Here is a 144,179-nt window from a genome sequence, read left to right on the forward strand (position 1 = left end):
TAAGGGAGGTGTTTGTAATTCGCCCTTTAGCGAAATTACTCATACCCATTTTGGAATCGCTGAGGATGATGCTCCCTTGGGTATGCGCTAGGGCGAGGGCTATAGCCGCCTTTTCTGCCGTTTCAGAGGATTTCGTTTTGATTGTCGCCGAGACGATGTGGTCACTATTCTCGTTCACAACCACAATTGCAAAGGCATTGGTATGTTTGTATTCTGCCGCATCTGCATAAAGTGTTCCAACGAACTGTCTTTATTTGGTATGTAAGGCTTTGGCTCGTGCTTGTCTTCTACACTCATGGTGTAAGGGGTACATGTTTTGGGGAGTGGTTTGATTAGTAGGGCCGTCCTATAGTCGCGGGGTAAGTCTACTTTAGCATCGTTAATCGTAGGTTGCAAGTTAATTCCGAGCCTGGTAAGAATACTCCTGCCAGTTCTGGAATTGGCTAATCGCGCTGTTTGAGCCATTAAATGGGCTTCTTTCAGTTCATTGTAGGTGTTATGTATTCCTAACCTCATAAGCCTTTCGGTTGAGGCATTTAGTGGGAGTCCTAACGCAGCCTTATAGGCCTGCCGTATCATGCTATCCAATTTGTCCTTTTCTGCTTTCGAAAATTTGAGATAAGGGGTGGCATAGAGTATCCTGCTTAGCGCAAAGGCCTGCACTAGTCGGCATAAATCTCTTTCCCTCACCCCTTGTCTGCGGTTAGCTATGCGGCGGAATAATCGCGCCGTCGCTTCTACCGTGAGTTTTAGCTTAGTGAGTGTGTCAGTATTCTTTCCATTTGTTTGTAAATACAACCCCAGTATTCTCATGGTCTGTACCTCTTTGACAGAACTTCCATTAACATAGACGTTTATTTGCGGGGGGGATGTCGTGGTACGCCTACCTCTTTGTTTACGACGGATCACGAAGAGTTCAGATTTTTCCTCAGAACAAGTGAGGCCGGATTCCCATGCGCATGCCTCAATGATGTCCACTGCTTCAAGCATCACGCCACGTTTCGTTTTCAAATTTGGCGCCACGAGTTGGCTGCCCCCATTTCCGGTCACGTGGTGCCACACTTCCCGCGTTTCTAAATTTGGCGCCATTTCTGCTCCGGCCCCGCCCACTTTTTGGATATTTTCGGTCTAATTGATTAAATAATTAACCTACTCCGAACACCGGTTTACCCGTACGTCTTTTTTTGTTGATGCTCTATTTAAAGGTACCATTCTTTTTCGCATAAACTCATTCGTTCGGACATAATGGTGCGGACAAGCTCGTGAAGACTCGTAGCCGCAAACATGGCCATAGAATGCTTACGCATTAAAAAATTCCGGTAAGGCCATAAAATGCCAGTGTAGTTCACGCTTAAAAATACCCAGAGATGCCGAACGTTTAATGTCAGTAGGAAACTGTCCCCAAATTAAGAATCCAGAAAAAAAGACCATGGGGTTGAAATTATCCGGAGTCCTACCCTGAGACACTACGATAGCCTTAGTCGCTTTGGGACGGTAAACTCTATAAAACCAAAACGAAACCAAACCATTCATCCTGCCTTCTATTTTAGCGCATGTCTGTCACTGTTGTTTATCCTTTCATATTTTTAAATTTCTCGTTTACCGTGCATAGAGTCGTTACATGATATTTTTTTTAATGGCCAGCTCTAGCTTTGCCCCTTCACCGAGAGCTACTACTGGCACGCCCTCCGTTACAACGTGGCTTTGGTCGATTCGCCATCACGTGAACACCTCACGAACATGCGTTGGGCTACCTTTGCGTCGTCGAGAGGGGCAGGTACTCATCTGTGACGATGAGAGACAGAAACAACATTTACTGCCAAGAACTTGTTGACCGTGGGCGGCAGGGCCTCAGTATGACCCCAAACAAGGGTGACCGCCAAGGCCCAACTAACGAGAGCTTCCCGTGTGGTCCGTACCTTCTTCACAAGCAGTTGGTTCATGTAACAAACCCGTACGCACCCCTAACCCCGAGCAACCTCTGCAAGTATGTGCTCGCACCGTTTAGAGACAAAACTGACAACGCTTGCGCCATGCTACGGGAAATTCGGGAGATAGCAGTATCGTCTGTCCGCGTTCGTAACTCGACGAGTCTGTTTAGGTTTATGGGGGTTTAACGTCCCAAAGCGACTCAGATCTGAGGGACGCCGTAGTGGAGGGCGGCGGAAATTTCTACCACCTGGGGCTCTTTACGTAGACTGACATCGCAAAGTACACGGGACTCTAGAATTTTGCCTCCATAGAAATTCGCAGGGATTTTGTCGCGGCAGTTTTGAAGGTCCCGTTTAGCGGCAACCTCGGCATGTCGAAGAAAGCAAGTGGCTCAGTGGTTAATACGCTCGGCTACTGATCCGGAGTACCCGGGCTGAAACCCGACCGCGGCGGCCGCGTTTCGATAGAGGCGGAACGCAAAAGGCGCCCGTGTGCTGTACGATGTCAGTGCACGTTAAACATCGTATAGCTTTCCCAGGCGTGACATAACCGAGATTGGGCTGAGGTTTTCTATCTGCAGTCTCTTGCTAGCTGGCTTGGGAAGACTAGCGGGTTATAACGAGAGCTGCACTGCTTACTGTTTCAACTTGCCTTTCCCCTTGCTGCAGGTACTTTTCAACATGTGCTATCGGTTGCATAGCTACATTTCTGTATTTCTTCCACTCTGATGAATTGGGTAAAATGATTTATTGAACAAACGCAGTACAGATCATTTCGTTGACAATGGTCAGTCAGATCTAACTAATGTTGTATGAAATCCCGAGATATTCAGAATAATTCTTCTTGTTCGCCGATCGCTTTTGCAAAGTCGGTCTTGAGTAGAGAGGTTCTCAAGGACGTACAATAAATGCATCTCGCTGGAGCAAAAGTGAACCTCCAAATTCTTCAGCTGGGCGTGTTTTTAATTTAAGAGAAACTGATAGCTTACCTTCTAAAGCCATAAACAAAAGTCATATTGCGTCCCAGTACGGCAAGGAATGTCTTGTAGCAAACTAACATTATTTCCTTGACGGTATTCCTAACATTCCTCATGAGTGGCTACATAATTAACGCCGTAATTCCTCATTCGTGACAGAGGATTATCGTACATCTTTCATAGTTTGCGCGAAAACAGTTGCGAAGAAGTTTAACGCAGTCTTGCGAGACTTTCAACGGCTGCAGGAATTCAATATGATCGCTGAGAGTACAGGTATCATTGATATTACTGCATAATTTTCTACCTTAATCTATATATATAACTAATGCGCCGTTATAAAAAGCAACAGCGTTTATAGTAACACTGCGTGATACTAACAGAAGGAAAGAAAGGCTGTCCTTAAGAGATCACACTGAGTCTATAGCGTAGTCTGTTAACAATCCGTAAGGAGAGCGCTAAATGTAGGCAGGAATATTTGAGAAAAAACAAAGAAGGGCTTGAGTCCAACAGTCACGACAAGTGTAAAGAATCCAGATTTTTTCTAGTGGAGAAGCTCATCTGCAGACTACGCCAGGTTCACACAAATGGTGTCTGCACGGCCTTTATGCGATGCGCAACCAAACGCGTCAAAAAACTCTGGTGAGTTGGCGATGGGCACAATGCAGTCGAGTAGAGACTCATCGCTGTTATTGCGCCAGCTTCCGCCGCAAGTGAGGAGACAGAATCTTCTGAACAGAACTTGCAGAGCGCTCTGCCAGACATCGCGAAAATTACTGGCCTCACTTTGCTCTTCGTAGTGTTCCCTGACCGCACGGTGTGCGACAAGCAGGGAGTACGTCCACATGAGGATATGCAGAGCTCGGCTTTTTGGGAGTTTGTCGAAGTCGCCTGCCTCACTCACAAGCTTCGAGTGCACCATGCAGTGCGAGAAAAACCCCGCGTAGTGTCGATACCACTCTTCGAAACTAGTCTCGGGCGGCTCCCCGGCGCGGAACACTTGCGTCGCGAGGAGGACGCCAACCACGCCCATGTCGAACTCAATGGGAACCTTGCTCGAGTAGACCACGGGCGGCCGCCGCAGTGCTGCCGGCAGGAAAATGGTGTTCAGCACTCGCGAGTATGTGACGTCATTTGAGAGCTGATGGCGGCCGAAGATGGCCTCCTCTGCCGACGGTGGATCCGCGAGGCGCCGTAGCGCTTCGCGCGTCTTCAGTTCTGCGTGCAACTTGGGCAGGGCTGCCGAGGAGTTGGACATCACGCTGGGGTGCCAGACAGATGCGTTGGGTGACGTGCTCATTGTGGTGTTGTGGGCGCGGAGGACAACGTCCTTTATATACGAGACTACCAAATTCTCGTCGTCTTCGTCCATGCCCATCTTGAGTATGTGCTTTGCGAATACTTTGCGCACCTTTAAAAAAATCGCGTCTGCTCTTGATGGGTCCGACGTAGATGGGGTCGTCAGATTATTCAACACGGTCGCCCAAACCGGCGGAAGAATCTCTTCCGCCAACATGAGGCACGTATTTGTCAAGTGGCCGAGCGGAATTCGGAAGAGACGACTTCTCTCCATTGCGATCTGGATTAAGATGTAACTGAGACCCAAGGCGTGGTTTTTTCGGAATTCGTGTACGACCAATTTAACGACGTCTATTGCAGTGGCAAGTATGGTGGATGTATTCTGCAGCTTCAGATTGGAGGGTAGAAGGTTGTTGAAAAAGGTAAGCCAGTCGTCTCCACTGATGTAGTCCATGAATGCTATTTTGGTAATGCCGCCTATTTCGGACTCTTGCGGTGCACTCATTTGAGGCAAAAGATTCCGGTCGAATTTCAGGAGAGGTGAAACGGCAGTGATAGCGTCTTTCATGGAAACATTCGAGAGCCCGGAAAAAGTGTATTCGACGAGCTGACTCAAGAACTGTGGTAGCCAGGCGGTGTGGACTGGTACGCCCATTTTTTCTCTCAGGGATTTTCCACGGGACACATACAGGCACAGTTCGCCGCGGTGGGTGACGACGCCGATGCTGTACGGGGTGGTGATTCCACTAAGAAGCGACAAACGCACGACATGGCACAGGGCGGATGCGGTGTCCTTTGACGTCAGGATGGTGGTGTGGTTCGCGACGAAGTCTATGATGCCTGCATCAGCGAGAGAATGGGGATGTGTGCCGAATGCGTAGCATGATGTGAATGCGGCTGCCAACTGATCCAGGACAGGATATCGGCTGCTAGTTTTCTGTTGGCCAAAGAGACGCCGCTGCAGGGAATTGAGCACGTCGTCTCGAGCCATTTCTATGATATCAGCGTTTCCGTAGGCTGTGTCATCCGCTCTGCCGCACACGTGCTGATGGAAGTTTTCGCATTGATTGACGTTGGTGTTCATCAGCAACAGTAGCTCTTCGGCGGCCAGCTTGCACTCGGTGCTATCGCAATACTTGATGTCTGTATTTCCATATGGCCACATAGACCACGCCGGAAAAACGCCGATAGCTACCATTGTCGCCGCCACGCATGCCACGATGGGCATCCTGCGCAACATTTCGCTTTTCTCGCTTGCGGAGCCCCTGGGCGAGATCTCCAGTGTAGTTGTTGAACCAACTGTAATGAGAAGTATGCTCCAGTCAACCACAGTAAATCTAATAGGCAGGTCGTCAGTCGGCAAACGATATAGCAATTGGCTCCGCTCTTAGTAGGGAATAAAATATTTAAATTACAACACAGGATTTCAGTAATAACTTCAGAATAACATGGACTTGGAATTACTCTCTGAAAGCCCATCGCGAGCCTACTGTCATGGTCTTATTTCCTTTTTGCATTGCCGCTGAGGCTGCCAGATTTAAGCAATCTTTTGTTGTTTTTTTTCTGTACGTGTTTAAACCGCTCTCTGACAGCTATGTTACAAGGTTGTTAGGAGGAATTGTAACTAAAGTTGTTGTAAGCAGCAGCGAGAATATGCCCGAAAGAAAGGGTAGCCACCGCGACTGATACTTTTATATGGTAACTTTTGAAAGAAATTTCATATCCCTAAATTTGAAGACGCTTGCTCTCCTCACTGATACATGCGAATATCTGCAGGCTTGAGAGAAAAAAAGATTGTTGTTGGATTATGCATTGCCATTAGGGGGGATTGAATAATGAGATTTTCGAATAAGATTCGAGGAAGAGCATGAAAAAAATGCCTTCTAATAAGGAATCGAGTCTGGAACACCTATTTGTTGAGTGTGAATAAAAAACATTTAAGAATATATAAACATGCTAATGTCGTTTATAGTATTTTGATTTTTTTTCTCACAAGGAGTGCACGATGTTTACACAACGGTAGTCCTAAAAAACTAGGCTAAACTCAATAGAAAACATTCGATAGAGGTCTATCTGGCTGGGCAAGCAAATTTAATATGCGTCAGAAAAGAATTTTAGCCAAGTTAACGCGACCTTTCGGATCCTGCTTGATTCCTTTATCATGTGTGACTGCGGGCGAGTTGTAGCTTGGTTTTCAAAACTTGCGATTAGTCAACCACCAGGTTACTAAACGTTAACCATGGATTCAAAAAGAACGAAGTGTTCCGAGTGAGCGGTTAACATTCACCCGTGTCTGCTGAATATGCCTTAACTAAACTAGTTGCCTCCTTGGTCCCCAGCACAATGGTTCCGTCACTCAATCCTGCGGTCACATGCATCGCAGTTCTCGGCCACTGCGCTTCGATGCCTGTTCATTTCTGACATCAGCTTTGTGCTGCTCCATTCTTTCGGGTGAATCGTGGTTTCGTCATGGTAAGACACCGAGCACACCGAGCAGGGGGTTTTATACAACACGCCTTGAGCCTTCTCTTTAGGATAACAAGCCAGCAGTCTGAATCGACAGCATCGCCCAGGAGGCCACCGGTACAAATGCACGTTTCATCTACGAATGTTTGCTCACCACCCACACATATTCGCATCCACTCTTCTGAATCCTGCACATACCAGAAGCTGGGAAACGAAACAGCTATGATGATATCTAATATCAAATCGCAATCGGATGGCAATATGTACAGCCTATACCAATAAAAAAAAACTTATAAGGTGCACATAAATATCCTTACGTGCGGAAATGGGAAAGTTGTGCGCGATCCGCCACCTGCGCCATCTGCTGGGCCAGCGCCGTACATTGCGAGTGGGATTTTAGTGGGTGCCGCTTGATGGCGCTACGAGTGCACACCATGCACGGAGGAAATTTACCGGAAACGGAGGAAACTTGGTGCTCGCTTGATTGCAACTTCTGTAGTCAACATGCTCATAGTTACTCATGTAGGGAGGGCTTAGTACATACATATCTCGAAGACACGTTTTCAAGAACTATGCATTCACTAGACGCGCCTCTATTTGGTTTCAAACGTCGAAGTGTCGTCGCGCAGTGACAGCTTCCCATCTCGCATGCCGGCGGCCTCGATTCGATACCCACCTATACCCCATCTTTCCTTTTCTTTCCTTTTCTTATGGCTGACACTTCGAGCGGACACTTTTGCTTAAAGCCTCTGTCTACAACTTCCGTCCATGCCACTCATGAGCCAAGGAAGGCTTTCATCTTAATATCTACCGCACCGCATTGTATTATTATGAGTACATTTTTTTTCGCCCTCGAATGATAAATTTGACTCACAATTGTAAACGGACATCTCCGCCATTTTTCTTCATTGCGAATAGTGAGATAGAGGCTGCAATAAGTTATTTTCACAGCGGTAGTGGAAAATGACGAGATCCCTCTGAGCACTCCAGGAATTATTTTTATCCGATACGCAGTGAACGCGGCAGTTTGCAACTTACAGCGGACCGATGACTTCCTCCTGTCAGAAAATTGGTTGCCCAGGTCACTTGTTGCTCCCCAGGGTTCCGACCTTTCGGCCACACGTGCAGTCGCTGATATTGGTCTCTGCATTGAGAAATAAAAAAACTGGCTGTGGTTTAACTCTGGTTGATCTAAAGGAAAGCGAAAGCAACACAGCGAGAGGGAGGAGTTAGCGCCCTCTATCGCTTTGCTAGGCGACGGCGATGGTGCGCAGCGAGCGCGGGCTGTCGCGTTGCTGGGCAACCGCTCGCCATCCACTAGGCGCAGCGACACTCAACGCACTCAACGTAACCCGACGTAGCCCAAAAAGTGCCGACGTCACACAACTCACGACGGAACGAAACGATGTGACGTGATCAAAGGCAGATACACCAAGTGGGGCTCTTCAGCAAGTGATGGACCACTTCATAAAAAACGACTTGACAGTTCTTCAAGCGGACATGGAAGGAGGGTTTGTGGTTCTTCCTACGAGCACGTTTGGTGATAAGGCTTTGGCAGCCGTACACAAGAATTTCCATCCTACGAAACGCAAACCTTCAAAATTGAAGACCACAGCCCTGAGATTCCTAGAAGCCAACAACTTAAATAATCTGGCTCAGAGGGTGAAGAATTGGAACGATAATCGCCTCCGAATCTTTTTCTCCACAAAAACGCACAAGACAGACTGCCCTTTGAGGGCCATTGTGACCGAGGCTGACACTTGACAAAAGTTACTGGGCCAGTATTTGCAGCGACACCTGCAGTCCCTTGATGTGCAGGACACCTGCTACGGGGCGAGCGCAGCTGCAGTGGTTGAAGTACTCAGCTACGGCATTCCCGGAGCCAACGTTGGGTTTTCTATTGACATCGAAGACTTGTTTGACAGCATCCCTCGTGACGAACTATTTGTTGCAGTGCGTGAAGTGATTGAACAGAACGGCCTAGTTGCCTTCCAAAATGCTTGTGGCATCTCTATCGATGCGTTCTTAGAACTGTTAAAAACTTATCTTTCATCTACCCTCGTAGATTTTAAGGGCGGTCTGTTCATACAGAAAAAAGGAATATCTATTGGTGCTAGCGTAGCTCCTACCTTGTGCCATATTTTTTTAGCGAAGTTTGATAACACACTTCTGGGCTCTCTTCTTGACAAACCAGTGTACAAAGTTTTTAGATATGTTGATGATATCTTGATAATGTTAAATCTTTCATCTACTGACTCCTTGCATGAGGTTGTAGAAAATGTCTTTGAAGGTTTTAAGGCTTGCGCGAGCTCCCTTTCTTTTAGCTTTGAACTATCCGCTAACCAGTCGATTCGTTTTTTAGAACTTCAAGTAACTTTTCGAGACGATGGCATGTATGCTGGTGTTTTTTACCTTGGAGTAAGAACGCTTTTTTGCCGTACTCGTCTGCACACTCAAACGTCGTGAAGAGAGGGATTGCCATGAGCTGCTTTCGCAATGCTCTGCAGAAGAGTTGCCACCACAGCATGAAGTCAAGTTTCGATAACCAGGTTAAGCGTTTGCAAGAGGCCGGTTTCCCAAAAGCGCTTTTGGATGCTGTGGCAGAGTCGTTGCTGCAAAGAAATAAGAGTCGTGACGAAAAGGTGGCTGACCCTACGGGACTGAAAGAAGAAAATTTGAGTTGATGCCTTATGTGCGTGGGGCTTCCCATATCACCAAAAAGTTGCTGCAAGACAAGGTGTCAATGTTGTCTTTTCTGCTCCTTGCAAACTTTCAAGCTTATGTTCACGTGTCGCGCATAGGAGAACTAGACCCCCTGTTTGTTCGACGTGGCATCAAAACTGCTTTGTTCCTTGTGCGACACGGGTGGTTTATAAGATTCCGCTGGCATGCGAAAAAGTTTACATCGGCCAAACTGGCCGGTGTATAAATGAAAGGCTACGAGAGCACCTTAACTCTGAATCCGGCTGACGGAGCAAACTTGCCTCGCCATTGCCGCGATTGCGGGTGCTACCCGTTGTTTACCAATGTCACTTTTCTCGGTAGAGGCAAGGACAAGGTTGAGCGGGAAATCCTCGAAGCATTTCACATCAGTAATAAAGGAGATAACTGTATTAGCACGGCGTCTGTCATGTTGATGCAGAAGAAATAGGTTACGTGTCTCGTTGGCACTGCAGCTTGACTATCTTACGAGCATCGCCGTCTTCTGTGCTGGTTTTGCGTTGCTGTTGAGCTGCTCATGCTCTGTTAGGTTTCCTGAGAGATTGGCTGTCCTTCAATAAAACACAGTTGATAGTCCAGTCGTTGTGTGTGCCTCGTCTCTCCTTTGTCCCCGACTTTTTGACCGGTTTTTTCTTAAGCAGATACAAAGCATTCACCAGTAATAGTCAGTACTAGCGCTAACAACTGCGCGTACAGTTATGCTGGATGCAGTGCAGCTACAATATTAAGGCGGAAGCCTTTATTGCCTCATCGTTGTCGACAGAAGGTTGTTAGCAGAAGGTTGTCAGCAGAGGTGTCACGCTTTTCTAGTCAGACCAGAAAAAGAATCTTTGTTCATGGTGGGATTCGAACCACCATCCTCCCGTTCCGCAGCCGAGTGTGCTAATGGCGACGCTACTTCCTGCCGACGCATATGTAGTTCTCATACTTGAATTGAAGAAAATAGCGCCAGAGCATGCAAACCACGAAAAGACAAGGACGAGACACAAAGCGCCCAAGAAGAAGTGTTAATGTAGTTCTCATAGTCAAGGACGCTGGAGGATGTTTGCAGAAAGGCGTCCAATCAGATGGATGCTCCCGATTGCCCTCCAATGTCTGCAGCATTTATGATTCACCTAACAACTGTGTACTTAATTAACATCTTAACCTCACATCATGCAACACCGCGCTAGCAGCTTTCGCGTCACCGCACTTTAGATCAGCAAAGTGCCCGCCTTAATTTTTTTTTTGAGAACGTTAGTAAAGCTAGTTAGTTTTTCATGCCTAACTTCATTAGTGCACTACTTTGAGGAACGAACAACCCCGGGACCAAAAACCACGCATACACCCAGTATGTATGTGCGGTTTTTGAGCTGAGTGTTGTTCGGTACAATGTGTAATGCACTAATGAAATCAAAATTCAACAGAATAGAACTCGACAAAATTGGTATATATGTAATGTACTACACACGTATGAGTTCCTTGTGAGCCCGGAGCAATATTTTCATTTTTTTTGTTTTTTAACGCAGAAAAAGCTAATGCACAGAAGTCAGAAGAAAATCTCACTAAATAAACTGTTTAGGAAACTTACACAATTTGGCGCTTGAATTTTGACTCGAAATGCAATAGCTGAACTTCATGTTTTCGATTGATTTCACTTCTCTACAACAAAATATCAAAACTCTCTGTCCCAGTGGGGGGGGGGGGAATGCGACTGTGCGGCCTGCCCGGTCGAAAGTTTCTCATTATCGCGCCACACTACGCCGATGCACCCTTCCTTAGCCTAGCGGGAACCGAATTGGCAGAGGTTGAAAGAACACGGAGAATTTTAGGGCATGTCCATTTTACAAGTTTTTCATAAATTTTTGTGTTTTTCTGCACAGCAACATCTATATCAACCTAATTTTTTTTTACAAAAAATATTACAGTAATGCAATTACCAGAAAAAAAAAGGCTGAGGCTTAACTTGGTTAAGCCTGGAGAATGCGAAGCATCATCGTGTCGCGTAATTTGGAGGCGCACAACCACAGCGACGGCGCGAGGTGGGCCCCCGTTTCTCCACTGTCGTGACGTCATCGTGTCACGTGGTGTGACGTCATGTATCACGTGATTTGGAGGCGCACAACCACAGCGACGGCGCGAGGTGGGCCCCGTTTCTCCACTGTCGTGACGTCATCATGTCACGTGGTGTGACGTCATGTATCACGTGATTTGGAGGCGCACAACCACAGCGACGGCGCGAGGTGGGCCCCCGTTTCTCCACTGTCGTGACGTCATCGTGTCACGTGGTGTGACGTCATGTACCACGTGATTTGGAGGCGCACAACCACAGCGACGGCGCGAGGTGGGCCCCCGTTTCTCTACTGTCGTAACGTCATCGTGTCACGTGGTGTGACGTCATGTATCACGTGATTTGGAGGCGCAGAACCACGGTGAAGGGCTGAAGTGGTAGCTAAAGTAGTATGCTTCACATAAAACTAACTGCATTGCTACCACCATTCTCTCAACGTCCACCGTTATCGGCCTCAAGTTGTCATGCTGCGCAGTTTACGGTTTGAACCTGGCGTCACAAACTTGTTCTGTACTGCGAGATATCGGTGCATGAGAGATCCAAATCAGATTGGTTTGAGATGCAAACGACGTGGGCCTCAGAATTTAAAATTTAAAAAATGGCATAAAGACGGTGCGTAGAGTGCCATTCGGTAGCTGTTAGTACAGTATAAACATGACAACGCAACATTACGACAGTCAATGCATCCATACACAGCGCATATCAAAAATATACATGACGTGTACAACTTTACGTCACAACCAGAACAGTTGGCTCAAAGGCAGTGCACCTTTCTATAAGCGTTGCCACTTAAAGTGCAGCTCTGCGTTGCCAATTTTTGCGCTCTATTTTCTTGAAATCTTCCTCCCATACATAACTAGTTAACTGAACATTAGGCATAGCAAACTGCCGTCTTTAAAGCTTCTTATGACACCTGAAAGCGTATCTATCGGCATACAAAACTTGGCGAACAGTTTAGGAATAATGGAATTTTGCTCTGCACATTTTCACCTTATCGTGAAATCGAGTGAACAGTAGACGTGAGACCGCAGATGTATGAAAAATTTCTAAATAAGCGTGTATTTCATTTGTACGTCTCTAAATAGCATCTAGTTTTATCCAGATTAAATGCTCCTGTGTTACGGCCATTTGTCGAAAGTTTGTAAAGAAAGGGATGGCTGTGGATTGAGTCGAGATTTTTTGTACACAGGACCAGAAAAATCGTATTGCACCAAGCTAGAAGTTTTTCCACAGTGATTCCGAACCTATAAGGCAACTGCACCTCAGCTCGGCGCCCCAAACTAGCGCACATACACGACCAGAAAAAATGACAAAAAATATGGGCTGGCCGCGAACAGAAAAACTTTTATGCCAAAAAATCCCAGACGAAAGTCGAAGGCTGGAGTTTGTGAATGGTCGCCGCTTATGTTGACACTTATATCGAAAAATCACGGAGCCCTAATGTCAGTGAAAACTCTGCAAGGGGGTAATTCCCAATCATCTGACAAGTTCGCAGTTACCACAGACGTAAGCGACGACAGTGACCAAATCACGACTTGATTTTTACAGATATCCGTTGCGTGTATGTCTCTGCTCTATATCCGAGAGCCAAACACAGAAGTTTCCGTGGCAGTTCTGGCAAATATCGCACGATTTATCTTAGAGCAGATCTATCTGTAGCAAACGAAATGAACATTCTTCTGGAGACGAACTTAGACACACTCCTCGCGCTATGCGACTTCTAGCTCTACTACCTTGCTTGCGCTGGAAGCCTCCAGCGCGGTCTTTTTCCCAAGTGGCGACGTTAGCTTGTTGCTCCGATGCGGAGGAGTTGGGCTTCGCCATTTCTTCATGCGGCTCCCATGGCTTTCCTCACGCACTGGAGACTCGATGGTCTCAAGGGTTTTCTCTCCTCCTGCAGAATTGAAAATTGATAGCATTCAACCCCCTCCTAAAAAAAATACACTATAGTACTTTGGGTGCAGGTGATTTGATTCACAGCAATAAGGTAGCGTCTGCCCGCCGTGGTGGCTCAGTGGTTAAGGTGCTCGGCTGCTGACCCAAAAGACGCGGGCTCGATCCCGGCTGCGGCGGTTGAATTTCTTTGCAGGAGAAATTCTAGAGGCCAGTGTAGTGTGCGATGTCAGTGCACGTTAAAGAACCCCTGGTGGTCGAAATTTCCGGAGCCCTCCACTACGGCGTCTGTCATAGCCTGAGTCGCTTTGGGAAGTTAAACCCCATAAACCAACCAACCAACCAACCTGAAGACTGAAGGTTGGCCCTAATCCTAACTATGATCTTTGGCGGGTCATCGTAATGAGCGGCAATCTTTACTGGCATAAGGTCCCACTGGGACGTTTTCATTCGGGCTTCTTAAGTGAAAAAAGTATTCTCCTTCTGTCTCAATGCGTTTGTGAGTCATTCCGAGCGGATAAATTCTATCTAACAAAAATACTTCGCACAGCGCTCTCACCTTGCGGGAGGCTGACGGGCTGCGTGCCACACAGCTGAGCCCCCGGCGAGTACTTCTCGTCGGAGTTCGCCGCAGCGCTGCCTGTTGGTTGGCTGCCTCTGGCAGTTTCCCTGGAACCGTGGTCCTGGCTGCCCTGCAGTGGAATGCTTTCGATGCCGGTGTTCGGCGAAGAGGTCTTCGTGCTCGATGTTGGCGCCAGAACTGTACCGCGGTGGTCGTCTGTGGATGGTTCGGTATCTGCGGCGTTCGGGATTGCGGGGCTTCTATTCTTATCCTGGTCATCAGCCGCATGCGGAACGTTGTTTGCTTGGTTCGCGGTGGGCGAAGCGTCGGCTGGTGGCTGGTCGTCTCTGGGAGCTCCCAGAGCGTAAACGTCTTGACTGCGGCCTCTTTTCTTCCTTCTTCGGGCGTCCGCACCTGAGGAAGACTTGCGGGGAGACTTTTTCTTCTTGGTGAAGTCTGGCGATGAGGTGGTCTTCCCCTCTCTTTCCTGGACCTTTTCTCCGGAGAGCTTGGCTTCTTGACCGCTCGCCATTGCATTTTTTCTTCTTCTGCGCGTGGTGTGCGGAACGTCTTTCTCTTTCCTCGCCTGGGCTTTCGAAGGCACGCGGTTTCAAATCAGGAGTATACGTCTTTTCTTCCTTGCATCTCGAAAACGTGAGACCTATTTCGCTTACTTCTTGCATAGGAAAACTGATAGAGCACGTCCTACTAGACAGACTCCAGTCGCACATGCATAAAGAGAATTTATATCCAAACACTATGGTCGTCTTTAGACCACATTTGTCAACACAGGATACGATGCTCAGACTAGGAAACGAAGTCCTATCTCAGGAACAAGAAAGGAGCAGCAGGCAAACCTAGCTCCAGATTTAATCGAAGCATTTGATAACGTCCAATACAAAGCAATCCTAGGATCCCTTTCACCGTTCAATGTAGGCGATAGAACATTTAACTACATCAAGGGTTTTCTCTCCGAGAGAACGGCTAAAATCCTAATTGGCACATCATCAATCCGGCATCTTTAGACTAGAAGACAAAGGAATGCCGCAAGGATCGGTCCTTTCCGAGTTCTTATTCAACATAACCGTTATCAAAATGGCAGACGAACTCGCCAAAATCCGAGACCTAGAATACCCTTTGTACGTGGTCGATATCACCCTTTGGACCACCAAAGGGAGTATCGGCACGGTACAAGATACGCTACAAAATGCGGGAGATGTAGTAGTAGAGCCGGCACACGCCGCCCGACTCGCGTGTTCCCCCCAGGAATCTGATGTCCTCATCCTACACCCAAAGCGTCGAAGAACGAACAAAGCGCCTGAGATCAAAATCCACGCGGAGGGGGCAGTCATTCCAGAACTGGAAACACCACAAATCCTGGGAATGCTGATAGAGTAAAAAAAAAAATACGACACCCTAATAAAGACACTGACGAACACCGTCAACCACATCTCCCTGATTATCAGACGCATCACGAATATGCGACGAGGAGTTCAGAAGCCGAGACCTGGAAGCTAATAAAAGCCTTCATTCTTAGCAGAGTTATCTACTCTACACCACGCGTCACCCTCAGAGTCAGAGAGGGTCGAACTAGATTCACTAATTAGACAGTCTACAAACTTACGCTCAACCTCCCCTGTCATATGCCAAATGAAAAACTGCTACAGTTAGGAATTCATAACACCTTAGCGGAAATGATGGAAGCACACCTCACCGCACAATACGAAAGACTATCAGGCACTGAAACGGGACGTTTCATCCTAATGAAAGCTGGAGTAAAATATGAAGGAATCCGCGCACACAACTTACCAATTCCAAGACACATGCACAAATACTTTATAGTCCGTCCTCTGCCCAAAAACGTGTATCCACACTACGATGCGATACGAGGTTCTCCCCTTGCATCGGCGACGATCGATAAAACAAGATTTCCGGAGGAGGCCGAATAAGCTGTTCGAAATTTGGCCAAAGGAATGGCCCACTCCTCAGCCATCAAAATCTTACAAAAAAACTTCAGTACCAGCCAGATCACATTGATCTGGGCACCCGCCCATTCATGCTATCCTGGAAATGAGGCGGCGCACCAATTTGACCGAGGATTCATAGTTAACCGGGAGGTGCGCTACCCTGAGGTCAGGTCGGCCAAGGAGCGAGTGAAAACCTACAAAGAAACTACAACCAAATTGAAGAAAAAAAGGCAAATTTTCCAGAACCACATAGACCACTAAGTAAAACTCAAGTTTGTTGGCGGCAGCTCCAAACGGACACTTTCTTTAATCCGTACATGTACTCCATATAGTTCCCGGAGCAGTTCAGCCCCGTCTGTTCTCTCTGTGGGCACCAAAAAGGCAGACGCACCGCACATCCTATGCTCATGTAATCGAGACAAGCCATCGCATAGTCTGCATCTCTCTACCCAATCGCAGTGGGAGGCCGCGCTGCTCAGCTCGGACCCAGAGGTTCAACTCCGACTCACGGAGCGGGCCGAACAGGTCGCCGAACGACATCGTCCGTCGGCCATCTGGCGTCCGGCCTGGAAGAGGAGCCCACCGCGTGGACAACCCGGGCATAAGACTTCTTTTTAATAAAGGTTACCTCCTCCTGCCTCCTTGCATAAAACATGGCAGCCATCCACTTTGGAATATTACAACGCTCCTAGAAGAGAAGATCCTGTCCCTGGATTTTATTTTGCGTCAAAAACTTGGGGAGACATTTGACCACCGCTTTTAAGGTAGGCCGCTAGAGCGTTAATAGGTCCATTTAGCTGCCAGTGGTCTTGTTTGCGTATCACTTCCCTCTTTTTTCTTCTCTGCGTACACTTCCCTGTTCCCTGTACCCTGTTCTTTCTTTACATAACGTTTAACCTACCCTTTAGTGCACTATAGAGCGTTGTAGAAAAAGTAGTTTTTGCTTTTATTTTCTTTTATTTTTTTGCTTTCTGTAAATAAATAGTTTCTGTTAAAGACAAAATCGCCGCGCATTAAGCCCCTGTCATAAAAATACGCGTGGACTGTTTGCTTTCACGAGACTCAACCTCATCACCCTGCAGTGATGATGGGAATACCACAATGCGCGAAGACTCACCAAAGTAATTTTTGTTGTTTTTTCTGGACACATCGTAAGTAAAAGTTTCATAAAACCGCTACACATCTGTCATTCAGAAAACATATAACCGAGATAACAAGCCGGAATCAAACGAACTGCGCCTTCAAAGCCGAATCCACTTTCTTTGAAAAATTTGGTCCTAAGCTCTCCCGATGTCCTTACTCTTGCCTTTCTGGTTTGCATCTTGAAAATATACACGAACTCCTGACGATCTGAAATAATGCGCCCTAGGAGGCGCAGTCGCAAAGAGCCTTGCAACAACCTTATTCGACAAGAAGGTGGACTTACTCACGGACAGGTATTTCACAGGCTTCTCAATGGTAAACATCGTGGACTACCCTACCGAACTGCAAATGTTTCTGACAGGCACAATGAACGCAAACCGCACGCTAGGGGAAGTCGCAAACCTGCCAAATAACAAAACGATGAACCGGGATGACGACGCTCGCCTTGTTAGTGAGGGCCGAAACGTCTGCCTGATCCAATCGACACACGAGAGAGAAATGATCCGAAGAGGGCAAAGAAATTTCACGTTCTCCTGCGAGTCATCGTCTCACTGTAGAAAAGATGCAATGGCAGTGCGGACTTGGCTTACAGGTACGTATCCTACCAAAAGATCAGAATAAAAACAAGAAAATGGACGATCTGATTTTTCACACACTTCCCTATCCTTGCAGTGCACAATGACTGGATTGAGTAGCGGCGTGACAACCAAGCCACGGACGTTCCAAAGAAGTGCTTCCCCTGCTGCAGTTCAAGTAAGACATCTCAGAAGCGTTGGTTCCGGAAACCCAAAAAAGAACTCCAGGGCTGGAAAAACAAATAACGGGCCCGCAACCAACGGAACAAGGCCTCTACAACTGCCCAACGTTAACACCCGTGGCGACCGTTTTGATGATATTCCAGAATTGTGCAAGCTGGACGACGCAATGCGGTGCAGAAAAAAGAACTCCAGGGGAAAACGAATAGTGAGACTCACCAAATGCAACATCTGTCTTCCTGTGTTTAAAAAAAAAGCGTTGTTTAAGTTTACAATGGGCTTCTTCGATTATCCGCATCTGGCAGCCCGCGGGTTGCTTGCGGGCTGCCCGAGCGCGCTCGATTTTCTCGGGTTGCTCCGCCCACTTCCGGTGGCTGCCCGGAACGCGTTCGTTTTTCTCTGGCTGGGCGGTTTCAGGCTGCCAGCCGGCGGCCAGACTCGCCAGGACGATTTTGTGCTGGCAGCGCTCGGGCAACTAGCAGACGACGGAGAGGTGGTATGGTAGCGGGAAGCTCGCGCGGCCATTTTTATAAGGACTAGGAGGACCGCGGTACTTCATGCGATGTTTTGCGCGATGCAGGCGCTTGTTTCGACTAGGCCACGGTGCATATCGACTGTGTGACCTGCAATGGCACCTTTTGCGGTAGTTCTTGCTGTTTATTGATATGTTTTGCGTGCGTATGCGCGATCATATTTCGATCGTCTCACCACCTCGCAAGCACAATTGCTCGCTTCATATTACGATCGCATACTTCTGATTCACAAAATATTTCGGCTGTTAATTTCGTGCGCCCGGCGGATATTGCGATGGTGTTCGAGGCACGAGAGCAGCCGGATTCCAGTTCCGAGTACGCGTTCAGACGTGCGCATATATGCATATGCTGAACGTGTTTTACGAAGTGTTGGTTGAGCGCGATACGGGAGCTTATGGTCTTCATTGCGTTTGGCGCAGTGCAAAAGTGGATATGCTTTGAAAAACGCTTGACTGAAACATGTCCTTTATTAAAAGCCCTCACGAGCACATTGCTCGAGACATCTCTGCGGGCATATATATGTGGCCACACAGAATTGTCGCGCCGACCAAGTGCTGATTCTGCCACATATGCTCAAAATATCTGAGAAGTACCGCAGGCATGCACCTCCTCGCGTTTGGCTCATTTAAAAAAGTAGATAAAAATGAGCTCTAGCGCTGATCGTCATGCAAACACACGCGGAACGTGAGGCGCCGACACGCAGGGCTTTATTGTAGCGCCTTTCATTTCAGTACCAGTTCTCTGCAATAAAGCTGTATTATTACAAAAACGATACGCAGCTAAATTTATACAGTGCACCCGCGCTTGTTCTAGGTGGACGTTCAACAAGCTGATATGCGCTTTTGCCGACGTTATGCGTTCCTTGCTCGCAGCAAAAGCCGGTGGCCGACAGACTACAGTTGAACGAACGTATCCCGATTCTTTTCTGCTTACAGCTTACAGGAAGCAGGTTACGAGCGTAGAAATCGCAACGACCACAGCAGAGTCCACCAGGGTCGATCTTCTGCGGTCATACCAGTCATATATACTTACTGCGTAGTAAGCAAACACGCAATAATCCGAGAGTACGGCTTGTCGTTTGATAAACAACGCACGGGCAGTTTTTCAGTCCTAAGGGGTGTCGACTGAAACATGTTAGATTGCGATTGCTCATCGCATGCTTTTGAGGATTTCTTGAAGCTTACACATGCACTGAAGGCACACGCTCGCATTGTCGTTGCCGATGTATACGAGTGCAAGCTTGATCAGCTGCATGTTCTGCAGTCTGCGGCACGCAGCCCTCAATAACTGCAAGTAGTAGTAGTAGTAGAAAACTTTTATTGAGATCTTTTAAGAGATTCGCGGATTCGAAGCCTCCGTCGTCTTTCGTGGCGCCGGCGACTTGAGGCTTCTCTTCAGCAAGGTTGGGCCCCTAGTCCAGGGCTCCACTGAGTCGCGCTGCATCAGTAGCGTGCCGCACTCGCGAGCTCGCTGCTGGTGAGCCGGCTCTCCCATTGCTCCGCACTCGGGAATTCGTGTTGGTGGAATGCTTTATTTCGTTCGCACTCCCATGTGATGTGGTATAGTGTGGGTGTGTCGCCGCACCAGGGGCAGTTTGCTCTGTATTGTGTTGGTGACATCTTGTTATAGATGTACAAGTTGGGGAAGGAGTTTGTTTGTAGCCTACGCCAGCCGACTGCTTCCTCCCTCGTGAGGGCTTTGTGTGGTGGTGGGTACTTGAATCTAGTCCCCCTGTATAGTTGTAATGTCTCTGTGTATCCCCCCTCGCATGCTAGTAGCTGAAGCTCCAGAACATCTGACATGCCTGCTCGGTATGTAAGCCCTCGAGGCTGTCTGCTCTTTCGTTCCCCGCTACGCCTGCGTGGCCTGGGACCCAGATTATGTGTTGTATGGGTGTCTTCACAGCAGAGGCTGCTGCCCCACTGATTATCCTGAGGGCCATGCCGCTAATTCTGCCCTTCGTATAGTTTTTACACGTGTCTTTCGAGTCTGTTAAGATGTTTAGGGATCGGTCTTTCCTATAGCCTTCTGCTACCGCCAGCGCGACGGCAATTTCCTCGGCCTCCGTTATGCCCACGACCTCCACTGAGGCGCATGTGGCCATGTCTCCTGTGCTATTAACTACCACCGTAGCGGCTAAGCGCTTCCCTGCATGTACGTACATGGAGGCGTCCGTATAGACTGTGTTCTCTGATCGGCCTAGCCTCCTTTCTATCTGCTCGGCCCTTGCTTTTCGTCTGTCCTCGTGTAGGTTAGGATCCATGTTTTTAGGCAGGGGTCCTACATTAAAGGTCTTTCTAAGGTCGTCCGGTACGTCCGCGTATCTGTCTACCAGTCCGCACGTGTTCCGACCCAACCTTCTCAGGAGCGCCCTTCCCGTAGAGGAGCCTCTGAGTCTGATGAATTGTACCCCCAATTGAGCCTCGGCAAGCTCATCAAAGGTATTGCTGATTCCGAGTTGGAGTAGCTTCTCGTTTGATGCGTTTCTGGGCAGGTGTAGAGCAATCTTGTATGCCTTCCTGAGAATACAGTCGGCTTGCTCTCGCTCCGCCTTTGTTGTTGCGTGGTAGGGCAAGGAGTACATAACTCTGCTAACGATTAGGCTGTTGACGAGTTTGAGGGTATCTTCTTCTTTCATCCCGTACCTTCTCTGAGAGACTCTACTGATCATTCTGCCAACCTGCTCCGCGGCTCTTCTCAGCAGGCTGATGGTATGGCTGCATTTTCGGCTGCTCTGCAGCCACATGCCTAGGATTCGTACCATGTTCTGTTCTTGGATCAGTTGCCCCTCTAGAACTACTTCCAGCGAGGCTTTGGTAGGATTTCTTCCGATCCTGATGATTTCCGACTTCTCCGTCGAACATCTCAGGCCTCTCTCCCTGACGTAGGTCTCTACGCAGGTCGCAGCTTCTTGTAGTCTGTCTTGCTTCTCCCCTAACGATCCTCGGGTGACCCACACCGTGATGTCGTCGGCATACATCGCGTGTTGGATGCCCGGGATTTCCTTGAGTCGTCTTGCTAGCCCGATCATCGCCATATTGAACAGGACGGGCGATATCACGGAGCCTTGGGGTGTTCCTTTGCAAGGCGTGGTGAAGACGTCGCTTCTCAGCTCGCCTAGTCCCACGGTCACTGTTCTGTCGCTCAGGAAGGCCCTGATGTAGTCGTGGGTTCTTCCCCCGCAGTTGGTGTTGTTGATGCCTTCCATGATATGGCGGCGTGGCTCACGTTGTCGAAGGCTCCCTTTATGTCGAGGGCCATGACAACGTTTTCGCTACTTCTCGGCATTTTCTCGAGTACTTCCTCCTTGAGTTGGAGTAGTACGTCCTGCGTAGACAGGTGGGCTCTGAACGCGTACATGCTGTCTGGGTACAGTTGGTTCTTCTCTAGGTGCGACTGGATCCTTTTTGTGATTACTTTCTCGTACATCTTGCCCAGGCACGACGTGAGGGAGCTCGGCCTGAGGTTCTCGACCTGGAGTTTCTTGCCTGGCTTCGGGATCATTACCACTACCGCGTGTTTCCACTCGGCCGGCACTGTTCCTTCTTGCCAGAGCTTGTTGAAGTAGGCTGTGAGCTGATCTATGGCTCCATCGCTGAGGTTTCTTATGAGCGAGTTTTGATTCTGTCCGCCCCCGCTGCTGTGTTTTTTGTTGCCGACCTGATCGCCTCGACGACTTCCTCTCTCGTTATGGGCCGATCCATGGTTGGATTCTCTTCGCCCTGGTACTCTTCTTGGTAGCTTTCGACCTGGTCTCTGCCGTAGCATTTGACCCGGACTTCCTCGAGTAGCTGTTCGTCCGTGCCCGTGTACTGGTGCACCAGCCTCTGAATCGATTTGCCGCTTTCTGATTTGCTCTTGCTCGGGTCCATGAGGGACTTGAGGATCTGCCACGTCCTGGCCGTGCTGAGGGTGCCGTTCAGCGCGTTGCTGAATTGCTGCCATCCTTGCCTAGCCAGCTGCGTTACATACTCCTCCGCTTGTTTAGTTATTTCGGCTATTTTAATCTTTAGCTTCCTATTGAACTTCTGTCTTTTCCAATGCTTGGTGAGCCCGCGTCTCGCCTCCCATAGCCTGAGGAGCCGCTTGTCCACCTCCGGAGTTTGTTCGGTTCTATCCACCTCTTTAGTATAGAGTTCTTGGATCTGTCTGAGTTGCTGGCTCCACTCCTCCGCAGATACAATGTCGCCCTTGATCTGCTTGCAGTGTGCTCTGAAGGCGTCCCAGTCCGTTAGGCGGACCTTGCCTATTTTCCGCTTGATATTGTTTGCGGTTGTGCTGATCCTTATTATGTGGTGGTCGCTTCCAAGGTTCTCGAGCAGGTTCTCCCATTCTGCTTGTCTGGCGCCCCTTACGAAGGTTAAGTCAGGGCACGTGTCTGGACTGACGCTGTTCCCCTGTCTAGTTGGGTGGTGTTCGTCGGTTAGCAATTCGCACTCTGCCTGTTCTGCTGCAGCGCAAATGCCACGTCCCTTCTTGTCGTCTTTATTGTAGCCCCACCTCGGGCTCTTGGCGTTGAAATCACCTGCTATTACTAGGGTGTTGTTCCCCGCTAACTTTTTCGCCTCCGTAAAGAGCCTAATAAAGTCCCCATCTTTCTGTCTGGGCGGGCTGTATAGGTTTATAATATAAGTGCTTTTAGATCGTGCTTTCTTTTTGGGGATTATCTCCGTGATCACGTGTTCGATCCGGGTGTCCTCTATTTCGTTATGTGCTATGGCTACTACTTGTTTGCTAATGAGAGTTGCCGTACGGCCATTTTCCTGACACGTGTAGCCCCTAAGCGTAGGGGTGCAGTTTGTTTCCTGTAGCATAATTACGTCTGGTGGGGTTCCTCTGGCATAGATGAATTGCTGCAGGAGGCCTTGTTTTTGCCTGTACCCCCTGCAGTTCCACTGCCACATCTCTAATTGTTGGAGGCGTTCTGCCATGATGGGTTACCATTGTTTGCGTTGGGGGTTTCTGTGCCGAACCTGCGTTCGTTAAGTAGTCTGTCTCTAGAATCATTGGTTATTCTCTGTGTGTTTTGGCTCTTGATGTGCGTCCTGACATTCTGTTCTAACAGGGCAAACTTTTGTTGTCCCTGCTGCATTTCGCTTTTTAACTGCTGCATCTGCTCTTGCATCTGCCTCTGCATGTTCATCATGAAGGTTTTAAGCTCATCGTTGGAGGTCCCTACCTCGTGGTGTTGTTGCCCCGTCTCCATCGCCCTAGGCGGTGGGGTCTGAGTCCTAGGCGGTGCATAGCCTGTCCTCGATTCACGTAGTTCTCTGATAACCTCGCTTAGCTGCTTCCTAAGCTGCTCAAGTTCACGTTTAAGTGTCTTATTTTCCTCCGCTAGCTGTTTCTCGCGTGCGGTTTGTGTGTTGTTTGTGTTCGAGTGCGGAGCAAAGAGTGATTTGGGAGGGCCGTCTCCCCAGCTCACCTTAACGCCGCCGCTCTTCTTCTTTTGCTGTTGCTGCCCTTGCGTCTGCTTCTGCTGTTGCTTGCCGTTGCCGCCCAAGGGTGGGAAGGACTCGTCCCTTTCGGATCCCCGGCTCTGGCTCCGGTTCCGGCTGCCCCCGCGGCTGCTCCGGCCCGACTCCTGACTCTCGTCACGAAACCATCTTGGTTTTCTTCCCCGGCTGCGGCCCCGGCTACGGCGTTGCTGCTGCAGGGGGCCCCACCGCAGCTCGCTCGCCGACTTGAGTCGCTGTTTGCAGTCTCTCGTGCCCGCCACGTGGTCGCCGCCACACAGCAGGCATTTGGGTGTGCATTGGTGGTCTGCCGCCGGGTTCTGGAGTCCGCACTGTCTGCAGGCCCTAGTCTCCGGATTCGGGCAGACGTCCATTCGGTGCCCCTGTTGGCCGCAGGTGTAGCATACCTGCCTCGTGGGTCGGTACGGGTAGCACCAAAATTCTCCGCTGTGGTAGAGAACTTGCTTCGGGAGGGTGGGGCCGTCGAAGGTGATGACGGCCGTGCTGGATCTCCCGAGCATTCTGGCTGTTAGGATCTTCACGCCTTGCGTGCGAACTCTGAGGCTTGCCTTGAGTTCCTCGGTCGAAGTCTCCGGATCCACTCCGTGGATCACCCCGCGTAGCGTGCCTTCCGGCGCCGCCACGTGTGCGTTTACGGCGTAGTTCTTGCCTCCGAAGCTCAGCTGCTTGATGCGCATAATCTTCTGCAAGTCGTTGTTTTCGATACCAAGCAGCCTATTTCTACCGTACGCGTGCGTAGCAATGAGACGCAGAACACGCGAAGCTAGAGAGAGCATCTGCCCTCCGTGATCCGCGACTTGCTTGCCGCCGTGATTGCCGACCGGCTGGTTCCGGTGGCCGCCAGCCCACGTGACCATGATGCGTTTTCCTGTCAGAGACGAACTTGCGGGCCGCCAGCGGGCTGCCCGAGCGCGGTTAATCGAAGATGCTCAATGATGGCGTTAATCGACGACCTGCCCACGAAGCTCGTAAATAAAGTACAGATTTGGCGACTTTCTTGTTTCAGTTAAATTCGAAATTCCTTCGGTGTTTCTTCTAAGTTAAGGAGATGTTTAATAAAACTTTTCAGGAGGTTTGAGTTTTTTTTCACTGTTTCATATGTACTTGCCGAAGAGAATAGGCGCGTATCATCACAGCTCTGCTCTGCCTCTATTGTTGCCTCCCTGCTCTCACCCGGAGGTGACAAGTCTCACAGTGCTCCAGGGATATGTAACAGCACTTTACTTTATAGGGCAGATGCAATAGAGCCATTATTCCATGTTTATATCAAGGCATAATGCTGTACCAGTGGACCACCCAACGTACTCAGGCTATGAGTAGTGCAGTCCATGTAAGGGTATTCGTAAAAAAGTTTGCGCTAAGCCGCAGGTTGAGCCATAACTAGTCTAAAGGCGCCAAAATAAACATGAAATAGTTAATGCGTTGAAGATTGTATTCAAGCAGAAAATCGGCGTCAAGGGTTGAACAGCTCGCCCCTTGGCTGCAAAAGAGCGATCAAAAATCAGGCCTGAGGCCCAAATTTGGTGTGAAAGCATGCGCTCCATGCGTGGCGGTTTGACTTTCATTGGAGGCTTGTAATGGCGGCCTGTGCTACGGTGACCTCTGCTATGGTGTCAGCCAGGAAGCAGAAGCCCTAGATCTTGTCACGAACAAAGAATAAGCGGCTAGTCTTCGCGCAGACACCAATCGCCGCGTTTAGTGGTGCCCGCGGAAGTTTCCGAGGAAGCCAGAGGGCGGGTCATAACGACGCGCCTGCACACAGTAAAGACCGATGGTAGAAGCACTCGGCGCCTTATGGAGGCGCTGAAAGAATATGTCGGTGAGGTGGTGCCCACAGATAGGAAGTAGAGCGAGAGAGGCGTGTCTTCGTGGCAACGAACTGACCGGATAGACGAGTAATCCGGGCACGGAACTCGTCGCGGAGGCACTGTAGGCCCAACCGAGAGGGAACTTCCATGACAGAGTCCGCAAGCTCAGCGAGCTTCTCCAAGGAGAACCCGTGGGCGTGCACGAGTGCCATGCAGACAGACGGTGGCAAGCGCTGAAGGAAGAGGCTGGAAAGTGACTAGAGCATGCGCCATTGCGCTACGATCCTCTATGGATGCCGGGGGGGCAAGGCTTGACACACACAGACGCCGCTGGAGGAAGAACCTTCAGGGTCCACGGAGGATGCCCTGTTGCGCTGGGATCCTCTATGGATGTCAGGTTGTGGAAAGGCTTGTCAAACACCGACGCCGCTGAAGGGAGAGCCTGGAGGGTGCACGAAGGATGCCCCGTTGCACTGCGATCCTCTAAGGATGCCGGGGGTGGGAAGGCTTGACACACACCTATGCCGCAGAAGGAACAGCCTGGAGGGTGCACGAAGGATGTCCGTCGCGCTGCGATCCTCTAGGGATGCCGGGGGTGGGAAGGCTTGACACACACAGACTTCGCTAAAGGAAGAGACTGGAGGGTGCACAGAGGATGCCTCGTTTTTTTTCGATCCTCTAGGGATGTCGGACGGTGGGAAGGCTTGACACACACAGACGTCTCTATAGGAAGAGCCTTGAGGGTGCACAGAGGATACGCGTTTCTTTGCGATCCTCTAGGGATGCCGGGGCTGGGAAGGCTTGACACATACAGACGTTGCTAAAGAAAGAACCTCAAGGGTGCACAGAGGATGCCCCGTTTCTTTGCGATCCTCTAGGCATGCCGGGGCTGGGAAGGCTTGACACACACAGACGTCGCTATAGGAAGAGACTGGAGGGTGCACAGAGGATGCCCCGTTTCTTTGCGATCCTGTAGGGATGCCGGGGCTGGGAAGGCTTGAAACACACACAGACGTCGCTAAAGGAAGAACCTGGAGGGTGCACGGAGGATGCCCCGTTTCGCTGAGATCCTCTAGGGATGCCGGACGGTGGGAAGGCTTGACACACACCGACGTCGCTAAAGGAAGAGCCTGGAGGGTGCATGGAGGATGCCCCGTTTCTTTGCGATCCTCTAGGGATGCCGGGGCTGGGAAGGCTTGACACAAACAGACGTCGCTAAAGGAAGAACCTGGAGTGTACGCACAGGATGCCTCGTTTCTTTGTAATCCTCTAGGGATGTCGGGGCTGGGAAGACTTGACACACACAGACGTCGCTAAAGGAAGACGCTGGAGGGTGCACAGAGGATGCCCCGTTTCTTTGCGATCCTCTAGGGACGCTGAAGCTGGGAAGGCTTGACACACACAGACGTCGCTAAAGGAAGAGCCTGATGGGTGCATGGAGGATGCCCCGTTTCTTTGGGATCCTCTAGTGATGCCGGACGGTGGGAAGGCTTGATACACACAGACGTCGCTAAAGGAACAGCCTAGAGGGTGACTGGAGCATGCGCCATTGCGCTAGGATCCTCTAGGGATGCCGGACGGTGGGAAGGCTTGACACACACCGACGTCGCCAAAGGAAGAGCCTGCTGGGTGCATGTAGGATGCCCCGTTTCTTTGGGATCCTATAGGCATGTCGGAGGGTGGAAAGGGTTGACACACACAGACGCCGCTGAAGGCAGAACCTTGAGGGTGCACAGAGCATGCCCCTTTGCTGCGGCGATCCTCTAACGATACTGGGTGGATGGGGGGGGGGGGGGGTGGAGAAGACATAGCCGCCGCTGAAGGAAGAGCGTGGAAGGTGCACAGAAAATCCGTTGCGCTGCGATCCTCTACGGATTCCGGGTGGTGGTAAGGCTGTCCACGCCCAAAGGCTGTAAGTTGTGGCAGCCGAGCAGGTTCACCTCCCAGTCCTCCTGGGTTGTGTTGCGGATGAGGCGAATAGCCGGGTTGGATAGACAAGCCCACACCATGTGTTAGGTGTCCGAAGACACTTCTCAACTGTGTGGGCCACTGCCTCTAAAGGAGGAGCCAAATGTTTTAGGTCTGCCAGGTATGGCATTGTATTAGTGAGAAGGCGGAGAAGGAGCTGCTCATCCGCCTTCTTGAGGCCTTTACATGGGCAGGGGTACGGGGGTGACTATCTTGATAGTTTTTTGTAATATTTTTAAAGGTATAGACGGGATTAAAATTTGGTGGCTGATCATCCGGGGCCCGGTTGGAAAGCTCACGAGCTGGGACATGAACGCGCTGATTACGAAGGATCGAGGCATGCCTAAAGATCCACGTAAGGGTGACCATTCGGTCGACAGTAGGGGCGTAGCCAAGGGAGGGGGGGGGGGGGGTGTTATGGGGCTTCAGCCTCCCCCCCCCCTTCTTGCTACGCCCCTATTGTGGACCGAATGGTCACTCTTACGTGGATCTTTAGGCCAGGGGTTGGGGGGGGGGTGTTATGGGACTTCAGCCCCCCCCCCCTTCTTGCTACGCCCCTATTGTGGACCGAATGGTCACTCTTACGTGGATCTTTAGGCCAGGGGGTGGGGGGGGGGGTGTTATGGGGCTTCAGCCTCCCCCCCCCTTCTTGCTGCGCCCCTATTGTGGACCGAATGGTCACTCTTACGTGGATCTTTAGGCCAGGGGGTGGGGGGGGGGTGTTATGGGGCTTCAGCCTCCCCCCCTTCTTGCTACGCCCCTATTGTGGACCGAATGGTCACTCTTACGTGGATCTTTAGGCCAGGGGGTGGGGGGGGGGTGTTATGGGACTTCAGCCCCCCTGCCCCCCCCCCACCCACCGAAATTTTTTCGAACTGTCACCGACCGCAGCATGGTACATATCGCGACTTCTGCTGTCATAGTTTTGTTCTTCCCTGGCTCGTCTGACTTTCCTTGTGCAAAGTATACTATCTGTCATTGCGCAAGATGTTTATTTGCCTTGTTTGACCCATTATATAGAGTGACATTTACTTAAATACGTAGATTTAATGGAGACATACGTGTATTTAAATATCATACTGCGAGGTTTTCTGAATACATACAGTGACTGTTTCCAGTGACACTTTTCTGTCCTTTATCAAGTTGTATCTTCGTATTTCTAATACTCCATTTCATCTTCGCACTTCTGATGTATATTTTGCAAAACTCCTCGTTTATGGATATTCTCGCTCTTTCGACTAAAATTTCGGTGCAATTACTGGCAATACATAACCGGTGACAGCTGCTGCTGCGCAGTACACTGGAACGAAGGACAGCGTCATTGAGATTTTTCCCTGGCCGTAGCATGTGTACAAAAATGTAAAGGTTCTTGAACGACAAAGATTCATTAAAATATTTGTCCTCTACTTGCTCATTTCATGGCCTTTACGTTTTTCATATACGCGGCATTCACTGCTTTGCTGATTTCGGACTGATATAGTTGTAGACTTCGTGTGATCTTTATTAAATACCCGAAAACATGGAAGCATTGGCACCAGTTTTGTCTGCCACGATTTTTGAGACATAGGAATGCATTCCTTATTTAAAAAATATATATTGCACTTGTCTAGACAGTGTGTAGCGTCATCTAATACACAATGGCATTGCCAATGGCAATGTATTTATTATTCTTGCGCCGTTTGAACCTTCCACAACTTCTATGCCATCTATCGGTTCTAAAGAATTGGCATTTTTAGCGAAGGGAAAATTATAATGTTGTTATCGTCCTTGTTCAGTGCGACATGCATGAATTGACTATGGATCTATGAATGGATGGTTGTTTTCCTTGTGTTGTTGGAACTGTTTATATGCCTCGTTCCAAACAATAAACACCAGTTGAAAGTCAACGTTCGGGTGTGTCGTGTCTCCCTTCGTGTCCGTGTCTTAGTGCGCGCTGTTCCGGTGAAAATTCTATGAGGAGGTCGCGCTGCAACATGAGCCCCCCCTCCCCCCGAGTAAGATTTCTGGCCACGCCACTGGTACTGTAGCTAGTGGCGGTATGCGGCCTGAGAATCTGCAAATATCGGTGATTTCCTTGTCAATGGTGGAGAGGGCCAGCGCAAGCGCGACTGCGGCTCCCTCTGTCTCTGCCGGGGAACGAGGTCAGGTAGCGGCGGCAGCCCCACTGTGCCCTCTTCGTATGCTGCGACTGCCGTAAAGAATCCTAGGTTGGTGCGCATGCTCCGCCCTGTCGACAGCGAGGATGTCTGAGCGGTTTCTGTGCCTCTTGGTGAAATAGGTCGGTCGAGCCTGCAACCTCCCCTGATGAAGGGTAGCGCACATGTTGCGTGCGGGGGGGGGGGGGGGGGGGCTGTGATGTATGAGACCCTCCGTGCGCGGCGGAGTGAAAGAGGAGGACTTGATGGCAAGGGAATGGGTGAGCAGTCGCTGTGGGAGGAGGAGGAAAACTTGGCTCAGGCGGACAAACTGGTTGGTGCGATTCCGTCACAGTACTGCAAGTGCTGAAGGCCAGAAGACGAGCCATGCTAACTGAACGTGGAAGTGGTTGGGAAGAGGTGAAGGCCATACGAAGTGGGATGTCCGCCTGTTGTGTTTGGCCCTCAGTGAGTATATGGCACGGAAGGTGATGAATGATGCGGCTGATGACTAATGCGTTGTCATATTGAGTGTCTCGAGTGAGGCCAAAGCATGGTTGCGTGCTCCCACATGCTTGATGAAACCACCCACCTGTTTGGTCTGCTTTTGCAAGAGCTGGAGGGTAAGGGTAGCATATCGAGGGTTGTGGATAATGAAGAACAGGATCTTCACTAGAGATCCAACCGGCACCGGATCCCCATACATGTCCAGTTGTATTGGGGAACGGGGGGGGGGGGGGGGGGGTCCATGGGCAGGCGTTTTAGGAGCAACAGCTCCGATTTCTTTCGAGAGCAGCGGAGCCCCGCATTCGCGAATTGGGTGGTGGTAATATCTATGGCTATATCGCCCGAGTGCTGTGCGATGTTAGTGCATGTTAAAAAAACCCCGGTGGTCGAAATTATTCAGGAGCCTTCCAGTGCGGCACATTTTGACCTTTCTTCTTTCACCGCCACCATGAGGGTCCTTGCCTCACTGCGCGGTTGAGGTGTGCGTTGAGAAGCGTACGTGTGTTACTGCGCTATTTCCTTTCCTCAAAAACTACTAAACCGAATGTCTATGGAGGCGTACCCGCCGCGGTGGCTCAGTGTTTAGAGAGCTCGGCTGCTGAGCCGGAGTACCCGGGCTCGAACCCGATCGCGGCGGCCGCGTTTCGATGGAGGCGGAACGCAAAAGGCGCCCGTGTGCTGTGCGGTCAGGGCACGTTAAAGATCCCCAGGTTGTTGTTGCGACTGTAGGAAGGATGGCAGGGAAAGCGCACGGGCCTGCCCACTGGCTCGGGCTGAGCCACAATAGCTGCACGTGCAGACAGCAGAGAGTTGAAAGATGTGAGAAGAAAGATTGAAAGAACAGAGAGAGAGAAAAAACTTTATTGTACCAGGAATTTGGGGCACGCCCCAGGGTCCCCGCCCGACCCCACTGCACTCAAGTGTTTATGTTCCTGAGGTCCATAACACTGGCAGCCCGGCCGGTTGCGATGGTCTGCACGGCCGGGTCCTCCGAGCGCAGCAGGGTCTCCCAGTCCTCCCAGGTCTTGAGGTTCTCTAGGTCACGCGGAGGAGGGTCCGCCGGGCAGAGGGAAAGGATGTGGAGGGAAGAGGCGAAGGGTTCTGGGCATAGGGCGCATGCCGGAGTAGAAAAGGAGGGATGATAGTGGGCTAGGGTAAGGGGTGAGGGAAGAGAGTGTGTCTGTAGACTGCGCCAGAGCGTTGCGTGTTTGTTATCTAGAGAGGGGTGGGGCGGGGGGTAGAGCTGGCGTGAGGCTCTGTAGGCTTGCGTCAGCTCGCTGAATGAGTGCATGCGCTCCTTCGTGAATCCCCGATCCGAGGGCACCTGAGCCCGGTTTAAAGAACCTCGGGCTAAAAGGTTGGCGGCCTCGTTTCCGGGATTCCCGGAGTGCGCGGGCACCCATATCAGCTCCACTTGGCGGGGCGGGGGTGCAACGGGCGAGTCTAGTATGCCAAAAGCAGGGACATGGACTCGGCCTCGAGCAAAATTTAGAATCGCCGTTTGAGAATCACTTAAAATGTACCGGGCTTCCGTGCGGGTGATAGCAAGTGCAATGGCGGCTTCCTCTGCAGCTTCTGGGGAGGTGTCTGGAGGGAGAAGTAGTGTGAGAAGGGCGGATAAAGAGGAGTCCACCACAGCTGCTGTCGCTTCATCACCCGTGCAGGCAGCGTCCACCCACACGGCGTCCGGCTCGGGGAAGTACGCTCGATGGAGTGCCTTCGCACGGGCTCTGCGGCGCTGCTCATGGTGGGACGGGTGCATATTCCTCGGGAGCGGCCTGACGAGGAGCTCCTGGTGAAGGGGTCGTGGGATGGCGAGGAGGGTTGGTTCGTTGGCCGGTATTCTCATTCCGAGGGAGTCCAGGATATACCGACCTGTGGAGGTTTGTGTAAGCCTGATGTATTGGGCCTGTCGGTGGGCCTCCACCAGTTCCCCGATCGTGTTGTGGAGGCCCAGGCCTAGTAATCTGTCTGTGGGTGTGTTGAGGGGAACATGAAGTGCTACCTTGAATGCCTTGCGAATCAAAGCATCCAAAGCATTTATGTCATGTTTGGATAGTTGTAAGTATGGGGTAGTGTACAGCACACGGCTGAGGACAAAGGCATGAATGAGGCGACATAGGTCGCGCTCCTTCAGGCCTCTGTGATGTCCGAAACCCTTCGGATGAGGTGCGATATCGCGCCTACAACCTGCTTGAGTTTCTTGAGGGTGGTGGTGTTTTTGCCATCGTTCTGGATGTGCAGGCCCAATACACGGAGGGTGCCAACCTTAGGTACCGGGTCACCATTCAGTTCAATGACAATGGGGGAGCGGGGACAGCGGTGGTTCTTAGGACGGATGAGGAGCAGTTCGGACTTCTCTGGGGAGCAAGACAGTCCGATGGTCCGTGCATAATTTTGGGTGAGTGTGGCTGCTTCCTGTAAGGTGTTCTCTATGCCGCCGTCACTGCCGTGGGCGGTCCACAGGGTGATATCGTCGGCATAAAGAGTGTGCTTCAGGTGGGGAATAGTTGCCAATTTTCGGGCTAGGGGGATGAGGGTAATGTTAAAGAGAAAGGGGGAAAACATACGCGCGTCGCAACAACCGCGTCCCCCGAGGCGACGACGCCGGCTGTAAACAGATGCCACCACCTTCACCCCAGGTGCATAACGTACAAGGCACTACTCAATCTGGACGAGGTCTCCCTCCACAAACTCACGGAGCTCTTTAATAACCACTGGCAAGCTGGGAAGCTCCCATCAGCCTGGACCCATGCCAGCATGCGATTTATACCGAAACCGGGCAAACCCCTCACTCAGAAATTTTGCGCCCCATCTCCTTAACGAGCTGTGTCGGCAAGCTCTTCGAGCATGTCATTCTCAATCGCCTGCAACCGTTTCTAGAAACAACAGGCTCTCTCTCCAACGCTCAATTCGGCTTCCACCCAAACATCTCGGCGCAAGACGTACTTCTGGTCCTTAAAGGTGGGTTCAGACAAGCGGACCGGATCGCGGATGGTCCGCGCGCGTCACCGCGGATACCGTGACGCGTGACCAAGCTCCGGGAGACGGCCGGACGTCGAGCATTCACACGAACGCAGCGGACAATCCGCCCGTCCTCTCGCCCACGGCGTGCTTGCGCGGTTTGCGTGGCTTAGAAAACTCAGCTGCCGAGAGTTTCAACATGAACGCCGAGAGAAAATGTCGTCTCGCGGCACTGGCTGTAGCCATTGAAGCGTCTGAGGACGAGGAGGAAGTTTTCGTGGCTAAAAACTGTTATGTTGGGCAAAGTCATGGTTGGAAAAAAAGTGCTTGGGCATGAAGGACCTGCTGTACGAGGACCTACTTGAATGCGACCCGGAGAGTACAAACGCTTGCTGCGGCTGAGTCCAGAGCAGTTTTACCAGATATTGGCTCAATGAGCGCATTCTTTCCAAATTCACTCAAATCACAAGAAACAACAAAGCAAAGCGGGCATTTACGCACACGCTCAAACACACAGTACGTCGCAGTGCAGCATACGCGGAGTGAACAGCGCAGTGAGCGAAACACGAAAAGCAGGACACACAATGCTGCACTTGAGCTGCAAATTCGGTGAAAAGCGCGCCAAAACGAAAGGCGCCAGCACGGAGCAAAGCCGAATTCATTCAGGATAGCTAGCCAGACGAGCGCGCCTAGAAGCAAAAAAGAGCAAAAACAATCCCGGTCCGCGGCGAAGGCTCGGTCTGCGCGGATTGAACAAGGCGCTCGCCTTTTTCACTCGGTCCGCGATCCGGGCCCGGAAAAGTCTGCGCCGCTTGGTCGCTCAGAGCCGTGAGGTTCCCGTCACGTGGCGCGCGGAGAGCGCTGACGCGCCCGCACCATCCGCGATCCCGTCCTCTCGTTTGAACCCACCTTAAAGAGTCCCTCTTTAGCACCAAACGCCGTACAGCCGGTACGCAAGCCATACTGGCCCTGCATATTGATAAGGCTTTCGACACAATAAGCCATGACCATATCCTCACGACATTAGCCACCACTGGACGCGGCACCCGCCTGTGGCATTGTATTCATGCCTTCCTTCAAGGACGCACGGAAGAACTCCACCTTGGAGATATTGCCTCCCAGCCTTTCCCCCTGCCTAACCGGGGCACCCCACAAGGGGCTGTTCTGTCACCTTTACTTTTCAACATTGCCCTAGCGCCACTGGCATAGGCCCTTGCTGCTATCCCAGCGCTCCGCACAGCCATATACGCAGATGATAGAACCCTCTGGACAACGGGAAGATCCCTAGATCCCTTGGAACAGCCCAGGATATCCTGCGATCTGCCATAGACATCACCACCACTCATTTAGCAAACACAGGCCTCCGTTGCTCATCAAATAAATCGGAACCCCTGCAGCTGAAACCCCTCCCCAGTGGCCCCCAGACTGAACTTCACATGTACGGGAATCTAGTGCCCATTGTGCTTCAGGTTAAGATTCTCGGCCTTCTAATTAACAACACACTCGATGCAATCGCCACCCTTCATCTCTTGCAAAGACAGATCAAACAGGTCGCTGCACTTATCAGGCGAGTGGCAGCACGCAATCATGGGTGTCTGAACGCGAGACCCTCAATATGAAAAAAATGCACTAATCATTAGCCACATTACATACCACCTCCCATACTACATACTCAATCAACAGCAAACACAACAGGCAGACATCATAATACGCACGGCTGTCACCTCTGCCCAACGTCTTCCACGGACGGTTAGCACGAAACGTCTCCTCGACACTGGTACCCACAATACAGTGATCAAATTAATAGAGGCTCAACGCACCAACCAATTAGTCCGCCTGAGTCGCACAGAAACCGCACAACGCTTACTGCGACAGCTGTCTCAATCCACCCATTCCCACCCCAACAAGTCCTACCCCTTACATGATTTCTCTGCGCACTCAGGATCACATATATCAGAAGCCCCTACCGCGCAATATCAGCGCTATTCTCCATCAGGGTAGGCGGCAGGCACGAGCGAGCTATTACACGAAAACACACAGCACCCGCTCCGATATCCTTTATGTCGACGCGGCAGAAATTTCTAAAAAAGGATATTTCACGGCAGTCGCAGCCTATGAAGACGGTACAGGGGGGGCCGCCGCCACTATCCGGACTAATTCGCCTGCAGAAGCGGAAGGAGACGCCATCGCACTTGCTCTGGCCCACTCCACCATTGGCAAAAACGTAACCGAAATTTGCACGGATTCCCAGGCCGCGTACCGCCACTACCTAAAGGGCGTGGCGACGCCGGTAAAACATCGTATTCTTGCCACAGTCACCTCTGTCGACCGAACGGTTACTCTGGCGTGGGTCCCTGGGCATGTCGCGATCCCCGGTAATGAGCGCGTTCATGCGCTGGCCCGAGAACTCTGCTCCCGCGCCCCGGATGATCAGGCACCCAACCCTGCGAAAGAGGCCCCGTCGGTCCTCTCTACATATCATCAAATCACAACATTCTACAAACTCAGCCGCATGACATTGGCACCACCCCACAGTAACTTGTCGCCGTCATCCAGCGCCACATGGCGACAATTACAGACAGGCTGTTTTATTTCCTCCCACCGTCTCTCATGCTTTCACCTCACCTTTGCTCCTGATTGTACCACCTGTGGCGTGCCCAGATCCACACTTCTCCGCTACCTTTGGGAATGTCCTTCCCCAAAGGCAGTATCCCCTATCCCCAATCCCAGTCATTCTTCCTGGGAGGCTGCTTTACGGACCACTCAGCCCGCCGGCCAGAAATGGCTGGTGGATATGGCTTTACGTGGAAATGAATGAATGAAAAACTTTATTGTACTACAAATTACAAGGGTTCTTTTTCGCAGCGTAGGTGGAGCCCTCAGTATGTGGAGCGCAAGCCCGTGGACTCCTGAACGACTAAAAGACCACCCTCGAAGATTTTTTATGCGAAACATACTACTTTAGCTACCACTTCAGCCCTTCACCGTGGTTATGCGCCTCCAAATCACGTGATACATGACGTCACACCACGTGACACGATGACGTCACGACAGTAGAGAAACGGGGGCCCACCTCGCACCGTCGCTGTGGTTGTGCGCCTCCAAATCACGTGACACGATGATGCCACACCACGTGACACGCTGACGTTACGACAGTGGAGAAACGGGGGCGCACCTCGCGCCGTCGCTGAGGTTGTGCGCCTCCAAATTACGCGACACGATGATGCTTCGCATTCTCCAGGCTTAACCAAGTTAAGCTTCAGCCATTTTTTTTAATTTTTTTTGTGTGTATAATAAAGTTGTTTCCATTCATCCATCTACCCCAGGTGGTCGAAATTATTCTGGAGGTCACTATGGCACCTCTTTCTCTCTTTCACTCCCACCTTCCTCCCTTCCCTTACGGCACGTTCAGGTTTCCAGAGAGATATGTGAGACAGATACTGCTCCATTTCCTTTCCTCAAGAATCAATTTATGAATTATTAAACGCAAAGGCGCCCGTTTGCTGTGGATGGATGGATGGAAACAAATTTATTACACACACAAAAAAAAAATCTTCCAGGGTGGTCCCCTACTGGTCCAGGAGTCCACGGGCTTGCGCTTCACGTAAAGCCCGATCCACTAGCCATTTCTGGCCGGCGGGCTGAGCGGTCCGTAAAGCAGCCTCCCAGGAAGAATGAGTGGGATTGGGGATGGGGGATACTGCCTTTGGGGAAGGACATTCCCAAAGGTAATGGAAAAGTGTGGATTTGGGCACGCCACAGGTGTTACAATCAGGAGGAAAGGTGGGATGAAAGCATGAGAGGCGGTGGGGTGAAATAAAGCAGCCTGTCTGTAATTGCCGCCATGTGGCGCTGGATAAGGGCGACAAGGTACTGTGGGGTGGTGGCAGTGTCATGCGGCTGAATTTGTAAAATCTGGTAATTTGGTGATATGTAGAGAGGACCGAAGGGGCTTCTTGCGCAGGGTTGGGTGCCTGATCCTCCGGGGTCCGGGACGAGAGTTCTCGGGCCAGCGCATGAACGCGCTCATTACCGGGGATCGAGGCATGCCCAGGGACCCACGACAGAGTAACCGTTCGGTCGAGAGAGGTGGCCGTGGTAAGAATACGGTGTGTTGCCGGAGTCGCCACGCCCTGTAGGTAGTGGCGGTACGCGGCCTGTGAATCTGTGCAAATTTCTGTTATGTTTTTGTCAATGATGGAGTGGGCCAGAGCAAGTGCGATGGCGGCTCCTTCCGCCTCTGCAGGCGAATTAGTTCGAATAGTGGCAGCGGCCCCCACTGTGCCGTCTTCATAGGCTGCGACTGCCGTGAAATATCCTGGTTTAGAATTTTGTGCCGCGTCGACATAAAGGATATCGGAGCGGTTGCTGTATGTTTTCGTGTAATAGCTCGCTCGTGCCTGCCGCCTACCGTGATGGAGACTAGCACTCATATTGCGCGGTAGGGGCTTCTGATATATGTGATCCTGCGTGCGCAGAGAAATCATGCAAGGTGTAGGACTTGTTGGGGTGGGAATTGGTGGATTGAGACGTAGCTGTCGCAGTAGGCATTGTCCTGTTTCCGTGCGACTCAGGCGGACTAATTGGTTGGTGCGCTGAGCCTCTATTAATTCCATCACTGTATTGTGGGTACCAGTGGCCAGGAGACGTTTCGTGCTAACCGTCCGTGGAAGACGTAAGGCAGAGGTGACAGCCGTGCGTATTAGGATGTCTGCCTGTTGTCTTTGCCGCTGAGTGAGTATGTGGTATGGAAGGTGATATGTAATGCGGCTAATGATTAGTGCATTTGTCATATTGAGGGTCTCGCGTTCAGACAGCCCATGATTGCGTGCTGCCACCCGCCTGATAAGTGCAGCGACCTGTTTGGTCTGTCTCTGCAAGAGCTGAAGGGTGGCGGTTGCATCGAGTGTGTTGTTAATTAGAAGGCCGAGAATCTTCACCTGAGGCACAATGGGCACTGGATTCCCGTACATGTGCAGTTCAATCGGGGGGTCACTGGGGAGGGGTTTCAGCTGCAGGAGTTCCGATTTATTTGGAGAGCAACGGAGGCCTGTGTTTGCTAAATGAGTGGTGGTGATGTCTATGGCAGATTGCAGGATATCCTGGGCTGTTCCAAGGGATCCTCCCGTTGTCCAGAGGGTTATATCATCTGCGTATATGGCTGTGTGGAGCCCTGGGACAGCAGCAAGGGCCTTTGCCAGTGGCGCTAGGGCAATGTTAAAGAGTAAAGGTGATAGAACCGCCCCTTGTGGGGTTCCCCGGTTAGGCAGGGGGAAAGGCTGGGAGGCAATATCCCCAAGGTGGAGGTCTGCCGTGCGCCCCTGAAGGAAGGCCCGAATATATTGCCATATGCGGGTGCCACACCCCGTGGTGGCTAATGTCGTGAGGATATGGTCATGGCTTATTGTGTCGAAAGCCTTATGGATATCCAGGGCCAGTATGGCTCGCGTAGAGGCTGTACGACGCTTAGTGCAAAAGAGGGACTCTTTAAGCGCGAGAAGTACGTCTTGCGCCGAGATGTTTGGGCGGAAGCCGAATTGAACGTTTGAGAGAAAGCCTGTTGTTTCTAGGAATGGTTGCAGGCGATTGAGAATGACGTGCTCGAAGAGCTTGCCGACCCAGCTCGTTAAGGAGATGGGGCGCAAATTTTGAAGAGTGAGGGCTTTGCCCGGTTTGGGTATAAATCGCATGCTGGCATGGGTCCAGGCTGATGGGAGCGTCCCAGCTTGCCAGTGGTTATTAAAGAGCTCCGTGAGTTCCTGGAGGGAGACATCGTCCAGATTGAGTAGTGCCTTGTACGTTATGCCATCCGGCCCCGGCGCCGTAGAGCGGCGAATACTAAAGAGTGCTCGGCGGACTTCGTTTAAGGTGATGTCGGCATCAAGTTCTGGGTTAGGTGGAGGTAGATTGGGTGGATCTGCCGACTGAAGAGATGTGGGTATATAAGTGTCCCGTAGTTGGCCAATTACGTCGGTGCCCTTTTGGAGCTCTAGTTGTATTAGACGTTGTGTGTTTACTTGTGTCTGAGATTTAGTGGTTGTTGGATCCAAGAGAGCGCGTAGGAGGGACCACGTGCGTTTAGTGCTTAATGTACCCTTCAGGTCGTTACAAAAGGTTGCCCAGTTTGCGCGGGCTAGCGTGTTCGCGTATTCTTCTGCCTCGCGAGTGAGAGCGGCAATGCGGAGTCTCAATTTACGATTGTGTCGCTGGTGACGCCAGCGCTTGAGAAGTCCCTGTCGGGCCTCCCATAGATGAGCCAGATGCGGATCAACCTGCGGTGCCTTAGGGGTATTTTTAATGCTTTTGCTGTTCGCCTGGATGGCCTTCACCAGACGGTCTGTCCAGTCAGTGACAGTACGGGGTTCTGTCGAATCAGTTGCCAAATATGAGCGCAATTTATCCCAGTCAGTGAGAAGCTGCGAACGAGGGTTGAAAATCTTGGATTCATAAGATATAATAGTGGAGACTGGAAAATGGTCACTTCCAAGGCTATCCTGGAGCACCGTGTGAGATTTAACGATTATGTTCTGTGTGGCCCATGTGAGATCGGGTGTGGTGTCGCGGGTGACGCTTGTGCCAATGCGAGTGGGTACGGTGGGGTTTGTGATCAGGCTAAGGTTGTAATCAGCCATTGCGGTAGAAATCAGGTTACCTTTGGGGGTATCCGAGTTGTATCGCCAGTGCGTGTGACGTGCATTAAAATCACCCACCACAAGAAGGTTTGAGGAACGGAAGGAGCCCAGGATACCCGGAATAACTCTGCCTTTATCTTTAGGATTGCTGTATATGTTAATAATAGTGAGGCCATATGTGTGTCCTGGTGAGCTTAGCTCTATCGCGGTATATTGAGTGCCCTTGCTGTCGGGCGTGTTTGTCGGTGTGCGGTCTAGTACCGGCATGGATGCGAGTGTCAAGATTGCCGTACGTGGTGTAAGGGCTGCCGTGTGATAACCGCGGATATGAATGCGATTTGTTTCCGTCTCTTGCAGAGCGATGACATGGGGGGGATTAGGGGAGTTTGCTATATATGCGGCTAGTTGTGCTTGTTTTCGGCGTATGCTGCGACAGTTCCATTGCCATATAATTGTTTCTGCTGGTGTGTTGGACTGGTGTCGCCGCCGACGTTTTCGCGTGTTATTGTTCTGCGCCATGTTGCTGGTCTGGATTGAGTGGATGAGGACAGGCAGCGGGTTCAACTGCGCGCTGCTTGCGAGGCAATTCCTGATGCGGTACAAGTTCGAAAAGCTTGTTGATGCCGGCTTCATGTTTTTCCAAGCGTGTGTTAATCGTAGCTTCTATCCTGTCAGCCATGGACTGTATCAACTGTGCCTGGGCTAGTATGAGCTGTTGCTGCATCGCTGCGAGTTGTTCAGCAACTATAGTATTTATTATGGTAGTGATTTCTGAGCGAAATTCAGCAGAACGTATGTACTGTTTAACCGCCTCTTGAGGTGTAATAGGGGAGTCAGGGTTTCGAAAAGAGGTGGGAGTGGAGGCAGCTTGGACGGACAACTCACCGCTTTTAGCAGAGCCGGCTTCTTTCTCGGGTGTAGCGTTCCGGAGTGACTGCGTCTCCTGGGTCTCCTGGATGTGGGATGCGCAATCACTGGCTTTCGAGGTACAGGCCCGTGGCTCGGTGGCGTCTGTCTCGGTACCACTGGGCACCCGAAGGGGTTGAAGTTGTGCGAAATCGCGTTGTGAAGTTTTATATCCAGCGTTCACGGTGTCCACACTGCGCTTTTCCGTGTGGTCTTTGCTATCTTGGTTGTCCGACGGTTCTGAGGTCTCGGTCTCCATGGTCTGCTCCAAAGGTGTCTGGACACCCGTGGTGGCCACTGGGTTTTCCTTCCTCAGTGGTGGGAGGGGTGGCCATTGTTCTCTGCTCTTGTTCCAAGCTTTCTTTGGATGGATGGCGAGTGCCTTGCTTGGACCGTTTTTCAGATTCCCTTTCGTGGGAAGTGTTGTGCTGTTGTTAGATCCTTGAAGTTCTCCCGGCCGGTCGGCTTGGGTTTGGTTAAATTTGGGCCGATGCTCTGTCTCGTGCTCCTGTTCAGTCTTGTTCTTCTGCGCATTCTTTTGCTTCTGCTCAGGCTTTTGGTTATTCTGCATTTGACTCTGTGCAGCAATGTCTTTATAATGATGACGTCGGATTACGCCTTCATCAGCTTTGCTTGTCTTTTTCCCTCTTTTGGTGTAGTTCTTCTGTCTTGCCGGGCAGTTCGTGTCAATGGTGGAGTGGTCCGATGTGTCGCAGACGATGCAGTACTTTTTGCAATCGACATGTCCTGGTGGAGGATTGCGTACTCCGCAATTGTAGCATCTTTTCTCCTGCAGAGTGGGACAAATGTCAGCACGGTGCCCTATTTTCAGGCAGCATCCGCAAACCTGCATCACTGGTCGGAATGGTTTGCACCTGTATTCGATGCCGCTGAGGTAGACAAACCGTGGCACTGCTTTGCCTTCAAAGGTATATAGACATGCCCCCTTGGTGCCGAAAGGCCTCGCTTGAATGATGTTGATTTGTTGGGGATATGTTTCCGTGCAGTTTAGTAATTCCTCTTCTGAAGGTATCGGTAAGGCGCCGGTAATGATGCCTTTACATGAGTTATCTGGTGAGGCTGCATAAGCGCTCATTGAATATTCCTTTCCTCCTAGATTGATTGCTTGGATGTTGCATATCTGTTCCGTGAGGTCCGGATCTGGGGTGCTCAGAATAGCGATGTTTTGCTCTGGCTTGATCCTGACTCTGGCCTCGTGGGTCAATTGGCGGCTGAGCTTGAATTGCAAAGCAGCAAGAAGTGACCTACCGGAGTTGTTATGCAGCGTCACCCCTCCACGTAGACGTATTACCACCTTGTAGTCATCATGCGGCAGCCTCGGTAATTTGATGGGGCGTGCGGGTCGTGATCTTTCGGCAGGTGTGTGTGCTTCTGCCTCCGTTACAGGTTTGAATCGTTTTTTGCGTGCGTCGATCATCCTGAACCATGGCGTCGCCTTCGGGTAGGCTTCAGTCCTGTCTCGTTGCGTCCCGTGCGGTAGGCCCCCCTCCGTTGTGTCGGTGGTAGAAATTCCGGGCATGGCGTCCTGGGTATCCATGTCGGCAAGTTCGTGGACTCCCTCCGCTGGCGTGGACAGCGAGCACGACCCGCTGTGGCTGGATGGGAAGGCAGCGGCGTCGGCCATATGAAGCGTTGACGTGGAACGCCGCTCCGCCGTGCGCCGCCTAGGCGGCGTTGACGTGGAACGCCGCTCCGCCGTGGGCCGCCGAGAGGGGTTAGGCTTAGTGCGGCGACTCCGCTTCGGAGATCTTCGTAAAGTGCTTGTGCAAAATACAGCGTACTCACGGACAAAGGAGTCCTCGTAAAGGTGCCTTGGGGGTTCACGAAAGCCTGAGGTAGGAATTTAGGGCGCTATGATGGGTAAGTGGGAAATAAAGGCGAAAGTTCACAGCACCCATGTGAAGCGCGTCCGCTCCGTTCGGCTCTCAGCTTAGTGTCTGCTGTGTGATGTCAGTGCACGTTGGTGGTCGAAAGTATTCCGGAGCACTCCACTACACCTCCCCTTCATCCCTTCTTCCACTCCGACCTTCCTCCCTTCCCTTACGGCGCGGTTCAGGTGTCCACCGAGATTGTGAGACAGATACTGCTCCATTTCCTGTCGTGAAAAACCAATTTTCATTCATTTTTTTCTGTCCGCCTTGAGTGATCCAGTCACCGGCGCTTTCTGTCTTCCTCGCTTCATTGCACCCTTCTTTTGCTGAAATCTCCTCGCCTAATGAGCGAAAATACTGTTTTCGTGTAGTTTGTATTAAGCTCGCACGCAACTTGCGCAAGAAAGCGTGTTTAATATACATACAGGAAATGCTTTACAGAAAGCAATGTAGATTTCGTGTAGATTTCATTTGCGTCCTTCGTGCACTAGGCCGCGTCTATTACTGCAGTGCTCATTGTAGCCGGGGGAAGATGTTGGATCCACGAGAGGTCACTTGTTGTCATTTGGTGTGAACTTTCTTAGACACTTTTTGTTTTTGGACTCACACGTTCGCTGTCAGTGTGTGCGCATAGGGCGACATCAGTTGCTGCATCTATGTTTTTATAGAGGGACGGATGTCCCTTTTTGATCGAGAGTCCAAATAAACTTCTCTTATGTGCGTCATTTGTTGTTGTCATTTGTTTTTTGTCATTTCTTGTGCGGCTATTACTGTGTGTATAGGCGCCTTTGTTTTTTGGCGCCAGATAGGGGCCGCTTCCTTACAGGGCCGACCCCAGCGGGCCATGTTCCCGATGTTGCAGTGTGTGCGAGCGCGCCTGTTCCAGCAGGCGTGCTTAGACAAGGTGACGCTGCCGGAAGAGTTCCTGCGCCGGTGGAGCACCCGCTTCATCGTCGCAAGCAGGGGCCGTGTGACGGTGCGGCTCCTGCCATATTGAGTGTCGCGCGTCAGTGTAGTGCGTGATGTTTGTGCGCGGAATTGGTGCGCGGTCTTCCTACCGCGCAAACTAGCGTTCCCGAGGAACGCTCTCTCTCCCCCGTCTACGTCACGGCTTACCGTCTGCAATCAACCCAGCACAGCCAACGGACGCAGATCGACGGCTTCCCGGTCGCCTTCCGCAACCCGGCAGAATGGCAGCAAGAACGCCTCGCGTCTCACCTGGGTAGACCGCGTTTCCGGCAACATCACCCTTCATCCACCACCACCCCAGTCCTCCCAGGCAGATCCCAGAGACCAGGAACTCAAGGCCTTGCGTGACGAGGTAAGCCGCCTTTCCTCCCTCTTAAGCACCCCCGCCCCCTCCATGACCCCTCATCCCGCACCCCCTGTCATTAACCCGATATCATCACATCTAGACACTTCGAGCACCCCTCCTGCAAAGAAACAGCGCACCACAGACGCCACACCCCCTCCCGTGCCCCAAGAAATCAACGCTAAATTAGCAGCACTCGAACCCAAATTTGACCACAAACTAAAAGAGCTAGACGCCCGCCTCGAGGCCAGATTCAATCACCTTGCCGCCACCCTCACCGAAAAACTTGAGGAGCGCATGGACGCTATGTTTACCAAGATGATGGAGGTCTTGGAATATAGCCTTACCCATCGCTTCGCCCAACTACAGACACCCTCCATCCTACCTGCGCAAGCACAAACCACCTTTCCTGAGCAACACATACCAATTGACGGCCGTCTTACTACCCTCCTCAATCCACCCGCTATCCAATATGGCGGGGTGGAGCACTAATTATCTCCCCATTTTAACTTGGAACTGCCGCGGCTTCCGGGCCAAGCGCGACCTCTGTAACCCACGCCGCACATACTTCTTCTGCAGGAGACTGCACAACGGGCAAACCTCCCCAGCTACACATCTACACACTCAGATACCACTAACACACCCAGGGCGTCCACTCATCCACCGCAGCCTCACCTACAAAACCCATCACATCACGTCTGAGACGCACTGCGTCATCACAGAACTTATCCATCACACACATGCACTTCCTTCTATATTTATAAGAAACATGTACCACACCCCGTCCCTGCCGATGGCCCCGCTAGAATCACTTCTGCGAAAGCTACACCATCTAGCAGGGAAACATCCCCTACTCATCGGTGGGGACTTAAACAGTCAGCATACTGACTGGGGATACACAACCACAACACATCGAGGTCGCAGGCTCTGGTTGCTCCTGCAGAACCTCCAACTCACTGTGCACACGTTTCAGACGCTTACGCGGATCGGCAACAGTGTCAGCATGGACACCAGTCCGGACCTGACGCTGAGCCGCTGCATCCAATTCAATTCAATTCAAGTTTATTACACAGAAAAATATACAAAGTTCTCGGTGAATGAGGCATCTGGATCCTTAGCCAGTGGCTAGTTTCGGATCCATTACAAACATGTTACAAATCTAGGCAGTTGAACAAAGCTGAAACATACAAAAGATACAACTAATATAATGCAATACAAATAATCAATTCAACAATAAGGGGAGGTGTATTGTTCTGATAGCATGCACTTTTTTAGAGCAGGTGCAATGTTCGAGATGGACTTAATGCTGAATGGGATGATATTACAAACTTTAGCGCTGACAAATGCTATGCTTCTACGTCCGTATACATTGTGTGTTGTGGGTAAATTGAGGTTATTGTTGTCAGCGTGTCTAGTGTGACTTTAAGGAAGCTTCAGGATGGAAGAATTGTACGGTATATTCGTTTTAATAATAGTGCTCACCAAGAGCGCTGTTTTGTAATCGCGAATTATATGAAAACGCATGTTGTTGAGGTCTCTGAAGAGTGGATCTGATGAGTGCCAAGGTGCTGACGCTATGATCCTTAATGCTCTTTTCTGGAGAGTAATAAGCGGCGCGAGGTACGATGAGTAAGTGTAGCCCCATGACTGGATGCAGTATGTAAGATGACAATGGAATATACTGAAATAGACCACACGCAATGTATCAATGCTGAAATGCTTTCTAGCTTTAATTAATGTGGCGCATGCATCCGCGGCGTTACATGGAACAGAACACAACATACACTGGGCAGTGATAATTACATTATACAAATCAGTGTCCCGTACAAACCACCACGTCACGCAAATACAACACACAAACTCATTAACTCGGAAGCCCTTCGCGCTGCACGCACCGCCCTCCCAGACACGCCCATCGCAGACATCGACGCATGGGTGCAGTCACTCAAACATGACGTTCACCACAACACGCGACACATTGACACTACAACCGAAACCCCTACCCTCGACACACGCATAGCCCACCTCTGGGAGGCTTATCACAGCCTCTTCGAACGCTGGAAAGGCAAAAAACTCAACAGAACGCTTAAAAAGCAGCTGGCCGCGCTACAGACACAAATTCAACAACACTCTGAGGAGCTCTGCCGGTCCAACTGGGGACAGATATGTGACGGCATCGCCGGAAACCTGTCCAGCAAACGCGCATGGCAGCTCCTCCGACACCTCATTGACCACGCACGCACCAAATCAGCAACACAGCACCACGTGAAACGCCTCACACACGAACACATTGACGATCCCGACACCCTCGTAGACACACTTCAAACCATGTACACCACTCCAGGCGCCCCCACACCTTTACCCCACTACACAGGAAAAGCCAATTCCACACTCGACACCGACATCACGGAGACGGAAGTCAGAGCGGCCCTCCTGATTCTCCGCGCCAACTCCGCACCTGGTGCAGACCAAATCACAAACTCCATGCTCCGTAATCTGGACGACCGATCGATCACCCAGATTACGAAATACTTCAACCAGTGCTGGAGGGAGGGTAGCCTCAAGCAGTCGTGGCGCCACGCGAAGGTAATATTCATACCCAAACCCAACAAACCACTTACCATCCAAAACCTTCGCCCGATTTCGCTAACCTCATGCCTCGGGAAGCTCCTCGAGCATGTTGTGTTAGCGAGACTCACAAGTCACATGGCGGACTACAATCCTTACCCGCATAGCATGCTGGGATTTCGCCCCCATCTATCGGCACAGCACGCCATGCTGCAACTCACACAACACATTTTCGACCCGCTTCTTCCAGGTCACACCAAGGCAGTCTTAGCTTTGGATTTTCCAAAGCTTTTGATCGCATTGAACATCAGACGAGCATGACTGCTCTATCCCCATTGAATGTGGGTGTGCGCACGTACGCCTACATTCAAGCATTCCTCACTGACCGGTCGGCTGAGATACACTTCGGCCCTCTGTCTTCCCCCTCCTACACGCTTCAGAGCATAGGCCCCCCTCAAGGGTCCGTCCTTTCCCCTTTTTTGTTTAACGTTACCCTCATCCCCCTCGCCCTCAAAATTGGCAACTATTCCCCACATCGACGGCATAGAGAACACCTTACAGGAAGCAGCCACACTCACACAAAATTACGCACGGACCATCGGACTGTCTTGCTCCCCAGAGAAGTCCGAACTCTTCCTCATCCGGCCTAAGAACCACCGCTGCCCCCGCTCCCCTATTGCCATTGAACTGAATGGTGACCCGGTACCTGAGGTTGGCTCCCTCCGCGTATTTAGCCCGCACATCCAGAACGATGGCAAAAACACCACCACCCTCAAGAAACTCAAGCAGGTTGTAGGCGCGATATCGCACCTCATCCGCAGAGTTCTGGGACGTCATAGAGGCAAGAAGGAGCGCGACCTATGCCGTCTCATTCATGCCTTTGTCGTCAGACGTGTGCTGTACACTACCCCATACTTACAACTATCCAAACATGACATAAACGCTTTGGATGCTTTGGTTTGGTTTGGTTTATTAGGGTTTAACGGCCCAAAGCGACTGAGGCTATGCGAGACGCCGGAGTGAAGGGCTCCGGAAATTTCGACCACCTCGGGTTCTTTAACGTGCACTGACATCGCACAGCACACGGGCCCCTTCTCCGCCTTCTCACCAATACATTGCTGTGCCCGGCAGCGCTAAAACATTTTGACCCCTCCTTTAGCGGCAGTTGCCCACACTGTAGTGCAGTGTCTTCTGACACTTATCACATGGTGTGGGCCTGCCCCTCCAACCCCGCTATTCCCCCCAAACCCAACCCAACCCGGGAGGACTGGGAGGCGACCCTGCTCGGCTGCCACTACTTACAGGCCCAACAAGCCTTAGTCGGGCGCGCCCGGGCGGCGGCAACCGCAACTGGGGTCCCATACTAGGGACCTCCACCTAGTGCTTGTAAGGATCGGTCCCTTACGGGCTGATCTAAACATACCTCCTGCTCATTCGTAATAAATGTTTTCACCACCACCACCACCCTAGAATTTCGCCTTCAAGAAATTCATCCGCCGCAGCCGGGATCGAACCCGCATCTTGCGGGCCAGCAGCTGAGCACCGTAACCACTCAGCCACCGCGGCGGGGCGCTTTGGATGCTTTGATTCGCAAGGCATTCAAGGTAGCACTTCATCTTCCCCTCATCACACCCACAAACAGGTTACTATACCTGGGCCTCCACAACACGATCGGGGAACAGGTGGAGGCCCACCGACAGGCACAATATATCAGGCTCACGCAAACCTCCACAGGTCGGTATATCCTGGACTCCCTCGGAATCAAAATCCCGGCCAACGACCCAACCATCCTCGCCATCCCACGACCCCTTCACCGGGAGCTCCTCATCAGGCCGCTCCCGAGGAATATGCACCTGTCCCACCATGACCAGCGCCGTAGAGCCCGTGCTAAGGCACTCCATCGAGCGTATGGCCCCGACCCGGACACCGTATGGGTGGACGCTGCCATGCACGGGTGATGAAGCGACAGCAGCTGTGGTGGACTGCTCTTTATGCGCCCTCCTCACACTATCTCTCCCTCCAGACACCTCCCCAGAGGCTGCAGAGGAAGCCGCCATTGCACTTGCTATCAGCCGCACGGAAGCCCGGTACATTTTAAGTGATTCTAAAACTGCGATTCTAAATTTTGCTCGAGGCCGAGTCCATGTCCCTGCTTTTGTCATACTGGACTCGCGCAATGCAGCCCCGGCCCGCCAAGTGGAGCTGATATGGGTGCCCGCTCACTCTGGGAATCCCGGAAACGAGGCCGCGAACCATTTAGCCCGAGGTTCTTTAAACCGGGCTCAGGTGGCCTCGGAGGGGGGATTCACGAAGGACCGCATGCACTCATTCAACGAGCTGACGCAAGCCTACAGAGCCTCACGCCAGCTCTGCCCCCCGCCGCACCCCTCCCTAGATAGCAAACAAGCAACACTGGCGCAGACTACAGACACACACTATCCCCTCACCCCTTACCCCAGGCCACTATCATCCCTCCTTTCCCACTCCGGCATGCGCCCTATGCCTAGAACCCTTCGCCTCTTCTCTCCACATCCTTTCCCTCTGCCCGGCGGACCCTCCCCCGCGGCGCCTAGAGAACCTCAAGACCTGGGAGGACTGGGAGACCCTGCTGCGCTCGGAGGACCCGGCCGTGCAGACCATCGCCACCGGCCGGGCTGCCAGTGTTATGGACCTTAGGAATATAAACACTTGAGTGCAGTTGGGTCGTGCGGGGACCCTGGGGCGTGCCCAGAACTCCTCTTTAAATAAGGTTTTTCTCTCTCTCTCTCGCGCGTATGGACTCTCTTGAACTCTTTTACTTTGGACACTTTGTGTTTTGGACACTTGAGTTGGTTGTTAGTGTATGTGTGTGCGCATCGGGTGGCATCTGTCGCCGTAATGTGTTCTTTCTGTTTTGTAGAGCGACGGATGTACCATTTATGCTCCTGGCTCCAAATAAACTTCTCTTCAGTCTATATCCATGCATATACCTGTGTGTAGCGCTGTATATTGCGCTTTTGACTCGCTTTGGGACGTTCAACCCTATAAAACCAAACTATAATTCTATACACCAAATATTTTAGGGGAATCCCCCAAGGTGGAGTAGATTTGTAATAAGGGAGTAATTACTCATTGACGTCCACCCGAGCGCAGCCATACGGCCACAAAGGAAAGCTATACAGCTTTCACAGAAGCTTCGTAGTTAAAGAAAAATTCGTCCTGGTCCGGGGTTCGAACCCGGGACCACCGCTTCACCGGAGCAGTCGCTCTACCAATTGAGCTAACCGGGACGGCAAGCTGATGGTAGGGCGAGATCGAATTGATCAATAACTCGAAGTGGGAACAGTGTTGACCAAATATTTTAGGGGAATCCCCCAAGGTGGAGTAGATTTGTAATAAGGGAGTAATTACTCATTGACGTCCACCCGAGCGCAGCCATACGGCCACAAAGGAAAGCTATACAGCTTTCACAGAAGCTTCGTAGTTAAAGAAAAATTCGTCCTGGTCCGGGGTTCGAACCCGGGACCACCGCTTCACCGGAGCAGTCGCTCTACCAATTGAGCTAACCGGGACGGCAAGCTGATGGTAGGGCGAGATCGAATTGATCAATAACTCGAAGTGGGAACAGTGTTGACCAAATATTTTAGGGGAATCCCCCAAGGTGGAGTAGATTTGTAATAAGGGAGTAATTACTCATTGACGTCCACCCGAGCGCAGCCATACGGCCACAAAGGAAAGCTATACAGCTTTCACAGAAGCTTCGTAGTTAAAGAAAAATTCGTCCTGGTCCGGGGTTCGAACCCGGGACCACCGCTTCACCGGAGCAGTCGCTCTACCAATTGAGCTAACCGGGACGGCAAGCTGATGGTAGGGCGAGATCGAATTGATCAATAACTCGAAGTGGGAACAGTGTTGACCAAATATTTTAGGGGAATCCCCCAAGGTGGAGTAGATTTGTAATAAGGGAGTAATTACTCATTGACGTCCACCCGAGCGCAGCCATACGGCCACAAAGGAAAGCTATACAGCTTTCACAGAAGCTTCGTAGTTAAAGAAAAATTCGTCCTGGTCCGGGGTTCGAACCCGGGACCACCGCTTCACCGGAGCAGTCGCTCTACCAATTGAGCTAACCGGGACGGCAAGCTGATGGTAGGGCGAGATCGAATTGATCAATAACTCGAAGTGGGAACAGTGTTGACCAAATATTTTAGGGGAATCCCCCAAGGTGGAGTAGATTTGTAATAAGGGAGTAATTACTCATTGACGTCCACCCGAGCGCAGCCATACGGCCACAAAGGAAAGCTATACAGCTTTCACAGAAGCTTCGTAGTTAAAGAAAAATTCGTCCTGGTCCGGGGTTCGAACCCGGGACCACCGCTTCACCAGAGCAGTCGCTCTACCAATTGAGCTAACCGGGACGGCAAGCTGATGGTAGGGCGAGATCGAATTGATCAATAACTCGAAGTGGGAACAGTGTTGACCAAATATTTTAGGGTAGTAATGAGTAATTACTCCCTTATTACAAATCTACTCCACCTTGGGGGATTCTCAAACTGTACAAAACAAAAACGAAACCAAACCATTCATGCCGCCTTCTATTTGAGCGAATGTCTGTCACAGGGCTTTTTCCTTTCATGTTTAAATCTCTTGTTTAGTGTGCATATTCGTTACATAACGAATATCTTTTTTTTAATGGCAAGCTCTTGCTTTGCTTTTTCATCGAGAGCTACTATTGGCACGCCTTGCGTTACAGCGTTCGCGATCACGTGAAATCCTCACGAACATGCGTCGAGCTACCTTTGTCGTCGTCGGGAGGGACACGCACTCATCTGTGACGATGAGAGACAGAAACAACATTTATTGCCAAGAACTTATCGACCGTGGGCGGCAGGGCCTCAGTATGACCCCAAACAAGGGTGACCGCCAAGGCCCAGCTAACGAGAGCTTCCTGTGTTGTCCGTACCTTCTTCACAAGCAGTTAGCTTATGTAACAAATGCGTACGCACCCTGAACCTCGCGCAACCTTTGAAAGTATGTGCTTGTGTGGTGGTGGTAAAAACGTTTATTTCCTCGGAAAAGAGGGAGTTACATGGAGGTTGCTCTGGGGTCAGGCTTAGTGCCCTGCCCCTCACAAACACTAGGTGGTGGCTTCCGCTGCATCCATTGCTCGTTCGACCATCGCCTTTTGGGCTTTCAGGTCGGAACAGGCGAGTAGGGTCGCCTCCAAGTCCTCCCGGGAAGGGTTTGGGTTGGGAGCGAAAGCAGGGTTGGAGGGGCACGCCCACACCATGTGGTAGAGGTCCCAGGCCCTCTCCCTACAGTGCTGGCACTCACCGCAGAAGGCAGGGTCAAAGTGGTTTAGCGCAGTTTACAGACAGAATTGACAACGCTTACGTCCTGCTTACACTATGCTACGGGAAATTCGACAGACAGCAGTATCGTCTCTCCGCGTTCGTAACGCTTGACGATTCGCTATGAGGGACACCGTAGTGAAGGGCCGCGGAAGTTTCGACCCCCCAGGGATCCTTTAACGTGCACTGACGTCGCACAGCACACGGGCCTATCGAATTTTGCCTCCATCGAAATTCGCAAGGGTTTTTACGCGATAGTTTTGAGGGTCCCGTTTAGCGGCAACCTCGGAGTGTCGAAGAAAGCAAGTGGCTCAGTGGTTACACTCGGCTACTGATCCGGAGTACCCGGGCTCGAACCCGACCACGGCGGCCGCGTTTCGGTGGAGGCGGAACGCAAAAGGCGCCCGTGTGCTGTGCGATGTAGGTGCACCTTAAAAATCCCCTTGTTTAACATCATAAAGTTTTCCCAGGCGTGCGAGATAGGGCTGAGGTTTTATATCTGCAGTTTCTTGCCTGGCTTGGGAAGACATCCGGTGTTGTACGAGAGCTGCACTGCTTAATGTTTCAACTTGCCCTTCCCCTTGCCCCAGGTACTTGTCAACATGTGCTAGCGGTTGCATAGCTACGTTTCTGTATTTCTTTCACTATGATGAATTTGGTAAAATGATTTATTGAACATATGCAGTACAGATCATTTCGTTGATAATAATGATCAGAAAGATCTAACTAATGAAAGAAATCCCGAGATATTTAGAATAATTCTTCTTGTTAGCCGATTGCTTTTGCAAAGTCCGTCTTCAGTAGAGAGGTTCTCAAGAACGTACAATAAATGCCTCTCATTGGCGGAAAAGTGAAACTCAAAACTGTTGAGCTGGGCGTGTTTCTCATTCGAAAAAAACAGTTAGCTTACCTTCTAAAGCCATAAAATCAAGTCCTATTACGTCTCGGTACGGCAAGGAATGTCCTATAGCAAACTAGCATTATTTCCTTGACGGTATTCCAAATATTCCTCATGAGTGGCTACGTAAGCAACACCGTAATTCCTCATTTGTGGAATTATCGTACATCTGGTATAGTTTGCGCGACAACAGTGGCCAAGAAGTTTAAGGCAGGCTAGCCAATTTTAAAGGCTCCAGAAATTCAATATGATCGCCGAGCGTACAGGTACCAATGATATTACCGCATAGTTTTCTAACTTAATCTAAATTTATAACCAATAGGCCGTTACAAAAACTAACAACGTTTATAGTAACACTGTGTGATACTAACAGAAGGAAAGAACGGCCGTCCTTAAGAGATCACACTCAGTCTATAGCGTAGTCTGTTAACAATCCCCAAGGAGTGCGCTAAAAATAGGCAGGAATATTTGAGAGAAAACAAAGAAGGGCTTCAGACCAACAGTCACGACGAGAGTAAACATCCACATTTTTTCTAGTGGAGAAGATCGTCTGCAGTTTACGCGGAGTTCACACAAATGGTGTCTGCACGGCCTTTATGCGATGCGCATCCAAATGCGTAAAAACTCTGGTGAGTTGGCGATGGGCACAATGCAGTCGAGTATAGATTCATCGCTGTTATTGCGCCAACTTCCGCCGCAAGTGAGGAGACAGAATCTTCTGAAGAGAACTTGCTGAGCGCTCTGCCAGACATCGCGAAAATTACTCGCCTCACTTTCCTCTTCGTAGTCTTCCCTGACCGCACGGTGTGCGATAAGCAGGGAGTACGTCCACATTAGGATATGCAGAGCTCGGCTTTTTGGGAGCTTGTTGAAGTCGGCTACCTTACTCATGAGCTTGGAGTGCACCATGCAGTGTGAGAAAAACCCTGCGTAGTGTCGGAAACACTCTTCGAAACTAGTCTCGGGCGGCTCCCCGGCGCAGAACACTTGCGTTCCGAGGAGGATGCCAACCACGCCCATGTCGAACTCAATGGGAACCTTGCTCGAGTAGAGCACAGGGCGGCCGGCGCAGTGCTGCCGGCAGGAAAATGGTGTTAAGCACTCGCGAGTACGTGACGTCATTTGAGAGCTGATGGCGACCGAAGATGGCCTCCTCCGCCGACGGTGGATCCGCGAGGCGCCGTAGCGCTTCGCGCGTCTTCAGTTCTGCGTGCAACTTGGGCAGGGCTGCCGAGGAGTTGGACATCACGCTGGGGTGCCAGACAGATGCGTTGGGTGACGTGCTCATTCTGGTGTTGTGGGCGCGGAGGACAACGCCCTTTATATACGAGACTACCAAATTCTCGTCGTCTTCGTCCATGCCCATCTTGAGTATGTGCTTTGCGAATACTTTGCGCACATTTAAAAAACCCGCGTCTGCTCTTGATGGGTCCGACGTCGACGGGGTCGTCAGATTATTGAACACGGTCGCCCAAACCGGATGAAGAATCTCTTCCGCCAACATGAGGCACGTATTTGTCAAGTGGCCGAGGGGAATTCGGTAGAAACGGCCTATCTCCATTGCGATCTGGATTAAGATGTAACTGAGACCCAAGGCCAGGTTTTTTCGGAATCCGTCTACGACCAATTTAACGCCGTCTATTTCAGTGGCAAGTATGGTCGATGTATTCTGCAGCTTCAGTTTGGAGGGTAGAAGGTTGTTGAGAAAGGTAAGCCAGTCGTCTCCACATGGCGTAGGGCGGATGCGGTGTCCTTTGACGTCAGGATGGTGGTGTGGTTCGCGACGAAGTCTATGATGCCTGCATCAGCGAGAGAATGGGGATGTGTGCCGAATGCGTAGCATGATGTGAATGCGGCTGCCAACTGATCCAGGACAGGATATCGGCTGCCAGTTTTCTGTCGTACAAAGAGACGCCGCTGCAGCGAAGTGAGCATGTCGTCTCGAGCGCTTTCTATGATATCAGCGTTTCCGTATGCCCCGTCCTCCACTCTGCGGCACACGTGCTCATGGAAGTTTTCACATGGATTGACGTTGGTGTTCATGAGCAATAGCAGCTTTTCGGCGGCCAGCTTGCACTCGGTACTATCGCAATACTTGATGTCTGTGTTTCCATATGGCCACATGGCCCACACCAGAAAAACGCCGATAGCTACCACTGTCGCCGCCACGCATGCCACGATGGGCATCCTGCGCAACCTTTCGCTTTTCTCGCTTGCGAAGCCCCTGGGCGTGATCTCCAGCGTGGTTGTTGAATCAACTGTAAAGAGAAGTGTGTTCCAGTCAAGCACAGTAAATCTAATAGGCAGGTCGGTCGGCAAGCGATATAGCCATTGGCTGCGTTCTTAGTAGGGAGTAAAATATTTAAATTACAACACTCGATTTCAGTACTAACCTCAGAATAGCATTGACTTGGAATTACTTTCTGAAAGCACATCGCGAGGGTACTGCCATGGCCTGCTTGTTGCATTGCCGCTGAGGCTTTCAGATTTACGCAATCTTTTCTTTTTTTGCTGTACACCTTTAAGCCGCTGTGTGACGGCTGTACTAGAAGGTTGTTAGGAAGAAGTAGCTAAAACTGTTGTTAGCAGCCGCGAGAATATCTCCAAAAGAAGCGTTGACCACTGCGGCTGATACCTTTGTATACGGCGATGACCATGAACACGGCTGTTTGGTTGAGGAGGAAGCACTCTTAATGATAACTTTTGAAAGAAATTTCATAACTCCAAAATTGAAGACGCTTGCTCTCCTCACTGATACCTGAAAATATCTGCAGGCTTGAAAAAAAATTTTGGTTGCATTATGAATTGCCATTAGGGGGGCTTGAATAATGAAATTTTCGAATAGGATTCGAGCAAAAGCATGAAAAAAAATATTCTTCGAATAGGGAATCGAGTCTGGAACACCTATTTGATGAGTGTGCAAAAAACATTTAAGAATATATAAATATGCTAATGAACTTGGTAGTATTTTGTTTTCACAAACAGTGCACGATGTTTACACAACGGTAGTCCTAAGAAACTAGGATGAACAGAAAACATTCGACAGAGGTATATCTGGTTGGGCAAGCAAATTTATTATATGTTAGAAAAGAATGGTAGCCTTGTTAACGCGACATTTCGGAACCTGCTTGATTCCTTCTTCATGTGTGACAGCGGGCGAGTTGCAGCTTGGTTTTGTAAGCTTGCGATTAGTCAACCACCAGGTTACTAAACGTAAACCGTGGATTCAAGAAGAGGGAAGTGTTCCGAGCGAGCGGTTAACATTCATCCGTGTCTGCTGAATATGCCTTGACTAAAGTTGTGTCCTCCTCGCTCCCCAGCACAATGGTTTCGTCTCTCAATCCTGCGGCCACATGCATCGCAGCACTCTGCCACTGCGCTTCGATCCCTGTCCATTTCTGACATCAGCTTTGTGCTGCTCTACTCTTTCGGGTAATTCGTGGTTTCACCAACGTGAGGCACCGAGAACTCCGAGCAGGGGATTTTAAACAACACGCCTTGGGCCTTCTCTTAAGGATAACAAGCGAGCAGGCTGAATCCACTGCATCGCCCTGAGGCCACCGGTACAAATTCATGTTGCATCTACGAATCTTTGCTCACCACCCACACATACTCACATACACCCTTCGGGAGTTGCACATACCAGAAGCTGGGAAACGGAAAAGCTGTGACGATATCTAATTGAAAATCGCAATCGGATTGCAATATGTACAGCCTATACAACTAAAAAAACATATGAGGTGCACTTAGGTATCCTTACGTGCGAAAGTTGTGCGAGATCCGCTACCTGCGCCATCTGATGGGCCAGCGCCGTACATTGCGATGGGGATTTTAGTGGGTGCCGCATGATGGCGCTACGTCTGCACACCAAGCACGGAGGAAATTTACCGGAAACGGTGGAAATTTGGTATTGGCTTGATTGCGACATCTGTAGGCCACATGCTCATAATTACTCGTGTAGGGCTTAGTACATATCTCCAAGTTACGTTTTAAGAACGGTGCATTCACTAGACGCGCCTATATTCAGTTTCATACGTCGAAGTGTCGTGGCGCGGTGACAGTGTCCCGTCTCGCATGCCGGCGGCACTGATTCGATTCCCACCTATACCAAAATTTTTATTTTCTTTCCTTTTCTGATGACAGACAGTTCGAGCGAACACTTTTGCAGGCAGCCTCTGTCTACAACTTCCGTCCACGACGCTCATCAGCCAAGGAAGGCTTTCACCTTAATATCTACCGCACCGCATTGCATGATTACGAGTACATTTTTTCAGCCCTCGAATGATAAATTTGAATAACAATTATGAATGGAAATCTCCACCATATTTCTTCATTGCGGATATTGAGACGGAGGCTGTAATAAGAAACCTTCTTCACAGCGGTAGAGAAAAATGATGAGGTCACTCGGAGCACTCCAGGAATTAATTTTTTATCCGATACGCACTGCACGTAGCAGTTGTGCAACTTACAGCTGACCGATGACTTTCTCCTGTCAGAAAGTTCGTTTTTCAGCTCACTTGTTGCCCCCCAGGGTTCCGACCTTTCAGCCACACGTACAATCGCTGATATTGGACTCTGCATTGAGAAGTAACCTTGTGAGGCCGGAGTAATATTTTCATTTTTCTGCTTTTTTTATCGCAGAAAAAGCTAATCCACAGCACAAGTCGGAAGAAAATCTCACTAAATAAACTCTTTTGGGAACTTGTACAATTTGGCGCTTGAATTTTGCCTCGAAATGCAATGCTGAAAGTTCATGTTTGAAAGTTCATGTTCTCTGTTCATCAAAATATTAAAACACTGTCAAAATGTCTAGAATCTGAACAAATTGATCAATGTTTGCTCTAGCATTGTACCTCAGTAGATGTTAAATGTTTGGCTGAAGCTGCTTCGGAAGAGCTCTGTTGAGAGAGAAAGTTTCTCATCGCGCCACACGACCTATATACCCTTCCTGTTACGGCGAGGTTCAGGTGTCCACCGAGGTATGCGAGACAGATACATTCCCATTCCTCAAAAACCAATTTACCGACGAGCAAGGCGTAAAGCCGAACGCGCGATGGCGTTCTGTGGACTCCCTGGCAGCGTTGCAAGACGCTGTCGTGTTCCACTCTTACAGGCGAAGCTTAACATCTTAACCACACATCAGTGACACAAGCAGGAACACAGCGCTTAAAGCTTTCGCCTCACTGCACTTTAGGTCAACAAAGTGCCCCCAGAAGTTTTTCACCTCTTCCAGCTCGGTTCCCTCTAATTTAAGGTTTGGTTTACGGTTTATGGGGCTTAACGTCCCAAAGCGACTAAGGCTATATGAGAGACGCCGTAGTGGAGGGCTCCGGAAATTTCGACCACCTGGGGTTCTTTAACGTGCACTGACATCGCACAGTACACGGGCCTCTAGAATTTCTCCCCCAGAGAAATTCTAGCCGCCGCGGCCGGGATCGAACCTGCGGCGGCTTTTTAACGAGATTTAACGAGACACTCTAAGCCCTCCTACAGGACCGGCATACAAGCGCCGGTAGCTTCGCGCCGAACGGGTAGTGGCGTTCCTCCCTTCCTGTACGGTGCGGTTCGGGTGTCCACCGAGATGATAGAGAATTACTGCGCCATTTCCTTTCCTCAAAAAGCGTCGCGTTCGATGGGCATCACGCCGAACGGGTGGTGGCGTTCCGTGGACTGCCTGGCAGCGCTACAACACGCTGTCGCGTTCCACTCCTAAAGGCGAAGCTGAAGCGTCATTAATTAGCAGTTAATTAGTATTTTGTCATTAATCAGAAATTAGTCACCAATTAGTAATTTGTCATTACTTCGTCATCAATTATGTGTGACGTAATCCAGTGGTGACGTCACCAGTTTCACATAGGCAAAGTGGTGCGGAAAACGCTTTCGCCTCTACGCACTTTAGACAGTTTCGAACGCGCTGCATATACATTCTTGCCAGGCCTGCGTTTCGTCATGTCCGCGTACGCTTCGGCATCGTTCTGCATTTCATGCTTACCCTACTCTCGGTTACGGGGGAAGCACAGATTTTTTATGCGAAGCTTACTAAAATAGCCCAACCCAGCTCCTCGAGCGCGGCGGTGTCGTTACCATTGACCTTTCGTGACCTCCATGTCATACCACGTGATGCGTGACGTCACAGCAGATGAAAAACGGGGGCCCAACTCGCGCCGTCGCGCGAGGCGTCGTGACCAAGGATGACCACGTGGTGCGTGACGTCACAGCAGATGAGAAACGGGGGCCCAGCTCGCGCCGTCGCGCGAGGCGTCGCGACCAAGGAGGACCACGTGATGCGTGACGTAACGACATAGGAGAAACGGGGCCCCAGCTCGCGCCGTCGCGCGAGGCGGCGCGACCAATGTGTTTCCTGCTTCTGCCGCTAGGTGCGCTGTAGTGAACACGTGATGCTGGAGCGGCGGTATACAAGGGGGTGCGCCTGCCTCTGCTAGGCGTACACGGGATAGAGATGCCTCCTGGAGACAGGGCTGCTCGTTGGAATGAGAAGCAAAAGTTGCGGCGTGCTACAGAGACTGATGAAGAGCGTGAAGAACGTCTAGCCAAGCGGCGTGCTCGATATGCAACTCGGCGACAATATCCTTCGCATCTGACTAGGCTTAACCTAAGCTAAGCCTCAACCATTTTTTCTTGAAACCTTGCTCCTATACATAACTCGTGAACGGAACATCAGGCATAGCAAACTGCCGTCTTTAAAACATTTTCTGGCACCTCAAAGCCTATCTATCGGCGTACAAATCATGGCCAACAGTTTAAGAATGCTCGTTTTTCAACAAATTCTTTGCTCTGCACATTTTCATCTGATTCTGAAATCGAGAGAGAAGTAGACGTCATACCGGAGACGTAAGACAAAATTTCTGAATGAGCTCGTATTTCATTCGTATGGATCTAAAATGTGTGGAAAGATAGCATCTAGTTTTATCCCGATGAAAAGCTCGCGTGTCACGGCCACTTCTCGAAAGTTTGTAAAAAAAGGAATGGCTGTAGATTCAGTCGTGATTATTTATCACTGCACCAGAACAATCGTACTGTACCAAGCCAGAAGTTTCTCGACAGTGATTCCGAAACTATAAGACAGCTGCACCTCAGCTCGGCGCCCCTAACTAGCGCCTTCAATGACGAGAAAAATGACAGCAAATATGGGCTGGCCACGAACAGGAAAACGTTTATGCAAACAATGCCAGACGAAAGCCGAAGGCTGGAGTTTGTGATTGGTCACCACCTAAGTTCATACAGATGTCGAAAAATCACGGAGCCCTAATGTCAGAGAAAACTCTTCAAGTGGGTTCTTTCGAATCATCGGTCAAATTCCCAGTAGCAACAGACGTAAGCGACGACAGTGACCAAATCACTACTTGACTTTTACAGATATCCGTTGTGTGGATGTCTCTCCTCAATATCCAAGAGCCAAAATTCAGGAGCCAAGAGCCGACAGAAGAATTGTATCTGAAGTATAAAATAATAAAAGCAAAACATTATTTAGAATTTCGCTTACTGCATACTTTCTTTTTTGCAAATAATGCCCTTCAAATGTTTTTAAAGAGTACCGCAAAGTTAAGTGAACAAAAAAGCGAAGGTCGTACTCGGAGTTGTGACAAATGGTTTGTACCACACCGGCGCACCAATTATCTTTGTCAGTCCCTACAGTGCCTGCTTCCATTTCTTCTCAATTATTATGAAAAGAGGGATGTATATTTCGGGACCTACAGCATAAAACAACTGCGACAATATTTTGTAACCCATTAAACAACCTGTGTACAATAATCATGCTAACATGGCATTATAGTCCGATTGACATATGTGAATTCCGCAATGTCTTCTAATGTTCAAGGTCAATTGAGACAGAACGCCGATAGCCTGAAATTTTCATGAATAACGATTGTCTTGTTAATTATTGTGCTCTATTTTTTATTTACTGATTTTTTGAAGAAGTGTACTCACACCAATTTAGTCTTAACCACTGCTGCCGTGTAAGGGCCCCCAGGCACTTTTCAAGCTGTCGTAGAACAGCTTTTTTGCCCGGGGGCTTTCAACCTCGAGTTGAAAGTAAATGAATTGTATTGAATTGAAACACCAAAGTTTCCATGGCAGTTCAGGTAAATTTCGCACAATTTATCTTAGAACAGATGTATCTGTAGCAAAAGTAATAATATTCTGGAGACGAACTTCAGACACACTTATCGCACTGCGTGACTTCGAGCTCTAGTACCTTGCTTACGCTCAGTGCCTCCCGCGCGGTCTTTTTCGCAAGTGGAGGCGTTAGCTTGTAGCTCCGATGCGGAGGAGTCGGACTTCGCCACTTCTTCATGCGGCTTCCATGGCTTTCCTCACGCACTGGAGGCTCGATGGTCTCAAAAGTTTTCTCTCCTCCTGCAGAATTGAAAATTGATAGCGTGCGACCACATTGTAAAAAAAAATACACTATAGTACTTTGGGTGCGGGCGATTCGATTCACAGCAACAAGGTAGCGTCTGAAGACTGAAGTTTGGCCCTAATCCTATGACCTTTGGTGGGTCATCGTAATTAGCGGCAACCTTTACTGGCATAAGGTCACACTGGGACGTTTTCATTCTGCCTTCTTAAGTGAAAAAAAATATTATTCTGTCTGAATGCGTTTATGAGACATTCCGAGTGGATAAATACCATCTAACAAAAAGACTTCGCACAGCGCTCTCACCTTGCGGGAGGCTGACGAGATGCGTGCAACACAGCTGAGCCCCTGGCGAGTGCTTCTCGTCGGAGTTCTGCGCAGCGCTGCGTGTTGGTTGGTTGTCTTTGGCAGTTTCCCTGGAACCGTGGTCCTGGCTACCCTGCAGTTGAATTGTTTCCATGCCGGAGATCGGCGAAGAGGTCTTCGTGCTCGATGTTGGCGAGAGGGCTGTACCGCGGTGGTCGTCTCTGGGTGCTTCGGTATCTGCGGCGTTCGGGATTGCCGGGCTTTGCTTCTTATCCTGGTCATAAGCCGCATGCGGAACGTTGTTTGATTGGTTCGCGGTGGGCGAAGCGCCGGCGGGTGACTGGTCGTCTCTGGGAGCTCCCACAGCGTCACCACCTCGGCTACGGTGCCTTTCCTTCATTCTTCGGGAGCCCACAGCCAGCCAAGACTTGCGGGGTGACTTTTTCTTCTTGGTGTGGTCTGGCGATGAGGCGGTCTTCCCCTCTCTTTTCTGGAGCTTTTCTCCGGAGAGATTTGCATCTTTACCGCCCGCCATTGCATTTTTTCTTCTTCTGCGCGTGGTGTGCGGAACTTTCTTCTCTTTCCTCGCCCGGGCTTTCGAATCAGGAGTATACTTCTTTTCTTCCTTGTATCTCGAAAACGTCAGACCTATTTCGCTTACTTCTTGCACAGGACAACTGATAGAGCACGTCAGACGAGAGACTCCAGTCGCACATTGCACAAAGAGAATTTATATCCGAACACTATGGTCGTCTTTAGACCATATTTGTCAACACAGGATACGATGGTCAGACTAGGAAACGAAGTCCTATCTCAGTAGCAAGAAAGGAGCACCAGGCAATCCTAGCTTTAGATTTATTCAAAGCATTTGATAACGTCAAATACAAAGAAATCCTAGAATCCTTTTCACCCTTCAATGTAGGTGAAAGAACATTTAACTGCATTACGGGTTGTCTCTCCTAGAGAACGGCTAAAAACTTAATTGGCAAAATCAAATCCGATACCTTTAGTTTAGAAGAGAAAGAATTCCGCAAGGATCGGTCCTTTCACTGTTTTTATTCAATATAACCGTCATTAAAATGGCACATGAACTCGCCAAAATCCCAGACCTAGAATACTCTTTTTACGTGGTCGATATCACCCTTTGGACCACCAAAGGGAGTATTGGCACGATACAAGAAGCGCTACAAAAAGCGGCAGATGTAGTAGTAGGTGAGGCACACGCCGCGGGACTCGCGTCTTCCCCCTAGGAATCCGAAGTCTTCATCATACACCCAAAGCGTCGAAGAAAGAACAAAGCACCGAAAAGCAAATGCTTCTGGAAGGCACAATGAACGCAAACCGCATGCTTGGGGGAGTCGCGAACCTGCCAAATGACAATTGGATGAACCGGGGTGACGATGCTTGCCCGATGAGTAAGGACTGAGAAGTCTGCCTCGTAAAGTGGAAGGACAGCAAGGGTAGTTCCTTTCCTGGTGAGTGCGGTTGAGTGTGATCTAATGGACACACGAGAGGGAAATGATCCGAGGCGGAGAATGAAATTTTAAGTTCTCTTGAGTGTTATCGCCTCACTCTACAAAAGATGCATGGGCAGTGTGGACTTGGCTTACAGGTACGTATCCTACCAAAAGATCAAAAGAAAAACAAGAAATTTGACGATCTGATTTTTCACACGCTTTCCTGTCGTTGCAGTTCACTATGGCTGGATTGAGTAGCCACGTGACAACCATGTCACGGACGTTCCAAAGAAGTGCTTCCCCTCCTGCAGTTAAAGTAAGACATCGCAGAAGAGTTAATTGGGGATTCCAACAAAGAACTCCAGGTCTGAAAAAGCAAATAGCGGGCCCGCAACCAACGGAACAAGGCCTATACAACTGCCCAACATTGACACCCGTGGCGACAATTTCTATCATATTCCAGAATACTGCAAGCTGGACGACTCAATGCGTCGTAAAACGAAAAGTGAGATGCACCAAGTTCAACGTCTGTATTCGTGTGTAAAAAAAAGCTTTGTTTTTAAAAAAAGATCCACGTAAGAGGGGCATGTGGTCGAGGCTGTGATGAGAATGTGATGGGTGGCTGGTGACGCTGCGCACTGTAAGTAGTGGCGGTATGCGGCCTGAGAATCTGTGCAGATATGGGTGATTTCCTTGTCAATGGTGGAGAGAGCCAGCGCAAGCGCGAATGCGCTCCAACACCCTCTGACGGGGAATGAGGTCAGGTAGCGGCGGCAGCCCCACTGTGCCCTCTTCGTATGCTGCGACTGCAGTAAAGAGTCCCAGGTTAGTGCGCTACGCCGCGGCGACAGAGAGGATGCCGGAGGGCTTTCTGTACCTCTCGGTGAAATAGGTCGCTCGAGCCTGCCACCTTCCCTGATGGAAGGTAGCGCATATGTTGCAAGGGAGGGCCTTCTGATGTATGAGACCCTACATGCGCGGCAGAGTGAAAGAGGACTTGGTGGCAAGGGAATGGGTGAACAATCGCTGTGGGCGCTGTCCCGTGACCGTACGGCTCAGGCAGACAAATTGGCTGGTGCGTTGGTTCCCTATTCCGTCAGAGTACTGCAAGTACCGGTGTCCAGAAAACGAGCCGAGCTGACTGAACGTGGAAGGGGTAGGGCAGAGGTGAAGGCCATATGAAGTGTGATGTCCGCCTGTTGTGTTTGGCCCTGAGTGAGTATATGGTACGGAAGGTGATATGTGATGCGGCTGATGAATTATCATATTGAGTGTCTTGAGTTAGGACAAAGTATGGTTGCGTGCTCCCACAGGCCTGATGCAACCAGCCACCTGTTTGGTCCGCATTTGCAAGAGCTGGAGGGTGGGGGTAGTTATTCTCGAGTTCAGGTCCTCCTGTTCGGTGGTGGTGGAGATGGGGGTCCGTTTGGGCGCGACACGTTGCAGGAGGGGGATGAGACGTAGACGAACTTTGAAGAAATGTACATCTGGGTTTATTTACAACTATTTACAATTATACAAATCGACCAGGGTGGTCGCTAGCATTCAGGACGATCGGGAGCGCCAGGCCAGAGCTCGCCCCTACGAAACCCTGTCCTGCCTGACCGGCTTAACTCGCGCTACGCGTAGCGGCTCCTCGTCCTTCGGAACGTGGCTAGCTCAAAGCTACACCCTGTCCGTCTCTCGCAACTCCGACTCTCCACCAAGAGTCCCTGCCCAAGTCTCCCTATTTGGGGCCAAAACGTCTCCTTAAATAAGTTTCCCCAGCATTATGGGGACCAACTTAGTGACCAACGAGAGATGAGCTTCTTACAACCAATCAGAGCGTTTTCTCTGCAACTCAACAGACCAATGACACGCCGGTACCCACGAGCTTGTTTGCTCCGCGAGGACCGCATGCCTTTGAAGAAGCCGATCGCGCTTTTGCGCTTTTCCACAAACAGTAGAAACACTGACAAAATAATAAAATACACACAAGCACAACTTCCATCAGCTGTGGCTCCAAACACTATAGGGTGGCATCTGAGCCCTCTGGCCAGAGGCAGAGTAAGCACAACTGGTTACCCACCATCCGGCCGCACGATCATTCGTAATTGCACTCAGCTGCCTCCCACGCAAGCTTCCCCCTTAAGTGTCCATGAAGGTCTCTTTCATACTGTTGGACGCCGCTGTCGAAAAGCCATTAAACTTAACCCCGACAATAGCCGGCGTGCGCGATTCGTACGCACTGTCCGCGGAACGGGTTCCCCTTCCGGCACCCCTCGCTGCCATTGCTGCTTTTACCTTTTGGGGCGGCAGCCCTTTGACACCAGCGTTCGCTCTGTCTGTTAAGAACGGCAAGACGGTGTCTGCCGCGGTGGGGATCACCCGAAACGCCGCCTAATACATCTTAAGACAAGGACCAAGTCGGCGGCGCCCGGGCTCACACGCAGATGGCCCGCTGCCCGGCGGCCCGCAAACTCAACTGGGGTTGCGTCCAGTGTGTTGTGGATAAGGAAGCTCAGGATCTTCACCAGAGATTAAGCCGGCACCGGGTCCCCATAAATGTCCATTTGTATTGGGGGAGGAAGGGGGGGGGGGGCATGGGCAGGCGTCTGAGGAGCAACCGCTCCGAATTCGTTCGAGAGCAGCGGAGTCTCGCATACGCGAAATGGGTGGTGGTAATATCTATGGCTGTCGGTATTATATCCCGATAGGATTGTTATTCTTATTGATATTTGAGTTAACTCATTATTTCTCTGCTTTGAGTTTATGTACGGGCTTTTCACATCACTGTCTCCCCCTGTCCTTATTATGTAGTGACCTAGACGGGGTCTTCAAGGAAATAATAAATGATGATGATAATGATATTGTACATCGTGGCATGTTAAGAAGAGATGAAGTCGGCTAAAGCCCTGGTTTTTTACTTGTAGCACGCAGACGAAAACGAATGGACTGTGAATGTTAAATGTGACCAGACGGCGCCTTAAGCGCCATTCAGTAGTTGTTAATAAAATATAATCATGACAAATAGAATATAACCAGAATGCATTCATCCGCCAGCGCATATAACCGCATATATATGACGTGTACAACTTTACATCTTAACCATAACTGTGGGCTCAACGGCAGTAAATATGCTTAAGGTGCAACTCAGCAGTGGTAATTTTTGTGCTGTATTATCTTGAAAGCTCGTTTCTAGGCATAATTTGTGAACCGAGCGTAAGGCATGACAAAATGCCTTTTTTAAAACTTCTTATGACGCCTCAAAACGTATCCGTCAGCGTACAAACCTTGCCGAATAGTCTACGAGTCGTCCACTGCGTGAACATACTGCTCGTTCTGCACACATTCATGTAATTATGAAATCTAGCGACCAGACCAAGAGAGGCCAGATAACCGGTGAAATCAAAAACTTCTAAATGCACTTGAATTTCAAACGTAGGTTCCTAAAATGTATGGAACAAAAGCGTCCAGTTTTATTCAGATAAACTCCCGTGTTAAGGCCACTTGTGGAAAGTTTCTAAGAAAAGATGGATGGATGGACTGTAGTTTCAGTCGATATTTTGTTATGTACTTGAAAAATCGGACTATACAAAGCCAGAAGTTTTTCGACAGTGATAGACCGCTGCACCTCAGCTCGGCGCTCTTAACTATTGCACAGACATGACAACTGAGATTACAGGAAATATGCGCGGGTCCCGAACGGGAAATTTTTTATGTAAACAATCCCAGACGAACGCCGAAGGCTGCAGTTCGTGATTGGTGGCCGCTTAAGTTGACTTTTATATCGAAATATCACAGAGCGCTAATGTCAGGGAAAACTCTTCAAGGGTGTCATTCCGAATCATCTGTCAAGTTCGCAGGTAATACAGACGTAAGTGACGACAGTGATCAAATCACGCCATGATTTTTAGACGTCTTTTGCGTGTATGCCTCCTCTATATCCAAAAGCCAAACACGGAAGTTTCGATGGCAATTCTGGTAAATATCGTACCATTTATCTCAGAGCAGATATATCTATAGCAAAAGAAATAAACATTCCTCTGGAGACGAACTTCAGACAGACTCTTCGCGCTGAGCGACTATGAGCTCCAGTATCTTGGTTGTGCTCGATGCCTCCAGCGCGATCTTCCGCGCAAATGGAGCCAATAGCTTGTTGCTCCGATGCGGAGGATCCTGGCTTTCCTCACGCGCTGCCGGTTTGACGGATCCAAAAGTGTTATCCCCCCCCTGCGGAATAGAATGAATCATAGTCGAGACATAAAAACTGGCTTCGGAGTCCAAAACACACTACTGTGCTGTGGATGCAGGGGATTGTATTCACAGCAACAAGATAGCGGCTAAGATGGAAGGTTGATCGTAATCGTAATGATGACGTTTGGTGGGTCAGCGTTATCTACGGCAACCTTTACTGGCCTAAGGTCACACTCGGACGTGTTTGTTGCAAAAGCAACGCTACGCTAGTCGCCGAGCCATTTCATGGAGCTCTGGAAAGGTGAAGCTGCGCATGCGCGAGGAGCGGGTGACATCACACGGCGCACAGGTGGCGCGCCGGGGTCGCCGCCGCGCGCTCTCCATCGCCTTGCCGACAGTCTCCCTCTCTCTCTCCCTCTCTGATGCGCAGTAGCGATTGCGCATCGCCATCTGCGTGATTTGTGGTGCATATAAAATTGGCAGTGGCTTAGCTCTGCTATGCCAGGATATACGCAGCGTGAGGTGAGGGCGAGGTGCCCACATCTCGATGTACACCTGAACCAGAGGGAAGGCGCATAACTGCCGTCTTGGAACAGTGGACACCTCAACCATGCTTTAAGCTAAATGGCGGTAGTGACAGGTGTGCGCTTCATGCGTTGGCACTGAATGTTGTGCCACCAACGCGGCGCTGAAGCCATAGGCTGTCGGCGTTCTTTGTGTTGATTGGCGTTCGCGTTGCCAACGTTTTACGCTCCGATCATTTTAAGGAGAGGAAGGCGAGAGCGCGCGGAGGGACACGCCAGCTGTGCGTAGTGACGTCACTCTCACCTCGCTCATGCGCAGTATGGTCGTGCAAGAGCATGCGGAACGGCGAGACTGTAGGCAATGTAGCTCAGGGAACAATATATGGCTACGCGCATGCGTTGCTTTCGCAACCCTCCAGGTATAACCATAGCTAAACCAAAGCCAACTTTCATTTATTTATTTATTTATTTAACCATACTGCAGGCCAATGCTTTGGCCCTAGGAGGAGGGGCATTTTACAAACAGTGCAAAGTAAAAACGCTACAGAAACAAAAGAAAAGTCTAGAAATGCAACAGTAGTAAGCCTGGCTTGTTCAGGCTTCTTAAGTGCAAAAGTATTCAGTCTGAATGCGTTTATGAGCCGTCCCTAGCGGATAAATGCTAAAAAAGAGTTCGGACACCATTATCACCGTGTTGAAGGCTGACGCGATGCGTGCAACACAGCTGAGCCCCAGACGAGTGCTTCACGTCCGAGTTCGGCGCAGCGCTGCCTGGTGGCTTGTTGTCTCTCAGTTTCCCTGCGACCGGTCTCCTGGCTACAATGTCGTTGATTGCTTTCGGTGCGGGCGTTCGGGGAAGAGCTCTTCGCTTCGCTCGTTGCTGGCGCAACAACTGTACCCCGGTGGTCGTCTCTGGGTGGTTCGGTATCTGCGGCGTTCGGGATTGCGGGGCTTTGCTTCTTATCCTGTTCATCAGCCACATGCGAAACGTTGTTCGCTTTATTCGCGGTGGGCGAAGCACCGGCGGGTGGCTGGTCGTCTCTGGGAGCTCTCACTGAGTCATCATCTTTGCTACGGCGCCTTTCTTTCGTTGTTCGGAAGCCCGCACCCGACGAAGACCTGAGGTCTGGCTTTTTCTTCATGGCTGAAACCGATGACACGCTGTCCTTTCTCTCCCCTTGCTGGACGTTTTCTCGGGATACCTTTGCTCTGGACCGCTAGCTTCTTCTTGTTCTCCACATAGCTAGCCATCACATTTTTTCTTCTTCGCGTGATATGCGGAACTTTCTCTGTCCTTGCCTGGGCATTCCAGGGCACGCGGTTCCAAGTCGGGATTATTTTTGTTGTTCTCGCATAAAAAGTGGCACACACCATCTTTAGAAAATTACAAAATAGTTTGAAAGCAACTTCCTTAACGTGTATAATGTCTTGAAACAAAAACTTGACGGGACCTTTAAGCTCCACTTTAAGGGTATTACACAAAGCGTTAGTTACACCCTCCAGTGGCGTGGGGTCCTCTTAGCGTGGCACGTCTTAGACGAGGGCGCTGTTCTTTCTTACACGACTACATAACGCTTAACCTAAGTTGAAAGGTTCAATAGAGGGTGCTCTGGAAAAATTCGTCTTCACATTTATTTTGTTTGTTGGGTTTTCGTGAGTAAATATTTTTAGTCACGGACAACATGCTGCAAATTATGGCCACGAAAATAAAAATACGCCTGGACTATTTTCTTTGGCGAGACTCAGCCTGATCATCCTGGAATGGTGATTAAAATGCCCTAATTCGTGGATACCCCTTTTTCTTGCTCTTTTTGGACACGACGTAAGCAATAGCTTCGTAAAACTGCTGCATATTTGTGGTTCAGAGAACATATAACCGAAATAAGGGTGGCGAAGTAAGCTTACTGTGAAGTCACTGCCGCACCAGTGCAGCATGCAATGCAGTAACACACCGATGAGTGTTGTTCAAGTGAAGGTGCTCGTAATGAATTTTATGCTAAGTCGCAGGTTGAACCATAGTCACTATCTAAAGCCGCCCCAGCGTTGGTCATCTTGAGTCGAAAAATTATCTTCTGGAGAGTTCAGCTTGTGTTGTTTTGTTGCGAAAGCAATACTGCTAGCACTTTTCTGCCATCGGTGGAGGTCGTTCCTTCGCTCCGGCGCAGCTGCGGCGCACGACCACGTGACAGCGTGACGTCACGACCAGAGGAGAGCAGGGGCCCCAACTTGTCTCGGCCGTAGTCGTTCCTTCGCTCGGCGCGGCGGCTACCACGTCATGCTCCGCTTAGTCATGTCTGAGGAGTTGTACAAGGCGTCGCTGCAGCGACGTGCTGCGCGCAAACGCCGGCGCCGTGCCGAGGAAACAGATGAAGAAAGGCAAGTGCGGTTGGCTAAGCAACGCGCCTATGCCGCAGAATTGCGAGCCCGGCGGCCTTCTAGAAGTTCAGTGAGCGAGAGTAGTTTCATGGACTCTCTGAATGCCGAAGAATCGCAGCCAGGGAGCTATTGCTTTCGCAATCACTCAGGCTTAACCAGAGCTAAGCCGGAGCTAATTTTTTTTAAAGAAGTAATAAATTTTAACCAACTTTCTGAAACAACATAATATTGGACGGCTACAGATATGCAAGGATGTAGCGAAATAGCTAGTTAACGCGAAGCCAATCTTCCTCGTTGCACAAAGTAAGCAGCATATGACCAACAACTTCCTGCCACACTCAGAGGATCGCTTCTGAGCTACCTCGCGGTGCTCCCAAACCCCTTTTGGGGCCTACAGACTTTCTCATGTTTACTGAGCCATGTTTACTGGGCTAAGTCAACTGATTTTTTTTTAGCATGAAATGCTTTTACCTCCCGTTGTCGCCAGTGTGGTAACGTCACGGCGAGACCGAGAGCCAACATCCGGGCACTGAATTCCACTCATCCGGGCACTGAAACGAGAGCATCTGGGCACCGTACCAGAATTAACGAGACACTGAGCCCTCCAACAGGACCGGCATACAAGCGCCGGTAGCTTCGCGCCGAACGGGTGGTGGCGTTCCTCCCTTCCTGTACGGTGCGGCTCGGGTGTCCACCGAGATGACACAGAATTAGTGCATAATTTCCTTTCCTCAAAAAGCGTCGCGTTCAAAAAGCAAGGCATCGCGCCGAACGGATGGTGGCGTTCCGTGCACTGCCACATATTATGGAGCTGCAGCATAGCACCGCCACCGGAGGATATTATGCGTGATCCTTCCCTCGAAGGAAGGGGAAAACTTTATTTACACTAATGGTTTTTCCTGCGGTTTGGGGGCATCTTCAGAGACGTCTTGGTTCTACCCCCAGGAGCCTTCTCTGTTGAAGTCGTCCGCCTCTAATCAGTGGTCGGTTGCCCTCAGTCCAGGGCTCCGCTGGCCACTGCCGCCCGTTGAGCTCGCTGTACCAGACCTTGTTGGTCTTCGCAGCGGTCGCTGGACAGCAGAGTCTCCCACTGCTCCGCACTCGGGTTTTGTATTTTGGGGACCACGTCTATGTTTTGGCAGGCCCATGTGATGTGGTATAGTGTAGGTTTTTCGTCACACCAGGGACATTTGTTCGTGTATATCGTAGGGTGCATTTTGTTTAGTATATGTAGGTTTGGGAAAGAGCCTGTTTGTAATTGTCTCCAAGTGACAGCTTCCTCTCTGCTGAGAGATTTGTGCGGTGGGGGATATCGCATTCTTCTGCCTCTATAGTTTTGTAGTATGGCCGAGTATTCCCTGGGTGCTGGCGCGAGTTCCGCGGTCTCGTCGGAAGCTCGGAAAGTAATGTATCCTCGAGCTATCCTGTCGGCCTCTCGGTTCCCTGCCACCCCCGTGTGCCCCGGTACCCACACAATTTTGTGTCGGATCTTGTCGTTTTGTTCTTCCCGGTTTTTAATTCTGTCACTCGCTGCGAGGAGTATACGGAGCGCGTGACGACCTATCCTGCCATTCATGTAATTTCGGCAGGCTGTTTGAGAGTCCGTAAGTATTGTTAGTGACCGCCCGGTTCTATAGCCCTCCGCCACCGCTAGAGCAACGGCTACTTCCTCGGACTCTGCAGCTGTGCAGCCTCGGAGAGACGCGCTGGTCATTTCGCGTAAAGACGAATCGACCACCGCCGCTACAGCGATTTTGGTATCTCCTCCTCTCCAAGACGCGTCTGTATACACGGTCGTGGCTTGAGGAGCGTATGTTTTCTCGATGAATTCGGCCCTCGCTTCTCTTCTGCCTCGATGGAGGTTGGGATCCATGTTTTTGGGTATTGGCGCTACCTTGAGGGTCTTGCGAAGCTCGTCGGGGATCGTTGCCGTCCTCGACATTTCTCGCATCTGCTCGCGGTATCCGAACCTCTGCAGGAGCGCTCTTCCTGTCGTTGTTTGCAACAGCCTGAGTTTTTGCGACTCAAGCTGCGCCTCTCGTAGCTTCTCAAAGGTGTTGTGTAATCCCAGGGCCATGAGTTTTTCTGTAGACGTGTTGCGTGGTAGTCGGAGCGCTGTCTTATACGCTTTGCGTAGCAGGGCATCCGCTTGTTGTATTTCATTTTTGTTGAGGCACTGGTAGGGTAGGCTGTACGTGATTCGACTAACTACTAGGCTTCTGACTAGTTTTAGTGTGTCTTCTGCACGCATGCCATGTCGCCTGTTGGTGATGCGGGTGATCATGCGTGCGACTTGTAGCGTTGTTGCTTTCAGTAGGGTAAAAGTGTGAGTACTGCGCTGGTTGGATTGAACCCACATGCCCAAAATTCTTATTGTTGTCTTTTCGGGTATGGGCGTCCCTTCTATGTAGACGTTGAGTTTTAGGTCCTCGTTGGTTGGGACGGTCCGGTTTTACTTGCCTCTCCAGACTCTCAGCAGTTCCGATTTTTCGGTCGAGCATGAGAGTCCTCTTTCTGCGAGGTATTGCTCTACACAAGAGGCCGCTTGCTGTAGCCTTTCTTCCTTCTCTGCGAGACAGCCCGTGTTTGTCCAGACTGTTATATCGTCAGCATACATTGCATGCCTGATGCCTTCGATGTTCTCTAGTTTTCGAGCTAGGCCTATCATAGCTATGCTGAAGAGCAGGGGTGAGATAACTGACCCTTGGGGTGTTCCTTTGTTTGGAGTGCGAATTTTTTCCGATCGAAGGTCTCCTATGCTGATGGTGGCAGTTCTATCGGACAGGAAGGCTTTGACGAAGCCGTGGATTCTGCGTCCGCAATCCAGGTTGTCTAGGCCCGTAAGGATCGCTTCGTGGCTGACGTTATCGAATGCCCCCTTGATGTCCAGGGCCATTATGACATTTTCTCCCGTCCGAGGTACGTTTCGCAGGACATCTTCTTGTATTTGGAGGAGAACGTCCTGCGTCGAGAGCTTCGCTCTGAAGCCGAACATGGTATGTAGTACACAGTCGTTATCTTCCATATAATTTTGCAGTCTGAAAGTCACAACCCGTTCGTAAAGCTTGCCAAGGCACGACGTGAGTTATATAGGCCTGAGGTTTTCAATTTGTAGCTTTTTACCAGGTTTAGGTATCATTATTACTTCGGCGTGTTTCCAATCTTCGGGAACCGTCTCCGCCTCCCATTGTTTGTTAAGAAAGGTGACGAGCTCTTGTATGAGGTCGTCGCTCAGGTTGCGGATTAGGGCGTTGTCGATTCTGTCCGCTCCGGCTGCCGTGTTTCTGGTGGTGTTTCTTATGGCCGCGTAAACCTCTTCCACAGTTATGGGGCGGTCGAGTTTCTCGTTTTCGGCTCCTCGATACGTTCCTTGGTATCGCGGGGGGTTGTGATCGCCGAAACATTTTTCTCGTGCCTTCTCCAGTAGGGCGATGTCTGAGCCCTCGAAGGAGTGGATGAACCGGTGGATGGCTTTATTGTTTTCTGATTTTATTTTGGTCGGATCGATTAGTGCTCTTAAGAGATTCCAGGTTCTGGCCGTGCCTAGAGTTCCCCTAAGTGAGTCGCTGAGTTGTTCCCAATTTTGTTTCGCGAGTTGCGTCGCGTATTCTTCCGCCTTTGCCGTAATTTCTGCTATCTTTAGTTTTAGTTTCCTTTTGTGTTTTTGCTTCCGCCATCTTTTGGTGAGACTGCGTCTCGCTTCCCATAGTCTGAGGAGGTGGGCGTCTACTTCAGGCGTTGCTGTCGTTCTCCTTAGACTTTTTGTGCATCGTTGTCGCGTTTCTCTCAGCATGCCGGTCCATTCCTCCAGTGATTGGATACCGCCTTCAGATTTGTTGCAAGCCCCGCGAAACGCGTTCCAGTCAGTGATTTTCGCCTGTCCAATCTGGCGTCTTATGGTGTCGGATGCTATTCGTGTCCGGAGGATAAAGTGATCGCTGCCTAGATTTTCCATCATGTCTTCCCACTGTGACTCCCTGCTGTTCCTTACGAAGGTGAGGTCCGGGCATGTGTCCGTGCTCACGCTATTCCCGATTCTCGTGGGGGTCGCAGGATCTGTGATTAGACTGCAGCCATAGTATTCCACTACTTCCACTAATGTTCTTCCCTTGATGTCTTGTTTCTGGTATCCCCAACTCCTGTCCATGGCGTTGAAATCTCCTACGATGATGAGTGCATTTTCTTTGGCCAGCTTGTGCGCTCCATAAAACAGTTCGAAGAGTTTGGCTTTTCTTTGTCTCGGCGGGCTGTACACATTCAGTAAGAACGTGCTACGTCCCTTTCGCTTTTTCGGAATAAGTTCAACAAGCGCGTGTTCAACGTCGGTGTCGGCGATGGTATCGTGCCTGATAGCGGTAATGGTTTTGCTGACTAGGACGGCCGCTTTACCTTCGTTTTGACTCTCGTAAACCTCGTACCCTTGTAAGGTCGGCTTGATTCCGGTCTCTTGGAGCGCAATTACATCAGGAGGTGTGAGTTGTGTGTTTATATATTGTTTTAAGAGGGCCTGCTTTTTGCGGTAGCCTCTGCAGTTCCATTGCCAAATATCTAAGTATTCTTGTTCTTGCCGATACGTATTGGTCATGTTTACGCGTTACTGCTGCTGCTTGTTCGCTTGCGAAAGCTGTTAGCGCTGGACGGTTGTACGCCCTTTCCCTAATGTTTTCGGTATGTTTTTGCTTTCTAAAAGCGCTTCTGATCTCTGAGATTTGTCCTTGGAATTGTACTTGCATCTGTTGAATTTGCGATTGGATTTGCTGCATCATATCCTGCATCATCTGCTGCATCATCTGTTGCATTCATGTTTCAAGGTCTCCTTCGTTCGATGCATGTGGTTGTCGTTTTGGAAGGGCTCTAGTCGTGTCGAGTTCCCGCTGTTGTTCCTTTAGTGTTTTTGTGAGTTCCTCAACTTTGCGTTCGAGCTCGTTTTGTTTGATTCGAGCCAGTTCTAGCTCTCGTCTGAGCGCATCGCTGTTCGCGTCCTTCGGTTCTGTGACGCGACTGTCTTTGTTGTTTGTGTTGTTTATGTCACTACCCTTTCCTACCGAGTGCGAAGCAGTGGTTGAAGCCCAGCTCACCTTGCCGCCGCTTGTCTGGGAAAGCTTCTTCTTTTTCTTTTTCTCTTGCTTCTACCCCTCCTGTGGGCCGGCTGGTGGTAGAGGCGGGAAGGAGTTGGACCTCGATCGGCTCCTCGATGTCTCTCCCTCTGAGCTGAGCCATTGCTTGGGTGGTCGCCCGCGTTGGTCGCTCCGTCCTCTGCCTCCTGTGGGTTTTGGTCTTGCTTTTTTCAATCTCTCTCGGCACTCCTTGGATCCGGTCCGGTGTGCCTCGCCACAGATTATGCACTTGGGCGCGCACTCGTGGTCGTCGGGCGGGTTTGAAACTCCGCACAGTCCGCACACAATAATGTTCGGTGTGGGGCAGACGTCGGAGCGGTGTCCTTGCTGGAAGCAGACGTAACACACTTGCCTAGTGGGGCGGTACTGGTAGCATGGTACTTCTCCTCCGTAATATATGACGAATTTCGGCAAGACCGGGCAGTCGAACGTGAGCACTGCCGTCTTGGATTTTCCAAGCATCCTTGCCTGAAGTATGGTCACTCCTTGAGTTCTGACTCGTAAGTGTGCTTTGAGTTCTTCAGGAGGGGTACCTGGGTCTACACCGTGGATCACGCCGCGCAGGACGTCTTCCGGTGCTCGAGAAATCTAAGGCCGTGTTGGCCAGCTCAGACCCGGTCGTCCAGACGTTGCTCACGGATCCGTCTTGCCCCACACGTGTGGGCAACTCGGTCACCCGTGACACGTGTCCTGACTTATCTCTGGTTAGGAACACTACAAACGCCACATGGGAGAACCTGGGGGATACCCTAGGCAGCTACCACTGCCTTCTCCGCATTCCGCCTTTGGCGAAGGCAGCCCGTCAAAAATGGGGACAGGCGAAAATAACCAATTGGCAGCAATTTCGAACTCAGGACATCCCTCCCGTGCTATTCTCCGACGGCTATGCGGAGTGGGCAACACAGGTCACCAACATACAGAAACAACACACGCAAACACTTCACACCCCCGACAAGATCCCCGCAGTGGACAATCACCTCCTGCATCTGTGGGAGGCGCCCCGGAGCTTAACAAAACGATGGAAGAAACACAAGACGAATCGCAAGCTTACAGCTCGCATTGCACAACTTACGGAGCAGGCTGCGGCATATCCCCAAAGCAGGTAAAGCCGTGACTACGGACAACTTGAGACCCATCTCATTGACCTCGTCTGTGGGAAAACTCATGGAGACGATGGTTCGGGATCGCCTCTCTCCATACATGGAGGGTAAGGGCATCTTTGCAGACACTATGTTCGGGTTCCGCCCGCACATGTCTGCACAGGATGTCCTACTCCAACTACACAGGGACATAATACGACCCACAGCCATGAAACAAAACGACAAGGCCATTCTCGCCCTCGATCTTAAGGGGGCGTTTGACAATGTTAAACATGCCACCATCCTCTCTAACTTGAACACCACTAACTGTGGGGCGAAGGCCTTCGCCTATGTCAGAGACTTCCTCTCTGCGCGTCAGGCGCTCCTCCGGATCGAGGACGAGGAATACGGCCCGTACTCTATGGGTACACGAGGTACACCACAGGGGGCGGTGTTATCACCGCTCCTTTTCAACATCGCCATGATGCACCTGCCCGGCCGACTGGCTCAGGTGGAGGGCATAAAACACGCACTCTACGCAGACGATATACAATCTGGACCACCCAGGGGAGCCTTGGGGAGATGGAGGACCGCCTTCAACAGGCCGCCTCCATAGTCGATGCATATGCTGCCGACTGTGGTCTCCAATGTGCTCCCGCCAAATCAGACCTTCTACACGTCAGGACAAACCACAAGGACAACACGTCTCTACACACATCTGTGTCGGGCGGTCCCATCAGAGAAGTGGCAGAGCTCCGGATCCTGGGTCTTTTCATCAATAACAAACTTAAGCCGGACTCTACTATAGCAAAACTCAAGAGCATAGGTGAACAGGTAGGGCGCATGATCCACCGTGTTTCCAACAAGCGGGGTGGTCTGCGGGGCAGGGACGCGCTACGGCTCGCCCATGCCTTCGTGACCAGCCGGATCCTCTACGCCGTGCCGTACCTACGCACCACCAAACAACAAGACGAGCGCATTGACGCCATCATCAGGAAGGCAACAAGGCGAGCATTGGACCTCCCGGTGGCTACCTCCAACGCCAAACTGAAGGCGTTGGGAGGGGTAAACTCCTATCAGGAGTTGCGGGAGGCTTACCTCGTGAACCAATATACGCGGCTATCGCAGACGGTTCCTGGGCGCCGCCTGCTAAACCGCTTACACATCCAACACACATGCATACCAGAGGGGACGGAAAACATCCCGGTGCTGTGGCGCCACATGCTCTTGGTCGCTCCGCTCCCTCGTAACATGGACATGACTTCACATGAATGCAGACGACAAGTGCGGGTTCGCAGGCTTGAGAGGCAGTATGGATATAAAGAGGGCGTCTACTACGTGGACATCACAGGGCCGTCGCCCACGGGTTTCTTCACGGCTGCCGTAGTCCACCGGGGAATGAAAGTCGATGGCCTATCTTTTCAGGCCCCAAATTCAACGCGAGCGGAGGAAGTCGCAATAGCTCTCGCTGCCGCCCATCCAAAATCGAGAACAGTTATCACGGACTCGCCCGGCCTGTGAACATTATCTTGCAGGCGAAATATCCCCTCTTGCCTCCCAAATTTTAAGACGCGCTCCCGCCGATCCAACTCGCACAAAAGTGATCTGGGCTCCTGGCCACCAAGGTCTACGAGGCAATGAGGCCGCTGATGCGGCCGGCTGAGCGCTCATACACCGGGCTCCTCATCCTAGCTCTCCTGGCTCAGAAGCTCATAAACCGCTTCTGCGGTTCCGCGAAATCCTAATTCATTATTGCGACAGCCACCGTCTCTACCCAGTACCTGCCAAGGGGCTCAGTAAGGCGGAGGAGCGAACTCTGCGGCGCCTCCAGACGGGAACTCTTCTCTGTCCTGCCATAGTAAAATACTTCGATCCGAACACAGATGGGCGCTTTCCCGCACTGTGGAGAGATCTGCGATATCTTTCACATGGTGTGGGCATGTACTCGGAATCCTCACCTTCCCCCTTCCCCCCCCCCCCCCCCACCCGAGAGGCATGAGAGACTGCCCTCCTCAACTGCTCCACGCTGGAGTCTCAAAGGGCTCTAGTAAAGCGGGCGCGAGACGGGGCCTCGTCGTGGGGTGTCCCGGGCTAAGGATACCGACCATGTAGCAGGGTTTCTTGACCCTCAAACTCTCTTAGCGAATTAAAGTTTTTCACCACCACCACCATGGCGCCCAGCTCACAGACACCTGTTGGATAGAACGCTGCAACTGGTGGTGGTGGTGGTGAAAATATTTATTGCGCATGAACAGGAGGTATGTTTGGATCAGCCCGTAAGGGACCGATCCTTACAAACACTAGGTGGAGGTCCCTAGTATGGGACCCCAGTGGCGGTTGCCGCCGCCCGGGCGCGCCCGACTAAGGCTTGTTGGGCCTGTAAGTAGTGGCAGCCGAGCAGGGTCGCCTCCCAGTCCTCCCGGGTTGGGTTGGGGATGGGGGGAATAGCGGGGTTGGAGGGGCAGGCCCACACCATGTGATAGGCGTCAGAAAACACTGCACTACAGTGTGTGCAGCTGCCGCTAAAGGAGGGGTCAAAATGTTTTAGCGCTGCCGGGCACAGCAATGTATTGGTGAGAAGGCGGAGAAGGAGCCGCTCATCCGCCTTCTTCAGGCCATTGCATGGGCTAGGTTAAAGTCGATGACAATTTTGATAATATGTTGTAATATCTTTGAATGTATAGACAGGATTAAAATCGGGGTCCTGATCGGATGGGGAGGAGAAAACAGCCCGGTGAGAGAGCGCGCGGGCGGCTGCGTCTGCTGCCTCGTTTCCTGCCAACATCAGATGAGCAGGGGCCCATATGAGGTAACGGTGTGCGGGGTCCCTATCCCGTATGCAATTTTGGTATATTCGATAGGCTAGGAAGGGAGTGCAGCCTTGTTCGACGTTCCGACAGGCCTCTGGCGAGTCGGTGATTGTGTATTTTGAATTGGAATGTGAGGCCGCGAGAGCAATCGCGACCTCTTCAGCTTGTGTTGCACTGCGGGCTCTGAAAGTTAGGCCGTTAACTGTGTTGCTGTTGTGAACCACCGCGGCCGTGTACCATCCCCCGTGGTGAGGGCCAGAGGCGTCCACGTAGTATACACCTGTTTTGTTGCCATAATATCGCGCTAGCGCTTCCGCTCGTGCCAGGCGCCGACCATTATGGTCTTCATGTGACATGTTTGCTGGAAGAGGCCGCACGTGGAGGGCACGTCTCCACAGTTCCGGAACAACTCAGCCGCTTACAATAACGCAGTCGAACTGCCGGGGTCTCAAGAACCACAAGAAGCGGTCTCATCTCCGCCTCTTTCTTGAGAACCTTGAGTACCTCGTCGCCGTGGTTGCCCTTCAAGAACCCGGCGCCGGTACCAAACTCACAAGCTACACCACATTTCAACACAACCCGCAGACATGTATACTTGTTCACAAGCGATACACTGCGCAGGAGGTCACACTTCCCACAACACCGTATTTTTCATACACGATGGTTTCAGTGTTGCCCCTAAAGCGGTCTGACCCACCTGTACACATTCTAAATATTTACTGTCCACCGAAACTTAAGAACGTCACGTTCAATGAAATTTTCACTCAAGCTATGCAGGTGGCGGGTAGGGATCCCCTCCTAATCGTCGGCGATTTCAACGCCCCGAGCAGGCTATGGGGATACCCTCGGGAGGACAGGCGTGGGAGGAAGCTTGCGGAACTTCTTTCCACACTTGGACTCACCCTGCACACTGACCCCGCCAACCCGACACGTGTCGGCAATTCCATCATTCCAGCATGTCGGCAATTCCACATAAAAAAACCATTATAACCCTCAAACCGGTTATGACAGTTCCTTTAAGATCACTGGTTGGAGCATATTTTTGTCACGGTGTTCAGCCGTTACCTCTAACCTCTACCATATGGTGTGGGCATGCCAATTTAATCCCTTAGTTGACCCCATTCCCAACCCCTCGGAGGAGCAGTGGGAGGCTATTCTGCTCAGCGATGATCCTGACCGTCAGCACTGGCTGGTGGGGAGGGCCAGCGCAGCAGCAGCAGCCAATGGACTACCGGACTAGGCCGCCCACCCACATGTTCTGAGAATACTGAACAAATAAAGATGTTTTTAATCAATCAATCAATCGAAACGACGTTAATGTGTCTTTAAAAGCAGATGCGGTGCGCGTAATGCATATTTCCATTGAAACCTTCACGACTTTTCTATGTATAAAAATATTCACAAGATACAAGTTTCGCAAAGGTTCAGCGATCTATCCTTGGCAAGCACATGAAGTTTGGATTCCCGCTGGTTCCGGCCTCACTTGATCATCCCAGGTAACACCGACACGTTACAACAATTGCTGAAAATTGAAAAATGGTTTTTGAGGACTAAGGTTTCTGGAATGTTTCAAATAAACGTTGGAATAATCGTGTCTTCACCATAAGTAAGCATTTAAACAAGACAAATGCAACTTCCTCTAAGAAGGTAAAGTAAGCTTACAAGTTGCAAGGAAATGGAGCCCCAAAAATAATTACGGTTTGCAACCAACGCTTTGCAAGCAGCAACAGCGAGGGCGACACTCGACTTCTACAATCAGGGGGTGGGGGGTGTAGAGCTGAACCAGCAAAGCAGTCCGCACCACGTGGGTCCGCAACACTAAGTCGCCAACTTACAACAAATTACTGTGGTCAGCACAGCTTTTTCGCTAAGTCAAGGATGCGTGAAGTTTGAACTGGAATCTCGAAAGCTGGGGTAGAGCAAATCATTATACAAAAGCCTTATCACTATTTCCTATGTTCTTAATGTAGAAAAAATCGTTTCCTGTAATCACCATTACAGGCGGAGAATTGTCGCGTATTGTTACTCACTTCATGGCACATTCTCGTCAGTTCCTGCGAAACACACGTCGGCTGTTTTATGCTTTGCTTTTCAAGCTGGCCTCGAAAGCTGCTGGAAGAAGTTGCTATTTTCCTTATTAAGTTAAGATTCGAGTTCTATGTCACTATACCCAGTCTTACCATACCATGCCGAATGCTGGCGCCCTGTCGGCGCGTTTGTGTAGAAAACCAGGGCGTGTTTGTCGGTCTATGTAACTTACAGCTAAAAGTTACTGCAGCAATTACAAAACAGATAAAAACAGTCCACGTACTCCACTTCGGCAATAAAGCATTTCTGGGAGCGGAAAAAAAAATCAGTTGACTTAGCCCAGTAAACATGGCGCTGCAAACATGAGAAAGTTTTTAGGCCCCAAAGGTGTGTGGGAGCACCACCAGGTAGCTCAGAAACAACCCTCTGAGAGTGGCAGGAAGTTGTTGATCATATGCTGCTTACTTTGAGCATCCAGGAAGATTGGCTTCGCGTTAACTAGCTATTCCGCTACATCCTGGCATATATCTGTAGACGTCGAATATTATGTTGTTTAAGGAAGTTGGTTAAAATTTATTATTTCTTTAAAAACAACACAAGTTAAGCTTTCCAGAAGATAATTTTTCGACACACGATTATCAACGCTGGGGCGACTTAGGTAGTGACTATGGTTCAACCTGCGGCTTAGCACAAATTTTATTACGAGCACCTTCACTTGAGCAACACTCATCGGTGCGTTACTGCATTGGATGCTGCACTGTTGCGGCAGTGACTTCACAGTAAGCTTACTTCGCCACCCTTATTTCGTTTATATGTTCTCTGAACCACAAACATGCAGCAGCTTTATGAAACTATTACGTCGTCTCCAAAAGGAGCAAAAAAATACTTCAGTAGTCTACACGGATTACGGTATTTTAATCACCATTCCAGGATGATGAGGCTGAGTCTCGCCAAAAGAAAATAGTCCACGCGTATTTTTACTTTCGTTGCCATAATTTGCAGCATGTTGTCCGTGACTAAAAATATTTACTCAAGAAAACCCAAAAAATGAAATAAATGCACAGATGAATTATTCCAGAGCACTCTCTAGTGAACCTTTAAACGTAGTTTAAGCCTTATGTGATCGTGGAAGAAAGAACAGCGTCCGTGTGTGAGACGTGACAAGCAAAGAGGACCCCATGTAATTGGAGGGAATAACTAACGCTTCGTGCCATACCCTTAGAGGGGAGCTTAAGGGTCCCGTCAAGTTTTTGTTGCAAGATATTATCTACGTTAAGGAAGTTGCTTTTAAACTATTTTGAGATTTTCCAAAGAAGGTGTGTGCCACTTTTTATGCGAGGACAACAAAAATAATCCCGACTTTGAAGCGCATGCCTTGAAAAGCCCAGGCAAGGAAAGAGAAAGAAGTTCCGCATATCACGCGAAGAAGAAGAAAAAAATTTGATAGCTGCCATTATAAAGAGGTGAAGAAGAAGAAGAAGAAGGAGCTAGCGGTCCAGAGGCAAAGCTGTCCCGAAAAAAAGTCCAGCAAGGAGAGAGAAAGGCCAGCGTGTCATCGGTTTCCGCCATGAAGCAGAAGCCAGACCTCAGGTCTTCGTCGGGTGCGGGCTCCCGAACAACGAAAGAAAGGCGCCGTAACCAAGATGGTGACCCTGTGGGAGCTCCCGGAGACGACCAGCCACCCACCGGCGCTTCGCCCACCGCAAACCAAGCAAACAACGTTCCGCATGCGGCTGATGACCAGGATAAGAAGGGAAGCCCCGCAATCCCGAACGCCGCAGATACCGAACCACCCAGAGACGACCACCGGGGTACAGTTCTGGCGCCAACATCGAGCACGAAGACCTCTTCGCCGAACACCGGCATCGAAAGAATTCAACTGCGGGGCAGCCAGGACCACGGTTCCAGGGAAACTGCCAGAGACAACCAGCCACCAGGCAGCGCTGCGCCGAACTCGGACGAGAAGCACTTGTCAGGGCTCAGCTGTGTTGCACGCATCGCGTCAGCCTCCAACACGGTGAGAGCGCTGTCCAAACCCTTAATGCCTAATTGCAAACAGCTCGAATAAAAAAAACCTCTTTGTTAGCATTTATCCGCTAGGGGTGACTCATAAACGCATTCAGACAGAAGAAGACAACTTTTGCGAATGAAAACTGGCCGTGGTTTAGTTCTGCTTAAACCTGGAGGATTGCGAAAGCAACGTCTGCGCGTAGCCATATATTGTTGCGTGAGCTACACTGCCCGCAGTCTCGCCGTTTCGTCTGCTCTTGCACAACCATACTGCGCATGCGCGAGGAGCAAGTAACGTCACTACGCGCAGCTTGCGTGCCTCGCCGAGCGCGCCGCCTTCCTTTCCTTAAAATGATCGGAGTGCAAAACGTTGACAACGCCAACGCCAATGAACACAATGAACGTTGATGGCCTATGGCTCCAGCGCCGCGTTTCTGGCACAACCTTGTCAATGCCTGCAGCTCACATCTGTCTCTCATTGACTCATGTACCTATAAGCACGATCCAGGCGTGCGCTTAACCAACAAGCCAGTGTGCGCGCTTTCTTTCCTTAAAATGTTCGGAGTGTAAAACGTGGTCAACGCCAACGCCAACGCCAACGCCAATGAACACAATGAACGCCGACGGCCTATGGCTACAGCGCCGTGTTTGTGGCACAATGTTGTCAATGACAACGCATGCAGTGCACACCTCCACTTAGCTTAAAGCATGGTTGAGGTGTCCACCATTCTAAGAGGGCAGTCCTGCCCCTTCCCTCTGGTTCAGGAGCGTGAATTGCTGGGTTAGTTGGTTCATAATATCGTCAGGGTGGAACCAGCGGAACAAAGACGCAGGACAAGAAAAATGGGGGACACACAAAACACCACTCAGCGGTGTGGTGTGTGTTCCTCCTTTTTTCTTGTCCTTCGTCTATGTTCCTCTCGTTCCACCCTGACAACCCTCTGGTTCAAGTGTTCACCGAGATGTGGACACCTCGCCCTCCCCTCACGCTGCGTATATCCTGGCATAGCAGAGCTAAGCTACTCTAAATTTTATAATCACCACAAACCACGCAGATGGCGGTGAAGAGAGATAGAGAGGGGGAGACTGTCGGCGAGGCGATGGAGCGCCAGCTGTGCGCCGTGTGACGGCACCCGCTCCTCGCGCATGGGCATCTGGCTTTTCCAGAGCTTCGCGAAATGGCTCGGCGACTAACGTAGTGTTGCTTTCGCTAGTAGTGTTGCTTTCGCAACAGAAACGTCCCAGTGTGACCTTACGCCAGTAATGGTTGCCGCATATCACGATGAGCCACCAAACGTCATCATTACGATTAGGGTCAACCTTCCATCTCTAGCCGCTATCTCGTTGCTGTGATTACAACCACCCGCACTCACAGCGCAGTAGTGTGTTTTAAACACTGAAGCCTGTTTTTATGTTTCGACTATGATGCAAACTATCGATTTTCAATTCTGCAGTGGGAGAGAACGCTTTTGGAGCCGTCAAGCCGGCAGTGCGTGAGGAAAGCCATGGGAGCCACACGAAGAAGTGGCGAAGCCCGACTCCTCCGCAGCGGAGCAACAAGCTATCGGCTCCACTTGCGAGAAAGATCGCGCGGGAGGCATCGAGCACTACCAAGAAGATACTGGAGCTCAAAGTCGCGCAGCGCGAAGAGTCTGTCTGAAGCTCGTCTTCAGAAGAATCTTTATTTCTTTTGCTATAGATAGACCTCCTCTAAGATAAATCATGCAATATTTGCCAGAGTTGCCATGGTAACTTTTGTGTTTGGCTCTTCGATATAGAGGAGAGACACACGCAACAGACGGCTGTAAAAATCATGGCGTGATATGGTCGCTGTCGTCGCTTACGTCTGTTGTAACTACGAACTTGACAGATGATTCGGATAACCCCCTTGAAGAGTTTTCCCTGACATTAGCGCACTGTGATATTTCGATATAATTGTCATCTTAAGAGGCGACTAATCACAAACTCCATTTCAGCGTTCGTCTGGCATTGTTTACATAAAAAATTTCCTGTTCAGGACCCGCGCATATTTCCTGTCATCATTCTGGTCATGTCTTTGCAATAGTTACGGGCGCCGAGCTGAGGTGCAGTTGTCTATAACTGTTGAAAAACTTGTGGCTTTGTATAGTACGATTTTTCAAGTACAGTGCAAAAAAATGTCGACTGAAACTACATTCAATCTTTTATTAGAAACTGTCGACAAGTGGCCTTAACAGGGGAGTTTATCTGAATAAAATTGGATGTTTTTGCTCCATACATTTTAGGAACATATGTTTGAATCACAAGCGCATTTGTAAGTTTTTGAATTCACCTGCGGTCTGACCTGTACAGCTCGCTAGATTTCATGATTACATAAATGTGTGCAGAATGAGCAATATGTTCAACCAGTGGACAACTCGTAGACTCTTCGGCAAGTTTTGTACGCCGACAGGTACGTTTTGAGGCGTCATAAGAAGTTTGTCATACCTAACGCTCGGTTCACAAATTAGGCCCAGAAACGAGCCTTCAAGAAAATACAGCACAAAAATTACCTTTGCTGAGCTGCACCTTAAGCATATGTACTGCCTTTGAGCCGACAGTTATGGCTGGGATGTAAAGTTGTACACGTGATATATATATATGGTTATATGCGCTGGCGGATGAATGCATTGTGGCTATATTCTGTTTGTCATGATTATATTTTATTAATAACTACTTAATGGTGCTTAAGGTGCCGTCTGGTCGTATTTAACATAACAGTCCATTCGTTTTCGTCTGGGTGCTACAAGTAAAAACCAGGGTTTTAGCCGACTTCATCTCTTCCTAACATGCCAGCATGTACAATACCATTATTATCATCATCATCATCATTTATTATTTCCTTAAAAACCCAGTCAAGGTCATTACATAATAAGGAGGGGGGAGACAGTGATGTGAAAAGCCCGTACATAAACTCAAAGCAGAGCAATAATGAGGTAACACTAATATCAATAAGACTAACAATCCTATCGGGATATCCGACAGACAGCCACAAATATTACCACCACCCATTTCGCGTATGCGGGGCTCTGCTGCTCTCGAACGAAATCGGAATTGTTGCCCCCATGGACCCCCCCGCCCCCTCCCCCAATACAACTGGACATGTAAGGGGACCCGGTGCCGGTTGAATCTTTGGTGAAGGTCCCGGTCTTCCTTATCCACAACCCTCTAGATGCTACCCCCACCCTCCAGCTCTTGCAATAGTAGTCCAAACAAGTGGCTGGTTTCATCAAGCGTATGAGGGCACGCAACCATGCTTTGTTCTCACTCGAGACACTCAATATGACAACGCGATAATCATCAGCCGCATCACATATCACCTTCGGTACCATATACTGACTCAGGGCCAAACACAACAGACGGACATCTCACTTTGTAAGGCCTTCATCTCTGCCCTACCTCTTCCACGTGCAGTTAGCATGACTCGTCTTCTGGCCACCAGTAATTGCAGTACTGTGACGGAATGGCGATTGGTGTCGGCGCGAAGACTAGCCGTTTATTCTTTGTTCGTGACAAGATCTAGGGCTTCTGTTTCCTAGCTGACACCATCGCAGAGGTCACTGTCGTCCGGGTCACCATTACAAGCCCCCAATAAAAGTCCAATTGCAACGCATGGAGCGCATGCTCCACACCAAATTAGGGCCTCCGATCTGGTTTTTTATCGTACTTTTTCGTCCAAGTGGTGACCTGTTCAACGCTAGGAGCCTGTTATCTGCGCCATTAAAATCTTGAACGCATAAACTCGTTCATATTGATTGTAGCGAATTTAAACTGTAGTTATCGCTCAACCTGCGGCTTAGCGCAAACCTTTTTACGAACATCTTTACATGAACTGCACTACTCATAGCCGGAGTACGTTGGATGATTCACTGGTACAGCATTGTGCGTCAATATATATCTGGGATAATGGCTCCATTGCATGAACAACAGCTTATACATATCCCTAGAGCCCGGTGAGACGTGTCAGCTCCGGGTGAGAGAAGGGAGGCATCAATAGAGACAGAGCAGAGCTGTGATGAGACGCGCCTATTCTCTTCGGCAAGGACATATGAAACAGTGCAAAAAAGTTGAAACCTCCTGAAAATTTTTATTAAACGTCTCCTTAACTTAGAAGAGACACAGAAGGAATTTTAAGTTCAACTGAAACAAGTCGGTCGACAAATGTGCACTTTATTTGCGAGAATCGTGGACAGGTCATCGACCAACGTCAGCATTTTAAAGTTCAACAACGCTTTTTTTTACACACGAAGACAGACATTGAACTTGGTGCATCTCACTTTTCGTTTTCCGACGCATTGCGTCGTCCAGCTTGCAGTATTCTGGAATATGATAAAAATTGTCGACACGGGTGTCAACGTTGGGCAGTTGTAGAGGCCTTGGTCCGTTGGTTGCGGGCCCGCTATTTGCTTTTTCAGCCCAGGAGTTCTTTGTTGGAATCCCCGAATCAACGCTTCTGCGATGTCTTACTTTAACTGCAGCAGGGGAAGCACTTCTTTGGAGCGTCCGTGGATTGGTTGTCACGTGGCTCCTCAATCCAGCCATTGTGCACTGCAAGGACAGGGAAGCGTGTGAAAAATCAGATCGTCCAATTTCTTGTTTTTATTTTGATCTTTTAGTAGGATACGTACCTGTAAGCAAAGTCCACACTGTCCATGCATCTTTTGTACAGTGAGGCGATAACACTCAAGAGAACTTAAAATTTCTTTCTCCGCCTCGGATCATTTCTCTCTCGTGTGTCCATTGGATCACACCCAATCGCACTCAACAGGAAAGGAACTACCCTTACTGTCTTTCCAATTTAGTAGGCAGACTTTTCGGTATTTACTCATCAGGCAAGCATCGTCACCTCGGTTCCTCCATTCGTCATTTGGCAGGTTTGCGCCTCCCCCAAGCATGCGGTTTGCATTCATTGTGCTTGACAGAAACATTTGTTTTTCGGTGCTTTGTTCTTTCTTCGACGCTTTGGGTGTGGGATGAAGACCTCGGATTCCTAGGAGGAAGACGCGAGTCCCGCGGCGTGTGCCTCCCCTACTACTACTTCTCCCGCGTTTTGTAGCACATCTTGTATCGGGCCGATACTCCCTTTGGTGGTCCAAAGGGTGATATCGACCACGTACAAAATGTATTCTAGGTCTGGGATTTTGGCGAGTTCGTGTGCCATTTTGATGACGGTTATATTGAATAAGAACAGGGAAAGGACCGATCCTTGCGGCTTTCTCTTCGAAAGGTGTCGGATTTGATTGTGCCAATAAGGATTTTGGCCGTTCTCTTGGAGAGAGAACCCTTGATGTAGTTAAATGTTCTTTCAACTACATTGAAGGGTGAACTGGATTCTAGGATAGCTTTGTATTTGACGTTATCAAATGCTTTGATTAAATCTAGAGCTAGGACTGCCTGGTGCTCCTTTCTAGCTCCTGTGATACGACTTCGTTTGCTAGTCTGACCATCGTATCCTGTGTTGACAAATATGGTCTAAAGACAACCATAATGTTCGGATATAAATTCTCTTTGTGCATGTGCGATTGAAGCCTGTCTCGTCTGACGTGCTCTATCAGTTCTCCTATGCAAGAAGTAAGCGAAATAGGTCTGACGTTTTCCAGATGCAAGGAAGAAAAGAAGTATGCTCAGGAAGGAAGGAAGGCCCCGTGGAACGTTGGCCGCCCGCTGGGGAACGATCGGTTGAGTTTCGGGTGGTTGGTTGAGGTTTTGTTTTTCTCCCTGAGCCTTTGCCTTTGTCATTTTGTGGGCATCAAGCACACGGTGAGGCCGTAAGCCCGGGGTATGTCTACCCAGTCTCCCGGCCAGGGGAGCTCCTCCTGGTCGGCATCCCTTTCCCCTGATGTCTTGCCCTTGGAGGCTTTTTTGCGCAGTGGCGTCGGCAGCATCCCGGTTGCGCTGGTGCCTAAGGATGGTGGCGCCATCAAGATGACTAATCCTGGAATTGTTCGGGCTGCGCTCCAGTCAGCCACTTCTCATTATGAAGCCATCAGTGGGGTCCGCCAGTTTGGACGCGGCGGTATTCTCTGTCGGTCCTCAGACCTTGCCTGCGTCAGAGATCTTCTAGCTACCTCGTCTTTCGCATCTCTCCGGGTAAGCTCTTTTATTCCGCCCCATCTGGCTTGCACGAAGGGCATTGTCCGAGGCGTCGACTCTTCGCTGTCTCCAGTTGAGACCCTTGATCTGCTGTCCGCCGCAGGTGTTGTTGCTGTGCCCCGCTGTAACCGTGATGTTGGCAACATGCGGGTGCCCACTGAGTCGGTAATTGCCACCTTTGCCGGCACGTCTTGCCCCAGTGAAATAAAGGCCTGGCCTCTAATTTTTCGGGTTGACCAGTTGTCGTCTAGGCCTCTGCAGTGCTCCAACTGCTGGCGCTATGGCCATAGCGCCGGCGGTTGTAAATCCACCTTGCGCTGCTGTCACTGTGGAGAAGATCATGCTACGAGCACTTGCTCTGAGCACAACGAGAAGTGCTGCCTTTGCGGTGGCGCCCACGCTGCTAATTCTTCCAACTGCCCCTCTCGTGCGCAGGAAATTCAGATCCTGGAGGTTATAGACCGGAAACGATGTTCGCGCCGAGAAGCTATACAGGAAATTAAGGAACGGGCCTACGGGTATGCAGGAGTGACCGCTCGTCAGGGCATGACTTTAGACTCAACGCTGACTCAGGCAATTGCGTCTGCTGTGGAAGCGTCCATGACAAAAATGGTAGAGAAAATTGCAGCCAGTGTTTCAGAATGCCTCACCAACGTCCTCGCTTCCCAGCTCACTAATGCTATGCAGACCAGTTTGGCTTCTCTATCGAATGTAATAACCCCTGCTCTTGTACGTTCTTCTCTATCTGCAACATCTCAGCCCCAGGAACAAACTTCTGCACCCAACATTGTTCTTACCTCGGGTACTTCCAGTGACGCTGGAGTCATCTCTGATTCCGAGATGATGGAGCCTGACGTGCGGGTCCTAAAGCGTAGCGGGTCCCCGATATCTCCTTCATCTTCTTCTCGTTCACAATCCAAATCACAGAAGAAGCAGCTTGGCAATATGCCGAAGGACACCATTTTAGAGCAGGCAGTTGCTGCTGCTCTGCTTTCGAAACCATAGCGTCGTTGCGAGTTTTACAGTGGAACTGTCGCTCTATTCTTACAGCTTCAACAGATTTACACTGCATTTCTTCCCAGGTTAATCCGGATATCATTATTCTTCAAGAAACGTGGCTTTCAGCCGACAAACATTTTCACTTTAAAAATTATCGTTCATTTCGTCTAGATCGCCAGTCACGAGGAGGGGGTTTGCTTACGTTAGTTTCTTCAAAACTTTGCCACAAGGCTAAGGTATCTTTTCAGCTAATGTCCCCTGACTGTGAGATTTTGGCATTAGACTTTCTTCTTCCTGGGTGCTCCCCATTTTCCTTAGTAAATGTTTATTTCCCCTATGGAGTCCAGGATACTAGACCTCTAGATTCGCTTCTCGCTAGCTGTGGAAACCCAATTCTCATGGCTGGCGATTTCAATTCACACCATGTGTCTTGGGGCTACCGCACAAATCTATGTGGGAAGCGCCTTTGGGACTGGGTTTCTGATAACAGCCTTACGTGTTCAAATTCTGGATCAGCCACTTACCTTTGCGCTCAGTCTAAATCTGTTTTAGATCTTACATTCACCAGTCCTGGAATTGGAATAATGAATTGGTCGACTGTTGATTGCGGCTCCTCAAGTGACCATATACCTGTTCGTTTTGATATCTTATGTCGTGTAACTCCTGCGGCTCGTCCGTTGCGGACGCATGTAAATTATGACAAATTTGAGACGATGTTGCGCTCTGCCCTCGCATCAGTTTCTAACATCGCCGAAGATCACCAGTCAACAAGCATATGCCTGGCTTTAGAGGATTGCCGGAAAAAGTCGGAGTTCCTGGTGCGGCCCTCAAATGGGAATTCCTCTAATCATTGGTGGAACGCGGACTGTACGAGGGATTACAGGCGGAGGAAGGCAGCATGGAAAAAGCTTCTTTATAACCAATGCCCAAATAACTGGAAAGATTATAAATTCATAGCAGCCACCTTTAAACGCACAGTTTCTCGTGCGAAAGAGAAATATGACTCTGAACATTTTGATTTTCTTTCAAAGTCAGGCAACCGACGGGCATTATTTGACTTTTTACGGTCCAGGAAACAGGTCCTGCCTTCTCGTGATTTACAGTCATTAGTTATGTCTCCAAAGGAAGCTATCGAGGTGGTTGAATCAATTGCCGCGGGCTTGCATAAGCGGTTCTCGTCTCTGTTTCCTTTGCGTCCCGTGTTGTTTGCGCACAGGACGCCAGATAATTATTTCACTAAAGTCACTCTTTCGGAGCTTTCTCAAGTTGTTCAAAGATTACCAACTTCTGCTCCCGGTCCTGATGGTGTTACTTCAAAGATGCTCAAGATTCTATTTGAGGCGTCTCCGAACTCTTTGTTACACCTGGTCAACTATTCTATCAAACTCGCTTGGATCCCTTCTGAGTGGAAGCTGGCCAAGGTGATCCCTTTACTTAAAACCCAGGGCGGAAGCTATGAATTGGAAAATATTAGGCCTATTTCTCTAACATCAAACGTGGTAAAATTAATAGAAAGGGTGTTACTTATGCGGGTTTCTGCTTTTGTGGACCGCAGAACTATTCTCAGCCCGTGTCAACTCGGCTTCCGGCCGCGATGTTCGATATGGCATGCACATGTAGATCTTGAGAGTCGTATTCTTCTAGCTCGTCGTCAACGCCTGTATGCTGCTTTGGTTACGCTCGACGTCTCTAAAGCTTATGACAGTGTAGAGCATTCCATCCTAATCCACAGGCTACAGTCCCTCCAGTTTCCGGAATATCTAGTTGCTTGGATATCTGCGTTTCTCTATAACAGGGAATTCTTCTGCGTCCATAATGGGGTAAAATCCGAGAGGTACAAACAGACGAGAGGTGTTCCGCAGGGAGCTGTCCTTTCTCCTGTGTTGTTCAATATTCTCATGAGCTCCATTCCTCTCCACCAGCATGTTCGCACTTACGTCTATGCGGACGACATAGCATTTTTTGCGGCTGCGCCTGATATACATTCCCTCTATGATCAGTTGCAGTCATATTTGAGTTCTCTTGAGCTCTGGTTGAGCAGTTTACACCTCTCATTAAATCTTAACAAGTGTGCCGTCCTTGTTTTTCCTCTACAGGATCCTGTCGTGCTCTCTCTTTCATGCAAATTTCAACCACTTCCTCAAGTTCAATCCCTAAAATACCTGGGCGTCATTTATGATGACAAACTCACCTGGCGGCCTCACATTGACCATGTTGCTGTAAAAGGGACTCGTGCCGCAGGCATGTTACGGAGGTTATGTAGTCACAGGTACGGCATGCGCAGGGATACGCTCCTAATGATTTACGTATTGTATGTTAGGCCAATTTTAGAATTTGGCTCTGTGTTGTTTTCAGGCTCGGCTTCATACAAACTTCGTCCTCTCAGTCTTTTGGAGAGGGAGGTGCTTCGGATGTGCCTTGGCGTCCCCAAATTCGTGGCTACCAATGTGCTGTACCTTGAGGCCCGCATTCCTCCTCTGTTAACCCGATTTCACTTTCTAACTGTGCAGACTTTCCTCAAAATCTTTGAATCCCATTTTCACCGTTCGCAAAGCATTTTCTGTTGCCAGCCGACCTCCTTTTTTGGTGTCCACTGGCCTCGTTTTCATACCCCTCAGGTTGCGTTCGTGCAAAGGCTGCTTGAGCCTTTAAACGTGCAGATTTACAACATCCTTCCAGCATTAAGCAGTGGGTCCTCTGTCCACATTGTTTTCGACAACATTTTTCCTCAAAACGCGAAACTTTTACCACCCCGTATTTTAAATGGTCTATTAGAGGATCATTTAAGGTCTCTATCTACAAACATTGCAATAGCAACCGATGCCTCTCAGTGCAACGAAAAGGCAGGGGTGGGAATTTACTGTCCGAGTTTAGACTGGTCCTTTTCGCTGCGCCTTCCGGATTACACCCCTATTTTTCAAGCTGAGTTTCTGGCAGTAGTTCTTGCTCTGCGCAAGCTTGATCCTTCTATTTCCGCAGTGGCAGTCATTACCGATTCTTTATCTTTGTGTTCGTCCCTCGCGTCGCATGTTGACTGTCCCACTTTAAGCACTTTTTTATCGCTTCTTCCTTCGCATTTGAGCCTTGTTCACTTGATATGGGTACCCGGCCACAGCAGCGTGACTGTCAATGAGATCGCGGATAACCTTGCAAAGGCTTCCCTAGGCGGCCCTGTGTTGCCCATCATCCCGGCTACAGCGTATATCACAGCATCTAGGTTCCGGCGTCGAGCGTTATTAAGTGTGCAAGACACAACACTTTTAACATCGGTGGAATATCAGCATATGAAATATTCATGGAGCAGGAAAAGTTGTCCATCTCGGCAGCTAGAAGTATCTCTGACGAGGTTGCGCTGCCGCATCCCCCCTCTAAATTTCTATCTGCACAGATCTGGTTTGGCGCTATCTCCCCTCTGTGCATTTTGCCCTGAGCCTGAATCTATCGATCATTTTTGGCTCCATTGTCGTCGTTTCACCTCTTTGAGAAGAAGACTGCTGGAGTTGCCCTTACAGCAACTTGGCCTCAGTTTGAGCAGCCCACACTTGCTATCATTTGGTGCCACCACACTTGGGTTCAGCCACAGGTCTGTTTGTGACGCTGTTCAAAATTTCTTGCTGGAATCTCATCGACTTCCTTGCTAAAGCTTTTACTATTTTCTTTTTATGCTTCATTTTTCTTTTTTCTTTTCGAATTATTCTCTTTTCTCTCTTTCTCTCTCTCTCTCCAATCCAATCTCCTTTATATATATATATATATATATATATATATATATATATATATATATATATATATATATATATATATATATATATATATTATGATTATTATTATTATTATTATTGTTTTTAGTTTTGTTGATTTTCTTTTTCATCCTCTCCGTGCTCTTTTGTGGTAGACTCCCCCGGTGTTCCTCTCCCGTGGGCTTTCCTTTTGCCTATACTACGTACAGGTGAATACCAACCTTTTCCACCCGATTCTTGGCCGATCCCCCAGAGTGGGTATGTGCCATTCTGTCGTAGGCTACAACAACAACAATTTGAAACCGCGTGCCTTCGAAAGCCCAGACAAAAGAAAGAGAAAGAAGTTCCGCACACCACGCGCAGAAGAAAAAAAATGCAATGGCGAGCGGTCAAGATGCAAATCTCTCCGGAGAAAAGGTGCTGGAAAGAGAGAGGAAGACCACCTTATCGTCAGACCACACCAAGAAGAAAAAGTCACCACGCAAGTCTTGGCTGGCTGTGGGCTCCCGAAGAAAGAAAGAAAGGCACCGTAGCCGAGGTGCTGACGCTGTGGGAGCTCCTAGAGGCGACCAGCCACCCGACGGTGCTTCGCCCACCGCGAACCAAGCAAACAACGTTCCGCATGCGGCTGATGACCAGGATAAGAAGGGAAGCCCCGCAATCCCGAACGCTGCAGATACCGAACCACCCGGAGACGACCACCGCGGTACAGTTCTGGCGCCTACATCGAGCACGAAGACCTCTTCGCCGAGCTCCGGCATCGAAACAATTCAACTGCAGGGTAGCCAGGACCACGGTTCCGGGGAAACTGCCAGAGACAACCAACCAACAGGCAGCGCTGCGCCGAACTCGGAGGAGAAGCACTCGCCAGGGGCTCAGCTGTGTTGCACGCATCCCGTCAGTGTCCCGCAAGGTGAGAGCGCTGTACGAAGTCTTTGTTAGATAGCATTTATCCGCTCGGAATGTCTCATAAACGCATTCAGACAGAAGAATATTTTTTTCGCCTAAGAAGCCAGTAAAGGTTGCCGCTAATTACGATGCCCCACCAAAGGTCATAGTCAGGATTAGGGCCAGCCTTCAGTCTTCAGACGCTACCTTGTTGCTGTGAATCGAATCACCCGCACCCAAAGTACTATGTGGTCGCACGCTTTCAATTTTCAATTTTCCAGGAGGAGAGAAAAGTTTTCAGACCATCGAGCCTCCGGTGCGTGAGGACAGCCATGGGAGCCGCATGAAGAAGTGGCGAAGCCCGACTCCTCCGCATCGGAGCTACAAGCTAACGCCTCCACTTTTGAATAAGACCACGCGGGAGGCACTGAGCGTAAGCAAGGTACTAGAGCTCGAAGTCACGCAGTGCGATAAGTCTGTCTGAAGTTCGTCTCGAGAACATTATTTCTTTTGCTATAGATAGATCTTTTCTAAGATAAATCGTGCGACATTTACCAGAACTGCCATGGAAACTTTGGTGTTTCAGTTCAATACAATTCATTTATTTTCAACTCGAGGTTGAAAGCCCCCGGGCAAAAAAGCTTTTCTACGACAGCTTGAAAAGTGCCTGGGGGCCCTTATATGGCAGCAGTGGTTAAGACTAAATTAGTGTGAGTACACATCTTCAAACAATCATTAAAAAAATAGAGCACAATACTTAACAAGACAATCGTTATTCATGAAAATTTCAGGTGATCGGCGTTCTGCCTCAATTCACCTTGAACATTAGAAGACATTGCGAAATTCACATATGTCATTCGGACTGTGATACAGTGTTAGCATGACTATTGTGCACAGGTTGTTTAATGGGTTACAAAATAATGTCGCAGTTATTTTCTGCTGTAGGTCTCGAAATATACATCCCTCTTTTCATAATCATTGAGAAGAAATGGAAGCAGGCACTGTAGGGACTGACAAAGATAATTGGTGCGCCGGTGTGGTACAAACCATTTGTCACAACTCCGAGTACGACCTTCGCTTTTTTGTTCACTTAAATTTGCGGTACTCTTTAAAAACATTTGAAGGGCATTATTTGCAAAAAAGAAAGTATGCAATAAGCGAAATTCTAAATAATGTTTTGCTTTTATTATTTTATACTTCAGGAACAATTCTTCTGTCGACTATTGCCTCTTGAATTTTGGCTCTTGGATATTGAGGAGAGACATACACACAACGGATGTCTGTAAAAATCAAGTCGTGATTTGGTCACTGTCGTCGCTTGCGTCTGTTGCTACTGGGAATTAGACCGATGATTCGGAACAACCCCCTTGAAGAGTTTTCTCTGACATTAGGGCTCCGTGACTTTTCGATATCTGTATGAAGTTAAGTGGTGACCAATCACAAACTCCTGCCTTCGACTTTCGTCTGGCATTGTTTGCATAAAAGTTCTCCTTTTCGTGGCCAGCCCATATTTGCTGTCATTTTTCTGGTCATGTCTGGGCACTAGTTAGGGGCGCCGAGCTGAGGTGCAGTTGTCTTATAGTTTCGGAATCACTGTCGAGAAACTTCTGGTTTGGTACAATATGATTGTTCTGGTGCAGTGAAAAAAATTACGACTCAATCTACAGCCATTCTTTTTTTACAAACTTTCGACCGTAACACAGGAGCTTTTCATCTGGATAAAACAAGATGCTATCTTTCCACACATTTTAGATACATACGAATGAAATACGAGCTGATTTAGAAATTTTGTCATACGTCTGCGGTATGACGTCTACTTCTCTCTCGATTTCACAATAAGATGAAAATGTGCAGAGCAAAGAATGTGTTCAAAAACGAGCATTCTTAAACTGTTCGCCAAGTTTTGTACGCCGATACATACGCTTCGAGGTGCCAGAAAATGTTTTAAAGACGGCAATTTGCTATGCCCAATGTTCAATTCACTTGTTATGTATGGGAGCAAGATTTCAAGAAAAAAGAGCCAAAAATTGGCAACCCAGAGTTGCACTTTCAGTCGCAACGCTTATAGGAAGGTGCACTGCATTTGAGCCCACTGTTTTTATATTGAAGTAAAGTTGTAGACGTCAGGTGCATTTTATGATATGCTCTGGCGGAGGAATGCAGTGATTTTCGTAATGCTGTGTCGTTATGTTTACACTTGTCATGTCGTACTGTTAATTTTGTCATCTTTATACTTTACTAACGGCTACCGAATGAATCTTCACGCGCCTTCTGGTCATACTAAACATAATAGGCTACTCGTTTTCGTGTGGTTGCTACCTGCTAATAAAATACCATGTTTAAGAAGCTCACTTTATGCAATATTTAAAATTTCAAATTCTTAGGCCCACGTCATTTGGATCTCAAGCCCACCTCATTTCGAACTCTCCCACACTGATATCTCGCAGTACAGAGCAAGTTTGTGACGCTAGGTTCAAACCGTAAACTGCGCAGCATGACAACTTGAGGCCGATAACGACTTACATGGAGTGGTAGTAATGCGGTTAGTTTTGCCGGCAACTGCGTTACTGTACAGAAATGAAATTTTTATTGTAAAAACAATATAGTATTAGGCACGGACAAACGTTGCTGTCCAAAGAAACTTGTAAAGTGGGCTTGGATATATGCAAGCAATGCACATGCCCTGAAATTCTCCGTGTTCTTTTCACCTCTTCCAGCTCGGCTCCCTCTGAGTTATGGAAGGGTATATAGGCCGTGTGGCGCGATGAGAAACTTTCTCGCTCAACAGAGCTCTTCCGAAGCAACTTTAGCCAAACATTTAACATCTACTGAGGTGCAATAGCTGGAGAAAACATTAATCAATTTGTTCAGATTCTAGACATTCTGACAGAGAGTTTTGATATTTTTGACGAACAGAGAAGTGAAATGTATTTCAAACATGAACTTTCAGCTATTGCATTGCGAGCCAAAATTCAAGCGCCAAATTGTACAAGTTCCCAAAAGAGTTTATTTATTTAAAGAGTTTTTCTTCTGACTTCTACTGTGGATTAGCTTTTCCTGCGATAAAAAAAAGCAGAAAAATGAAATTATTACTCCAGGCTCACAAGGTTACTTCTGAATGCAGAGTCCAATATCAGCGACTGAACGTGCGGCTGAAAGATCGGGACCCTTGGGGGTGACAAGTGAGCTGGGTAACCAACTTTCTGACACGAGAAAGTCATCGGTCCGCTGTAAGTTGCACAACTGCTGCGTTGACTGCGTATCGGATAAAAAATAATGGCTGGAGCGCTCCGAGTGACCTCATCATTTTTGTCTACAGCTGTGAGGAAGGTTACTTATTACAGCCTCTGTCTTACTATCCGCAATGAAGAAATATGGTGGAGATTTCCATTCATAATTCCATTCATTCCATTCATTCCATTCGTAAGTCGTAGACAGAGGTTGCTCGCTCGCCTGCTCGAACTCTCCGTCATCAGAAAAGGAAAGAGAAAAAAAAATGGGGTATAGGTGGGAATCGAATCGGGGCCGCCGGCATGCGAGTCGGGACACTGTCACTGCGCCACGACACTTCGACGTATGAAAGTGAATAGAGGCGCGTCTAGTGAATGCACAGTTCTTTAAATACGAAACTTTGAGATATGTACTAAGCACTACGTGAGTATATGTGAGCATGTTGAGTACAGATGTTGCAATCAAGCGAGCACCAAATTTCCTCCGTTTCCGGTAAATTTCCTCCGTGCTTTTTGTTCAGTCGTAGCGGCATCATGCGGCACCCACTAAAAATCCCCCTCGAAATGTACGGCGCTGGCCCAGCAGATGGCGCAGGTGGCGGATCGCGCACAACTTTCGCATTTCCGCACGTAAGGGTAATTAAGTGCACCTCATAAGTTTTTTTAGTTGTATAGGCTGTACATATTGCCATCCGTTTGCGATTTTCAATTAGATATCGTCACAGCTTTTCCGTTTCCTAGCTTCTGGTATACCAGGCTCCCGAAGGGCGTATGTGGGTATGTGTGTGTGGTGAGCAAAGATTCGTAGATGCAACATGCATTTGTACCGGTGGCCTCCTGGGCGATGCTGTCGATTCAGCCTCCTCGCTTGTTATCCTAAAGAGAAGGCCCAATGCGTGTTGTATAAAATCTCATGCTCGGAGTGCTCGGTGTCTTACGTTGGCGAGACCAAGATTTCCCCGAAAGAGTGGAGCAGCACAAAGCTGATGTCAGGAATGAACAGGGATCGAAGCGCAGTGGCAGAGTGCTGCGTACATGTGGCCGCAGGATTGAGTGACGAAACCATTGTGCTCTGGAGCGAGGAGAACACAACTTTAGTCAAGGCATATTCAGCAGACAGGGGTGAATGTTAACCGCTCGCTCAGAACACTTCCCTCTTCTTGAATCCACGGTTTACGTTTAGTAACCTGGTGGTTGACTAATCGCAAGCATACAAAACCAAGCTGCAACTCGCCCGCTGTCACACATGAAGAAGGAATCAAGCAGGTTCCGAAATGTCGCGTTAACTGGGCTACCGTTCTTTTCTAACATATAACAAATTTGCTTGCCCAACAGCTATACCTCTGTGGAATGTTCTCTGTTCATCCTAGTTTCTTAGGACTACCGTTGCGTAAACATCGTGCACTGTTTGTGAAAACAAAATACTATCCACTACATTAGCATGTTTAGATATTCTGAAATGTTTTTTGCACACTCAACAAATAGGTGTTCCAGACCCGATTCCCTATTCGAAGGCAATTTTTTTTCATGCCCTTTCTCGAATCCTATTCGAAAATTTCATTATTCAAGCTCCCCTAATGGCAATTCATAATGCAACAAAATTTTTTTTTTGAGCCTGCAGGTATTCGCAGGTATCAGTGAGCTGAGCAAGCGTCTTCAATTTTAGGGTCATGAAATTTCTTTCAAAAGTTATCATTAAGAGTGTTTCCTCCTCAACAAAACAGCCAAATTCATGGTCATCGCCGTATACAAAGGTATTAGTCGCAGTGGCTAAAGCTTGTTTTGGAGAAATTCTCGCTGCGGCTAACAACAGTTTTAGCTACTTCCTCCTAACAACCTTGTAGCATAGCTGTCACAGAGCGGTTTAAAGGTCTACAGCAAAAAAAGAAAAGATTGCGTAAATCGGGAATCCTCAGCGGCAATGCAACAAGCAGGCCATGGCAGTACCCTCGCGATGTGCTTTCAGAAAGTAATTCCAAGTCAATGCTATTCTGAAGTTAGCACTGAAATCGTGTGTTGTAATTTAAATATTTTACTCCCTACTAAGAACGCAGCAAATGGCTATATCGCTTGCCAACCGGCCTGCCTATTAGATTTATGTGGTTGACTGGAGCACACTTCTCATTACAGTTGGTTCAACAACTACACTGGAGATCTCGCCCAGGGGCTCCGCAAGCGAGAAAAGCGAAGCGTTGCGCAGGGTGCCCATCGTGGCATGCGTGGCGGCGACAGTGGTGGCTATCGTCATTTTTCTGGTGTGGGCCATGTGGCCCTATGGAAACACAGACATCAAGTATTGCGATAGTACCGAGTGCAAGCTGGCCGCCGAAGAGCTGCTATTGCTCATGAACACCAACGTCAATCCATGCGAAAACTTCCATCAGCACGTGTGCCGCAGAGTGGATGACGGGGCATACGGAAACGCTGATATCATAGAAAGGGCTCGAGAGGACATGCTCAACTCCCTGCAGCGGCGTCTCTTTGTACGTCAGAAAACTGGCAGCCGATATCCTGTCCAGGATCAGCTGGCAGCCGCATTCACATCATGATACGCATTCGGCACCTATCCCCAACAGCTCGGTCACGCAGGCATCAGAGACGTCGTCGCGAACCACACCACCATCCTGACGTCAAAGGACACCGCATCCGCCCTGCGCCATGTCGTCCGTTTGTCGCTCCTTAGTGGAATCACCACCCTGTACAGCATCAGCGTCATCATCCACTGCGGCGAACTGTGCCTGTATGTGTCCCGTGGAAAATCCCTGCGAGAGAAAATGGGCGTACCAGTCGACACCGCCTGGCTACCAGAATTCTTGAGTCAGCTCGTCGAATACACTTTTGCCGGGCTCTCGAATGTTTCCATGAAAAACGCTATCACTGCCGTTTCACCTCTGCTGAAATTCGACCGGAATCTTTTGCCTCAAAACAGCGCATCGCAAGAGGCCGAAATGGGCGGCATCACCAAAATAGCATTCATGGATTACATCAGTGGAGACGATTGGCTTACCTTTCTCAACAACCTTCTACCCTCGAATCGGCAGCTGCAAAATACATCCACCGTACTTGCCAGTGAAATAGACGTCGTTAAATTGGTCGTAGACGGATTCCGAAAAAACCACGCCCTGGGTCTCAGGTACATCTTAATCCAGATCGCAATGGAGATAGGTCGTTTCTACCGAATTCCGCTCGGCCACTTGACAAATATGTGCCTCAAATTAGCGGAAGAGATTCTTCCTCCGGTTTGGGCGACCGTGTTCAATAATCTGACGACCCCGTCGACGTCGGATCCATCAAGAGCAGACGCGGTTTTTTTGAAGGTGCGCAAGGTATTCGCAAAGCACATACTCAAGATGGGCATGGGCGAAGACGACGAGAATTTGGTAGTCTCGTATATAAAGGACGTTGTCCTCCGCGCCCACAACACCACAATGAGCACGTCACCCAACGCATCTGTCTGGCACCCCAGCGTGATGTCCAACTCCTCGGCAGCCCTGCCCAAGTTGCACGCAGAACTGAAGACACGCGAAGCGCTACGGCGCCTCGCGGATCCACCGTCGGCAGAGGAGGCCATCTTCGGTCGCCATCAGCTCTCAAATGACGTCACGTACTCGCGAATGCTGAACACCATTTTCCTTCCGGCAGCACTGCGGCGGCCGCCCGTGCTCTACTCGAGCAAGGTTCCCATTGAGTTCGACATGGGCGTGGTTGGCGTCCTCCTCGCGACGCAAGTGTTCCGCGCCGGGGAGCCGCCCGAGACTAGTTTCGAAGAGTGGTTTCGGCACTACGCGGGATTTTTCTCACACTGCATGGTGCACTCCAAGCTCGTGAGTGAGGCAGACGACTTCAACAAGCTCCCAAAAGGCCGAGCTCTGCATATCCTCATGTGGACGTACTCCCTGCTTATCGCACACCGTGCGGTCAGGGAACACTACGAAGAGGAAAGTGAGGCGAGTAATTTTCACGATGTATGGCAGAGCGCTCAGCAAGTTCTGTTCAGAAGATTCTGTCTCCTCACTTGCGGCGGAAGCTGGCGCAATACCAGCGACGAGTCTCTACTCGACTGCATTGTGCCCATCGCCAACTCACCAGAGTTTTTTTACGCATTTGGTTGCGCATCGCATAAAGGCCGTGCAGACACCACTTGTGTGAACCTTGCGTAGTCTGCCGACGTGTTTCTCCACTAGAAAAAATGTGGATGCTTACTCTCGTCGTGACTGTTGGACTCAAGCCTTTCTTTGTTTCTTCTCAAGTATTCCTGTCTATTTTTGGCGCACTCCTTGCGGAGTGTTAACAGACTACGCTATAGTCTGAGTGTGATCTCTTAAGGACGGACTTTCTTTCCTTCTGTTAGTATCCCGCTGTGTTACTATAAACGTTGTTGCTTTTTGTAACGGTACAGTGCTTATAAATTTAGATGAAGTTAGAAAATTATGCGGTAATATCAACGTTACCCGTACTCTCAGTGATCATATTGAACGCCTGCAGCCGTTAAAAGTATGGCTAGCGTGCGTTCAACTCCTTGGCCACTGTTTTCGCGCAAACTATACCAGATGTACGATAATTATATGCCACGAATGAGGAATTACGGTGTTGATTATGTAGCCACTCATGAGCAATACTTGGAATACCGCCAAGGAAATAGTTAGTTTGCTATAGGACATTCCCTGCCGTACCGGGACACAATAGGACTTGATTTTATGGCTTTAGAAGGGAAGCAAACAGTTTCTCTTAAATTAAGAACACGCCCAGCTCAAGAATTTTGAGTTTGTTTTCCTCCAGCGATGGGCATGTATTGTACGTCCTTGAGAACGTCTCTACGGAAGACGGACTTTGAGAAAGCAATCGGCCAACAAGAATTTTTCTAGATATCTCGGGATTTCTTACATTAGTTAGATCTGACTGACCATTATCAACGAAATGATTTGTACTGCATTTGTTCAATAAATCGTTTTAACCAATTCATTAGAGTGAAAAAATACAGAAATGTAGCTGTTCAACCGATAGCACATGTTGAGAAGTACCTGCAGCAAGAGGAAGGGCAAGTTGAAACAGTAAGCAGTGCAGCTCTCATACGAAACCTGATGTTGCTTATTCCATCCTGTCTGCTGCTTGATAAAACCCTGCGCCCGCTTTCACGAATGATTTGCGATTGGGGTAAATTTACTGCATAAAATTATGGGCAATGATTTGTACTGCATTTTTTCAATAAATCATTTTACCCAATTTACCGGAGTGAAAAAATAACAGAAATGCAGCTGTGCAATCGACAGCACTTGTTGAGAATTACCTGTGGCAAGGGGAAGGGTAAGTGAAAACAAATCATTGCAGCTCGCGTACAAAACCGGATGTTGCTTATTCCATTCTGTCTGCTGCTTGATAAAAATCTGTGCCCGCTATCACGATTGATTTTCGATTGGGGTAAATTTACTGCATAATTATATGGGCAACACGTTGGCGGGTAAATTAGGCTACTGTTGTGTTCAAAAGTTCGGCGTGAGCAGTCTTTAGTGGTAAATCTCACGCGCTGGCGGCTGCTTCTCGCTGACGCTTCTCACTGCATCACGGCCTTCTTAGCACGAACGTCGTCATTTTTGGTGGCTGTTCACGGCCCACCTTCTTCACCGAAAAACTTCGTGTGTATGTAAAATTGGTAAAACGGTTTTTCAGGACAGGAAACGGTGCAGTATCTGTCTCACATATCTCAGTGGACACCTGAACGGCGCCGTAAGGGAAGGTAAAAAGGAGGGAGTGAGAGAAGAGAGAAAAAATTGCTGGGGCTTAGCTTTGGTTAAGCCTAGCTAAATACGAAATCAATATGGTGTAACTTGTAGCATCTTTGATATGGATAGCCTCCATTAGGTCATAGTGCTTCAATGCTTTTTCTGGTCACGCAACTCCGGCCAAAGTTTCATATAGGTAGAGCGCGCGCCGCTAGAGGCGCGGCTGTCGGCGAGGGGGCACGAGTCGCTGCGCGAGCCCTGCTCGCAGCGGCTGTTTTCCGGCCAACCGGCTCATATTCGCTTGGTAGTTATGCTTTCTGGGGATCGGTATTTGGGCTTACGATGGCCACTACTTTACCGGTTATCACCTGAAAGCTTGGCTGCAACGTCGAGACACTAAAAACCCTCTACGATCGACGACGGCCACTAGTAAACCTTGTTAGCGGCTGTTTACTGGCAAACAACGCACTTACGCACTTACTTACAAAAAAGCGATTTTCGTACAATGTTCCAGCCTTGGCATTCATTTTTACCGCAACTTGCCCACAACGTTATTCTGGAGATCTAGCGTAGCGATCAGTAACATATCTATGTGTCTGGGTTGCGCCTGTCACGGCCGAGTCCTCGCATTTCATCTAAGTGCACAAGAATGCTTAAGGCTGGCGTTTACCTTGTGATTAATACTGCAATCTCAATAATGCAGAAAACATGACGTTATGGCGGTATTTTAAGAACTAGAGTGCGCGCTAGAAGAGCGATCACATGACGAATGCACCGGTAGTTTGATGGTGCTCTCATTTTTTTTTTTTGCTGACACTTTCGGAGGTGGCAAAGCTAGCTGTTGAAGACTCTTGCTTAATAAGCCATTTATTTACACTTTTTCACGCTGTGACTACGGAGGCGCTGACGAGTGCAAGGAAATATTGCTCATGTGCTCGCTTCGCGCTACCAAGATATAAGAGACAAGCTGTGAGCGGCGACGCAATAAGCCAGAAATGAGCAATGATAGAAATCACGGAGAAACATGTACAAAAAATGAAAAGCGCTAGGTGTTCAACGTGGTTAAACCCAGCAGACGTGCGAACGCATGTGTTTAGGCTGTTTGGCTCATGGTTTTGCTTTGCTGGGTCGTTGCACGTCTGGCGACGATATTAGACTGCAGTTAAGCTCTGATCGAGGTTAAGCTAGTCTGATGTGTTCGTTCCGAAGGTGGACGTTGATGAAGACGACGATGTACAATGCGCGCAGCGCGAGAGTGTGTTACAGTTTAGTTTTTTCCTGTTTGGATCTGCACAAAACCCTGGCCAATCTCCCACCGTGGGTATGTGCCATCGTTTTTGAGGCAACAACAACAACACGAGGACTGATCGGCTGCTGCGATAGCACAGTGCTCTCGTGCAGTGGCCAGCGAAGCTGATCCGTTCGCGCCGCCGGGGGTACGAAATTTCTAGTCGCAGCAATATTTATTTTACTTCTGCACCCTTAAATTCAGGGACGCCACAAGATTCTTGGTTGGGTTTCATCCCATGAAGTAGTGCTTTCGCACCAAAAGCCTTCAGCACATTGAAGAGCACAGCTGTCTAAAATGCAACATCGTCACAGATTCGTGCCCAAGTACGCTGGTAGGCCTTCGAATATCCGTGGGACGACGCCGGGCCTGAGTTTCGGTTTCTCGCGCATTGCAGCGACACTGCTTCTTTGTTGATCATAAACTCGTGAGACCGAATCAGTGGGACAAAATGCCTCTCGCAGACAAGTACATGCTTGGAGTCGAAGCTAAATCCACCGCTCTCCTGTCGGGGTATCGCCCGCTTCCATATTTTACGCTGCTCGGCGTCGCTCGGCAGACAGAACAGCGAGGCCTTTTCCTGCGTACCTCCGAAGCCGGAGCGGCAACCCGTCACGCAGCAAGTATTCGGCATCACAGGCTTGCACGTCACGTGCACTGTACTTATTTTGTAAACGAAGGCAGAGTGAAAAGAGAAAATAGTTGCCTCCGCATTGCCGCAGTCCCATTCTACCCGTAGACTCGCGGACGTAGGGACGCTCGCTCCCTCGCGTCGTTGCCCCCACAGGACTCGTAGCGCCGCCTCGTGGAAGGCGCGGTCAACATATGAAGCTCTCCCATAGCGTTACGGAGAAGTTTCATGACCATAAAAGCATTGAAGGACTATGATTAGGTTAAACGGTAACACAACAGAAGAATCTTGACTCGCGTCCGAAGTCTTCCATAGCTGCACCGAAGAACCGGCGAGCAGGCACTACTTTTCTCTACATCCGATACCGCCTGGATGTCTGTGGATGACGTCATACCACAGGCTGCAACACACATCCATCACCGCAGCAAGGCCTGCAAGCTCTTGAAACTTGTATGACGTCAATCGCTTGCCGCCGTTCGCAGGTGGTCGACCGGACGCAAAGTTCTAGCTGCGGCGCGCTGAAGGGCCGACTTGGTGCCCCATCTTTCGCTCTGGTAAGACGTCAGTAGTCACACAACGGACCACCAACCATGAAGGGTAGGCTATGGTAACGCGAAGAGGCGAGACCTGGCGTAGTACTGCTTTCGCAACCAAATTGGCTGTGTTTTAGCTCTGGTTAACCCTAGTTGATTTGCGAAAGCAACTGAGCGCGTTGTCTCTTCCTCGCTTCGTTCTTTCGTTGTTGCCTCTCCTTCTCGCTCTCCATAACGACTAGAATCCACTGTTATTGCGTTGTTGCGACTGCGAGGAGGATGAAAAGGAAAGTGCACGGGCCTGCCGACTGACTCGAGTCGAGCCACCAGGCATTGGAAGACGAAGTGTCCCTGCTACGGTGGCTGCACATCGCTCCAGTGAAAAATCTCGCCATCCGCGTAAATACGTTCCTTATACCAAGAGAACTGACTTCATACCATCTGAAGAAGCTCCCGAAGCTCATGCGCCGTCTGGCTGTGTGGCATTGACAGAATGTCCCACAGTCATCCCTGCAACTGGTCTGTGCTCCGAGACTAGGCCTAGGGCCTCCGGTGACGCGCTGGCGGGGGTAACTCCGCCGGTGTCGCTCGTCGCGACGGCTTCAGCGGCACCTCTTCTGACAACTGAGCCTGGGTCCCAGCTCCTGGTTCCTGCTCCCGGTCCATCAGCGGCAGCGCACATCCCGCCTTCTCCAAATGTTTCTCAGCCCGTGAGCGATCTGCCCTCTGGGCGGAACACGGCAATGGCTACCCAGCCTCCACTTTTGGACGGGGCCTTAACCGCGCTGCGTGAGGAGGAGAGCTCTCCAATGGACATGACTTCAGCACCTGCACCCGTGACTCCGGCTTCTCGCGGTTCTCAAAAGCGTCCATCAGGGGACACTGCACAGGATTCATCTTCGGCCAACAACAGCTCACAAGGCAAGCGTTCCTGCCTAGCAAATGCCAGCCACGTTGTATCGACGCCTGGATCGGCATCGTATAAAGTGGCCATTAAAGCTCTGGCAAACACAAGCCTCACAGACATCCCGAACAGGATCCTTCAGGCAAACCTGGACGCTTGTCTTGGAACCAAAGGTTTTCGTGGCTTCACGGCTAGAACGAAATCCAATACCATCGCTGTGTGGCTCCCGACTCTGGCTGCTGTCGAGCGTCTGCAAACGCTCAAGTGTATATCGATTACAAGCGAGATTTCGGTGCCTGTCCAGGTGTACCTTGTAGAAGGTTCGGACCTACAACGGTGTGTTGTGTACAACGTCGACGTCGCCCGAAGACCAGGCAACCCTACAGCGTGAGCTATACTGCCCTTCGCACCGTGTTATCCAAGCGCGGTATATGGGCAAAGGGCGCTCCTGTATCGTCACACTGCAAGGCCCACCAACTCCTCCAGAACGCCTTTACTATTATGGCTGTATTCTGCGACCTCGGCCATACAAACCGAGCGCTGTCTACTGCTACAGTTGCTTCAGATCTGGCCACATGCGCCGATCATGCCCTTTTACAACTCAAGATCAGGCTACGCCACAAGGCACACCGTCTTACCGTTGCGGACTTTGCAAGACCGACGACCATGAGATCACCTCTCCAACCTGCCCAACAAAACAAAAGGCAACTGAAAAGGCTCGGCGTAGGATACATAAACTCGTGCCTCCACCTGAAAATGCAGCCCCGATACAGACATCCAACAGGTTTGCGGCCCTCCAGTGGGATGACGACGACTGGCCAGAGCTTTCTGAGTCCAATCCGCCTGCAGCCTCTGTTCAACTGTCTTACAGAGATAAAGTGCGCAAGGATCGCCGTCGCCTTCAGGCTACAAACAATACCAGCATGCTGGAGCCACTGCCTGAGGACATGGCAGCAGTTGACGACCAAATCGCACGCCTTTTAGCCGAGGTTTCTAAGCTACGACAGTGCCGTGAGCTGCTTGCTCGTCGAAGACCAACATCGGAATCCAACCCCGCGCCACTGAGTGCTGCCGCACCGTCGACTACGTCCAACCCTCACGCATTGTTTGCTGACTCTACCAGGTCTTCTGCTGCACTGCGGGATAATTCTACAACATCCCTCCTCCGATTTATGGTAACCCAGTTATCTAACCTGACATCCGTTCTTTTACAACGCTTGGACGCTTAATCGAAAATGGCGAGTACACGTTGTTGCGGCGTGCTCCAGTGGAACTGCAGAGGCCTCTCCACAAAGGTGGGAGAGCTCAAATATCGACTTCGCATGAACAAGCTCCAGGTGTGGGCCCTGCTACTGCAGGAGACCAATGCCTTGCCATCCATTCCGGGATTTAATGGATACATGTCTCCATCAATGACCGACCGTCGTGTGCACACTGCAGCCCCTCCAGGAAAGGCGGCGGTATATGTCGATACGCGCTTTCCTCAAGTTCGCCTCTCCCTAGAAAAATGGTGCACCTCATATCAGGAGGTAGTTGCAGTGGCCGTAAAGTTTCCCAAGACAACTGTTGTGGTCGTGTCATGCTATGTAAGGCCCGCCGGTGGAGCTTCCTCCCGCATTAATCTGGGGTGGTTATTAACTCTGCGACGACAACACCCAGGGTGCCCTATTTTAGTCGGTGGTGACTTTAACGCCCCTCACCCAGACTGGGGATACCCCACTTCTAGCCCCCGTGGTAGGCGTGTGCGGGACGCCTTCGCGGATGCGTTGCTTGTATTACTCAACCATCCCGATTCAGCAACGCGGGCTGTGCACCATGCTCGCAGTCCAACGTATGCTCCGGACCTTACGTGGTGGTCCGGTCCCGGCACTCCCTCGTGGCACCTGGAGCCTGACTGCTGGGGTAGTGACCACCACCCTATCATCATCGGTCTTCATCCGTTACGAGCCCGCCGATTACGCCGTAGGTGTTCTGTGGTCAATTGGGACAACTTTCGCACCACGCTCGAAGATCTCTCTGTGTAGTCATCTACACTACGTATGGACTGCATACAAACTGCGCTCAACAAGGCTACAACGGTCACCTGGACAGACGTCAATCGTCCGGCGCCGGATGTGGGTCTGCTTAACTTGTGGGCTGCTCGCCGACAAGCGGAGATGGCAGCTTCCCGAGACTCGACTTCTGCACAAGCACGCACAAGGCTGAATTACCTTACTGCCAAGACTCGCAGATATGAACGTGATCTATCGCGAAGGCAGTGGCATGCGTGGTGTGACCAGTTTTCAACACAGTCATCGAATGCTTCTTTATGGCGAACATTTCGCGCTATGGAACGTGGTTCTCGTCGTCCTGACGCAGCGGCCACAGCATGCTTCGCTGCTAACTTAGCTCCGGATGATTTCGCAAGAGAAGCAGCGCGGAAGTTTTTTCCGAAGTATGACGTGTTGCCTCCAAGGACCGCAGGAGCCTCCTTGGCTGGCATTCCAGCATATGTCGACAGGCTTCCATCTACAGCCGACGCCGAGGGTATCGCAAGCCCATTTTCCATGCCCGAGTTGCTTGCAGCAATAGATGAGGCCCGTCGGAAGACTGCACCCGGCCCGGACTCCATTCCGTACGAGGTGTACAAGAACATGAGTTCCGCTCTACTGCCTCAACTCCTCGCCACCATCAACAAGGTATGGATAGAAGGCGTCGTACCAGAAACTTGGAAATCGGCTATTGTGATCCCCATCCCAAAGCCAGGGAAGCCGCCGACAGACCTTGGTAATTTCCGGCCTATATCACTTACGCCCACTTTGTGCAAGCTTACTGAAAAGATGCTTGCCACACGCCTGTCGTGGTGGCTTGAGCACCACGGTTTCTATCATCCCGCCCAAATCGGCTTTCGAACGTCCATAGGTACAGAAGATGGATTGGCTGTCTTGGCGTCATCAGTTCTAGCATCAACACGCAGCCACAATGTGCGTACCGTACTGGCCATGGACGTTGAAAAGGCGTACGACAATATCAGTCATGCTGCTATCCTGGAATCACTTGACATGCTGCATTTCCCCGTTAGAGTGCGCAATTTTGTAAAATCCTTTCTGGAAGGCCGACACTTTGCCATACGCCTCAGTGGTGAGGCCGTCGGATCCTTTGTGCCTCTTCGCGGCGTGCCCCAGGGATCGGTACTATCGCCAACATTATTTAATATTACTTTTATCCCCCTTGCTTGGCGCTTACATGAAGTGACTGATATTAAGTTTTTATTGTACGCTGATGACATCACTGTGTGGAGCACCCACCACGACCTGTTGACTCAAGCCTCCGCCCTACAGTCAGCCCTAGATATAACGTCGACTTATGCCTCTTCAATTGGTCTTCAGCTTTCAGTGAGCAAAACTACGTATGTGTCTGTTGCCAACCGCTGGGGACGCCGTAAACTCGCTGCGACACCAATTCGTCTCCATCTATCCGGAACTCCACTTCAAGAAAGTTCGATAGTCAAAATATTGGGCTTGACGATTCACGAGTCAGGAACAGGGACTGCTTGGCTTTCTCGAGCTAAAAAGCAAGCGATTCAGGCGTTAGGTCTGATTAGACGAATTGCTCCTAAAACAGGCGGCGCCCGCTCTCATGTTGCAAGGCAGTTGGTGCGGGCGGTTGTGCAACCGCGCCTCGTGTACCAAGCCCAATTCCAGCATTTGACGAGGGCTCAGTGGGATCGCCTTGAAGCCGTAAATCGAGAGGCAATGAGGGTCATCACTTGCCTTCCCCGCATAACCCCGATCGTGGCGCTCCAAGAACATGCGCAGCTGAATACTCTAGATGAGCTGGTGCAGCAAAGACGTGATGCTCGCCGGCTTAAGTCTAACCTTACACACGCAACGTGTGCACTCAGGGCGTATGCTTCCTCGCACTCCATTCGACAGCCGCCTCCGCCAGTTCTCCCTCCCTGGCATTTTGTGCAGCTAAGCGATAATAAACCAACAGATCTGCGCCGGCCATCATCTACCCTCGCGGCGGCGTCGTTTCGCGAACGAATTACACAAGATCAAATCAAATCAAATCTTTATTTCAGCAGCGCAAAAATGCTGAGGGTCGTGGACAAAAAGCCTCTTTATGGGCTTGACTAGGCCCACGGCCCTTTTCTACATGGCAGCATGGCATACAGCAAGAGAAAATTGTTGCAAGTTAATTGTACACAGCTCTCAGAAAAAAAGAGAAAAAAGAAAAAAAAAGGAAGAAAACGAACACAAATGGAAGTTCACAGAAGGTAAGCGACTTGGTACAGTTGTTAGGAATATAAATAAATATAAATACAGGCATGTATGAAACAAATCTACTATGAAGGTAGTTCTTAATAGCATAGAAATATTGCATGAAATGTCAACAAGAGAATGACTGCAATAAAAACTAAACAATGACTAAAGAAATATAAAATTCGTAACAAAAAGAAAACCGAAAAAAAAAGAAACTTCTACCTACATTTGTTTAAGTATGAGGGAAGGAGATGACGCAACATTTGAAGTCCATAATTTGTTCGTGAGTATGGAATTTCCCAGGTTTCAGCTTGTCGTGTAGTACGAATACTAGTTTTTAGCTTTAGGTTTGCAATCTTAACTAATGCGGTATTATTCTTTTTTATGCCAGCTTCATAGCGCCTGAACAAGTCAGCATCGTACATGTCCGGGATAGGAAGTAAGTTTAATTCAGTAAAAAGTGGTTGTGTGTGACTGTCAAATGGAGTGTTCATGATGGCGCGAATGGCTTTCTTTTGAGGAATGTAGAGTTTATTTTTATTTGAAACAGTAGTAGTGCCCCATACCAGGTGACAGTAGTTTAGACTTGATAGAAATAACGAATTATATATTAGAAGTTTAATGCATTTTGGTAAATATGATCGCAATTTTAAAAGAATACCAGACACGCGAGAGACCTTTGTAGCAACTGATTCCACTTGCAAGTTCCATGACATGTGTTCATCGAAGAATACTCCTAGACACTTGACTGCCGGCACGATGTCAATTACTGAATCATTCAGCTTTAAAGCAGGTAACTTGCCCAATATACGGTTTTTTGATCTGAAGAAAACAGCTTTAGTTTTTTTGTATTTATATTTAGTGAATTTGAACAACTCCAGGATGACAATTCTACGAGTGCTTGGTTGGCGTCTTTAATTATGTCAGCGGGGTTTGATCCGGTAAGAAGCATGGTGGTGTCGTCAGCATACATGACAAACTTTACTACACTGCTAATGTTGATGAGGTCATTAATGTAAATGCAAAATAATAGAGGCCCCAGGATACTTCCTTGTGGTACACCTGCAGTAAATAACTTCAAATCAGAATTTTTATTATTAATGACCACCATCTGTTTACGGTTCTGCAGGTAAGACTTCAACAGTTGTAGAAAAGTGCCACGAAAGCCATAATGACCTAGTTTTTCCAAGAGAGTGATATGATTAATATGGTCAAATGCTTTAGAGTAATCAATAAATACACCTAATGTGCACAATTGTTTCTCAAATGAATCTAGAATAATTTCCTTTTGTGTTAAAAGAGCAGTTTCTGTCGACAAGCCTTTTATAAAACCTTTTATATAAAGCCTTTTATATAAAGAAGACGCCCATCTGCCGCATGGCTCCATCGTTTTATACGTTGACGCAGGCATCCAGGCTTGCGAAACCACTACTGCAATTTACTGCCCTTGCAAGCCTGCCCTCAACAAAACGTCTAGGTTTCGCTTCCCAGAACCTCCTTCCTCCTTCTGTGTGGAGATGCTTGCCGTTCAAGAGGCACTATGCTCAGTGGCCGCCGTTCCCCTACTACCTACGGCTCGCATTGTCATCCGCACCGACGCTCTTCAAGTCATACAAATACTACGACGCGTCAGTCGCACCCCAGGCATTTGCCAGGACATCCATCGTCTCGCGGCACGCATCCCGCAGCCAGTCCGAATACAGTGGGTCCCACGAGACCTTCTGAGTTCGCAAAGCCGTGCAGATTCTGCGACCCACCTTGTGACCCCAACTTCGTCTTCGCCTCGAGTCCTAACACTGGATGACACCACCCTCCTTTTAACAAAAAAGGAACACCTCCGGCGCCGCACACGTGCTCTAATCCCTCCGTGTGCGGTAACCCTCCCCCGTGGTCTTACCCGTGCAGAGGAGGTTGCGCTTCGGAGGATCCGGGTCGGGGTTGCCCTAACTCCAGCCGTTACACGAAAGTGGCCGCAATTTGAAGGTGTATTTCCCCGCCCCGGGTGTCCAGTCTGCAAGAACAGAAATCTTGAGGCCGACATTCACCACCTGCTGTGGGTTTGCCCGGCGCTGAAGCCTACAAGAATTCGGCACCTGGCGGCAGCGGGTCTTTCGCCCGAGAACAGTGCGTCATACACCGCTTGGACACAAGGACCTCATCATCGTTCACTGCTCGATTTCATTAGATCAGCGAACCTTTACTCATTCATTTAGGCATCCTCATTTATCATTACATGCCGTTTTATGCCCTGAGGCAATAAACATCGCATTAAAAAAAAAAAAAAAGTCGAGCCACCACCGCTACCACGTGCAGACAGAAGAGAATAAAAAGATAAGAGGAAAAAGTGAAAGAAGAGACGCGCGCCGCAAGAACCGCGTCCGCCGAAGCGAAGACGCTGCCTGAAAGATACCACAAGATCTCCTCCGGACCCGCTGAGGCGAAGCCCATATAAACCTTATCCCAAACCACTGCCCTCTTATGACAAATAAGATTGTTGCTCCTTCTGCTCTGTCCCCTAGCGGAATTGGTCATTCTGTACATTACATTGATAGATCGCGGGCTGTCCTCATACCCCTCCTGGCGCAGAAGGTCGCTATTTCAAACACAGTGACTAGCGGGGCATGTAAGATCCAGGCTGTTCTTTCCGAGCAAATTTAACTCTCGCGACCAGTCATTAAGCTGCCCCTTGCCACCTGCCATGCCATGATGGGCAGGTTGTGATGGCGTCACAGTGTAACAATACCTAGGTGGCAGGTGTTGTTGCTGTTAGTGGCAATTTATTCTGAACGAAAAATAAAAGACGCGCGTCGCAGCAACAACTGCGTCCGCCGGAGCGGACGCTGCTGAAAAAATGGCCAGGCTTAGCTTGGTTAAGCCAAGAATGCGTTGCATATTGCGTGGTCTTTTAACGCTTGGAGGCACTCGATTTTCTCAGCAGTTTTTCCTCCGTGACGTATGGATGGATGGATAGGAGCGCCCCCTTTGAAACGGGGCGGTGGCAACCACCACCATGCTAAGCCGTTTTTTTTTTCGTTTTTTTTTGTTTTTTGTTTGTTTTTTGCTATTTTTTTTTACTGTGTTTGCAATTCTCACCTAGAATCGCCATCATCTTTACCTACGGTTTTTCATCCTGCTGTCGTGACTTCAAGTCACGTGGTTTGGTGGCTGCCCGGCCGCGCCCAAGTGCTGAACTGAGTGATTACAATATGCTACGCATAAAAAAAGGAAAAAGTGTTGCTGGCCGCGGCATCTGCCATCGAAACGTGAAGCACCTGAGCTGCGGCTTGCGGGAATAAAATAAAAGGACAGCGGGAGGACCGGGAGAGGAGAAGAAAGAGGTGGGGGCGATAGAATAAAGGATAAGGGAATGGCGGCAATATACACCATGTACTAGCGCGGACAAAAGTGGTAAACATGAACTGGTGGGCGACTTGGTCTGACATATCTAGTGAAGCAGCGCAACCGCTCAGGGCCAAAGGGAAGAAAGGGACAAACACAGCGCTGTGTTCGTCCCTTTCTTCCCTTTGGCCTTGTGCCGTTGCGCTGTTTCACTATAAAAGTGGTATATTCCACGCGGCGGGTGCCAGAGCAACGGAAAACTGCGTTGCAACGCCATTTACAGGCGACATCGGGGATCGGCGCAGCCAATGGGCAACCTTTATTATCAGCAGGCATGTCGCTTGGCTCGTTTCGTTTATAGGTATTTATTGGGGTTTAATGTCACGAAGCAACACAGGGTAGGAGGGTCGCCGTAGTGAAGGGCTCCAGAAATTTCGACCATCTGGGGTTCTTTAGTGTGCACTGACATCGCACAGCACACGGGCCTCTAGAATTTTCCCTTCATCGAAATTCGGCCGCCGCGGCCGGGATCGAACCCGCGTCTTACGGGTGGTGGTGGTGAAAACATTTATTACGAATGAACAGGAGGTATGTTTGAATCAGCCCGTAAGGGACCGATCCTTACAAACACTAGGTGGAGGTCCCTAGTATGGGACCCCAGTGGCGGTTGCCGCCGCCCGGGCGCGCCCGACTAAGGCTTGTTGGGCCTGTAAGTCGTGGCAGCCTAGCAGGGTCGCCTCCCAGTCCTCCCGGGTTGGGTTGGGGATGGGGGGAATAGCGGGGTTGGAGGGGCAGGCCCACACCATGTGATAGGTGTCAGAAGACACTGCACTACAGTGTGGGCAGCTGCCGCTAAAGGAGGGGTCAAAATGTTTTAGCGCTGCCGGGCACAGCAATGTATTGGTGAGAAGGCGGAGAAGGAGCCGCTCATCCGCTTTCTTCAGGCCCTTACATGGGCTAGGGTAAAGGCGATGACAATTTTGATATGTTGTAATATCTTTGAATGTATAGACTGGATTAAAATCGGGTTCCTGATCGGATGGGGAGGAGAAAACAGCCCGGTGAGAGAGCGCGCGGGCGGCTGCGTCTGCTGCCTCGTTTCCTGCCAACCCCTGATGAGCAGGGGCCCATATGAGGTAACGGTGTGCGGGGTCCGTATCCCGTATGCTATTTTGGTATATTCGATAGGCTAGGAAGGGAGTTCAGCCTTGTTCGACGTTGCGACAGGCCCCTCGCGAGTCGGTGATTATGTATTTTGAGTTGGAATGTGAGGCCGCGAGAGCAATCGCGGCCGTGTACCATCCCCCGTGGTGAGGGCCGGAGGCGTCCACGTATTATACACCTGTTTTGTTGCCATAATATCGGGCTAGCGCTTCCGCTCGTGCCAGGCGGCGACCATTATGGTCTCTATGTGACATGTTTGCTGGAAGAGGCCGCACGTGGAGGGCACGTCTCCACAGTTCCGGGATGCGAAACCTGTCTTCCATTGGAGGGGTGTGTTGGATATGGAGTCGAGCAAGAAGGCGGCGATCCGACTCCGTTAGCGACAAGCGCGCGTACTGGTTTGTAAGGTGCGCCTCCCGGAGCTCCCGGAAAGTATTCACCACCCCAAGAGCCATAAGCCGGCTGTTTGAAGTAGTGATGGGGAGGTCAAGGGCACGTTTAACAATTTTGCGAAGGATGACCTCAAGGGCGTCCTCCTCTTGTTTCCGTAGGTGGAGATAAGGAGTCGAATAGAGAATTCGACTAGTTACGAAGGCGTTTGCCAGCCGCAAGGCATCCTTACTTCGTAACCCTCCACGTTTGTTGCAAACCCGGCGGACCATGCGGCCCACCTGGTCCCCCACCTTACGGAGTTTGGCCAATGTAGTGTCTGGCCGCCTGTGTTTGTGGATGTAGAGTCCGAGTACCCGTATCTCATCACATTCTCGTATGGGACCACTCTCAAGAGAGAGAGATATTTTAGTGGTGCACTTCTGTGAGGGGCGGAGGTGCACAAATTCCAATTTTTGAGGGGAACATTGAAGACCGCAGCGGCGGGCGTAGCGGTCTACTATCGTCGCCGCTGTTTGCAGGCTGGGTGCAATGTCTCCTGTGCTGCCCTTCGTGGCCCACAGAATGATGTCATCGGCGTACAGGGCGTGCTGCACGCCGGCGACACCACTCAGCTGGGCTGGCAGATGCATCATGGCCAGATTGAAGAGCAGCGGGGAAAGTACCGCGCCTTGAGGGGTTCCCCGCGTGCCGAGTGGGTAAGGACCATGGTCTCTATCTTTAATTCGAATGTAGGATTGACGATCCATTAAAAATTGGCGTATGTATTGGAATGTGTTGAGGCCACAGTCGGTGAGACTTAGGTTAGTGAGTATGATCTCATCTGTTACATTGTCAAATGCCTCTTTAAGATCTAAGGCGACTAGTACCCGGTCATTATGGGGGCATTCGAGGGGGTCAAGGACTTTCCGATTGATTTGCAGGAGGACATCCTGTGCGGATCTGTGTGGGCGGAATCCGAACATGGTGCTCGCAAAGACTTGTTTGTGTTCAAGATATGTAGATAACCGATCCCGCACCATCGTCTCCATTAGTTTGCCCACACATGAAGAGAGAAAGATGGGGCGGAGGTTATCTGTGTCAATTGGTTTGCCAGCTTTAGGAATAAAAGTGACCAAAGCCGTTTTCCATTCGATTGGCAGGGGGGTGTCCCCGCGCCAAATCGCATTGACGTATTCCAGGAGGGACTGGTATGCCAAGTCGGGCAGGTTCGTCAAAAGCTTGACGGTGACCTTATCCCGTCCTGGCGCAGTGCCCCGTTTCATTTTGGCGAGAGCCGCCTGGCAGCGGTGGCAGCGACGGAGGGACGTGGCCTGATTCCTCGTCTGTTTCTACCTTTTTACAGTTTACACCAGCCGCTGATTTTTCTTCGGCCCTGCGTAGCCTCCAGCCTGGATTTCTGCTACCTTTTGCGGTCTTCAGCCTGACGCACCGATAGGCGTATCAAGTTTATCCGTACGACTGCACCGAAATCCACCGCCCCTTGGTGTTATCGACGGAATCACCTGAAAGCGAACTTTTCGACTGGTGTCGTGCCGCGGAACATTTCATTTCTGGCAGCGGTGGCAGCGACGGAGGGACGTGGCCTGATTCCTCGTCTGTTTCTACCTTTTTACAGTTTACACCAGCCGCTGATTTTTCTTCGGCCCTGCGTAGCCTCCAGCCTGGATTTCTGCTACCTTTTGCGGTCTTCAGCCTGACGCACCGATAGGCGTATCAAGTTTATCCGTACGACTGCACCGAAATCCACCGCCCCTTGGTGTTATCGACGGAATCACCTGAAAGCGAACTTTTCGACTGGTGTCGTGCCGCGGAACATTTCATTTCTGGCAGCGGTGGCAGCGACGGAGGGACGTGGCCTGTTTCCTCGTCTGTTTCTACCTTTTTACAGGTTGGTAGTATTGTTTTTGGCACATTGCGAGCAGTTGTCGCTTTTCTTTTTATCCCCTCTGCTGCAAATCCGCTGCCAGTGTGTTTTTACTTTTTGCTGTTGACTTGCCGATTTTTGTTTTTACTTCTGCCACCACTGCCTACTGCTGCCTACTGATCTTTATGTTGTATGGTGCTGCTTTCATTTGCTTTTTTTTAATACCTTTTTGCAATCAGTTTCCGATTTTGGGTATGGGGACCGAGATAGAAAGTTTCAAGCGCGAACTTCGGAAAGAAATTAGGGAGCTGAAAAGTAGCCTGGAATTTATAAACGACGAGTTTGAAACCCTCAAGACCGAGTGTAGTGATGTGAAGAGGGAAAACTTTGAGCTACAAGCGTCTAACAAGTTACTGATGCAAGAAATTGAAGCTCTGAAAAAACAAGTGCAAGAAAATGCTTTGAAGATCACTGCCCAAGACCAGTATTGAAGGAACAGAAATATAGAAATCAAGGGAATACCACTAAACAAAAATGAAAACTTGATTGATATAATTGGCAAAGTTGGCGACACTCTTGGTGAGCCAATAACGCAGGAGGATGTTGAGGCATGCCATCGCGTACGCGCATGGAATCCATCTGAGGGCCAAAACATTGTTGTGGCTTTCAACCGCAGAGCAAAACGGGATGCGGTTGTCGAGAAGGCAAAAAAGACGAGGTTCACGACTGAAGACTTGGGATTTTCCCCCACCCAATCAGTGTTTGTAAATGAGCACCTGTGCCCGCAACTGAAAAAACTGCTCGGAGAAACTATCAGAAAGAAAAAAAGGAAATGGGCTGGAAATTTGCCTGGACGAAGGGCGGAAAGATTTTTGCGCGGAAAACAGAAACTTCCACTGTCGTCCCAATCGCATGCGAAGCTGACTTAGCAAAGATATCTTGAAGTGCCACCCTCAAATGTGCTAGCTTATCTTACCGATTTTCGCGATGACCGCAACACGCGATGTCACACTCCCAAACAAAAATGGCTATCTTAGTTTTTTGCACTGCAATGCGCAGTCTGCAAAAAATAAGAATGACGAACTGACAGCTTTCTTTGACAGCTTTAGTTTCAAATTTGACGTCATCATGGTAACAGAAACCTGGTACACTTCACAAGAAGACGTACTTAGCATGGATGGCTTCAACAGCTTCTACTTAAACAGATGCCGACGCCGAGGTGGCGGCGTACTGCAACTTGTCTCCAACCGCCTTACTTGCAATATGCTCTCCGAATTCTCTGCTATGACAGCTGATTATGAAGTGTTAACACTACAAAGCCAAAACACAGTTTTTTCCGTTATATACCGCCCACCGGACGGTAAACCTGACCTCTTTTTCACGTTTCTAGATAAGTTATTAAGCTTTACATGTTCCAATCAATTGAATCTCATTATTGGTGGCGACTGTAACATAAATTTTCTTGAAGATACTTCCAGCTCCCATGAGTTTCAAACACTTCTAGATTCCTTTCACTGCAGTAACGTCATAACAGAACCCACACGCATCACCTCCTGTTCTGAAAGTCTTCTTGACTTGCTTATCACAAACAAAACAACGGAGTGCGCCAAATCAGGTGTCGTTGCTGCACAGCTAAGTGATCATTTGCCAATTTATCTGATCTGCAAACAAAATGGTGTTTTGAAAAACTGTGCCAATCCCCCAATGTCTTTTCTTACACGAAATATTAATCTGAAAACTCTCAATCTTTTTCGAAGTCGGGTGGAATGCACAAACTGGACCTCTGTATATGAATGCACAGATGGAAATCTAGCATATGACACGTTTATGACTGTCCTTAAGAATGTTTACGATAGTTGTTTTCATGTGAAAAGAGTAAAGAGTTCAAAAAAAATTCGCAAGCCATGGCTCACAGATGAGTGCCTCGAAATGATACGCGAAAAAGATGAAATGTACTTTCATTTCGTGAAAACTCGAAATCCTGCAGACTTTTCTGCTTTTAAAAAATACAGAAATAAAGTGACGAAGTTCTTGCGGAAATCTAAGAAAGATTACTACGAACATGTTTTTAATGAGGCATCTGGCCGCAGTGACCTCATATGGCGTGAAATAAATCATTTATTGAAACCAGGCACAAAACAGAATGATAGTCTGAAAATCACAATCAACGATCAGCAATTAACTGGTACGCAATTAGCATCTCATTTTAACGAATACTTCACAACTCTTGCAAATAGCAACTATAATGAACATGCAAAACTCTTTTTAGGTGCACCTAATGCAAACTCTGCTTTTTTTGAACCTATTACACCACAGGAAATTCACTCAGTTTTTATGTCCTGCAAAAACAGCAAAGCACGAGATATAGACGGGCTGGAAATCAGGCCTATTAAGTTTGTTGTCGACCTCCTGGTAGACGTTATTGCCCATATTTTCAATGTGTGTCTAGCCACTGGTGTCTTTCCATTGAACATGCAGAGGGCTAAAGTGACTGTCCTGTACAAATCTGGAAACAAAAATGAACTTTCGAACTACCGCCCAGTTTCGGTGCTGCCAGTTATCTCAAAGGGATTTGAAAAAGTCATCTGTAAAAGGATTATGTCATTTTGTAATAAGCATAATGTTTTGTCGGAGCGCCAGTTTGCTTTCCGCCAAAATATGTCTACGGAACTGGCTCTTCTAACCCAAAAAGATTTCATTATCAAAGGATTCGAAGAAAGAAAAATAACATTAGGTGTTTACGTTGACTTTTCAAAGGCTTTCGACAGAATTAATCATCAAACTCTTTTCGCTAAATTAGAGCACTACGGTTTTCGTGGCATTGTCCTTGCTCTCCTAAGATCTTATTTAGAAAACAGAAAACAATGCGTTTCTATCGGAGAAGAGCAGTCCACATTACGAAGCATAGCATGCGGAGTACCACAGGGCAGTGTCCTCGGACCGGTACTCTTCAATATATACATTAATTATATAACACGGGTATCCCCAGAAGCCTCTTTGGTAATTTATGCAGATGACACGAGCTTTTTCATTCAATGTGACGATACGACGGAACTCGAGAAGTTTGGAAATATTACCCTGAATAAATTGTCAGAATGGAGCAAAATTAATTCTTTAGCAATAAACAATAAAAAAACAAAGGCTGTCATTTTCTCGCCATCACAAAAATTTGTTGACCGTAATCTTAATCTCTATTTAGGATCTGAGAAGATAGAAATAACAAAGGAAGTGAAAACGCTCGGTGTCACCTTTCACGAGAACTTGATCTGGGATATCCATGTAGGCTGTGTGATTAAATGTCTGGCCAGGGCTTGCGGGATACTTTGCCGATTTAGACAAGTTCTTCCACTCAAAATAAAGCTGCTACTTTATAATGCTATTTTCAATCCTCCCCTAAACTATTGTAATCTTGTATGGGGAACTACATCACTAACGAACATCAACAAACTCCTTCTTTTACAAAAAAGAGCTCTCCGTCACATAGCAGATGTTCCATACGACGCTCACACAAGTGACCTGTTCCCCTTACTTGGTGTTGTTCCTGTGACACATATGTACGAGCTGAATGCCCTATTAAAATACAAATATTCCCTGAAATTTAATCGGATGCCTTTTCTACGATTATGCAATTTAACAAAACCACCCGAGGTGCCGTACAATATAAGAACAAGAGAAGTATGGTTGGTGCCGTTTTCCCGCACGAATCATGGTCACAACAGACTACAATACATTATGCCTACTTTACTTAACAACTATCATAATTCAAACACGGACATCCACACACTATCGAAACAACACCTTAAGTGTTTGTTCACTCACAATTTAGGGAGGTAACGTCAATGTTTTGAAATCTTGTTTTATTATTGCAGCCTTTTGTGCACGTATTTTTAATGGTGGCTGCATTACACTGTCTGTGGTAAAACTGTGGTCTGTGCTTCTATGCCTGCAAATGTAGCAGGAAATGTTTTTAGTCCTGTATAGCCATATATCAATTTCGCCGTTAGATGTTCTTCAGTGTGCAAAATATTGGTGATTAAGTATTAGTATTCGTCTTATTGAATCCATGTCTATCAGTTACATTGAACCAGTATTATTACTTTTTACTAATATGCAGCATTTTTTTTGGAATTACTATGTATATTATGTATTTTGTGTTTACTATATATTTTGTGTTTACAGTTTCTATGTATACTACATGCTCTTATCTTCGTACAATTTTAATCGCAGCTTTGTATTATTTCTGCTGTTATCCGTTGCCAAGAGAAAACAAGGGGTAAGAACCGTTGTCAAGCTGCTCGAGAAGCAGCTTTTTGTTCTTATCCTTGCATTTATTTCTGTATTGAAAGAAATGCTAAATAAATTGATTTGATTTGATTTGATTTGAGATCATGGAGCTGGAAAGGTTGATCCAGCTCCGTGTTCTCTCTGCCTGCATAAGAGTACGCACATCCACGGGGGTCTTGGGCTGTACACAGATACTGGTCCCGAAGTTTCTGTGCCAGTTGAGTCATGTTGCCAGGAAAAGCGTGCATGGCTTGCTGCAAATGTTTTTGTGTTTCGGTTCGTGTTTGGGTTCGGTCGATTAGGGCTCGAAAGAGACGCCACGTGTTTCGGCTGGACATTTGTCGCGCGGCCGTGTTGCATCTATCTACCCAGTTGGAGTCGGCGAGTTGGGCCGCGTACTCTGCCGCTTTCTGGGTAAGCTCTGCAATTCGAGCTTTAAGCTTTCTATTGTGTTTCTGGCGTCGCCAACGGCGGACGAGGCTGCGACGGGCTTCCCAGAGGTGTAGAAGGTGGTTATCCACGTCCGTGACCGCCTCTGAGAGCTGGATGTGTGTTTCATGCGAGGAAAGGTGTGCCAGCAGCTGTTGGGACCATGCTGTGTAGCCTTGCGCGGAAATGGGTGTATTATCAAGTGAGTTAAAATTTTGCCTGAATTTCGTCCAATCTGGGATATGGGCTTGTGTTCTGGGACTCTTGAGGGGGCGTGTGCGTAGTGTAGTGTAATGATGCAGTGGTCGCTACCGAGGGTCTCCTCGGTGTTGAGCCCGTCTGCGTGTCGTATGTTGCGAGTGAAGGTCAAGTCCGGACACGTATCCCGTGTCACGGAATTTCCTAGCCGGGTTGTGTGGACAGGGTCCGTGTGGAGGGTGAGGCCCAACGTGGACGCAAGCTCCGCCAGCTTACGCCCGCGCGACTCCTCCTTGCGATACCCCCACTGCTGACTGGGAGCGTTAAAGTCGCCCACAATCAGCAGGGGATCGCGGCCCGCTACTCTTAGCGCGCGGCTAAAGAGGTCCGCAAAAGTCACTCGCTTTAGTTTGGGAGAGCAGTACACGTTGAGTATATGCAACGGTGGGTCCCTGCGGCGGACTGGTAGGAGGGTCACCATTACATAAGAGTACTCTAGTTGGAGGTCGAGATCCACTAGGTTGGCTGTGTAGTCTTTGTGAACGAGAAGACAAGACGCGGGATACTGTTGGAACGTCGTGTAATTTGAAATTGTGGCGCCCGGGCCTGGCTCTTGGAGGGCAACCATGACCTGTAAGGACTCGAAGTTTCAAGGTAGAGGCGGAAATTGGCCCGCTTAGTGCGGACCTTAAAGCCTCTACAGTTCCACTGTGTTATTGAAGTTGACATGGCCGAATTGGAGATGGCGGAACTCCTTTGATTAAGGTGTCTCGCCATGATTTAAAATTCTTGGGGGGCAGGACGAGGGATTGGCTGCCTCAGAGCCAGCTACTTGCGCCATCAACGGGGTGATGACGGAAGGAGCGGGGCAGCTGTCCTCATTGTCCGAATCAATAATCAGACGGTTGAATTTTGAAAGGTGGGATACGTCCCTAATGGGTCCCGTCTGACGGAGGAGGCGGGGGTTGTCCGAGATATGTTTTGAGACCACCGCGGGGACGGCAGATTTGACCTTTGTCAAGATCTGGTCCATGGCGGTCTCGATCATATATCGCAATTTAGAGGTTAAGCGCTCCTTCATCGCAGAGATGGATGCCACGAGGGCAGGCGAGATCTCCGCGTCGCTCTCCATTGCGTCCGAGTTCCGCGGGCTCGGTGCGGCGGACGCCAATTTTGACTCTAAATTTCGAATTTTGTTGAGCAAAAGCTCATTCTGTGCCCGGAGCTGGTCTATCTGTTTTTTGTATTCCGCATCGAGTGCGGAGACGGTTACGGGGGAGGGTGAGGGATGGGAGGAAGAGGAGGCGATCTCAGCCCAGCTGCTCACCTGTTTGTTGTGTTGAGGCGCTGATGCCCGGGCGTCGGCAGCGCCAATTGTATTGAGGGCCGGGAAGTGGCCAGTGTCTCTGCCGCTGGGCGGTGGAGGCGGCGTCTTCTTCCCAGGCGCTAGCTTTACCGACGGTGAAGAAGGTGACGATGTCTTGTGGTCGGTGCCGTGAGCACCACGCGGCGTTCCGCCACCGGCACCTGGTTTTGAATGATTTGGCTGCTTGCCAGGTCGCTGGTTTTTTGGCACCTCTGGGCGTATAGCCTTGGGGCCATGCACCTTGAGCTGCCGGAATTTTCCCGTGCAGTCGCGGGAGTTGGTAGCGTGGGCTTGCCCACAGACTGCACAGGACAGAGTACATTCATGCGGCGCCTTGACTCCGTCGACGGTCGGCGCCGTTTGGCCACACAGGCCGCACTTTTCATCCGGACAGGGGCAGGTGTCTGCTCGGTGGCCCACAGTGCCGCACCGCACGCAGGCCGGAATGGTTTTCTTGTACGCACGCACAAGGGTCACCTCGGAGTTATAATGCACATATCGCGGCACCACTTTTCCCACGAAGGTGAGCGACGCGACGTCGGATTCGCCAAGCTTGCGGATATCGGCAAGCTCTCCAGCAGCCACTGGATCTTGTTTTGGAGGGACTCACTGGTCTCGTGCTTGGCCACGGGGATGACGCCGCGGCACTCGTCTCCAGTGAGTTTCAACTGGCCGTACATGGAGAGCTGGCCCTTCGGTGATGTTAGTTGAAAGTCCCGCAGAAGCTTATCCGCGACGTGCGGCTCTCTTGTGCCTGCGACGATCAGTTTTTGCTCCCATGTGGGGAGCAGGCTGAGGGATGCTGCGGCCTTGGCGCCCAGGTAGGCCGCGAACGCTGCTCCCAGCTCGCCATGTCGGTATACATCCCTGAGAGCGACGGTCACCCGGGGCTGCAACTCGGCAGCGCGTCAGATGAGCTCGAAGTGGACTTGGCGTCTCTTACGCAGCCTCATCGATCCTTCTCAAACGAAAGGGCAGACGCAAAAACAGCTCCGGTGGGCTCTGCACGGGTACCAAGGTACGACGGCGCAACTTGCGGACACTTTGTGCGACAAGTATCTCTGCCGCACAAATGACCCGGTTGGGCCCGAGTACACGTACTCCGGCAAGCCAAATCAGCATTTAGACGCCCCTTTTGAGTTGCATGACCTGAAGGCGGCCCTGGCTAAAATGAGTCGAGGTGGGGCACCGGGTCGGGATCGCATAACAGTGAAACTGTTAGCGAACCTCTCCGAATCTGCATACCTCCACTTGCTACAATAAATAAATCAGATCTGGGATGGGTGTCCACTCCTACTTGAATGGAAAACATCGCTTGTAACGTTCATCCCCAAAGCAGGTAAAGCCGTGACTACGACCGACTTGAGACCCATCTCATTGACCTCGTCTGCGGGAAAACTCATGGAGACGATGGTTCGGGATCGCCTCTCTCCATACATGGAGGGTAAGGGCCTCTTTGCAGACACTATGTTCGGGTTCCGCCCGCATATGTCTGCACAGGATGTCCTACTCCAACTACACAGGGACATAATACGACCCACAGCCATGAAACAGAACGACAAGGCCATTCTCGCCCTCGATCTTAAGGGGGCGTTTGACAATGTTAAACATGCCACCATCCTCTCTAACTTGAACACCACTAACTGTGGGGCGAAGGCCTTCGCCTATGTCAGAGACTTCCTCTCTGCGCGTCAGGCGCTCCTCCGGATCGAGGACGAGGAATACGGCCCGTACTCTATGGGTACACGAGGTACACCACAGGGGGCGGTGTTATCACCGCTCCTTTTCAACATCGCCATGATGCACCTGCCCGGCCGACTGGCTCAGGTGGAGGGCATAAAACACGCACTCTACGCAGACGATATACAATCTGGACCACCCAGGGGAGCCTTGGGGAGATGGAGGACCGCCTTCAACAGGCCGCCTCCATAGTCGATGCATATGCTGCCGACTGTGGTCTCCAATGTGCTCCCGCCAAATCAGAGCTTCTACACGTCAGGACAAACCACAAGGACAACACGTCTCTACACATATCTCTGTCGGGCGGTCCCATCAGAGAAGTGGCGGAGCTCCGGATCCTGGGTCTGTTCATCAATAACAAACTTAGGCCGGACTCTACTATAGCGAAACTCAAGAGCATAGGTGAACAGGTAGGGCGCATGATCCGCCGTGTTTCCAACAAGCGGGGTGGTCTGCGAGGCAGGGACGCGCTATGGCTCGCCCATGCCTTCGTGACCAGCCGGATCCTCTACGCCGTGCCGTACCTACGCACCACCAAACAACAAGACCAGCGCATTGACACCATAGTCAGGAAGGCAGCAAAGCGAGCATTGGACCTCCCGGTGGCTACCTCCAACGCCAAACTGAATGCGTTGGGAGTGGTAAACTCCTATCAGGAGTTGCGGGAGGCCCACCTCGTGAACCAATATAAGCGGCTATCGCAGACGGTTCCTGGGCGCCGCCTGCTAAATCGCTTACACATCCAACACACATGCATACCAGAGGGGACGGAGAACAACCCGGTGCTGTATCGCCACATGCTCTTGGTCGCTCCGCTCCCTCGTAACATGGACATGGCTTCACAGGAAGGCGGACGACAAGCGCGGGCTCGGACGCTTGAGAGGCAGTATGGATATAAATAGGGCGTCTACTACGTGGACATCACAGGGCCGTCGCCCACGGGATTCTTCACGGCTGCCGTAGTCCACCGGGGAATGAATGTCGATGGGCTATCTTTTCGGGCCCCAAATTCAACACGAGCGGAGGAAGTCGCAATAGCTCTCGCTGCCGCCGATCCAAAATCGCGAACAGTTATCACAGACTCTCGCCGGGCCTGTGAACATTATCTTGCAAGTGAAATATCCCCTCTTGCCTCCCAAATTCTAAGACGCGCTCCCGCCGATCCAACTCGCACAAAAGTGATCTGGGCTCCTGGCCACCAGAGTCTACGAGGCAATGAGGCCGCTCATGCGGCCGCCCGAGCGCTCACACACCGGGCTCCTCGTCCTAGCTCTCCTGGCTCAGAAGCTCCTAAACCGCTTCTGCGGTTCCGCGAAATCCCAATTCATTATTGCGACAGCCACCGTCTCCACCCAGTACCTGCCAAGGGGCTGAGTAAGGCGGAGGAGCAAACTCTGCGGCGCCTGCAGACAGGAACTCTTCTCTGTCCCGCCATAGCAAAACACTTCGATCCGAACACAGATGGGCGCTGCCCGCACTGTGGAGAGATGTGCGATATCTTTCACATGGTGTGGGCATGTACTGAGCATCCTCACCTTCCCCCTTCCCCTACCCCCACACGAGAGGCATGGGAGACTGCCCTCCTCAACTGCTCGACACTGGAGTCTCAAAGGGCTCTGGTAAAGCTGGCGCGAGACGGTGCCTCGTCGTGCGGTGTCCCGGACTAAGGATACCGACCATGTAGCAGGGTTTTTGACCCTGAAACTCTCTTTCCATATTAAAGTTTTTCACCACCACCACCAGTGCCGTGGAGTCGGCCACCTAAGTCGCCGTCAGCCATGGGTTGATGGCCATCTAACACGGAATCGTCCACACATGCTCTCTGACGAAAATAAAGTTTTTACATCCATCCATCCATGCCTGATGTGACACTGGTGACGTCACCACTGGATTACGTCCCATATAATTGATGACAAAGTAATCACAGACTCCCACATTGACGACTCCTTGCCTGTTTGAGAGTAAGGAAGTCTTTAACGTAGTTGTATGCTTTTTTGCCCGGGTTGATAGCCTCTAACCCCGCTAGCACGGCTTCGTGTTCTACATTGTCGAAGGCTTTCGTCAGATCCAAAGCTAAGACGGCTCTGGTGTCTTTAGCCGGGGTATTAGGGACCACAATGTGTTTTTTGAGCTGCAGCATGACGTCCTGCATAGATAGATTCGGTCTGAAGCCTACCATGGCTGCTGGTAGAAGCTCGTTTTCCTGTATGTGCTTTGTGAGCCTGTTTAATACTACATGACCAAGTCGCCGAGATCCAAGAGATCAAGGCCACCAAGCGACAGTAGCCCGCCTGCGCCAGAAGAGAGCCTTCGTATTCAAAGACCCTATAAAGCTTCTCTCTCTCTCTCTCTCTCTCTCTCCTTTTCGGTACGAACCAATAAAATTCTCTTCACAGTTTGTCTGTAATCCTATATATCGCGCTTTTGTCTCGTTTTGGGGCGTTAAACTCTATAAAACAAGATTATCCTTCTACACATTTACATCTTTGAGCCGTCGGTGTGCTTCAGTAATTGCCCTCCGCTGCTAGATGCCTGCGCGCTGTGCGATGATCAAACTGTGCACCAATGAATATACGGAAGGTGATCCCGGAGCACGAAGGCTGTATTGGGACCACCTATCGGTGGTTGTTAATGGCAGTGGTTTAGCTCTGGTTAAACCTGGTTGTGTTGCGAAAGCAACGGCTACCTGGCTACGCTTAGGATTCGCTTGTGGTTAGGCGTTTAGCCGTTTTGGATAAGCTCTATTGTTTCTACACGAAAAAGACACATAGTTATGCATTGGTTGCAACTTTATTTACACCAATGAATACGCTTCAATGGTCAGCAAAGTAGTGTGTCTTGGTTTCTGTGCTCTCCATAACGACAAGTCTCCACTGAGGCAAACCATACATATGTCCTCGAAAAGACACCTCCTCCCCCTCCACTACGCACAACTGGGGAAGCGAGCGCCGGCGGCGGTGGCGCCATCTGGCGAAGCGCAGCGGCGGCAGCTGCTGCGGTTGCTAGGCGACGGCTCAAGGTCATTCGTAAAGTCGCCGCCACGGCGAAAGTGCGACCACGTTGAAGAGGTGAAACGGTGGGCGTAGTGTTGCTTTCGCAACAATAATTCAAATGTAATCGAGATATCCTCAACAGCAGTTCAAAGTGCACGGACAGAAAGATCGCTATGAGCAAAATTTAGACAAGCAAGACCCGAATAACACGCGTTATAAAGTGTCAGCAAAACAAATAGAGATCACTGCGGCACTCGCATTAGAGAAATGTTTAAGCATTGCCGATACCTTATTGATACCACTATTGTCTTACTTCACCAACGTAGCGCTGACAATAAAGTTTTTTCTCTCTCTCTCGCTTTAAACTTCGTGCCATGCGTCGTTCCCAAATTTGGCGCCACGAGTTGGCTCCGCCCACACTTCCGGTCATGTGTTGAAACACTTTCGGCGTTTTTAAATTTAGTGCCACTTTTGCTTCGGCCCCACCCACCTTTTGGATATTTTGGCTCTAGTTGATTAAATAATTAACCAAACTCAGCCCGCCGATTTCCCGTACAACTTTTTTGATGGTCTATCCGATGGTACCATTCCTTTTCGCACTAACCCTTTCGTTCGGGCGTAATCGTGCGGACAAGCTCGTGATGACATGAAACCACAAACGCAGCCATACAATGCTTACGCATTAAAAAATTCTAGTAAAGCCATAAAATGTCAGTGTAGTTCACGCTTAAAAATACCCAAAGATGTCGAACGTTTAATGTGAGTAGGAAACTGTCCCCAAATTAAGAATGCAGAAAAAAAACCAGGTGGTCGAAATTGTCAGGAGCCCTACTCTAAGGCAACTCTATAGCCAGGGTCGCTTTTAGACGTTAAACTGTATAAAACCAAAACGAAACCAAACAATTCATCATGCCTTCTATTTTAGTGCATGTCTGTCACTGTTGTTTATAGTTTCATATTTAAATCTCCTGTTTAGTGTGCATAGAGTCTTTACATGACGAATATTTGTTTTTTAATGGCAAGCTCTAGCTTTGCTTTTTCATTGAGAGGCATGCCTTCCGTTACAGGGTGGCTTTGGTAGGTTCGCGATCAAGTAAACACCTCACGAACATGCGTCGGGCTACTTTTGTCTTTGTCGGGAGGGGCACGCACCCACCTGTGATGATGAGAGATAGAAACAACATTTATTGTCAAGAACTTGTTGACCGTAGGGGGCAGAACATCAGTGTGACCCGATACAAAGGTGACCTCCAAGGCCCAAATAGCGAGAGCTTTCTGTGTTGTCAGTACCTTCTTCATAAGCAGTTGGCTTATGTAACAAACCCGAACCTCGCACGGCCTCTGCAAGTATGTGCTCGCACAGTTTGCAGACAAAATTGACAACGATTATGCCATGCTACGGTAAATTCGGGAGCTAGGAGTATAGTCTGTCCGCGTTCGCAACCCTTGACGATTCGTTTTAGGTTTATGGGGGTTTAATGTCCCAAAGCGACTCAGGCTATGAGGGGCGGCGTAGTGGAGGGCTCCGGAAATTTCTACGTCCTGGGGTTCTTTAACGTGCACTGACATTGCACACTACATGGGCCTCTAAAATTTCACATCTATCGAAATTCGCAAAGGTTTTGACGCGATAGGCAACCTCAGCGTGTCGAAGAAAGCAAGTGACTCAGTGGTTACGGCGCTCGTCGACTGAGCAGGAGTATCCGGATTCGAACTCGACCGCGGCGGCCGCGTTTCGATGGAGGCGGAACGTAAAAGACGCACGTGTGTTGTGCGATGTCAGTGCACGTTAAACATCCCCAGGTGGTGCAAATTGTACCGTAAACCTCTACTACGGCACCTCTTCCATTCTCTTTTCACTCTCTCCTTTATCCCTTTCATTACGGTGCGGTTCGGGCGTCCATCGAGACGAGCGAGACAGTTACTGCGTCAATTCCCTCCCTCGAAACCAATTTTCAATTTATTCCCACCTGCCTATATCCTGTATTTGTACTATCAGGGACAAAAATTTGGAGGACGCTTAAGCCTCGTCTTTAAGCGTTGGACGCGACAGCGTGTTGCAGCGTTGCCAAGGGGTCCACGGAACGCCATCGCCCGTTCGGCGCGACGCCTTGCACGAAGGAAAGCAAAACGACGCCTGACACTGATATCTTGGTGGACACCCGAACCGTGCCGTAAGGGAAGGAAAATGAAATGAAAATTGGTTTTAAGGAAAGGAAACGAAGCCTGTCACTCTCATATCTCGGTGGACACCCAAACTACGCCGTTGGTGCCTTAAGGAAAATAAAATGAAAATTGGTCCGAAGGAAAGGAAATACACCTTTCCCCGTATATCTCTGTGTACCCCTGAAAGGAACGGGCACCACAGTACGTCTCTAAAGAACCCTTCTAAGACAACACCCGTATTCACTAGACGCGCCTTTGTTCATCCCAAACCATGGAGCTGGCGTGGCGGAGTGGTTAGCATGCTCGTCTCGCACTCCAGAGGCCCTGGTTCGATTCCCAAACTCGACCAATTCCCTAATCTGCTTCATTTATTAATTAATGCATCCGGTATATTTTACTCACGGCCAACGCCGACGACGACACCGGCTTTTCTGCGACACGGGGCCCTTATCGGTGGTGGTTGTTAAAAACATTTATAGTGCAATAAATATTTACAGAGAGGTGATTGGAGTAGGCCCTATTGTCCCTTTCTCCTAACAATACTAGATGGAGCCCCTATTCCGGGGCCCCATTGGCAAGCAACGCCGCCCGAGTCCGGTGAAGTAAGGTCTTCTGGGTCTTTAGGTCCTGACAGCCGAGCAGGGCCGCCTCCCAGTCCTCTCTGGTGGGGTTGGGGTTGGGGGGGATATATGGGTTTGATTGACACGCCCAAACCATGTGGAAGGTATCAGCCACCTCCCCACAGAACTGGCACGTGCCATCAAAGGATGCGTTGAAATGTATAAGTACCGCCGGGCACAGTACAGTGTTAGTAAGAATTTTGATGAGGAGGCGCTCGTCAGCGCGATCCAATCCTTTACAAGGGGCCGGGTAGCGCCGGTGCTCCTCCTTGTAGTAATCGGTGATGTGTTTGATTGTAAGGGCCAGATTGTCTGATTGGGAGTAGGCGTCCAAGGACAGGGAGATAGCCCGGGGAGAGAGTGCCCGGGCGGCCTGATCGGCCTGTTCGTTTCCCTGGAGGTCCTGGTGACCGGGGGCCCAAATCAGGTTGCGTGGAGCTGGATCTTCGCATCGGCAGCTATATTCCAATATGCGTCAGGCAAGCGGGGGAGCCTAGCCCAACTCATAGTTCCGACAGGCCCCTCGCGAGTCGGTGATGATGTGTTTCGACTTGGGAGTAGTGAGAGCCAGAGCAATGGCAATCTCCTCCGCGTGTGTTGCGCTGTAGGCTTTGAAAGTGAGCCCGTTAACTGTGTTTGTGTTGTGTACGACTGCGGCCGTACACCACACCCCGTGGTGTGGGCCGGCAACGTCCACGTAATACACATGTTGTTGGTTACCATAGTATCGCGCCAACGCTTGCGCGCGCGCCTGGCGACGACCGCTATGGTCTTCTCTGGACATGTTGCGAGGAAGGGGTCGGACCCGGAGGGCGCGTCTCCAGGGTTCTGGCACTCTCTCCCTTTTCTCAATATAGTAGTCATGTTTGATGTGTAGCCGGTCCAAGAGGCGGCGACCGGACGTGGTCTGTGCAAGACGCGTGTATTGGTTGACTAAGTGGGCTTCTCGAAGCTCCCGGAATGTGTTTACCACGCCCAAGGCCAGAAGTCGCTGGTTGGACGTGGTGACCGGGCGGTCGAGAGCCCGCTTGATGACTTTCCGGTGGATGACCTCCAGTTGGTCTTCATCATGTTTGCGCAGGTGCAAGTAGGGGGTTGAGTAGAGGATTCAACTCGTTACGAAAGCATGGGCAAGCCGTAGTGCATCCTTGCTTCGTAATCCGCCCCGCTTGTTGGAGACCCGGCGGACCATGCGGCCCACCTGGTCTCCCACTGTGCGAAGTTTGGCTAGAGTAGTGTCGACCCTGCGTTGATGGTGTATGAAGAGAACAAGGAAGCGGGTCTCCTTGGACTCCCGGATCGGTCCCGAGGGGAGACATGCAAAGCGGAGTTGTGTCCCGAGGGGAGGGACGTATGTGCAGAAATTCTGATTTAGATGGGGCGCACTGGAGTCCGCAGTAGGCCGCGTAGTCGTCGACTAGGGTCGCCGCGGCTTGCAGGCAGGATTCCATGTAGCCCAGGTTACCTTTGCCTGGCCCAGATTGTAATCTCATCCGCATTAAGAGCGTGATGTTTCGCGGGCAAAGAAGACAATTTGGAGGGAAGATGAAGCATTGCCAAATTGAAGAGGAGGGGAGACCGGACCGCGCCTTGAGGTGTTCCCCTGGAGCCGATGGTGTATGGCCCGTGTTCCGTATCTTGTATGCGAATGTAGGTTGACGGTCTGTAAGAAATTGTTTTATGTAGTTGAATGTTTTGTGGCCACAGTTGGTGTTACTGAGGCGGTCCAGGATTACTTTGTGTTTGACGTTGTCGAATGCGCCTTTAAGATCCAAGGCCAGGACCACCTTGTCGTTGTGGGGACATTCGACAGGATCTAAGATGTGTTATAGAAGTGTTATAGCCCATGAGCTTAACCGCATCCCCGGTTTATTGCAACGCAAGGACTGCGGCGGGGTGTTCGAGGTTGTCAATGTACGCCCTTAAGTGGGCGCGTTTGGTCCTATCTTTGAAACCCCGACAATTCCATTGCAAAAAGCTTCCTGTCTTTGCGGGGGGCGGCGCCCTTTAGGGTGTTGGTTTGGAGGGGACGCAGTCGTGTTGATTTGAAGGGAGACTGCCTTGGAGAGCCGGCACAGGATCCGTCACCTGCGGCTGGATCGGTTCCGGCTTTTCCGAGAGTTCGGTCAGATCGATGGGGCGGTTGAATATTGATGGGCGGTTTGCGTCTTGAGGGGCCCCATTCGGCGTAGAAGCCTGGGGTATGACTCCAGCCACGTCTTAATATTGGCCGTCACGGTGGCCGTAACCGTGGCCGTGACTGACTTGAACAGGTTTTCTTGAATTTGGCCGAAATTTGACATCTGAATCGTTAATGCGGCAAGGCCGTTTTTGAGGGCGGTGAAACGCGCGTCAGAGCTAGAGGGTGTAGGGTCCACCGGCACTTGTTGCATCGGTTCCGGATTAGGCCGGGAGGACCGAACCGTTTCTAGCGCATGAATTTTAGCCTGGAGTTGAGCATTTTGAGCCTGGAGAGTCTCGAGCTCACGGCGGAGGTCCGCAACCTCAGAGTTGGGGGGGGGGGGGGAGGAAGGGTTGGTGGGGAAGAAGGTAGGGGAGTGCGGGGGGGGGGGCGGAGGAGGCCTGTCTCGGCTGCCTACCTTTGGCTGTGATGTCTTCTTTGGTGTGCCAAGCGGACGGCCCTCGAGTGGCGGAAAATCCCCGTTCTGGAATACGGGGGCGCCTGGATCACGTGACCACTTTTGGCTAGTTGATGGAGGAGGCTTGGAGGCACGCCTGGGCAAAGCGCCCGCCGGTGGCGCTGGTCCGGATGTGCCTTGTTGCCAGGCGGGGGAACTTTTGGAGTGGTGTCAGTTCCCGGGGGCACTGCACACTGAGGTTGCTTTCGTTGACCGGTTGGGCTGCCCAGTCGAGGAAGACACAACGCGCTCAGTTGCTTTCGCAATTCAACTAGGGTTAACCAGAGCTTAACTACAGCCGATTTTATTGCGAATGCAATACTACGCCAGGTGTCGCCCATTCGGGGTACCGTAGCCTAGCGTTCATGGTTGGTGGTTCGTCATGTGACTACTGACGTCATACCAGAGCGAGAGATGGGGCACCGTCGGCCCTTCAGCGCGCCGCAGCTAGACTTCGCGGCCGAACGACAGTTGGCGGTCGGTCATGTGACTACTGACGTCATACCAGAGCGAGAGATGGGGCACCAAGTCTGCTCTTCACCGCACCGGAGCTAGAACTACGCGGCCGGTCGACCACCTGCGAACGGCGGCAAGCGATTGACGTCATACAAGTTGCAAGAGCTTGCAGGCCTTGCTGCGGTGATGGATGTGTTGCAGCGTGTGGTATGACGTCATCCACACACATCCAGGCGCTATCGGGTGTATAGAAAAGTAGTGCCTGCTCGCCGGTTCTTCGGTATACATATGGAAGACTTCGGACGCGAGTCAAGATTCTTGTGTTGTGTCACCGTTTAACCTGATGGAGGCTATGGATATCGAAGATGCTACAAGTTACACCATATTGCTTTCGTATTAGCTAATCCTAACCAAAGCTAAGCCCCAGCAATTTTTCCTCTCTTCTCTCAGTCCCTCCTTTTCACCTTCCCTTACGGCGCGGTTCAGGTGTCCGCCGAGATATGTTAGACAGATGCTGCGCCGTTTCCTGCCCTTAAAAACCGTTTTACCAATTTTATATACACTCGCGGTTTTTCTACACGCGGGCCCTGAACAGCCACCAAAGACGACGTTCGCGCTAGTAAGGCCGTGCTGCAGTGAGAAGCATCAGCGATAAGCAACCGCCAGCACGTGAGATGTGCCACTAAAGAATGCTCACGCCGAACCTTTGAACACAACAGTAGCCTAATTTACCCGCCAAGCTGTTGCCCATATCTTTATGCAGTAAATTTACCCCAATCGAAAACCATTCGTGATAGCGGGCAGAGATTTTCATCAAGGAGCAGACAGAATGGAATAAGCAAGATCCCGTTTTGCACGCGAGCTGCATTGCTTTCCGTTTACACTTCCCCTTCCCCTTGCCACAGGTAATTCTCAACAGGTGCTATCGATTGCATAGCTACATTTCTGTTATTTTTTTCACTCCGGTGAATTGGGTGAAGTGATTTATTGAACAAATGCAGTACAAATCATTGCCCATAATTTTATGCAGTAAATTTACCCAAATCTCAAATCATTCGTGAAAGCGGGCGCAGGGTTTTATCAAGCAGCAGACAGGGAGGAATAAGCAACATCAGGTTTTGTATGATAGCTGCACTGCTTACTGTTTCAACTTGCCCTTCCCCTTGCTGCAGGTACTTCTCAACATGTGCTATCGGTTGAACAGCTACATTTCTGTATTTTTTTACTCTGATGAATAAGGTGAAGTGATTTATTGAACAAATGCAGTACAAATCATTGCCCATAATTTTATGCAGTAAATTTACCCAAATCGCAAATCATTCGTGAAAGCGGGCGCAGGGTTTTATCAAGCAGCAGACAGGGTGGAATAAGCAACATCAGGTTTTGTATGATAGCTGCACTGCTTACTGTTTCAACTTGCCCTTCCCCTTGCTGCAGGTACTTCTCAACATGTGCTATCGGTTGAACAGCTACATTTCTGTATTTTTTTACTCTGATGAATAAGGTGAAGTGATTTATTGAACAAATGCAGTACAAATCATTGCCCATAATTTTATGCAGTAAATTTACCCAAATCTCAAATCATTCGTGAAAGCGGGCGCAGGGTTTTATCAAGCAGCAGACAGGGAGGAATAAGCAACATCAGGTTTTGTATGATAGCTGCACTGCTTACTGTTTCAACTTGCCCTTCCCCTTGCTGCAGGTACTTCTCAACATGTGCTATCGGTTGAACAGCTACATTTCTGTATTTTTTTTACTCTGATGAATTGGGTGAAGTGATTTATTGATCAAATGCAGTACAAATCATTGCCCATAATTTTATGCAGTAAATTTACCCAAATCGCAAATCATTCGTGAAAGCGGGCGCAGGATTTCATCAAGCAGCAGACAGGGTGGAATAAGCAACATCAGGTTTTGTATGATAGCTGCACTGCTTACTCTTTCAACTTGCCCTTCCCCTTGCTGCAGGTACTTCTCAACATGTGCTATCGGTTGAACAGCTACATTTCTGTATTTTTTTTACTCTGATGAATTGGGTGAAGTGATTTATTGAACAAATGCAGTACAAATCATTGCCCATAATTTTATGCAGTAAATTTACCCAAATCGCAAATCATTCGTGAAAGCGGGCGCAGGGTTTTATCAAGCAGCAGACAGGGTGGAATAAGCAACATCAGGTTTTGTATGATAGCTGCACTGCTTACTGTTTCAACTTGCCCTTCCCCTTGCTGCAGGTACTTCTCAACATGTGCTATCGGTTGAACAGCTACATTTCTGTATTTTTTTTACTCTGATGAATTGGGTGAAGTGATTTATTGAACAAATGCAGTACAAATCATTGCCCGTAATTTTATGCAGTAAATTTACCCAAATCGCAAATCATTCATGAAAGCGGGCGCAGGGTTTTATCAAGCAGCAGACAGGGTGGAATAAGCAACATCAGGTTTTGTATGATAGCTGCACTGCTTACTGTTTCAACTTGCCCTTCCCCTTGCTGCAGGTACTTCTCAACATGTGCTATCGGTTGAACAGCTACATTTCTGTATTTTTTTTACTCTGATGAATTGGGTGAAGTGATTTATTGATCAAATGCAGTACAAATCATTGCCCATAATTTTATGCAGTAAATTTACCCAAATCGCAAATCATTCGTGAAAGCGGGCGCAGGATTTCATCAAGCAGCAGACAGGGTGGAATAAGCAACATCAGGTTTTGTATGATAGCTGCACTGCTTACTCTTTCAACTTGCCCTTCCCCTTGCTGCAGGTACTTCTCAACATGTGCTATCGGTTGAACAGCTACATTTCTGTATTTTTTTTACTCTGATGAATTGGGTGAAGTGATTTATTGAACAAATGCAGTACAAATCATTGCCCATAATTTTATGCAGTAAATTTACCCAAATCGCAAATCATTCGTGAAAGCGGGCGCAGGGTTTTATCAAGCAGCAGACAGGGTGGAATAAGCAACATCAGGTTTTGTATGATAGCTGCACTGCTTACTGTTTCAACTTGCCCTTCCCCTTGCTGCAGGTACTTCTCAACATGTGCTATCGGTTGAACAGCTACATTTCTGTATTTTTTTACTCTGATGAATTGGTGAAGTGATTTATTGAACAAATGCAGTACAAATCATTGCCCATAATTTTATGCACTAAATTTACCCAAATCGCAAATCATTCGTGAAAGCGGGCGCAGGGTTTTGGCACTGCACACTGAGGTTGCTTTCGTTGACCGGTTGGGCTGCCCAGTCGAGGAAGACACAACGCGCTCAGTTGCTTTCGCAATTCAACTAGGGTTAACCAGAGCTTAACTACAGCCGATTTTATTGCGAATGCAATACTACGCCAGGTGTCGCCCATTCGGGGTACCGTAGCCTAGCGTTCATGGTTGGTGGTTCGTCATGTGACTACTGACGTCATACCAGAGCGAGAGATGGGGCACCGTCGGCCCTTCAGCGCGCCGCAGCTAGACTTCGCGGCCGAACGACAGTTGGCGGTCGGTCATGTGACTACTGACGTCATACCAGAGCGAGAGATGGGGCACCAAGTCTGCTCTTCACCGCACCGGAGCTAGAACTACGCGGCCGGTCGACCACCTGCGAACGGCGGCAAGCGATTGACGTCATACAAGTTGCAAGAGCTTGCAGGCCTTGCTGCGGTGATGGATGTGTTGCAGCGTGTGGTATGACGTCATCCACACACACCCAGGCGCTATCGGGTGTATAGAAAAGTAGTGCCTGCTCGCCGGTTCTTCGGTATACATATGGAAGACTTCGGACGCGAGTCAAGATTCTTGTGTTGTGTCACCGTTTAACCTGATGGAGGCTATGGATATCGAAGATGCTACAAGTTACACCATATTGCTTTCGTATTAGCTAATCCTAACCAAAGCTAAGCCCCAGCAATTTTTCCTCTCTTCTCTCAGTCCCTCCTTTTCACCTTCCCTTACGGCGCGGTTCAGGTGTCCGCCGAGATATGTTAGACAGATGCTGCGCCGTTTCCTGCCCTTAAAAACTGTTTTACCAATTTTATATACACTCGCGGTTTTTCTACACGCGGGCCCTGAACAGCCACCAAAGACGACGTTCGCGCTAGTAAGGCCGTGCTGCAGTGAGAAGCATCAGCGATAAGCAACCGCCAGCACGTGAGATGTGCCACTAAAGAATGCTCACGCCGAACCTTTGAACACAACAGTAGCCTAATTTACCCGCCAAGCTGTTGCCCATATCTTTATGCAGTAAATTTACCCCAATCGAAAACCATTCGTGATAGCGGGCAGAGATTTTCATCAAGGAGCAGACAGAATGGAATAAGCAAGATCCCGTTTTGCACGCGAGCTGCATTGCTTTCCGTTTACACTTCCCCTTCCCCTTGCCACAGGTAATTCTCAACAGGTGCTATCGATTGCATAGCTACATTTCTGTTATTTTTTTCACTCCGGTGAATTGGGTGAAGTGATTTATTGAACAAATGCAGTACAAATCATTGCCCATAATTTTATGCAGTAAATTTACCCAAATCTCAAATCATTCGTGAAAGCGGGCGCAGGGTTTTATCAAGCAGCAGACAGGGAGGAATAAGCAACATCAGGTTTTGTATGATAGCTGCACTGCTTACTGTTTCAACTTGCCCTTCCCCTTGCTGCAGGTACTTCTCAACATGTGCTATCGGTTGAACAGCTACATTTCTGTATTTTTTTACTCTGATGAATAAGGTGAAGTGATTTATTGAACAAATGCAGTACAAATCATTGCCCATAATTTTATGCAGTAAATTTACCCAAATCGCAAATCATTCGTGAAAGCGGGCGCAGGGTTTTATCAAGCAGCAGACAGGGTGGAATAAGCAACATCAGGTTTTGTATGATAGCAGCACTGCTTACTGTTTCAACTTGCCCTTCCCCTTGCTGCAGGTACTTCTCAACATGTGCTATCGGTTGAACAGCTACATTTCTGTATTTTTTTTACTCTGATGAATTGGGTGAAGTGATTTATTGAACAAATGCAGTACAAATCATTGCCCATAATTTTATGCAGTAAATTTACCCAAATCGCAAATCATTCGTGAAAGCGGGCGCAGGGTTTCATCAAGCAGCAGACAGGGTGGAATAAGCAACATCAGGTTTTGTATGATAGCTGCACTGCTTACTCTTTCAACTTGCCCTTCCCCTTGCTGCAGGTACTTCTCAACATGTGCTATCGGTTGAACAGCTACATTTCTGTATTTTTTTACTCTGATGAATTGGGTGAAGTGATTTATTGAACAAATGCAGTACAAATCATTGCCCATAATTTTATGCAGTAAATTTACCCAAATCGCAAATCATTCGTGAAAGCGAGCGCAGTGTTTTATCAAGCAGCAGACAGGGTGGAATAAGCAACATCAGGTTTTGTATGATAGCTGCACTGCTTACTGTTTCAACTTGCCCTTCCCCTTGCTGCAGGTACTTCTCAACATGTGCTATCGGTTGAACAGCTACATTTCTGTATTTTTTTTACTCTGATGAATTGGGTGAAGTGATTTATTGAACAAATGCAGTACAAATCATTGCCCGTAATTTTATGCAGTAAATTTACCCAAATCGCAAATCATTCATGAAAGCGGGCGCAGGGTTTTATCAAGCAGCAGACAGGGTGGAATAAGCAACATCAGGTTTTGTATGATAGCTGCACTGCTTACTGTTTCAACTTGCCCTTCCCCTTGCTGCAGGTACTTCTCAACATGTGCTATCGGTTGAACAGCTACATTTCTGTATTTTTTTACTCTGATGAATTGGTGAAGTGATTTATTGAACAAATGCAGTACAAATCATTGCCCATAATTTTATGCACTAAATTTACCCAAATCGCAAATCATTCGTGAAAGCGGGCGCAGGGTTTTATCAAGCAGCAGACAGGGTGGAATAAGCATCATCAGGTTTTGTATGATAGCTGCACTGCTTACTCTTTCAACTTACCCTTCCCCTTGCTGCAGGTACTTCTCAACATGTGCTATCGGTTGAACAGCTACATTTCTGTATCTTTTTTACTCTGATGAATTGGGTGAAGTGATTTATTGAACAAATGCAGTACAAATCATTGCCCATAATTTTATGCAGTAAATTTACCCAAATCGCAAATCATTCGTGAAAGCGGGCGCAGGGTTTTATCAAGCAGCAGACAGGGTGGAATAAGCAACATCAGGTTTTGTATGATAGCTGCACTGCTTACTCTTTCAACTTGCCCTTCCTCTTGCTGCAGGTACTTCTCAACATGTGCTATCGGTTGAACAGCTACATTTCTGTATTTTTTTTACTCTGATGAATTGGGTGAAGTGATTTATTGAACAAATGCAGTACAAATCATTGCCCATAATTTTATGCAGTAAATTTACCCAAATCGCAAATCATTCGTGAAAGCGGGCGCAGGGTTTTATCAAGTAGCAGACAGGGTGGAATAAGCAACATCAGGTTTTGTATGATAGCTGCACTGCTTACTGTTTCAACTTGCCCTTCCCCTTGCTGCAGGTACTTCTCAACATGTGCTATCGGTTGAACAGCTACATTTCTGTATTTTTTTTACTCTGATGAATTGGGTGAAGTGATTTATTGAACAAATGCAGTACAAATCATTGCCCATAATTTTATGCAGTAAATTTACCCAAATCGCAAATCATTCGTGAAAGCGGGCGCAGGGTTTTATCAAGCAGCAGACAGGGTGGAATAAGCAACATCAGGTTTTGTATGATAGCTGCACTGCTTACTGTTTCAACTTGCCCTTCCCCTTGCTGCAGGTACTTCTCAACATGTGCTATCGGTTGAACAGCTACATTTCTGTATTTTTTTACTCTGATGAATTGGTGAAGTGATTTATTGAACAAATGCAGTACAAATCATTGCCCATAATTTTATGCACTAAATTTACCCAAATCGCAAATCATTCGTGAAAGCGGGCGCAGGGTTTTGGCACTGCACACTGAGGTTGCTTTCGTTGACCGGTTGGGCTGCCCAGTCGAGGAAGACACAACGCGCTCAGTTGCTTTCGCAATTCAACTAGGGTTAACCAGAGCTTAACTACAGCCGATTTTATTGCGAATGCAATACTACGCCAGGTGTCGCCCATTCGGGGTACCGTAGCCTAGCGTTCATGGTTGGTGGTTCGTCATGTGACTACTGACGTCATACCAGAGCGAGAGATGGGGCACCGTCGGCCCTTCAGCGCGCCGCAGCTAGACTTCGCGGCCGAACGACAGTTGGCGGTCGGTCATGTGACTACTGACGTCATACCAGAGCGAGAGATGGGGCACCAAGTCTGCTCTTCACCGCACCGGAGCTAGAACTACGCGGCCGGTCGACCACCTGCGAACGGCGGCAAGCGATTGACGTCATACAAGTTGCAAGAGCTTGCAGGCCTTGCTGCGGTGATGGATGTGTTGCAGCGTGTGGTATGACGTCATCCACACACACCCAGGCGCTATCGGGTGTATAGAAAAGTAGTGCCTGCTCGCCGGTTCTTCGGTATACATATGGAAGACTTCGGACGCGAGTCAAGATTCTTGTGTTGTGTCACCTTTTAACCTGATGGAGGCTATGGATATCGAAGATGCTACAAGTTACACCATATTGCTTTCGTATTAGCTAATCCTAACCAAAGCTAAGCCCCAGCAATTTTTCCTCTCTTCTCTCAGTCCCTCCTTTTCACCTTCCCTTACGGCGCGGTTCAGGTGTCCGCCGAGATATGTTAGACAGATGCTGCGCCGTTTCCTGCCCTTAAAAACTGTTTTACCAATTTTATATACACTCGCGGTTTTTCTACACGCGGGCCCTGAACAGCCACCAAAGACGACGTTCGCGCTAGTAAGGCCGTGCTGCAGTGAGAAGCATCAGCGATAAGCAACCGCCAGCACGTGAGATGTGCCACTAAAGAATGCTCACGCCGAACCTTTGAACACACCAGTAGCCTAATTTACCCGCCAAGCTGTTGCCCATATCTTTATGCAGTAAATTTACCCCAATCGAAAACCATTCGTGATAGCGGGCAGAGATTTTCATCAAGGAGCAGACAGAATGGAATAAGCAAGATCCCGTTTTGCACGCGAGCTGCATTGCTTTCCGTTTACACTTCCCCTTCCCCTTGCCACAGGTAATTCTCAACAGGTGCTATCGATTGCATAGCTACATTTCTGTTATTTTTTTCACTCCGGTGAATTGGGTGAAGTGATTTATTGAACAAATGCAGTACAAATCATTGCCCATAATTTTATGCAGTAAATTTACCCAAATCTCAAATCATTCGTGAAAGCGGGCGCAGGGTTTTATCAAGCAGCAGACAGGGAGGAATAAGCAACATCAGGTTTTGTATGATAGCTGCACTGCTTACTGTTTCAACTTGCCCTTCCCCTTGCTGCAGGTACTTCTCAACATGTGCTATCGGTTGAACAGCTACATTTCTGTATTTTTTTACTCTGATGAATAAGGTGAAGTGATTTATTGAACAAATGCAGTACAAATCATTGCCCATAATTTTATGCAGTAAATTTACCCAAATCGCAAATCATTCGTGAAAGCGGGCGCAGGGTTTTATCAAGCAGCAGACAGGGTGGAATAAGCAACATCAGGTTTTGTATGATAGCTGCACTGCTTACTGTTTCAACTTGCCCTTCCCCTTGCTGCAGGTACTTCTCAACATGTGCTATCGGTTGAACAGCTACATTTCTGTATTTTTTTTACTCTGATGAATTGGGTGAAGTGATTTATTGAACAAATGCAGTACAAATCATTGCCCATAATTTTATGCAGTAAATTTACCCAAATCGCAAATCATTCGTGAAAGCGGGCGCAGGGTTTCATCAAGCAGCAGACAGGGTGGAATAAGCAACATCAGGTTTTGTATGATAGCTGCACTGCTTACTCTTTCAACTTGCCCTTCCCCTTGCTGCAGGTACTTCTCAACATGTGCTATCGGTTGAACAGCTACATTTCTGTATTTTTTTACTCTGATGAATTGGGTGAAGTGATTTATTGAACAAATGCAGTACAAATCATTGCCCATAATTTTATGCAGTAAATTTACCCAAATCGCAAATCATTCGTGAAAGCGAGCGCAGTGTTTTATCAAGCAGCACACAGGGTGGAATAAGCAACATCAGGTTTTGTATGATAGCTGCACTGCTTACTGTTTCAACTTGCCCTTCCCCTTGCTGCAGGTACTTCTCAACATGTGCTATCGGTTGAACAGCTACATTTCTGTATTTTTTTTACTCTGATGAATTGGGTGAAGTGATTTATTGAACAAATGCAGTACAAAT

General features: G+C 49.5%; 2 protein-coding genes, 1 non-coding gene and 2 pseudogenes across 4 annotated transcripts; 1 reads left to right on the forward strand and 4 right to left on the reverse strand.

The window, feature by feature from the left end:
- Window positions 1–2,768: 2,768 nt before the first annotated feature.
- LOC149360076 (uncharacterized) lies at window positions 2,769–42,589 on the reverse strand. Of its 2 annotated transcripts, none has more exons than XM_089572163.1 (4): window positions 40,671–42,589; window positions 13,175–13,335; window positions 7,709–7,814; window positions 2,769–5,503 (listed from the first exon to the last, which is right to left on the reverse strand). In XM_089572163.1, the coding sequence occupies exons 1-4, from the start codon at window positions 42,334–42,336 to the stop codon at window positions 3,474–3,476; spliced, it is 3,963 nt and encodes a 1,320-aa protein (XP_089428289.1). In that variant the 5' UTR covers window positions 42,337–42,589; the 3' UTR covers window positions 2,769–3,473. The 2 variants fall into 2 exon arrangements, with proteins under 2 accessions (XP_089428289.1, XP_089428290.1); XM_089572164.1 differs by lacking the exon at window positions 40,671–42,589 and adding an exon at window positions 13,894–15,290.
- Window positions 42,590–43,954: 1,365 nt separating this feature from the next.
- LOC149360077 (uncharacterized) lies at window positions 43,955–61,912 on the reverse strand. Its single transcript, XM_089567776.1, has 6 exons — window positions 61,378–61,912; window positions 60,910–61,070; window positions 57,161–57,266; window positions 54,597–54,949; window positions 53,465–53,765; window positions 43,955–44,016 (listed from the first exon to the last, which is right to left on the reverse strand). Exons 1-6 carry the CDS (start codon window positions 61,910–61,912, stop codon window positions 43,955–43,957), a joined length of 1,518 nt encoding a protein of 505 aa, XP_089423902.1.
- TRNAT-GGU (transfer RNA threonine (anticodon GGU)) lies at window positions 50,787–50,860 on the reverse strand. The gene has a single exon. It is a non-coding gene; the product is annotated as a tRNA-Thr (tRNA).
- Window positions 61,913–66,872: 4,960 nt separating the features above from the next.
- Window positions 66,873–68,841, reverse strand: LOC149360079 (uncharacterized; annotated as a pseudogene).
- Window positions 68,842–81,306: 12,465 nt separating this feature from the next.
- LOC149360080 (uncharacterized) lies at window positions 81,307–84,614 on the forward strand (annotated as a pseudogene).
- The last annotated feature ends 59,565 nt before the right edge of the window (window positions 84,615–144,179 follow it).

Source organism: Amblyomma mixtum, chromosome 2 (assembly GCF_055824585.1).
Source record: "Amblyomma mixtum isolate Tamu chromosome 2, ASM5582458v1, whole genome shotgun sequence".
Lineage (NCBI taxonomy): Eukaryota > Metazoa > Arthropoda > Arachnida > Ixodida > Ixodidae > Amblyomma > Amblyomma mixtum.

What these genes read in the sequence shown, in the direction of transcription:
- LOC149360076 (XM_089572163.1), bottom strand. Translation starts at nt 42,336, where the DNA reads ATGGCCGACGCCGCTGCCTTCCCATCCAGCCACAGCGGGTCGTGCTCG. An exon ending in AGGCTTCCAGCGCAAGCAAG is followed by an intron (nt 7,815 to 13,174) that starts GTAGTAGAGCTA and finishes TTCTCAATGCAG; the next exon opens with AGACCAATATCAGCGACTGC. An exon ending in GAGGAAGTCATCGGTCCGCT is followed by an intron (nt 5,504 to 7,708) that starts GTAAGTTGCAAA and finishes TTCTCATTACAG; the next exon opens with TTGGTTCAACAACTACACTG.
- LOC149360077 (XM_089567776.1), bottom strand. Translation starts at nt 61,912, where the DNA reads ATGGCGGGCGGTAAAGATGCAAATCTCTCCGGAGAAAAGCTCCAGAAA. An exon ending in GAGAAAGTCATCGGTCAGCT is followed by an intron (nt 54,950 to 57,160) that starts GTAAGTTGCACA and finishes TTCTCTTTACAG; the next exon opens with TTGATTCAACAACCACGCTG. An exon ending in CGCTGCAGCGGCGTCTCTTT is followed by an intron (nt 53,766 to 54,596) that starts GTACGACAGAAA and finishes TCCTGCCGGCAG; the next exon opens with CACTGCGCCGGCCGCCCTGT.